The sequence below is a fragment of the Caloenas nicobarica genome, chromosome 12 (genome assembly GCF_036013445.1).
Source record: "Caloenas nicobarica isolate bCalNic1 chromosome 12, bCalNic1.hap1, whole genome shotgun sequence".
Taxonomy (NCBI): domain Eukaryota; kingdom Metazoa; phylum Chordata; class Aves; order Columbiformes; family Columbidae; genus Caloenas; species Caloenas nicobarica.
This window is the reverse complement of record NC_088256.1, coordinates 2,252,957-2,384,182: the sequence shown is the minus strand read 5'-3', so window position 1 is coordinate 2,384,182 and position 131,226 is coordinate 2,252,957. Positions and strand designations below refer to the sequence as shown.

Sequence of the window (131,226 nt, the reverse complement as noted above, 5' to 3'; positions counted from 1 at the left end):
TTCTTCTAAATATTCAGCTCTGCGATGCTGCCTGCCATGTGTTGCCAGTTCATTGAAATGTTAGTGCAGATGTGAACTCTGTGGCTTCCAGGAGATGTTGGGACCCTTCATTCCCAAATGAGCGTTTGGACTCTGGGGGAATGCCATGGCTCTTTGCTTTGTCTGATAGTGAAACCTGGGGACATTTAACATGCTGCATATTATTTTGTACAGAATAACAGCCTGGTGTGATGCAACTTGCATTTAAAACCAGATGGAGTTTTCTGCTAACTACTAGGCAGACCCTTGATCACTGTGAACATAGCAATGCATCTCAGGCAACATTGTGGTGCTTTTCACCAAAGTCAGAGTTGTGATATTTATTCCAGCTGTTGTTGTGCACTGTTAATCTTGCTATATGCTTATCCAAAAAGAAGTGCATTTCATTCTCTTAACATGTTTATCTTGAGAAACACAGTATTTGCTCAGAACTATATAAACATTTGTTATCATTAATAAGGTGGGATGGAAAAATAATCACAAAATGGCACTGGGGAATAAGTGTCTGCAAGTTTTATGTTTTGGTATTTATATGTGTCCTGTGGCCTGCTAAGCCTTACTCCAACCTCCTGTGGAGACAATGTCCATGCACCAGCATATTCCCATTGATAATAGCCAAGGTAAAGAAGCACAGGCAGCAGATGTCAGTGCCAGGCTGATGTGCACAGTGAGGTCTGCAAAGCCCAGGTACAACAGCAATATGGAAAGGGGGTGCAGAGGAGAATGACCTTTTCTGGAAGGGGTGAAGGGAAGTTATTGTGTACAAGGCAACATGTAAAGGAAAAGGTTTTCGGACGCTGCAGCCCAGCTGGTATGCTGGCCACGTGGGCATGGCTCAGAGGTCATGCTGAGGGGAGAAGAGCTGGGCTGGAGGGAGGACCTCAAAGCCATTGCTGCAAACCCCAGGCTGAAGAACGTCAGGGGCAAAGGGGAAAGGGAAAGAAGACGCAGGATGTTGGGTGTGTGAGGGGGCGGCTTTGTCTTTACCCCCACTGCCTGAGGGATTTGTGCAAGGGAAGGATCACCCTGGGCTGCCCCGCTCGGTAGAGCCAGCTCTCTGAAAGGCCTGGCAGCACCTCGGGTCTCCATCCTCGCGGTTTCCTGGACAGTGGCCCTGCACTGCCTGCAGGATCTCTACTGAAAGAGCTACTTGGCATCAGTCCCAGCTGAAGATGCCCAGCTTGCACAACTCAGTGCAAAGGAAACACTTGGAAGGAGATCCCTCCTTGCTGTGTTACACAGAGTGAGGGGCAGAGGTGTCACGTTATCAGTTTTCCATAGTGCATGCAGAGAAACAGGTCCCTGCAAAGTGCCAGAGGCAACAGCTGTACAAAACAGATAGTGACAGCAGCCATGAGTGCGTTTATCCTCAGGACAAACAAGGCTTGGGCATACTTTGAACAGAAAACATCCCCAAGTGTTTCCACTAAGACCTTTATTTCTGCAGGTCTTGGTGCAGCACACGGCATTACTAGCGCTGCTACACCTGAGACAATGACGGGAGGGGATTACCTGTCCTTGTGTTGCAGGAAATAGAGGCAGTAGGCAATGCACAAATGCTGAAATGGTCTTAGGACTGGGACCACGAGTCTGTGTTTGTAGTGCGTGGCGCGATGCCGTGGGTAGGTGTGAGCAGTAGGTAGGTCTGCAGCTGTTTCTAACCCTAAAACCTTCTCCTCTCAAGGCAAGCTCCTTCATCCTCCTCCTTTTCCATGTCTTTCTCCTTACACCTCCATAGCCCAAAATGGCATATTCTGCTATATACTCCTCAGGTGTCCTATGAAGGACTGTACAACAAGCAGAGAGAAACATCCCTGTTAGTCGTGTCTCTTAATCCTTCACAAAACCAAACTGTTTGTTGCAGGCTCTAAAACCACTAGCACAGCTAGTTACGCAGGAACCACGAACAAAGTGAGCCTTGGCAAATTGAAAACCACTTCTGCGAGCCAAGTAGTTACCTGGCCAGACCATCTTCCTCCAAAAACCCATCTCATCCTCCTCCGGAGACCGACTCAAAACAGGGGCTTGTTGCAGCATGCCTAGAAAGCCACTGCCTGAGCTATTTCAGAGCAAAACATCTGGAGGAACTTAATGTTGTGGTCTGCCTCCAAGTATAACCATTTAAAGCAAACCGCTTATTTATATCTGAGTGTCACTTAAAAAAAAAAAAAAAAAAAAAAAGACAATGTCATGGACTCCACAAGTAGCTGCTCAGCTCTTCCTAAGGGTGCATCATTTCTTAGGGCCTCCTTCAATTCAGTAGTTTATACAGATGCTTGGTGTTAAAAAAGTGTTCCTCCTGCAGAACTGTGATTCGGTGCGTCTCTCTGGTCTAAAAAATCTGATGTTTAGCACAAGCAAATAATTCAATTAATTCATTGTCCCCCTAGGTTCACTTGAAAGTTTTTGCCCTTTCCACATTTCATGAGAGTTTAAGTTGCTGAATCAGTTCAGAGCTGTTTGGAGTCAACTTATTCTTTGTTTTTTTGTGAAAATTACATCCTTTAGAATAAATGGAGAGAAGGAAAACATGAGGTTTTCAATGGAATGAAAGAATCCATAGGTGACCGATGTTTGTAAAATGTATATGTCTGCCCAGGAATACTGTGTGTTTAAGAGAAGACACTGCGATTTAAGTTCATTAGTATTCACAAAACTATTTCTTCTTTAGGTGGTGCTCATTCACTCCTTCACTCCCCTATCAATAGTAGTGCCACATGCTTTCCTTTCTTTCCAAAAGGCTTTTTGGAATGTCTGAGAACAGAATACATCACTTTCTCCTTTTTCAGCTCCTTTAGGTCATAAAATGTTCTAAAAATACCAAAATAACAAGAACATTGCTGTTTTATTTTCATCTTTGTTTCCTAACAAAAACCTCCAGAGAGCAAACTCCAGCTCATGGTACCCAGGAGTGCAGAGGAATGGAAATGTGGGGGCTGCCTGCAAATAGACGAGTTAATGGTAGAAATATGAAGGGTTTGAAAATAGACTATTTAGTCACTAGAGTTTCAAGAAAGGGATGGGGCTGGAAAATTCCATCTGGAAGGAAGACTGTGTATGTGTGCGTCGTGCCTGCCTGTTTGTCTGTAACAGTGGATAAGAAATGTCCTGGAATGGCTCAAAATACCTTGTGGGTTTCGTCTGAATGTTTGTTCATTTGTGTTAGGCTATTCATTCCTCTTCATCTCCAGCAGCCTGGAGAAGAGGGGGCAGGAACCATCACCACCACCTGCAGCGCTTTGGGGCACCTAAACGTGTTTTTGCCAGAAATCTTTGTAGCCTAAATAGGTTGTGTGTGTTTTTTCTGGATAGGACTCCGGAAAGTAGGCACCTAAAGTTCTGCTTTGAATCGAGCCTTTGTCTGGAGCAACGAACGGGGAGGCATTATGGAAACACCTGAGCCTGTCACCAGTTTCTCCCTCCTTGGAGCGGGGACACGGCTCTGAAGGCTGGCCGAGCGCCCAACCCAAAGCAGCGCTGGTCTAGACACCGACGACGGTGAGGTTTTGGGGGTGACCGCCGACACTCTTGTTTTGTCTGCAAGGGCCATGGCGAGCACGGCGGGTTTTGCCGCCGTCTTCTACAGCGAGCCAGCGGTGCTGGGGCTCCTCGCGAACGTGGTCAGCGCCTTCCTCCTTTGCCTGCAGAACTTCACTGTGGCGCACACCGGCCTCAGGCCACAGGGAGCAGAGGACATCCTCGCAGGTGGGTGATGCTGCTTATGGGGGACACTGGTTGGAGGTGAACTTCCCCTGAGAGCATTGGGCAGGATGGACTCTTTGAGAGTCACCCTCATGGGCCAATGGGCAGCACTGGTGGGACAGGTGTGGGCTTTCCCCAATGTGCAGAAGGTCTGCGTGCTCGCTAGGATGGCTGCTCCTCTGTCCCCAGCAACTCTGCTGGGAATCTGGTTCAGCCATTCCATGTGCCACCTTCATAAATCCAAACCGTTCCTGGACCTGCCCACCACACCGAGCATACCGCGGGCCTCAGTGCCCATGCCCCAGGGCTCAGCACAGAAATTTCTCATTAAGGGGGGAAGAGAGGGAAAGACAGAGGGTGTGGGGTTGGCCACAAGCAGGCTGTGGGATCCGTGGTGGGGTGTTGCCCAGAGCTTGGAGACACAGCACTGCTTCCTGCAACCCTTTTGTGTCACCCTTCCTACCCGACCTCTTCATGTGTTTCTCAGGTGTCCACCTCATCCTGATTGGAGGCTTCGTCCAGCTCCTGGCAGGATTTCTTGCCTTCCGGAAGTATGACCACCTTGGAGGCGCAGCCTTTCTCACCTTCTCCGCTCTGTGGAGTAGCTACGGGGCTACACGCATCATTGCAGCCTCTTACCCCTCCTGGCAGAACGTAACCCTGACCTCGGGGAACGCCAGCCACCTCCTGCCCACTGGCATGGCCCAACTCTTTGCCAGCCAAAGTGCGGTGGCTGGACTGGTGGCCTATATTTCCATTTCCTTTATCCTCTCCTTCTGCTCAGCCACAGTGAACTACATCATGCCCTTCATATTCGGGGCCATCGCACTTGCCCTGGTGTTTGAAGCAGTTGCCCTGTTTGGCCAGTGGGCTCTGGTAGTGTCGGGTGTCATTGAGCTTGTAATTGTCATGTGCGGGTTGTATGGAGCAGTGGCTCTCCTGTTCAAGGGCATCACACAACGGTACGTCCTTCCAGGCTTTGGGCATCCTCTCTTCAATGTCTTGCTACTGGGGTCAGCACAGAAGAGCTCCTCCAAGGCTCTTGGGGAAGAAAAGAAAAAGAATACAAAGTATGCTGAGCCAATGGCCCTAGGCAACATCTGCAACACTGTCTCTTCCTTTTTATTTGCCTTTTACTTCTTTGGGTACATAAAGAATTTCTGTGTTGGAGCAGTGTGGATATCAATCATCTCCAGCTGCCAGCTGCTGTCCAGCTTCTACAGCTACCTGAGAAGTGATGTCTACTACACTACCAAGTTTGGTGTCCACAGCCTCTACTGGCTGGTGATGTCTTGGGAAGAGTTTACACTCACCACCTTCCTTGGGCCATCCATGGCTCAAGAAAGCAGGTTGGGAATGTTTGGTGGGTGGTTCTTCCTGGGCATTGCCTGCATGCTCTTTCTGATGTCAACCCACAAAGACACCCTGGAGATGCTGCAAAATGCCTCATTCATCATCCTCACCACTGCCTCCATCCATCAGATCCCCATGCCAGGTGCTTACCTGTTCCTTGGGGTTGCCTGTAGCCTTTGCACTGCTCTCTCAATGTACGCCACTTTTGCCAGCCTTATCAATTCCATCGGGGAGAAGGTTTTGATTCCAGTTGGTGTCCAGGCTATGTCCAACTCAGCTCTTCAAACCACCCTGATGGCTGCCAAAATCTTCTTCACGAGGTCCAAGAATTTCCCAAGTGGCACCAGGGCTGAAGTGCCAGATGCCTTGTTCTACATCTGCAATGGTCTGGCTGCAGTCTCTGCCATCCAGGGGACTCTCGGTGACCCCAGCAGACAGCTCTCCATACCCTCCGTGCTCATCCCAGGAGCCATAATGCAGCTGTATGTCTGCAGGATCCAGGTCCAAGGTGGGAGAAGGTTTGGTTGCATTCTTCCATTCTGCTATGCTGCCTTCTGGGGAGCATGGACTTGGCTGCGGTTTGCAGGTAATGCAAGGTCAGGATTGCTATTTTGCTTACTCAAAAAAAAAAATTATAGGAAATTTCAGATTGCTTTCTCCAAGATAATTCCTTCTCCCAGGAGATTAAATGACACCAGGTTTACCAGTACCCCTCCTTGTAAAAAGATAATGGCCAAACAGCCTTGTACTCATGTAACTGATTGCCACTGCTGCAGTCACTTTGTACTCTCCCAGCTACATAGCTGAGTCATGTCTTTGATCCCAACAGAGCTCAAGATTTCCCTGCTAAACTATTGTGAGACAGCACTTAGACTGTCTCTGGGCTGTTGCCTCAGAATAACTGCTCAGGAGATGCTTTTTAGGCAGTGGAATACTCCAGGTTCTGGATTTAACCTTCAGAAGCCTGGAGCAGTTCATCTTAGTTGGTCATAGCCATGAAAGAAGATTCAAGAATGATGAGCCTGGGCTTTAAAAAGCCTTATTTAGCTCCAGGTGGGCAGCATGTTCATACAGCCTCCATGCCAGGTTCTATTAAAATGAGCACCTGTGTGGGAAGTTAAAGCTATTGCTTTAATAGCAAGAAGCTATTAATGTTTTCAGCCAGATCCTGTTTATTACAGGCTGGAGGTAAAATCATCAGCTTTTTTTGGATAACCATCACTAGCTGTTCAGTTAATACTTCAAATACTTTGCATTGCAGATGCAATGGGTTTCATTGTAGTAGATTTTCTTTATAGTGGCCACCAACAATTAATTTGAATCGTAGCCATTTCAACCACAGATACGTCATTCTTCTGTTACACTGCACTTAATGGTTTGCTTGCAACCAAATCTACTGGTTCTATTTCAGGCCACTTGATAGACATCACTCCGGGGAACAGTGAAGGATTCACTGCTGGTTCTATTGCCTTTTTGGTGCTCAATGCCTTTTTAATTCTTCTAGGTAAGTCTCAGTACCATTCGTGATTGTTTATTGAGGAGTATTTGGGGTCAGATCATTAATCGGATCTGTGGTCGCTCTGTGGTGGAGATGCACAAGTGAGGCTGTCTCAGCTCTCTCTGTCAAGATTAAGCAAGAACTGAAATGTTTTGCCCGCAGCCAGTAACAGAAGCTGAGCTGGGCTTAGAAGAAACAGTCATAAGGGGATGGAAGAACATTTCAAAGAAAATAAAAGGTTCAAATAAGGTGAAAGCGTTAGACTGACTGGGACACTGGCATATATCCACAGTCACCCTCCAGCCCAGCTGCTGTAAATCAGAATCTTCTTGGCTGCCCAAGGAGTGTTTTCCATGTGAGCACAGTGTACTGGCAGATTAAGGGTTTGGCAGCTTCTCTCTTGAAAGCTGAGGGCTGAACAAACCATAGCCGTACCTCTCTGTTCCTCCATCAACAGGGAAGTCAGATCGTGGACTGTTGTTTTAGGAATTCTTCTGCTGTTTCACATACATTTTAACGGGCCGTTCTCTGATGTGCATCCCTCTTGTTTCTGTTTACTTTTCACAGCTTCCGCTTTTAACGTGGTGCTTCTCTGCATGACCCTTGCAATGGAGCTCTTGACCATTTGTTTCCTGCTCTTTACGTTGGAGAGCCTCCCTTTGCCATTTGAAAGTGAGTTTTAGGTGAACTTGGACCTCAAACCTTCACTCATAGAGGGCAGTGAGGAGGTCCATGGTTGGGGAGCAATGTTCTGCACCATCTGGATTTGGAAAAAAGCGAACAGATGAGTGTGTCACCTTTCCGTAGAAGACCGGTGTGTGTGTGAGCTGCAGTTGCTGGGCCTTTCGGCTCCACGACTGCAGGAGGAAACCTTTCTTCCTTCCATCCCCAGGTCCTTGAGCTTTCTAATAAACATTTAGATGTGACTGATAACTGCTGGATCAAGACAACCTCCTGAGGTTCTGTACAGTCCCGCTTTCCAGTAGTTGTTCAGTGAGCTAAGGTTTGGGGTGAACTAAAAGTGCAACCAGTGTGAGTGGCTGGAGTTCTGTTGAAGCCTTGGCTTTGCAGCAAGTAAAAGTTTTATTTGTAATTACATTGGGTTTTTAGTAAGGTGGTTTGTATAAGATTTTCCACCGGGGAAAAATAATTAAAAAAAAAAAGCCATATGGCAAAAGATGCACAGGTAGGCAAACCTGGAAATACCTTGAATTTTCAGACCCACAGATATACTGGATTGCAAATGTTGCATGACAGGAAAGACTGAAATAAGTTTGAAATACTGAGAAGTCATGAGACATGGAAGAAAAAATCTCCTTTGTTATCACCCTTTCTGCCTTTGAATCTCTGTTTTTCGTTCGTTTGTTTGTTTTTTCCAGTTGTGATGCTGAGCATCTTCAGCATCATCTGCTTCTATGGAGCAACAGCATCACTTGCAAACAGCATGTTTGGGAAGGATCTCATGATGATGGGACCCCCTCTGTTCACTGTAAGAGATTTTTTACATTGTGGTGTAGCTTTCCTGGTCAGGAGTGACATCCTGGGGTCTTAGGTCTTCCCTAGGGGAGTACAAATTTCCATCGAATGTCCTTCCTTTGAACCCCTTAGTGCAATTTGAAATCCCAATCACAGCATTTCTGTTGGGAGCTATAAGCAGAAAACAAGCTCTCTTCCATTATGAGTATCATGTATGGAAACTTGGAGAAAGGGCAAGGACATTTACAAAGCTCCTACCTCACTCCAAGATGCCTGTCTCCATGGTCCTGTGGAAATAGCCATCTCCAGTCCAAGAGTTGCTGACAGACTGAATTTTTAAAGGCCGTAACCTTGGGGACAGGGAAGTTAAAAGCTCCCCAAAGTGAACAGCAAGAGCTCATCACTGTATCTGTTAACTTTAAACTTTTTCTACCATCTTGTATGTACGACCAAGGCAGTTCCACCTAACTGCGCTGATTGATCTGACAGCTCTAATTCCAGCTGCAGAGAAACGTTTTCATTAAATCAGCATTTCTAACCATGGAGACTCATGAGAAAACACTTGAAACTTGATCTTACTCAAGTTCCTCTGGATTTAAGATTCCCTTGCAGTTTCCATAGGTCATTTTGGAGAATAGTTATTTCTCCAGGAAGCAGTCACTGTGCTGGGTGGGATTAATTTATTGTAATCGTATGCATCAGCGGTTCCAATGTCTGCACCTGAGTTAGTCTCTTTGACTTTATTACTGGGACGGAGCTAATCACTTCTTCCTTGTAATTCACTCAAGGTGAAGTGTCCCTAGAAGTGCTGGCTCTGCCCTTTGACTATCACAGCACAGTGAGAGATGTGCCTTTCGGTGGCCTGAATCCTACCCTGTGTTTCACATGTTTGCTTATTCCCACCGTAATGGATTTGTTGCCTCCTGATTATCACCAGGCTGAGAGATCTCAGAAGGACACCGAAGATCCTCCGCCCTGCGTCTGCCCCAGGTCTCACTGTACAAGTGGCCTGAGGACCATCGCTGACTTGCTGAACACAGGGGCAGTCTGTGGGGTCCCGACAGACACTGTTTATGCTTTGGCAGCCTCCTGCAAACACCCTCAAGCCATCGAGAAGGTCTACAGAATCAAGGTGTGAATACAAAGCTGTTGTCTTGTTTCTTGGATCCTGCATATGTCCTACAGAGGAATTAGGTACAGAAGCAGAAACGAGAACCCCTTGTTTCGAGTTGTCCTAAGCCTCAGAGTTTGACCATGGATAGAATTTATGAGCAGCCACACCAAAATGTCATGGACCATTTTCTGAGCTGGGCAACACGGGGTAGAGCACCTTCTGCTCTGGGCATGGGGCACTGGGAATTTGATGGCTCCACCCTGCTTCACTGGGGAGCAAAGCACAAACCCAAACAGGTATGGCCCCAGCACTTGTCGCAAGTGGTCCAAACCCATATTTGTCCTCTGTCTTATGAAGTGCTGAATCAGAATCCCAGGTCTAAACTTCCCCAGACTTTTGGAGACATTCAGGGCTGGAATCAGACTCAAAGTTTGCACCTTCAATACAACTTTTGCAGCCTGGTCTCGTCTGTTCTCCATGAGGCAATTTCCTGGCTAGCCTGGAGAAATAAGCATAACAGACTATCTCAGCTGGCACTTAGTGTGAACATCAGCAACAAAGGCAGTCTTTTCTGTCCTGCTTTGGTGCCAATGCTAACCTTCCCTGTCGATGAGATAATATAAACAGAATGTAAATACATGCCCAGATACTTAGTCATTTGGTCCTGCTGAAACTGATGTCAGTTGAGGACTGAAATGACACTGCTTTGTGCGTTCTTTTTATTCTCCCCTCATATCACTGTTTTACAGCAAGCTTATTTCAAAGCGCTGCAGGACTGAAGAAGTGATAATGTAAATGTTGGTTTCCAGGGGGTTAGGTGCTCCTTCCATTATCCTGTTGTGAATCGGTGGGTTTGATTTTGGTTTATACAGCATAAGTTAGAAGAAAATCAGGCCTCTGGTGTATAAGATGTTAAAAGCACTGATAATGAGCCCTCCCTGAGTTAGCTGTGTGTAAAGCAGGGGATCTGGATGCATGCTGCCGAGATCCCAGAAGCAGGCTGCTCTTCACTCTCTTCTTCAATTCGCACATGCAGACCTGAGCTGTGGCATCAATCACAGCATGCAGCTCCCTCCTGTGCTCAGCATTTTGTGAAGAGACAACGTCTTGCTTGCTTGGTCCTGGTCCCTGGGAACCACACAAACTAGGATTCCAATGGTCTCCAGTCTTCTCAACTCAAAGTTCTCTCTTCACCATTTTTTTCCCTTTCTCTCTTCCTGTTTTTTCCAGGACAGGCCTCAAGAGAAGCCCATCTGCATATTTATTTCAAACCTGGACCAGCTGCGAGCAGCTGCTCCCCCCATCAGCCCGCTGCTTTGGGAATTCATGGAAAACGTTTACCCTGGTGGCATCGGCTGCATTATCAAGAAAGGAGAGTGGCTGAAGAAGTTGGGTGAGATGAAGAGGGCAACCCTTCTCTCCCTCTTTCATGCTTTCAACACAGCAGGTCTGCAATCCACACACCCTTTTGGGCATCAATGGGGAGATATTCTGCTCATTTTATCCTGAGAAATAATCTCTGGAGCTCTTACAAGCCTCGGTCAATGTTTAGCGGAGGGTGTTAATGAGCTGTAATGACTCATTAACAGTGTGAGCCAGCATGATGATTTCTTTAACCGAGTCAGACTCAAAGCAAGGGAGGCTCATCAGCCTGGGAATGTCACCTCTCTCAAGCCCATAGCTGTTGGTTAGGATTGAGCAGCCCCTGGGACAGGGTTCAGAGACAGATGTCCCTGTCCCAGGGCAGACATGGGCATCCCTTCTCATCGCCTCTCCCGTCCTACTCACCAGGCAGAGGTATGTGACAGAGGGTTGGAGGGTAGGCAATGATCATAAGGAGTTAGACTCTCTGGTATAGGCAGATCCTACACACATGAAGGTAGCTATGTTGATCTCCAGCCATTAATCTTTTCATTTTGCAGTTAGTTCCAAAATCTGACAGCTGCTCTTGTCAAATTCTGATCAAGAAACTTTTCTGAAACTGTACAAATGGACTCACAATTTTGTTTGGGGTATGAAGCAGTGTCACTTGCAAAGACAGCAGGAGGAGGTCTCCCTCTGATGCCATGCCAGGTATTGTGCCAGTCTTGCCTCTGCCAATGTCCTCTGTCTTTCAAGGAGTCGGAGCAGGCTACAGCAGAGTGGGAACTCAAGACAGTATCATGATCAGAGTGCCTGACCTGACTGTCCTGGTGCACCTCATTGACATGACGGGACCCTTGGCAATCACATCTGCTAATCCTAGTGGAGAGGTTGACAGCACGCACCATGACATGGTCATCTCGTGAGTACCCTGTTCACTGACATTTCTATCACACTGCAAACCAACTGTCAGGTGGGTGGCTGGCAAGTTTAAGTGATCATGGTTTGATGCCCTCTGTTGAGGGGAATTTCAGCACCCTGTAATATGAAGTACTGTGTAGTGTTGTTGCTTTTTTCCCCTACAGGCGTCTTGGCCATAAGCTAGAGGGTGTTCTCTGTGATGGAGAATCTGACGAGGTGGTGGCATCGACTGTGGTCAACTGCACAAAGATTGATGAAAGTGAGTGTAAGAACCACCCTTTCTATGTCAGCAATTGCTTTTTCCTGGGATGTTTCCACTCCTTTCAACAATATCAATCTGGCAGCACAGTGCGCTCCAAGAGTAACGGTTCTTGAGTGCCTGGACCTTTGCAAACACGTTGATGAAGAGGAACAAACAACAGATGTCCTTGGAGGATCTCTGTGTTGACAGAGAATGAAGAAGTGAGGACAAACATGATTGTGCAAGCAAAATCTGCCTTAAAAGAGCAAAAATGCTTCAAGTGGGAGGGTGGATGCTTCTGAAAAGAAGGGTGTATACTCCTTGTAGATCACCAGAATGAAGGTGTTACAGGAGCTCATCCACAATGACGTAACAGCACGAGCTGAGGTGTCATTAGCTGGATCCAGATTGTCATTTGTGTGGGATTCTCTAGTGTAAAACTAAACTCTTGAACAAAGTACTGGGTCAGTGTTGGTAGGCGGTTTTGCTTCCTGTCAAAGTTTCTGGTACTCTTGCTACACAACTTTATTATTTGCATATCCTGAGCATTTGGATGGCTTTAGTGCAGTCTCCTTCCCTGGAAACATTCAAAACCTGCCTGGACACATTCCTGTGCAATCTGCTCTAGGTGAACCTGCTTTAGCAGATGTGTTGAACTATATGATGTCCAGAGGTCCCTTCCACCCCCAACCATTCTGTGATTCTGTGATTTAGTGGCCAAAAATGTTTCTTTATATTCCCATGCCTTTCTTTCACCCTTTGGGGATTATCTTAACTTTCTTATTTTTCCTCTGGGAAGGTGGTATCACCATCATGAGAGAAGGCTGCATACCAGCAGGCAAGGTGATGCAGATATTTGAAAGAGTGAAGAACAGAGTGGTCTGAAACAGAAGGACACTTTCCCTGAGTAAAAGAACAGTGTCTGCTCTCACTAAAAGACACACTGGAGCACATGGCCTTGTGAGAGCCATACCTTCTCCAATCAAGCACTTACCTCCTTGGGAAACAGCAGCACTTCCCCACCCAGCATCTCTCCTGGGAGTTTTCTGCAGCTATTTATTGTTTATCTCCAGAAAGTGCCTGAAACCTCTGTGAGACCAGCCCAGAGAGTGCCAGCAGGATCAGGAGCTGATGCTTTATTGCAGGAATTCCCAGAGCGTCTGTGTTTCTTAAATGCCTTGAACTGCGAATGTCATGCCTGCTTGTATATCCCCTTCCACAACACTCAGATCTGTGTATTTCAAACTGCTAAACTCCACTAAATAAATCCTCTTTTTTTGGAACATAAGGAAAAAACTCTGAGTTTCATTTGATTTACACTGAGCTATTCGTGTTCCAAAAATTGCAAGGCTCCGTGGCTAAACACTAGAGAAAGGAGCAAATATTGGAAGACGCAATTCTGACAGAGGGCTTACAGTGAGGAACTCACCCCCTGTCCTTCTTTGGCGTCTTCCCAGCCGTTCCCTGCTTGGCCCAGCAGATTCCCCAGCTGGTCCGGGGGCACCCGTCTCCTCGCAACACACGGAGGTTGATGTGGGTCTGTGGCCAAGCCAGGAGCTGCAGAGAGCTGGGTGGGCCCCGGCTGCAACCCAGTCCCCGAGCACACGGACCTGTGTCATCCAGCATGGAGGGGAGGGAATTTTCTGCCAAGACCAGAGAACAGCACTTTCCTCTCCCCCAAAGCAAATAAGAGCGGGGCGGGGGGGGTCAAGGATGAGGGAAATTCGCTCTTAATAAAGACAAACCTCAACCAAGGAAACAATGAGTTAGGGCCCAAAGGCAACGGACTGGCTTCAAAACACCGAGATGTGCATTACAGATTTGGAGGTTGTTCTGTAATGTTTTTTCCTGTACTGGAGGCAGTGTCCAAGTGGCAGATCTCTGCCAGTTCCCTACAGTTGTTCCTTCTCCTCCCTCCTGCTCTGGGCAGGGAGGTTGCTCCCTTGGCACAGCCACAGCACCACCTCGCAGCACCCAAGGCACAAGCCCCTTCCCTTCTCTTCTTCCTCATAATTGTTTCGGAGCATCTTTCTCTCTTGCTCATGGACTTCTCCCTCCAGCCACATTTCCCCTCTAAACCTCCAGGCAGGAGCTCCCTCCCTCCCTGCTCACCCGACACCGCTCTGAGACCTGAGCAGCCAAACCTGGGAGCTTTTGGGGTTGGATTCCTCCCACGCTTCATTACTAACGTGTAAACAGTAACTCCGTTTTTAACCATGCTCAGCTTGCTTTGGCGCTGGGGTTGTTGTCCATCATCTGCTCCCCCACAAGGTGCAGCCTGCTGTTCAGTTTGCACTCACAAGTCACCATAAACAGCAGCTTTTACTCTCTCTCCGGGTGACGAATGCTGTTTCATTCAAGCAGCTCCCCAAACTCCGCATCAAAACTCCTTGGCAGCCGTTCCTCGGGTCTGAACACAGGCTCCCCTTCACCCTGCAGCCTTCTGACCCTGCAAACCCACCCGCACCCTCCGCTCCCGGGCTGAGGGCAGTCACTGTTCACTCCGCTTGGGCACAGCCGGGTATTCCCAGTCTCCTGTGGTTTCCCAGCCTGTGCCAGCATCTCTAAGTGGAATTAAGTCATGTTCTCCTCCCTGCACATACCTTGTGACAGCTAAACAAGCCTCTGCACACACTGGGCCCTTCTCTCGCACACAAGCGTGTATTCTGCCTCGCTGAGCCATCGGCCAGGTGACACCTATATGACCAGCCTATGTGACAAGAGCTCCTGTTCCTCCCCACAGATTAAAAATCATCCCGTTCCTCTTGCTGTGAGTGGACAGCACATCCCTGTAATCTCCGCAAAATGCCATCCATCCTCCCCTGCCAGCCGGGCACAGCGGGGTGGGAGCAGAGCAAACATCTGCTCATCTTCGGCAGCTCCAGGGGCTGCCCAGGGCACTCCCAAGATAAAATGTGAGCCAGGAGGGCTCTGGCTTGCTGCTCTTAGGCTCAGCCTCAGGCAAGGAGCAAAACCTCTGTGCCCTTCTCCCCAGGGCAGAGCTCTCCCTGTTTTTCGGACCAGGCGTCCCCCTTCTTATTGTGTGCTGGACCGTGGCTCCTTGTCCTCTCCAGAACGCTGTGCACCTCCCAGCATGGATCGGACTGACCAGCCTTATCTGGCATAAGGGAAAAGTCATCAGCGCCACAGTGCCAGGGGGAGGTGGACCAGCTGGGATGGGAGCAGGAAACCACAGCAGACTGGGTAAACTGAAAATTACTGTGGGGTTTTCCGGGGAAGTTTTAAAATACCATCGTCCTCTCTGGCCCAGACCCAAAAAGGCACAGAACAAAGATATCAGTAAGTTAGTGCAATAAATCCTACTGCTTCACAGGGACAGTTACCTGTGGTTCGTGTGCTCCCCATACATCTGCAACCCAGCTGCAGATGTTGCCACAGAATATTTAAATTACATGTAGAGATAAATGAATTAGGAAACTACATTAGACAAAAAAGGGAGAGGAGGCCACCACTAACACTGGATTATTGGTGTAGTGCAAAGAGTTGTTAACCTTCTGCAAGCTCCAGTACAATAAAGCGCTTATTCAATAAATGCATTTAAGTGCCAGCTGAGGTCCACCACCAGCCAGAAGAGGCTTAACGTTAAGCATGTGGTGAGGTCCCACAACACGGGACTTCTCTCATGTCTTAATACTTGAAAAACTACTTGACATTTCCAAGCAAATGAGGTTTTTTAATATTGGCCATAAGCTGTCGAAACAACAAAAAAAATGGTCTCTTCTTGACTTGTCACTTCTGTGATGTGGGTCTGTGTTAGACCCTCTCCATGTCGGTGGCACGGGACATTTCAGCTCAAGGGAAGGACATCGAGTTCTCCGTCTGCCATGATCAGTGCACATACCAAATGGCCCAGGATTTGCTAAATCAAGGCAAGTTTTGGCCCATCTGGATAAGTTATCTGTGGGTCTGTGGCCTCCTGGGACAGGGTACAGTGAGCGTTTTGGTAGCAGAAGCAGCTCTCACCTTCCACTGCTGCTATCTGGCAGGTAAATCAAAATTGGGATGTCTCAGCCCTTGAGGAAAGCACTTGTGGTGATTGGAAGATCAGGGGTTAAAACAGAAACTGTTTTGCAGCTTCAGAGCTAGGAACAACAGTTGTTTAATGGTTGGAGTTGATGATCTTGAGGGTCTCTTCCAAGCAAAATGATTCTATGAAATATATTTGCATTATAAATGGAGCAAGACAAAAAAACTACAGGAAACTCTTGTCTTCAAACAACGGCTTCGTTTCGGGGAGAATCGTGAGCGGTATTTCCTTTGATAACATGCTTATGCAAAGAATTACTTACCGGCAGGTTACCATGAAACTAATAAACCATTTCTATTTACAGGCATGATGAAAGCCAGAGAAATAAAGGTGGGGACTCTCTCATATTTTAACTGACTTATCACGGTTTACTGAATGAGAGAGCAAACTAATGATGTTACAGAAAACAAAACACAATAGTTTGGGCCTCTTAACTTGACACTCACTATCTCATAAGTGTTCTCCTGACTCATGCGAAATTACAAGAAAGAGGAGTTTGCACTGTACCTGTTTTCCAACATCAGGTGTGGCACGATAAAAAAATAATGTTTTTATTTAGCACAGCAAAGGGAACAATTATTTTCATCTTCCCCCGGTCTGTGCGGGGAACAAGCATGCGTCCCTCTTTGCTGCAATAAGGAAATAAATTAGATTTCTCAGTGTTGTCTTAGTGCTGCTAAATAGAGTGGAATATTTCCTTTACAAAACATATTTAGGTAAATCCCCATTATATCATTATCATGACAAAGCCTTTTTGTCAACATGCTGTGAACTATAGTATTTTACAATAACATAATTTCGTTGGTGTTTTAGCTGAGATTTATCCTGTTTGTCCTGTTCACAAGCAAACCTGTTGTTCCATAACATCCAGCAATGCTGGTCAGAAATGCCCATTTCTGTATGCAAGACCACAGAAATAGAGGAACTGTAAAACTTAAAGTGATTAAAGACATATCTGGCTTGGGAGCTCACACCCAGCAGATATCCTCAAAAAATGCCAAAGAAAAGTCCAGATTTTCCAAGGTGGTCACCCATGTCTGCCTCCAGGAGGGTTTAATCTAACTCTGTTCCTAATAGCAACAACTCTAAATCCCGAGCACGTGTGATGAGATCCTGCCCTGTGCATCAGCATTAGCTGTCTGATCTCCAGAGATCCTTCGTGATTTTGGTCTGTACATCAGGTTGTCTGTTCCGCCACTTCAGCCAAATATAAAACGGAATTTCTCACTGGGCTCTAAATAGTTATCATGACAAGTTAACCTGGAAAATGGCTTAGTCACCAACCCCAATGTGAGTGAGCAGCACCATGTCCAGGCTGCATGAACATAATAGGTGTTTGTTTCCTGTAAACATGCACAAGAAGGTTGGGAGCTGGAGCAATGTCTGCGTGGTCACGTACCCACAATTCTTCCCAGGGACTCAAAGCAAACTCCCAGGTCTGGACCACCCCAGCCCACAAGGTTAGAGGGAAACAAACACCTTCCTTAGATCAACAATGGGAGCTTTCCATTCCTTTATTCAAGCTCTCTAAACACAGGGTCCTTTCAGTAGAGCTATTGCTAATATTTAATACTTTTTGCTGTGTTTTCTGTTACAAGACGCTATATATTGCTGAAGGGTCATTTCCAAGTGGGAACCAGCAATGAGCAACCGGATCTTTGGTTTCTAACAGAGTTAGCTGTAAAGGATATAACCATGTTGTATTTGTCCATAAATCTCTCTTGTGGATGGGTTTCTTCGTTTCACCAACCTCCTCATCCTAGCGTTTGCTCAGAAGTGAGCTGAACTCTAATTAAATAGTTTTCAAGGATGGGGCACCAGTTCTGGCATGGAAGAGCAGCCCACTTGTCTGTGCAAACAGCTGGGAGAGGGAAAGAGGTGTGGAGGCAGGAATGGGAGAGGAAGTTTTAGGCAAGGGGACAGAAAGTCATTATTTTATTGAAACGAACACTGGTGCAAAATGTTGTTGCAAAACTGAATTTCTGCTTTTATCATCAACGAAGAAAGTTGTGTTAAATGTCACTGGTGGTGAAGAGCATCACACCTGTGTTCCAGGGAAGATGCTGCAGCCTGGTGACAGGAACATTAGGGCATGAGCATCTTGCCTTCTGTGGACAGGCCCATTCTGTGACCAAGAGACCAACACTCCGAGGGTGACAGCACATGTGAATGCATCACCCAATCTCCAATGCCTCCACAGTGCCTCCTTTCCCAGGAAAGCAAGATTTGGTCAATTCAGCTTCCCAGAGCACTGTATTTCCATCTCTGTCTCAGCACAGAAAACTAACTTGTCCACTTTCCTGGACTCTCGGCTGGCAGCTTTCATCAGTCATTGGACTAGGTGATCTTTCGAGGTCCCTTCCAATCCCTAACATTCTGTGATTCTGTGTGTGATCGTGGCTTAATCTGAAAATAAGAAACAGTTATTCCTAAGACAGGACCGTAAGTCCCATGAGTTGGTTACTTCCTTCCCGAAACTGACCCAGTCCAAGGTTGTGCTGTCTGGTTTCAGTTCTGCTCTGCCCATACATGTCTCCTTCCTTCGTCTTGTTTTGATCTAATGATTTATTATTTCATTTTATCTGTCTGTTAATTTTATGAGTCGAGAAAAAGCATCTTCCTGGAAGCAATGGGGTCGTAACTCCATGAATTTGCATGTTATCAATGCACATTTTAAACGTAATTTCGTGCAGAGTAGCAGGAAAAGATAACCTGTCTCTAGTGTTTGTTGTGCACATGCACATACCCTCCTATCCACCTCTTGATCTTCCTGCAGAGATCTGGTGGGACTCACTTCCTCAATAGATAGAATGAATTGTCCTGTTCTAGGCAAAGCACACCCAAAAAGTTCAAAAAGTCACTGAAACCTGTAGTACCACAGATAAAGCAACCTCAAAGGATCCAACAGCTGCTGTGTAAAGCCAGTCTTCAGTTATGAACCCCCCAAAGCTGCTTTGTTTCATATCAGAAGTTTAGCTATGAATAGACAAGGACAAAGCCTTTAGCTTTCATTGACTCACCACTTGTTGTATTTTTGGAGAGCTAGAGCTTGGAAGTGGAATGGAGAACATAATCAGTATTAATTCTGTCTTTGAAAACCTCATTTCAGCCCTTTCTGTGGCCAAGGAGAAGTATGACTGTATCCTGTGTCCTCATGGTCATAGTCATTGCTCTCTACTGGATTTAGAATCATAGAATCATTCTAGTTGGAAGAGACTCTCAAGATCATTGAGTCCAACCATAAACTAACTCTAGCACTAACCCAGGTCCCCAAGAATCTCGTCTATGTGCCTTTTGAACCCCTCCAGGGATGGTGACTCCAGCACTGCCCTGGGCAGCCTGTTCCAATGCCCCACAGCCCTTTGGGGAAGAAATTGTTCCCAAGATCCAACCTCAACCTCCCCTGGCGCAACTTGAGGCCGTTTCCTCTGGTCCTGGCGCTTGTTCCTGGGGAGCACAGCCCGACCCCCCCTGGCTCCAAGCTCCTTTCAGGCAGTTCAGAGATCAGAAGGTCTCCCCTCAGCTCCTGTTCTCCAGCTGAACCCCCAGCTCCCTCAGCCGCTCCCATCACACTTGTGCTCCAGACCCCTCACCAGCTCCGTTCCCTTCTCCCAACTCACTCCAGCACCTCCAGGGCTATAGCAAAAGGCCCAAAACTGACCCGAGGATTTGAGGTGGGGCCTCACCAGCACCAAGCACAGTGGAACAATTACTGTCCTAGTCCTGCTAGTGTCTTCTTCATGCCTGGAACTGTAACAGGCTGCTACGTCTGCTCCTTTATTCCTTTTCCACCTCTGCTGCCTTTTCTACTTCCCACAAGAGACTCTGTGTTACCCATTAGGACTTGGTTTCTTTTGCAAGTGAATGCAGCTGCTGGCAGCCACAGGCAAGGAGGGCCTGGAGCAATTGCAGGGGGTGGTATGAAGGAGGATGGAGTCTGCGGTACCCCTTGGGTCATGTGAGATCCGATAACCTGGTGTGGAACGACACAGTCCTTAGCAAGGCTGCAGGGGACAGGATGCCAGAGATGGTTAGGGGACTTATGGGAATTTTGAGGAGATAAGGTGAGCTTGGTCAGGAGCAGGGTCAGTGCTGCTGGCACTTACCCATCCTCCGGGTTCTTAAGAATAGTGCACTGAAAGGAAATCTGGGCACATCCCGTTAATTTAGGGCAGGAGTAGTTACATTCATACAGTCCTAAAATTACATTCGGCCCTTTGAAGGCAACCGTGAGGCCGATGTGCCCACCGGTGAAAATGAGTTTGGCACCCCTGATTTAGGGTGTTGCCGCTGACTGCACAAGGTCATGGTAGAACCCATAACAGTGTGAAACTTGTTATACGCATCTGTCATTAATTCAGCAAACAAGAGGGCAATTGTTTGGTGTGAGCCAGCAGTCAGATCAAAGGAGGAAGGTTGTTGTAGTACCTTCTGTAATTGGTGTTATGTCAGAGATGGAATTCAGAGCTGGCTGTTTACTGAAACTAGACAACAAACATCTCATTATGAAAGGCCCATGTTACTTCCTGCTGGATGGATAACATGAAAAATAGGCTCTCAGAATGGAGGTGTTCAGGGAGAGAATGCCTCTAAATTCAGGATGTCATCCTACAAGCCCTGCTCCTCTGCACAGAACCAGGACAGGCTGCCATGCAAGAGAGTCAAAGAATTTTCTGCTTCTGCAGCAGAATGTGGGGAACGTGAGGTTCCTCAAAGGCGCCTGGGCATGGCTGGTCCTGGAGGGACTGCAGGGTGTCTGTTCCACAGCTGCTGAGACAGATATATCTCAGGATAACTGTCTGAAACCTGACATCTGTCTCACGGCCAGAGTAGAATTTGTTGAAATTCCTGCTTTTATGTTGTCTAGAAAAAGATAATAACACGAGTCAGACCTTCTCTTTGTGTTTTCCAGGAAGGAATGAAAAGGTGATTCTCACAGAACTCACACTTCTGAGCCTTTGTACAGAGTTGAGGTATTTATTATGGCTGCTGAACCGTGGCCAGAGGCAGTGCTGAACTGGATGTACAGGACAGACCACTCCATCCAGCCCCCAGCATGACCCCTCGCGCTGACTGCTCTGCAGCACTTTCTGCCAATATTCCTCCATCCAGTTCATGGGGCTGAGAAGTTGGGGACCCATGTGCTGCTGTGGTATCCCTGAGGTCGAGAGAGGTTCTCCTGCCCCTCTACTCTGCCCTGGTGAGGCCACATCTGGAATATTGTGTCCAGTTCTGGGCCCCTCAGTTCCAGAAGGACAGAGAACTGCTGGAGAGAGTCCAGCGCAGCCACCAAGATGCTGAAGGGAGTGGAGCATCTCCCGTGTGAGGAAAGGCTGAGGGAGCTGGGGCTCTTGAGCTGGAGAAGAGGAGACTGAGGGGTGACCTCATTCATGGGGATCAATATGGAAAGGGTGAGTGTCAGGAGGATGGAGCCAGGCTCTTCTGGGTGACAACCAGTGATAGGACAAGGGGCAATGGGTGCAAACTGGAACACAGGAGGTTCCACTTGAATATGAGAAGAAACTTCTTCATGGTGAGGGTGCCAGAGCCTGGACCAGGCTGCCCAGGGAAGTTGTGGAGTCTCCTTCTCTGCAGACATTCCAACCCGCCTGGACACCTTCCTGTGTAACCTCATCTGGGTGTTCCTGCTCCGGCGGGGGGATTGGGCTGGATGAGCTTTCGAGGTCCCTTCCAACCCCTGACATTCTGTGATTCTGTGTGATTCTGTGAGTACTGAGACGGGAACCAGTATGGAGGGCTGCAACCTGTGCCTGGTTGCCCTTGCGCACCTTCACACCCACTGATGCACGGCTGGATCTGAATGGAGCAGCGCTGGGTCAGCCATCCACGCCAAGAGGGCTGGAGGTGCAAGTCTGGCTCCATCAGAGGTCACAGGCAAACAACGTGGAGCCACCGAGCTGAACACAAGCCCTCACATGCGTGGTCGGTTATTAACTGATCTCCGTTGGCGGTGAGATGCCAGCAGCCGTGGAGATGGAGCAGGGGAATACAGTTGTCTGATAAACTCACTGGTCCCTGCCAAAGCTGCCGCTACTGCAGAGCCTTTCCTTCCTCAGCCCCATCATGACAATGCCATGCAGAAAGAGGAGGTGAAAGTCTTGGAGCCATCAGATACTTTTCTAGTAAGAAAGGAAGAATATGATGGAGTCACAACTGGAAGTTAATCCTGTTAATTCTCGTTATGACTCAAGAAGCTCCATTTCCAGACCGCTGCTTTTTCCCACAGGACTTTTTACACAATCAAGTTTATTCACTAGGTAGATAAATTCTCTACTGCTGTTCCACACCAGACAACTTCAGGTGCACCGTGAATTACAATGAGGGAAATACGCAGCAGAAGACAATTTTAACAGAATTATTTTCTTCTTTGGTTAAGTGCCCAGCTGCTGTCACCCAGCTACCTCTGTCCTGACTTATTCCGAACCTTGGCTCAGGGCTGCTCTGTAAATTCAGTATTACAGCTGGCAGGAACGCCAGGGACAACCAGATGGCTCTAGACTGTTAGAGGCTGTCCAGCTCTTGGCTGGGCACAGCAACTCAGCTATCAGGTATGTAGATCCGAGCTGTGTTTTGTGAAGCAGATGAAGATCTGGCCCAGAATTTTGAAATATGCTATTTCTTTGTTGTTGGTATTTTCCCCAAAAGTGACAAACCGGATTATCAGGTCATTTTGTACTAATAACCCTAGGCCCTTGACATTATAGGGAGGAGTACAAGGAAGAATGCAGCAAGGTAAGTATAACATAAAGTCACCGCGGGTTGTGTTTTCAGATGCTGTGCATTCAACAGCGCCAAGATCAAAGGGATTTGTTTTGACTATTTTTAGCCAATTAAGCAGGACTTTGCTTCTGTGTTTTCCTCCGCCTCATGTCCCACCCCAAGCTCTAGGTGGGCTTTGACTTTCCTGTTTCAGGAGCAGGAGCCAAAAAGGAGAGGGCTCTGTCCCTACAGATCTCCTAGTTCCTGGTGTTTAAGTTGGAGGTGGTCAAGGGACATCGATGACGCTGCCCATGTCTCAAGGCTGCTCGGCTGGTCACCCTCAGGAGGCGGTGATGCCGCCCTTCCTCTCTGAACCACTGTGCCCACTCTAGTATCAGGTCCACCCTCTATACCAACATCCTCGAAGACGTCGCTGAGTCAATTCCTGTTCCTATGGCACAGCTCTATTCTCAGAATGGTGAGCTGTTTTTTTCCTGCAACTGGAAAATACACTTCTTTATTTTCCATTCTTCTTTTTTCTTTTTTTTTTTTTTCTTTCAATTGACACAGATGTCTGGACTCCACAAAGGGCAAAATCGAGGCGGAACAACCCTTCTTCCTGGGTTGTTTCCAACCCCAGTGGGACTAAAATGTTCGTGATTTCACAAAGAGACCCATTCATGAGATTATTTTGTCTCCCAGGGTGACCTTTCAGGCCTAAAGGCCCCCGAGTCATTGACAATGCAACCAAAATTGGCCTTTTGCAGAAGTGTCTGATTTTTCTCAGTTATTTCAAACTCCTCCCGTGATGGAGGTCTGAGGACCCCAAGTCCCCTTCTGTCCCCCTCATCTGGCACACTGCAATGGAGCAATTAATTCCCATTGAGCAGGACAGGAGAGGAACAGCTCCATGAGAGTCTGCTCTAAGGAGGGCTGGGCAACCATTTTTGACCAAAATCTACATTTTTAGGGTGATGAAAAGATTTGATAAATTCTTATCGATATCTCCAAATGGATTTCATCTCTGAAAATATGCTGAAGAAAGTTTAAATGTTTGTCTCAATGGTTTCATACTTTTGGATTTGCCACTTGAAACAGTGGCTTTTCCTCTCTCTCCGCTTCTCTTTTAAAGTATTTTCCTTCAGGTTGAATGCTAGGAAACCTCTGAAAACATTAGAATTTTTTTTGCCTTGATTAAAGTGAAACATTTCATTTAAATCTCCTCTTCCTTAAACTATTTCTTTCCAGTTTGCTTCTATAAAGCAGAGGGGGTAAAGCAGGGGGGTAAAATCAGGACTGAAATTAAATATCTCCCCGTCTTGCACCTCTCCCAGCAAAGTGAGAAATGGTTCCCCCACAGGTTCTCTGAGTGTCCTGATACTGCAATGAAAACTTTCTATAAGAAACAAGCACCATGGAGAGAAAGAGGAAAAATGGACCCAGGTGAGGCATCTTGTGAAGAATCCAGCTTTTAAAACTGCTTTTCACTTGTGGTACACTAAAATATATCATTGTTTACAGCACAGGGCAGCAGCATCACTGGTATATTTAAACCAGGGCTGTTTTCCCACAGCAAAAAGCTTTGTGATACTTCAGCACCTCTCCAGATTAATGCTTCTCTACCACACAGCCTCAGATTTCAGTGTTTATGTTTGGTGGGGTTTGGTTTTTTGTTTGTTTGTTTTTTACTGGAAAGGGGCCAAATTCAGCCCTGGTGTTTGTAGCTCGTTAGCACTCCTCAGCAAGGGAGCTGGCATCAGGGGAGTGACCTTAGGAGTTATCTTCTCTTTCCCTCCTCTTCCCCACCCTGGAAAGTGATGCAATTTGATTTCCTTATAAGATCCTTCATGCAGGGCCAGGAAACCTCGCATGTTGAAGTCCATAACACTTTGACCCCCAAGGTTTTTTTCAGGTATCTGCCATAGATGGTACCCCAGTCCTGTGTGACATATGACTTCATTGAAAATATTTTATTGCTTTCTAAAAATCAGTTTTAATAAACTCCAAAGAGATACAGTAAGTAGACCAGCAGAATTATTTAACAAACTCAATTATTTGGCATTTTCTTTCTCTGCAGGAAGAGAGCCAGTTCTGTAAGAACAAGCTGAGAAGACCTGGTTATGCCATAGTTCATAGAGGTTGAGCTCCTCTGACTACACAGCATTTATGCTCAAGTTCCAGCAGAACTTCAGGTGAAATCAATGTATCAATTCACTGGTTTCAGCTGGAGTTTGATCAGCACCTTGCACCTGAGTCAGGTAAGAATAAGATCAACAGTTTTCATAGGCTAAAAAAGCCACTGACTGCACAGCCAGGCAGCTTTTGCCAAGGAAAACTCTTCACGTTGGTTTGAAACTTCTTTTCATGTCATCCCAGTTAGCAGCTACCACTCTGCGGTAAATCTGCACTCTGGAGGAAACGTACCATGAGATGTGTACAGTTATGCTACTGAGGCAAGAGACCGGCTTCTAGCACCCTAGCAGATGATTCTCCTGAAATTCATACTCTGCATAAGATAACATGGGAAGGGACAGTCCTTCATAACGCTCCAGCACTTCTAAGGAGATATTATTGGAGTCATCAAAACAGTACTTCCACCCTCACGTTTGACTGTGAAGCACAGAAAATGGCATCTTGGCCAATGGCATTTCTTTTTAGTGTTGGGTTCTGTGACGTCCCTTTTGAGAAGACACATCAGAATACAGACCCAGCTCTTGAGGGGCTTTGCCTCACCTCTTTTAGAAAGTCCACTGCATTCACCCGTGCAGTACCCGAACATATCTTCCACTCCCCTGTATCTTCCCTTCTCCCTCTTGCACTTCAAGTTTCATGCAAAGTTTATCCCTCGACATGTAATTATGAAACACTTCACGTTACCCTGTGTCCTAAACCATAGGTATTAACTCCCAGTGAAAGGAATAAAGCTCTGTTATTCTGGGGCCAGTCTGTCACTGATATAACACTTTCTTTGGTCACGTCTGATCTCTAGCAAAAGCTGTAAGTCTCCATAAGTGAAAATTTTACTTCTGGGTGACTGCAGTAAGTCAGCTCTGCACTGGGATGTTTTAGTAGGATCTATAGAAAGGTGAATAAGTCACCCCTGCAGCTGGGAAACCTCTCCCATTCCCCAGTTTGACCTCTATGTCATTTTCCAGCAAACAATTTCCCAGTGAGCACGAAACTGCTTGACCTGCACGGGAGTCAGAGGCGAGTGTGATTCTCAGGGCTGTGCTGGGGTGAGGGTGGTGGCACCGTCCGCTCCACGGCAGCTGTGCCCACCCCGTTGTGCGCGGCGTGGCTGTGATCCAGATGTTCCTCCTGGCCCTTTGTGCTGTAGGTGCCTCTGCTAGGAACCAAGGTGTGTTTCTTCTGCACCCGCTCCAGTATCTGCAGCACCTGGAATCAGTAAACAGTGAGTGGGATTTAGGGGTGGAAGCACTAATTTAATCTTCAGCTATTGAAGTAACGCCCTCTTCTCTTTTTGTCTATTTGTCTATCTACAAGCTATTTGTCTGGGCTCGGCCTTGGGATTGCACTAAGCATTTCTGTCTCCCCAGAGGTCTCTGGGACAGGCGTAGATAGCGAGCCTGCCCCATGGAGGTCCATGACCTTGGATCTCAGACCTGAATGGATCAGTCTCACCTCACACGTTCCCCAGCGCACAGCACAGAGAGGCGTGAGGGTGACCCGGAGGCAGGATGAGGATGCGGGTGACACAGAGCTCTGTTTTTCTGCTTTTTCACACCGCCCTGTGATAATTCCTCGTGCTGCCACAGATTCCTTCACCTCCTTACGGAACCAGGAAACCCCCAGTCTGACACCCGCTTAATGGAGATGGAGAAAGGGAGTAGAAATAAAATCAAGATTAATTTTACCTGAGACTTGGGGATGATACCGACTCGGAAGAATCCTATGTTTCCACTGTCAATTTTAGTGCAGTCCACAACGGTGGAGGCAATGTTCTCTGGAGAAGGCCCATCGCAGAGAACCGCATCCACCTGAAGAGAAACAGATGTTCACACCAAGTTCCCCTCAGGCACTTGTGAAAAGAGAAGGCAGTTTCCCTCTCCCAACAGCAGGTAATTATCCTCAAGGGCAACTCTGCTCCTTCCTACCCCGCTGTATTGACACTAATTAAGGGCTGAGTTTGGAATGAACAAACTTAGTAGAAGCAGAGAGAGAGAGTTCTATAGGGTGTAGGTGAGCAGTACAGCAAAGACAGGTTTACATCAGCCGAGGAGCTTTGAAGAAGTCCCATCCACAAAGCAAATGTGTAGGAAACCAGATTTCTGAGGAGTTACAGGTGGCAGATTTGTACCACGTTTTGTTTGAAACTGCCCTGTCACAAATACACAAAATGTAGTAATCTCGGGATTCAGCAGTGAAACCAAAGACAGCCATTTGAATGGCCATGACCATTGTACTTCCAGAACTTCTGAAAGTTCTGAAAGCCAGGAATATTTTAGAGCTTTGGCACCAGTTTTAGACCAGCTTCAGCTTTAGATGGGAATCCCCTATGTTCTGGCAGCTCAGTACCAGCTGGAGCCCTCGCACGTTCAGGCATCAGTGGTTTTATTGCTTGTAAGCAAAGAAGCATTTTTTTGTTGCTCATATCATTCTGTGTTGGAAGATAAACTCACTCACAGCGCCAAGCTGTTACTAAACTGTATAAAACAGAAGAATTTCGGTTTTCTGTCAAGTTCTGGATTTTACACTGTTATTTCACTATGACACCAATATGTGGAGCGTCCATGAGATTTTTTTTAAAGAGACACTTTCCGAGATTCTTGATATGATCTATTGATTTGCCTACTGGAAATGCAGTGGTTGCATTCTTCCATTCCTCCACCTTGTTGGACCAGCTGGAACAAAAAGAGCCAGAGCCCCAATTACCTTATTTCCCAGCTTGGCATATACTTGGTTGTGGTGTGTTGTGTCTGCCTCTCCTGTTGGGTTAGCTGACGTGACCACAATGGGGCCAACCTGGTGACAGAAAAATGGGAATGAAAGCTCTGAGCAGGTTTTGGTGTATAAAACAGATGACTTGAACTCTGAAGTTCACTCGTGTGTCTCTGACTCTAAAGAGTGTGACTCAGCCAGGTAGACACCTACTTTGTAGGCATCTACAGTCCCACCAAATCTGTATATGTGACTAGCGCCCTGCCGAACTGGGGTTTACAGATGATGATCGGGAAAGAACTTTTTGTTTTCCAGCAACAGCAATTGCCAAAGACCTACAATGCCTGTCCCAGAAGTGAACAGAGCATGCAGGGCATCATAGTTCCTCTGGTCGCACTCTGGACCTTCTAAAGTTATTCTGGCTTCAGATAAGCTTGTGCTTGCAACGTAAGTGTTCTCTGTAGGGAACCGGAATAAGTGTCTGTTAATTGCATCTTTTCTAGCTTTCTGACCTGATGGTTATTCCTTTTACCCTCTTTTCTGCAACAAAATCAGCTACCAGCTGCCTGCATACCCCACACCTTCTTAATATTTTTCTTGTGGGAGTTTCTCGTTTTAGCACTTTTCACTCCCCAAACCTGTCACTTTACTGAGGAAAGAAAAAAGGGAGGAGAGGTAACATGTCAAGAGGGCTGACAGAGAGCTCCAGCCTCTCACTACCCTCCAGCAGGCCAGAGGACCTGGGTCTGGTGACTGACACCGAGGCGGCTCCGTGGGCAGTGGAATGGCAAGGTCCGGTCACCAGTGCTGCTGGGACGAATGTGCTCTGGCCACTCACCAGGTCGATGAGGTGTGTGGTGACAGAGCAGTCAGGGATGCGGATGGCGATGCTCTGAGGGGTACCGACGTATTTAGCGGAGTCCTTCATTCCCAGGAAGTCCACCCATTCACCTGCACAAGGAAGAGTCACACGGCACTTGCGGATGTACCCTCAGCCTGAACACAATGATCTTACCAGAAATATCATCACGGAGCATGTGGCGTTGCAGGGATGCATGACTTAAAGTTGGAGTTTCAAAGCCAAAGCTCTCCATAGAGCTTGGAAGTAACAGAATTTCCTCACCTCGGGGAACCACCAAGCTAATGGGAGATGGCCAGGCAGCCTCCATGAAGTCCCAGAGGAGAGGAGTGAACAAATGCTTTGCAGGTTCCAGTTGCTTCAGGCTAGAAATCCAGAGTGACATGGGGCGATCCTGAGCCTGGCGCTTGGAGCTGGAAAGGAGGCAAGAAAAGTGACCCTGGAAGTAAGATTTGGATTTATTTTCAAGCTGAAAAGGAAATTGTATTGGTGAGGCTTAGAGTTAAGACAAAGTGTGCAGGCTCTGCCCCAGGTCACCAGTCTGTAGTAGAAGTAGGACTGTTCAACAGATTACCTGACAGGAAGGGACATTAATGACTATTCCCAACCAGGAATGTCTACTCCAAATCAAGGTTTTAGCTCCTTGCACAGTGATGGGTAAAAGTTCCAACTGCCCAAGTTCTGAGGACACCCCACCTATACAAGGGCTCCTGACTGCTTACAAAAGTACAGCTAGAGGCATTTGTTAAACACGAGAAGCGTTTTGGTTGTGACAATATATACCTACAAATATGTAATATAATCCCCTGACCCATTTGCCAGTTCTTTGGGTTTCCTTCTGATATCCGAGCTACCTGGCTCCATCACCTGCCAGGAGCCTTCAATATCCTCGAAGACAAATCCAGCTCAACTGTCTCCTTCCCTCATTCGGATCTTCTCCCCCAGGCTCATCACCTTGAGTTCTCATGAAGGCTGAGCTACGAGTCTCTTGGCTCTGGGTGGCTGCTATAGCCAGTGCTCAGCAGTAGCTATAAGTCCTATAGGCTTTTTAGACTAGCCAAGGAAGCCCTCGCTGGGGCAGCAAGACAAATACTTACTGGTGAGCTTTCTCCACAGCATCAGGCCGATTACAGGCTGCCACAAGCACATACACAGTATCTGTGGGGATGCCGCAAGTCCCTCCATTCTTCAGGATATCTGTTGGCATGTGAACAGGGCAGAACCCCTTGAGTGACTAGAAGTGAGGGGCTGTAATTCACGGAAGAGCTGTCACAGACAAAACAGCCAATTCGGTGCTCTCATCTCCTTTTCCCAATTAACAAAGCATTTCCTCTGACAGTGCATTTTCTAGCATCCATCCAAGAGGAGATCTGGCATTTAGGGGAGTTCTGGGACACGTTCATCAGGGCCAGAAGTCATTCAGCCCTGTGGAGAGAGCAAGCACCATGCATTTGCCCTGCTTTCTCTGCACAAAGCTTTCAGTGGTAGCCCCAGCCTGGAGGATTCATGTATTTAAGACTGGATGAGCGGCCAGGGGTATGATACAGGAGAGACAGAGGCAAATTCACTGCTAAACCCAGCTCCTATCAAGGAGTTGGTCTTATTTCCCCCATAGAGTATTTAGCTTCTAATGACTCTTGTAACTTGGCCCACTCCATCAAAGCATCCATCAATTATCATGGTTTCCACATCTGGATTGGAAAGATGTTATTTTAATAATGTTTTGCTACAAAACCTCCCAGAATTTACCCTCCACCCCCACATTACGCCCTACGCATTTCCCTTACCTGCAATTCTCTTGACCGAGGAAGCTTTCCTGGCAGGCAGGTGAAGGCACTTGGTCGTTCCTCCCCCCACACCACTCAGCTGCACAATGGGCCTACCCATTGGTAAGTAGGAACCCTCAAAGATGCTGTTGAAAAGGGCAGACAGGAAGCAGTAGAAGCTGACCAAACCAAAGATGAGAGAGGCAGCAATGTCATAGCCAGCTGGAAGAGCATGGACAGCATCCAGCAAGAAGCTGATAGCGATGAGCAAGAAAGTGAGGGAGTAAAAGAACCAGGCGATGTTTAGGAAGAGTGTGCAGAAGACAATGAAGACATTGAAGAGCATGAAAGCAATTATTCCTACCGCTGCATGGAAGCTTCTGGTAGTGCCATAGAGGCCACCATACCTCGTCAAGCCCCAGATGATCCACATGACAGCATAGAGAATGAAGGCACTGCTTTCCAGGGTTTTACCCCGGGCGAACGCCACTGAGCCACCTAGAAACTTAAGGATCCCACCAGCTACCACTACCCATGGAATTACAACCGTAGCAAGCGGAGCCTGTGGGTCCCCTGTCATTGTTATAGCAAAAGAAGCGAGGACACTGCATGCGTAGCCAAGCACTTCTGCATCTGCATACTTGGAATACCCCAGGTAGGGAGCGTGAAGGTCTGCCCCTTCACGAAGCTTCAGAAAACTGCTGCGAGCAAGGAGGGCCCTCACAGCACCCTTCCCTGTTGGGATCGTGGCACTTGCATTTGCATTGTACAGGTGAATTAGAGTCATCAAGGCTGAGGCCACAAAGATGGACACATCCACGCCTTGGGGTCCACCTTCAAAAAATCCCTTGGGACTGCAAGCTAATGCAATGCAGTAGGCCACATAAAACAGCAAATACAGGCCATCCACTGGGCTCTTAAGAGTGAGAAAAAGAGCCAAGACAACAAAAAGAATTGAGAAAACCACCAGGAATGGAGTATGGAAAGATGGCTCCTCTGATTGCCAGATTGGGTACAGAAGGCAATAACCTCCAGCAAATTTCAGGATAGAAGTGAAACCAAAGAATGTAGCCATTAGGACATCCATGGCACGGTATGATAAAATGCAGATGCCAATCTGGTAGATCCCGGCTGCCCATAGCCAGGGCACTTGACCGATAAATAGTTTGCCAGTGACGCCCAGGAGCCTACAGCCAAAGACACCGGCAGACAGCATGTTCAGGACCAGAGCGGTGACTGCAAAACGATTCACGCTGCCACTGGTGGATTTGATCTGATCATGAGTCTTTTTCTTGGCCAGATCGGTGCCCGGGAGGGTAATTTTCTCTTTGGTTAGGAAATAGAGAATCCTTCCCAGGGCAAAATAACCACCAACCAAGCAGACAATCATATAATTGCAAGCCACAGCGGAGGAACCGAAAGCTGTGCTATAATGCATGGCAACTTCATGAGCACTGGCAAGTGAGACAGCAGAAGCAATCATAGCTAGGATGACCTCTCTGCAAAGGAAGCCCACCACTGCGATAATGAGTAGTGCCAAAGTAAACGTGACCAGGCCAGGCACCAAAGCATTGCGGAAATCACCAGTGTCGTTCAAAACTCCTTGCCCTCCCAGGATGAAGACCACTCCATAGCCGCACCAGAACACTGAGATGGTCAGGCAGAGAGACAAGAACAGAGAGGCATTTCTCAGGCTTCTTCGAATTCCTGTGAAACAAAGGACAACAGAGACAGAACTGTGGTTTCAAGACAAAAGGTTATGCAAAGCGGTAGTTAGGACCTGGTTAGGACCCATGTGCTATAGGGACACGGTATGTTGGAAGCACAATCACTATGCTAGCATGGAGCTGCACAGGTCCTGCACGATGCTAGACAGAGCTATTATACCACAAGTTTGGGTAGGTCTGCACCATGCCCTGTCACTTTGTGTAGACACAACCATAAAGACTCCATCAACACGACATTTTGTGTTCATCAGAGCACCTGACGTGAACTCAAAGTCCTTGAGTTCCTTCGAGTCAGTACTGTACCAGGCCTTGCGCACTGTCTGCCCTAATGAAGTCAAGGTTCAGCAAGCCATTGTCTTCTCTTCCTCATGATGCCGACAAGACTCAATAACAAGACCATAATACCTTAATGCAAATCAAGTCTAAACATTTCTTTTGTTGAGGTTGCCTGTGTGTCGTACAACCTGTTGGATCCCATAAATAATTGGGCCTTCTCAGGAACTGCAAAACTCACTCCTTCTCAGGCACTATCCTGTTCGGTATCCCGATCTCCGAAATGACAAACCCTTGATTTAGAATACTTCAAGTTGAATGCAACCCCTTTACTACCCCCAAACAATAACATGAAGTACCTTATTTTTACTGCTATGCTTTCTCACCTCACGATGTGAGGATACTGGTCAGCACGGGTAGACCTGAAAGCTTCCTTCCAAGGTGGAGCTTTGTAATGGATCTACGCTTCATTTCTTCCTCAAGCTGATACAGCCTCGTGAGCCAGACTCAAGTTGGGAAGGGAAGCAAGAGCTCTGCTGAATGAGTCCCCAAGCTACCGAGGACTGTAATCACACAAATACAGATCTCTTGGGATAAGGGAGCACAGAAATTCCTGCCTTCGGTAGGAGGCTGTTGATTCCCATCAACTGTGAAACAACACCTGCCCAGTGGTCCATTCCCTATGGTCCCATCAATACAGCTGCTTCTGAGCACTTTCTGCTAATGCTGGATGCCACCAATGCCTGGCAGAAGAGGTGCACCTATGTTTTATGGGTTAAAACATGTAGTGTCTTTCCCAAACTACTTTGTAGGGGAAAAAATACCAGCATCAAACCATATGTTTTCATGTCCTCATCACTCTGAATTAAAAAGGAGAAATAACTCAGCATTCATTCTAAAAAGTGTGGACTTTGTTATAGCCAGATAAGTAGATCTCTTGGCATTTACACATCAACATGCCATTTTAATCCGTGGATGTGTAAAGTACTCTCAGAAAGCCTGGGAATCATTTTTAGAGAAATCATGTATTCATTCTGTTAAAACTCTCAGAGGTCCTGGTAAAGCATTTGTTCACGGATTTCTTCAGTTGCCTATATAGGAAAAAATTGCTGTGCTGACACACTCCTCTAAGAGAATGGATTAATGGTCTGGCAAAGCTGCCATGGCTTGGATAAACCTGTTGGCAAAGCAGACCAAGTACAGGCAAAGCTATAGAAGGGGGAGGCCCTGAAGCTGGTCACCCTCTGAGACTTACCTGCATATGCCAAAATAGATGATAAAATCAACAGCAGGACTCCTAGAGCTGTGCTGGGGATCAGAGGGGCTGCTCTGGTTAACTCGTAGAAATGCACTGCCAGCAAGAGCGATCCTGTGTGGAAAAAAAAAATAAATAAAGAGCTTGTAAAGTTTGACCAAAAAACCAGAAGAGGACCAGAGTGGCAAGAGCAGGGAACAGAGAAAAAATAACAGTACAAGATCTACAAATAACGAAATCTAAGGAACTGGGGGGATGTGTTGTAACTTGATTTGTGTCCAAGGTCTCAACTCTTTCTGGGTGCTTAGTTTTAACAAACTTGAACTTAATCATGTTTGAAAATGCTCCCCCCTTGTCCAATAAAGGTAAAAATCAGCTCTCCGATTCCAATTACACAAAAAGCAGACAGACACACACACTCTACGTATGATCACATAAGCCTTGTGCTTACAGAAAACTAGCCTAAAAATGGAAAGGGGCAGCACTCAGAAAGATGAAACATGAAGAAGAGCAAAGGAAAGGGAGTGAACACAGAAAAGAGAGCTGCAGGGAAAACAGCTAGGAAAGGAAAAGAGAGGGAAGTGCATCCAAATAAAGATCATTTATGAAAATGACTATCAAAAAGTTTTGATTTGCTTCCCACCCAGGATGGATCAAGTACGAAAAGTTCAGGCCACTGCTTTAAAGCCAAGGCAAATATTTTGTTGGCTGCTAAAACAGGCACAGGGATCTCTGGATCTAAAAGCTTTACCCAGGCAGAGAAGATTCAGAATAAACAGACTCCTGAGCCCCCTTTGCGAAGGGGGCTGTCCGTGGCAGCTAGTCCCAACCCCATCGTCCCATGCCAAGAAACTCCATCCCTACCTGCGGAAATGCCCAGGAGCCCTATGGAGCAATGCAGTGACTCAGCTTTCCTGTCTGCCATCGCGGAGCCCGCCGAAGCCCCGGCTGCAGCTGAAATGCTGCCTCTCTTTCCTCCTAGCTCTTTATAACCAAAGCAACTCCACTGGCCTGCGTTCCTCCCTGCTCTCCACCCCTTTTCCCTACAAACATCTCCTGTTAGTGTTCCTTTCTGCATGCGGGAGGAAATGCAAACGAGCTCCTCGCTGCAATAAATTTCAGTCTGTGAGTCAGCGTGGGCTGCTGGTAGCTCCCTCCAGGGGCCTGTTAATTTTACTGTTGATTAACCCTTGTTAAAAAAGACACTTGACAAATAACGCAGAGGGTTTATTACTATTGCTGCCTTTTTGCTACTGCCAGCGAGGAAATTACACCAGTTAAAATTAAGGCTTTTTAAATAATCCACCTTGCTGGAGCAAACAAGCACTTTGCAAGCCCAGGAGCTCCTTGGGGACCAGTTATTTCTCCTCACACTGGCCATGGTCCTGCTGTTTGTCCCTGTCACAGCTATGAATGCCTGGCACCGCTGTCCTGTGCTGGGCAAGCCCAGCGCACATTCGGTGTCATTCCCTTAAAGGTGACTTCTGTCCATGTGTCACACATCTATCCAACCCAGCCTCTCCGCGCACACACACGGGGAACTCCTCCAAGGTGGTTTTCATGAGCGAGGTGTCAATGCAGACATGCGGTCTGGAGACCATCAGCGTGAGGATAAGTCTAGAGGAGCCTTGTTGGCTTCCCAGGAGATCTGTGCAGGCGGTGAGTGAACATCAGTCAGTGTCGTGATCGCTGGTATATCCCAAAGGTGACACGAAGGACCTATTCACAGATGCCTGCTGCTTCCCATGGAGATATGCGATCAGGTCATAAAGGTCTTTGGCAACAGAGGAGAGGCTGCAGAAAGCAGTGGACACTGGCTTTGGGATCATGTTGGGTTGCACATCAAGTAGGAATTAGGTGGAGAACTGTTCTGTGAGAGCTAACAGAGCTTTGATGGAAAACAGGGGCAACACCTGCCTGCACTTATGTACATGGTTTCGTTTCTGTGCAACGGACCAGTGTAGGGCCTGTTCCCATGAAGGACTCGGCTCCTGTTCCCATCAGACTCAGCCAAAGCAAATTTCACTCCCACTATCTTGACAAAAGATGCAGAACGGTGTAGAGTTTCACACTATTATTACTGGGCTGGGCAAGGATGACTCTGCAGAGGCCCTACAGCAGCAATCTGTGATGTTCCTCTTGGCAGATACTTCTCTATGTTCTCCCATAAGTCACACTCCACAGCCAAAGCTGGAGGACAGAAAAGTTGTTGGAAATAGGAATTAGAGCTGCACAGACTGGAGCTCAAAGACAGGCCAGCAGGATCATCCAAGCGGCATTAGATCTGTAGCAGCATCCAGAATAACCCCGGACTGTCAGCATCCAGAGATAATGACAGAATCACAGAATGTCCCGAGTTGGAAGGGACCCACAAGGGTCATCGAGTCCAGCTCCTGTCCCTGCACAGGACACCCCACAGTTCACACCGTGTGTCTGAGGACATTGTCCAGTCTCTTCTTGAACACTGTCAGGTTGGGGCCGTGACACCTCCCTGGGGAGCTTGTTCCAGTGTCCAGCACCTCTGGGGGAAGAACCTTTTCCTCATGTCCAACTGACCCTCCCCTGGCTCCCAAACTTACCTGGTTTCTTCAGTGCTTTGGAGGACAGTTATCTTTAACTGTGTTCACCCTCCAAGAAGAGCTTCGAGGCAACAAGGTTCCTTCACGTTCATCTTTACTAGAATATTAATGCAGATTAAAGCAAGGTGTTAATATGAAAGCCCAGTGTCTCTATCATAATTGTGTGCAGACATTCCCACACAGAATGGAATAACTCAGCTGAAAAGTATTATTTATCAAGAGTATGTTTATTGCAGATAGATCTCTAGGTTCAATATGTCTATCGAGATAGATCTTATTACATGAGGAATTACATCGGAACAAGTCCGGTTTGTCCGGTTACATCTAAGCAATTATACCAGTGAGGGGAACCGGCTCAGTCAGTTTGCAACAGGCAGAGCTAAATGATGTGGTTTGCAGCAAGCAGTAAATTTGTTTAAATTATCAGCCTCTGGCTATCTTTGTTCCATCATTAATGGGACTGCTCTCTAACCAGCTGGAGGAGGAAGAAATTATCTGTTCAAGTTGCAGCATGATTCAGCTATTTTTTCAGGCAAGAGGAAATAAAACATTTCTAACCCACGGTTAGAATACTGTAGATACCAAAACAAGCAGCAGTGAAAAGGCTTTGAGTGTTTTCCAAACCTGTCTCGCAGTTTAATTCCTGGTCTGGACAATAAAAGCAACTGAAAGGAAAAGCCTGTATTAGATTAGCTGTACTGCAAGTCCTTTCTCACTTGACTTTTTTCCTGCTTGTATAGGTAGTAGCTGGGAGTATGTGGTGCCTGATACCACTAGTTTTAAGAGATGCACACAATAAATGAAATCACATGCATTAGCAAGGAGTATCTTCCTCAGGCCTGCTATGACTAATGAACCTGACAAAACACTATTTCATTATACACAAGACGTACTCCTAGCCTCTTCCAAACACGACAGACACTCAAGGAAAATCTTTTTACAAATAACCTGAAAAACATTCTTCAGCCATGTCGCGTGAAGTTTTTCGTTCGCTGAAGAATGGCAAGACAACCTGAACAGGCCACAGTTATTTCAACAGTTGAAATATAATAGAGAGGCACATAATCATCTCAGGTGTGAGCATTTCAAGGACAAGGAAGAACAAATCTCTGCATGAACAAAGGACTTTTCCCATCACATGCTGAGAATCTTGCTGCCATGTGCCCCTACAGGGGTCAAGTCTCTGCCAGTTCCTGGTACCGCTTTCCCAGCAAAAGGTGCTGTTGATGAAGAATCGAGTAATTAATTTCTTATCGCATGACCCAAAGACCAGGAAACCACTACAAGTGAGTGGAGTGCAAAACATCTGCTCTTGAGAGATGGGATATGAGGATAGGAACGTTTAAGGTCAGAAAGGGAAATCTTGGTGTTAAAGACTGAGGCTGCCTAAGCAGTGTAGGGTTTAAAAAATGGGGCATGGAGAGGCATGCATTGGCTTGAATACTTGCTCTGGGCAGGCTCCCTTTGATACCACCTTATGTGCAAAGCGTTCGGTACTTTAGTCTGAAATAGAATGGAAAATCGACAGCTGAGAAGGAAAAACACAGCTGCTCTGTTGAATAGGTCGTGTCAGCTGGGGATGCTTTGGAGACAACGTTCTGAGAAGAAGATCTGCAAGGGAGCAGTCAGTTGAGGAAACAAATAATATTTACATACCCTGCCTGTGGCACTGGAAATAAAACCCTCTTGCCAGTAAGAAATTCAGCCCAACCCTCCTGGCCCCACCTGCTCCTGGGGGAGGGATCGTGCTATAAAAGACTCCCGGCCATGAACAGAGCTGCACAGCTGCTGGGGCTCTCCGGGGAATCCTCCTGCTCTGGCTGGGACCATGGGAAAGAGAGTGGCCGTGGTGCTGGCTGGCTGCGGGGTGTACGACGGCAGCGAGATCCACGAGTCTTCGGCTGTGCTGGTGCATCTCAGCAGGGAGGGGGCACAGGTAAGAGGCGCCTGGCCGGCTCCTGCCCCATCTCTGCCTCCTTTTGTCCCGCTCTGCTTCTCAATCTCTTTCTCTTGCAGAAGGTACTTGCGTCTAAGGAGCTTTGCGGCTCGCTGGACAAATCATAAGCTCCCCGTTGCTGCTAGAGTAATTGCGAAGCCAAAGGAAACGGCAAGCGCAGGAGCTGCTGCAGCAAGCGTGAGCTCCCCGCTCTCTGCTTCGCTCTCACGCTTCGCTGTACGAGAGGATTGGCTTGGTGCTCCGTGTTCAGTGTATGCAAGCTCTGAAACAAACTTTCCTAAATGCATTCTCTATTCTTTTTGGCTTGCACGCCCTCTCTTCCACTTTGGTATTTCTGTTTTAAAAGGCTACTGTTGTTTTTGGCTGGTTGATATTCATCTTTTTAAAACTCTGAAGATTAGAACTGAAAACAGACAAGCTCTTGTGAGTCAAACTTGAAAAGGGCTAAAAGAGGCGACCGTCCAGCCGCCGCTCTAATATGCCATTAGTCACGACAGCCACTCTGTGAGAGTGGGAGAGGAGGGAGAGAATTTCTCTATTAAAGACTAAGGCACAGTGGGATGTACATGCGCTGCAGAGCCATCCCACCCAATTCCAAAGCCTTCTAAGTGTGTATTCTCTGTGTGGCTTAAAGGTGAGACTTGTCCAAACCTTTTCTCCACGAAGTGTAATTTTGCCTCATCTTCCCGGAGCTGCTGCAGACACTTCCCTCCGCCATACCCTGCACAGGCAGGCTCAGGGCATCCTCCTGCACCCATCCCTTGGCCAGCAGGGACCTCTAGTGGGGGACACTCAGGCCTTAGTTCAACCTCCTTTTCTTTTTCAGTCATGCATGCCTCGGGAAACAAAGAGTAGCATAGCATAGAATATTTCGGTTGGAAGGGACCTACAACGACCATCCAGCCCAGCTGCATGACCACTTCAGGGCTGCACAAAAGTTAAAGCATGTTACTAAGGGCATTGTCCAGATGCCTCTTAAACACCGACAGGCTTGGGGCATCGACCACCTCTCTAGGAAGCCTGTTCCAGTGTCTGACCACACTCTCGGTAAAGAAATGCTTCCTAATGTCCCGTCTAAATCTCCCCTGGTGCAGCTTTGAACCATTCCCACATGTCCTGTCCCTGGATCCGGGGAGCTCTGCACCTCCCTCTCCACATCTCCTCCTCAGGAAGCTGCAGAGAGCCCTGAGGTCACCCTCCTAGGAAAACAGTGGCTGGGAAAAGAAAATCGCAGCCCTGTCTTTGAGGGAGGCGTGTGGTTTGAGAGCAGCTTGCTGGGCGGGCAGCGGCCGTAGGGGATGACGGGCTTTGTGGGGGCAGCTGGGGGGAGCTGCCCCGGTGATGGTGATTGATTGCTTGGGATGCAGAAATGGCTTCACAAATGGCTCTTGGGACACTTAATTTTCCTAGGAAGGAAAGGAATCACTGCTCCCTCTCCAGAACTTCAGGCACCAAAACAAGCTTTCGCTAACAACACTCTCATTCCTTTAAGGTCAGGGTAAATGTTCCTGTGTAGAAGCTACAAAAGACTTTTCCTTCCTTCCTTCCTTCCTTCCTCTCTCTCTTTCTCTCTCTCTTTCTTTCTCTCTTTCTTTCTCTCTTTCTTTCTCTATTTCTCTCTCTCTCTTTCTTTCTTTCTCTTTCTTTCTCTCTCTTTCTTTCTCTCTCTCTTTTTCTTTCTCTCTCTCTCTTCCTCTCTTTCTTTTTCTTTCTGTCTCTCCCTTCCTTCCTTCCTCCCTTCCTCCCTTCCCTCTTTCTCTCTTCTCTTCCCTTTCACCTCCCTACGACTATAACCTTACTGACACCACTATCAGACACAGGCGAGCCTGAAGGTCACTGCATTCACCAGCAAAGCTCTTTCCTAACAAAGTAACTCCAGCATTTTCATTCACTACCTATGATCTTTAACATGCCTGAAGGATGACAGAACTTTTCCCCCTCTCCCCAGGCAGAGGTTTACGCTCCTGATGTTGACCAGATGCACGTGGTGGACCACGTGAAAGGACAGCCAGCTCCGGAGAAGCGCAACGTGCTAGTTGAAAGTGCCAGAATAGCCCGAGGCAACATCAAGGATCTAGTCAAGCTGGATGTCAAGGAGCTGGATGCCCTGATCATCCCAGGTGGGAAGAGATTGGGACAGAGTGGGGGTGACTCAAAAGCAGAAAGCTTGGTCAGCCTGGCAATTCCTCTTTAGTGAAGGTCTGACCGTGTGATTTCAGTGGAGATGGATTAGCCCTGGGGCAAGGATTAAGAGACAAGTGAAAACTTGTCAGCATGTTGCACCAGAATTCAGAAAATAACTCATGGGTGGAACACAACACCCAGCAGAACATTGACACCACTCTGCTTCACTTCTGTATGGAGGTGAGAAAGGGGCTTTGGTGTCTCATCTCCTGGCAGTCAGCTCACAAAGGTTCAGCTTGTCTGGTTTTAATTATTTTATCAACACTGGACAAATGCTGCCATCCACCAAATCCACTTGAGCATTCTACCAAGTAATACCTAAAAAAACATCCTGTCCTGGAGTACTGGTCTTCTACTCTAATCTGTTTCTATTTTCTCAGGTGGCTTTGGAGTGGCTAAAAACCTGAGTACTTGGGCCACCCAAGGCAAGAACTGCACCATCTCCAAAGAGGTGGAGGATGTCCTGAAGGCATTCCACGCTGCCAAAAAGCCCATTGGCCTCTGCTGCATCTCCCCAGTGCTGGCAGCCAAAATCTTCCCAGGCTGCGAGCTGACCGTGGGTCACGACACGGAGTGTGAGAAGTGAGTAACCTTGGAGTGCTGCTAGGAAAGCACACCGTGAACATCGCGGAATCAGCAATGCCTCCCCAATGTACATAGCGCCCTGTCTCAACTGCCCTGCCCGGATATCTGAAGTCTTGAGATGAGCTGGACGTTATTTCTGACAATGAATGATCCACATCATGCATTTAGTAAATTCACCTTAGCTGATAAATTAAATAATCAGTGTTTTCGATGTACCCCTTGTCAGTTACATATTCCACTGAGTATGTCTTGTGTTAAAATTAGAAACTGGATTTTACTTTTCACAGTTTCCTGTAATGGGGATATTTTACCATATGGGGGCACAAGAGACTGCAAGAATCACAAAGGAATAAATCAGATTTTGAGTCAGGAAGACATTCAGATATCTGGAGAGGAGGAGAATCTGTCCTTCCCTTACTCAAGAGCGGAGGGAGGACACTGAGGGGTCAGTGGTGCAAACAGGAGCAGCAGGTGCTCGTTTCCTTCCATCACCAGGCAAAACCCATCCTGCCATCACACTCCTGCCGCAGACAGACGCTGCTTCAGATACCAACTCAGGAGTGAAGCACTTAGTCACTGGGGCCTTTGGAAGAATTAACAGTTAAAAGTTGAAACTCTTCTAGCACCCAGAAGAATTGTTTTGTTATTCGTCAGCAGATCAGAGGGTGTGCTGTACCAGCAGATTTGTTGGCGTTTTTGTATACTTCTGATAGCTTAAAATAAGACACTTTATTTTAAATATAATTCTATATTTGCATCCCCAATGCATGTAGCACCCTGTCTCATGCACCTCTTGGTCCCAGGGCAGGAAAGACGCCAGATCACTGCCTCCTGAAGTTAAGCAGAACCCAGGTAGGAACAGGACCATTGCACAAGACTTGGTAGTGTTAGGAGAGGGAGGGAGTTAAACTGTCCTTAATGATATAGGAAAGCCCTGACTGAATTCTCCCAATGGCAGGGAAAGAAATAGGATGGCTTTTGCTAGGAAGGACTAGGAAGTAATGTCACTTGTAGGAAGCTGGAGAAAAAAAACCAAACCAAACCAAACCAAAAACTAAATACAAAGTCTGGAGTGCGCGGAGTTAAGCATTGGAACATCTATAGTGGAACATCAAGGTCTTATTTTGGCTTTACTTCAGATTTTTAACTCACTGTGATCTAAAGGTCTTCCTGGTTCTATAGTCCTGCAGAAACTCCTCTGACAGGAAAGGATTTGGATCCTATTGAGTAGGTGTTCTGCAGGGACCACCCACCTCTCTGTAATCAACAGACTCCTCTCTAGGTCTTCGTCAAATCGCTGTATAATGACATCTTCCCCACATAGGGTTTATTCTCTTCTCTTCTTGTAGATGGCCTTACGCAAAGACTGCTGAGACCATGAAGGAACTTGGCTGCAAGCACGTGAACAAACACGTCACTGAAATTCATGTGGATGTGAAGAACAAGCTGGTGACCACCAGCGCCTTCATGTGCAACGCCCCCATTCATGAAATCTATGATGGCATTGGAAAAATGGTCAAAGAAGTGGTCAGACTCGCTTGAATGCCACAAAGCCACAGAACCCATCTCCTCGGAAGCGCGTGCACTGAGCCTCCGATAACGTTCTTCTCCTTTCATACCCGCGTGTCACCAGACAAACTGCGACCTGAATGGAGTTGTTTCCCCCCACCAGCCCACTGGTGGCTGCTGGGGAGGGGGAACTCTGGAGCAATGGAGCGTTGTCACGTTCTGCAGAGGACACACCACTTACTGACAGCAAACTGGCAGTAACTGGAGTGTGCAGACACCAGCTTTCCTTGGGGCTCAAACACAGCTGCTGTCTTTGGTTCCAAGTGGCTGAAGAGCTGCCCAGGTCACCTCAGCCATGGCTGGGCTGACCTGATATGGGCACATCATGTGCCAACAGGATTTAGTCCTTTTCTGAGATTCCTTACGCATCCGTCTTTGCCCGTATTTCAAAGCTCCCCACATACCTGCACCTCACAGAACAGATGAATTGGTGGCTAAAGGAAGGAATATGGTTCTGCTGCTGAATAAAACTTGAAACTTTTTAACTGGGCTGAATTCTGCTTTCTTTTTTCACTTTTTACTCAGGTTTAGGACATGCTTTTAGAGCTACTGGTTGGCCAACACATAGGGAAAATGATACAGAAAGAAGTTACCAGCAACAAACCCCACTTGTTTAGCTAGGATTTGTCAGAACCCAGACTTGGGCATGAATACAACATGGGTGAAAGCAGAATCAAACCCATGTTAGCATCCAGGTCTAGTGGGAAGAGGTTAAATTCTTCCCTTGTATTAACTGAAGACCTGCTATGATAGCACAGAGTATTTTAGGAGCAGCCTTTCGTACTGCTCCTAGGCAGAAAAAGTCCAGGGCGAGGTGCAGCATCCCAGAGAAAGTGCCGCAATGTTCATTCGCTAGGACAATTCCTTGAAATAACCATTCTTCATGACAGCAGGGTTGTTGGCACAGGTTGGTAAGGCCAGAGGAAACCATTTGTTCAGGTAATCCCGCTGCTCTGTAGGAGCTGTGAAGAGCACAGGGACTTATATCAGGCCGAGGCCGCCTGAGAGGGTTCATTCTTGGCCTGAAGATGCTGCCGTGGCATTTGACGGCTCATTCTCACTGTTAACCAACGTCATTCAAGATAAGCCACGCTTTATTTCTCTCCTGTAGTTGAAGAACTCACTTTCAGAACAAGTCCACAGGAAACCAGGCCTCAGAGCTGCACGGTTTTCTCCCATACTGTTACTTCTGAAGGGGAATCCACAGCTTAAGCTGTTCATTACCTTAGGGCAAGTAATTGTTCCTAAGCCCTTGAACTCTTGTCTATTGCACAATGCGGGACTTCAGGAACGGTACAGAAGTTTCTGCATTAAGTGCTGACTTTTGAGAGTTATACAGGATTTTCTGTGATTAAGATTGTTTTGACTCACTTATCAGATAGGCTGAAAAGAATGTAGAATCATGGAACCACAGAAAGGTTTGGGTTGAAAGGACCTCCCCTTGTCCTGTCATAACAGGCCCTGCTAAAAAGTCTGTCCCCATCTTTCTTGTCGGCCCCCAAGTACTAAAAGGAAAAAATAATGTCTTTATTACGTAAATATTTATTTTAATAACAGCAGTAATAATAGTCTTTATTATGTAAATACAATAGGGAGAATTCCAGGGACTGACCAAAGAATTTGAGTTAATCTCTGACTTTGCATCCAACTCACACAGACACAAGCTGGTAACAACACTGTTTGCTGGGATGTGGAAAACAACTTCCACTAGTGGAGCAGAAAAATCAGACTTAAAGATGAAACATTAGCAATATTTTGGTGGTTTTGACACCCAAGGAAGGCAACATACAAGAAATAAGAAAGCTGAACAAAATGACATAGTAACTAGTTGTTTATATGGGAATGGGAGAGAAAAAGAAAATCCTGTAGTTACAGGTCAGCCAGTGTCAGAATCCGTAGGAACTCCTCTTCGTCCACTTCCCCATCTCCATCCACATCTGCTTCATCAATCATCTCCTGCGGGACAGCAAAGATTTGGAGACCAGGTTAGGCTGGATCAGAGAGGGTGGATGCTCACAAAGTGCAAATCCCAAGGAAGGCCTCAGGCAAGGCCCAAGCGAGACAGAGATTGTGTCCCCTGCAAAGCCACAATCCCCCAACCAGTCTTCCCCGCAGTAAGGCACTGCCCCCCCTCCCTGAGCAGAGCACGAGGAATAGGTTTGTACTTCACAAACCTGCAGCTCCTCCTCCGTAATGTCTTCCTCAACCTCCTCAGCCACTGCCTTGAGATCCTCTAAGGAGATCTTGCCAGTGCTATCGCAATCAAACGCGTTGAAAGCTTTCAGAATCTCCTTTTTCTCACATGGCTCCGCCTTAACAAGGAAATGGAAAATGACATTGTGTAAGTATGACATCATGCCACCCTATAATACTTAGTCAGGCACTTTAGGCAGAAAATGCAATCAAACCCAAGACATCATGTTGGGGAAAGCATGGCCATAGAAGAGGGTGATCTGCTGCTATTTCACCTTTGCCTTTCCCCCATATAACAGTGTATTAAAGGAAAAGCCCTCAGAGAAGTTGTCTGAGTGGCAGCAGGGCTTGGCCTGTTTGAGCCACGGGAATCTCAGGGGGGCGATGAGGACAGGGAACACGAAGCAAAGAGCCAGTATCGAACAGCAGCTGTGGGGACACTGCATGAGCCTGAGCGGCTGCAGCCTGCAGCAGGTGCTCATTGTCAGTGGCTATTCAGGAATCATTTCACTACAGATGGTGAATTGTTCGGCTGATGTATGTTTGCTCACCATTGTCTTGAAGAGAAATAGCCCTGTGACTATAAAGACAGAATAGAAATGTCACGTGGAAGTTTGTAAGGAAGAGAGATGGGGACTCCCAGATACTGTGCATACTCTGGGATGGGAAGGCGGCTTCTGCTGGGATGCAGCTGTCTCTATCTGAACCAGCCATCCTGCCGCCTCTGCGGTTCACAGAAAGAGGCAAGAGGAGTAAGACAATTCACCCGACGGTAGATCTCTCACATAGCTCAGATGAAACTCCCGAAACACTCCTGTTTCTGCCCTGCAGGGAACCAGAGTGACCCAATCTACGGTGGCTAACTGCATCATAAAGTTTGGCAAGAGGAATTTCACTCTTTGTGACCAGCTGGGCTCACATACCATTTTCTGAGTCATCACCTGCAGATAGGACCGAAAGGTTACCTTCCCTGACCCTTCTTCACCGAATTCAGAGACTATTTTCTTCATTTCACTTTTCTCCAATTCACAGCCCAGAGCCCTTACGTTCATCTGCCAAAAGAGAAAACAGACCAATGCTTGGTGTACAAATCATACAAAGACGGAAAGACATTTGAAACAAGCAGGTAAATGATAGTGGTGAAAAAACCCCAACTTTTCATCACCAGCTATTCATCCATTATTTTGTCTCTAGAGAACAGGGTTCTGTCAAACATCTGCAGTGTGAGACCCTGAAAAATTAGCAGCAAAGAACTGTCAGCAGGGGCCAAGGAGGGAGACCCTGGTCCCTCCTCAGGACACAAGTATGGTGGCACGAACCTCACACCACTGACGGCTGCATAACAAGTCAGGGTTCAGGTGGCAGAGTCTGGTAGGTGCTCCAAAAGCAACAGGTGGTAGACACCAATTGGTCTGTCGCTGCTTTGAAGCAGCATTTATCAGGTGCTTGTAAATGATTTGCCCCATTTCCAACACTTCTGTTTACTGCAGAATGAACACCCATCAGCTACAGAAACTTGCAGGGTGTTTGGAAAGGCTGTTAGAAGACAGCAGCTGTTAGAGAATTCCACCTGCAAAACATTTTTTCTCCTCAACTTCTGGAGGACGAGGGTCACTGTGAAGAAAGACAGGGTAGAAGACCCCTGATATTTGTTCCACAGCAATAAAGGACCTGAACCCCCTACCGATTTGGGCTGAACTCAATCATCAGCAGAGTGATGACAAGCTCTACATGCTGGTATGTTAGATGGTTTTGTTAGGTGGGAGTGTTGATCTGCTGGAGGGTGGGAAGGCCGTACAGAGGGATCTGGACCAGCTGGATCGTTGGGCTGAGGCCAATTGTCTGAGGTTCAACAAGGCCAAGTGCCGGGTCCTGCACTTGGGTCACAACAACCCCATGAACGCTCCAGGCTTGGGGAAGAGTGGCTGGAAAGTGCCTGGGGGGAAAGGAGCTGGGGGTGTTGGTAACAGCAGCTGAACGTGAGCCAGCGTGTGCCCAGGTGGCCAAAAAGACCAACAGCATCCTGGCTTGTACAAGCACTGGTGTGGTGAGCAGGCCCAGGGCAGTGACTGTCCCTGTGCTGGGCACTGCAGAGACCAAACCTTGAATCCTCGGGTCAGTTTTGGGCCCCTGACAGCAAGAAAGCCCTGGAGGTGCTGGAGCAAGTTGAGAGAAGGGAACGGAGCTGGGGAAGGGGCTGGAGCACAAGTGTGATGGGAGCGGCTGAGGGAGCTGGGGGTTCAGCTGGAGAACAGGAGCTGAGGGGAGACCTTCTGATCTCTGACCTGCCTGAAAGGAGCTTGGAGCCAGGGGGGGTCGGGCTCTGCTCCCCAGGAACAAGCGTCAGGACCAGAAGAAATGGCCTCAGGTTGCGCCAGGGAAGGTTTAGATCGGAAATCAGAACAATTTCTTCCCGGAAAGTGTTGTGAGGCATTGGAACAGGCTGCCCGGGGCAATGGCGGAGCCACCATCCCTGGAGGGGTTCAACAGATGTACAGATGAGGCTCTTAGGGACGTGGGTTAGTACTAGAGTTATGTTATGGATGGTTTTGATGATTTTAAGGGTCTCTTCCAACCCAAATGATTCCATGATTCTATGAACTCTCACTGCAGTACAACAGCAATGCTGCAGTAATACGGTTTTCCACACGTGAATAGGTTCTGAAGCCTCTTCTGCACACCCGTGCCTTCTTTGAGGCCTAAGCACAGCACAGCTCCTAAAAGCTCCCTGTGACCAGAGGTTCTCATTCCTGACCAGCTTTCCTTCTCCACACCCCAGAAGCATGTGAGAGCAGCAACGGGACTTCATGGGGAATGTCAGGACAAGCGAAGAGCCACTAAACCTCACAGCCTTGCTTTGCACCAGTAACCACGCTACATTTTTACAGCGTCTTGCCTTCAAGTCTCCAACATCTACGAGGCCCTCGCCGTGCGGATCGAACAGGTCAAAGGCCTCTCGCAGTTCTGCCCTCTCCTCTTCGGTCAGCGGGAACGCCAGGGCCGGCTCGGCCCCCGGGGAGCTCCCGCCGGCGCCGCCCTCGCTGCCGGCAGCCTGAGGGACAGAGATCGGCGCCCTCAGAGGGGCCGGCGGGGGCACGGCCACCTCCCGCCGGCCTTTCTCGGGGGCGCCCACGGAGCCCCCGGCCCCGTTTCCCTCAGTAATGTCCCTGAGGCGTTTCTGAGGGAGGTTTTCGAGGGCCAAGCAGCGGCTCCGCAGGGCAGTGCCAGCCCAGGGGGAGCGCGGAGAGAGGGAGCCCCGGCCCTGCCGCGCTGCCCACCATCCCACCGCCAGCCGTCCTCGCTGCAACCACGCTCCTCATTGGCTAGCGCTCCTGCTCCTCAGAGAAAGCGCGGGGGCTGATTGGCCGAGATGCAGCCCTGGGGGCGGGTTCCCGGTGTCACCGGCCGGCTACGGGCACCTGGGGTCTCGAGAGGAGCTGAACGTTATTGCCGAGAACGAATGATCCACACGGCATTTATTAAATTAATCTTAGCTGATCAATAAATAATCAGCTTTTGATGTACTCCTCGTAACTTCAATATTCCTGTACCTGTGTCTCGTGTTGAACTAGAAATCGGATCTCAATTTTTATTTTTCTGTAACGGGGATTTTCTACCACACGGGGTCACAAGAGACCGCAAGAATTCTGTCCCTTTCTGACTGAGCTGGAATAAACCACGTTGTCAAATAGAAAAAGGTCTCCCAGAAATTCTTCAGTGATTCGGGACAAACTCAGTTCGTTTGGTTCCATGTTTAGGCCAGACGGAGAATGTTTCCCGTGTCCATGGGCTGTGGAGTCAGTTCAATGAAAAGGCCGATACAGTCTATGAAAAGCAGAGGAATGAACCAGATTTGAGTCAGGAAGACGTTCGGAAGTCTGGAAAGGAGGAATCCGTCCCTTGCCCAGGAGCAGAGCGGGGACACTGAGGGGTCGGTGTCACACCCGAAGCAGCGGGAGCCCCAAGAGCTCATTCCATCCCAGCACCAGCAGACGCCGTCCTGCCGTCCCGCCGTCCTGCTGTCCCGCCGTCCTGCTGTCCCGCCGCTGCCGCAGACAGACGCCGCTTCAGACACCAACTGCTGCAGCTGCTGCCTCGGGAGCGAAGCGTTTAGTCACTGGGGCCCTTGGAAGAATTAACAGTTAAAAGCTGAAACTCTTCTAGTACCCAGAAGAACCGTTTTGTTATTTGTCAGCAGATCAGAGGGTGGGCTGTACCAGCAGATTTGTTGGTGTTTCTAAAACTTATTTCCATGACTCAGATGGCTTAAAATAAGACACTTTATTTTAAATACAATCTTATATTTGCAAGCAGTGAACATTCCTGCAAACATACAGAGCTTCCACAGCAACAGCGGTAACTTGCCTCTTTTCGAAGAGATTTCTGTAAACGTGGGAACAGAATAGCACTAAGTTGCAGCATCTATTTACACTTAGCTTTTTTTTCAGTTTAAAGAACATACTAAGAATAAGAGAGGGGATAATAACCATAAAACAGAGTATAAAAGGCTGATCCCTGGAAATATATCAGATAAAGAGTTCACTGCTGCTGGGCCCAAACCAAGACATGAAACTGAAAACATCAACTACTGGGAAATCGAGATTTACGTGATGTGGTTTTAAGTTCTCTCTTCACCAAAACATAATAATCTGACACATGGTTTTTAGTCAGAGAAGGATCTGAATACTGTCACTGGAAAATGTGATTTGTATACCAAAACTACAGTGTAAACGTCTTCCAAGCACAAACAAGCAACCCTGTTGCTCCATGTAAACAGGTGAGCAGCTGGAAACAGTTCACAGACACAAGTTTAAGAACATCCACGTAAAAAAAAAAAAAATAGACCCATATTTTCTGCTGTCTCAAAATAAAAGATTGTAAAAAAAGTGAGGCACCTACCAAAAATATATACACATGTGCAAAAATAAATAAAATAAATAGAATTCTGTTTCAGTAAAGGCTGGTCTTCTTCATGATCCTCAAGAATTCTTGCTCATTCACTTCTCCATCCCCATCTCTATCTGCTTCATTGATCATATCCTGAAAGATATTTGTATTCAGAAATTAGATGCATGCTAGACTTATCAGATTAATTCAGAATCAGAACCACTTTTTTAGTAAATTGTATGGGGGAGGACAGCGTTAGCTCAACGTCACACCTACTATGCTACAAAATATTTACTAAAGTAGGCACTAATTTTTTTATATATATTTATACAAAAATCTGCATAGAAAATGTTATATTACATGAACTTTCCTGGAAGAAACCAAGTGCTTTGAGCAGAGCTGACTATATCTCCATAAAACTGCAATTTTGACAGCCACGTATGCTTAACCCATCTTTCCCCTCGGAATCCATTTCCCAGTCACAAACTGACAGAAGTTTTTCCATTTTGGCCAGGAGAGAGGGAGCAGATTTTCCTCTCAGGACACTAGAGAGTGGGGCTGGCAGACTGCTGCCTTTACCTAAAAGCTGACCCTGAGAGGGTTTCCTTCCCCCACTGAGGCAGATATTCCCATCCCTTACTCTCTCTGCTGGCTCTGGTGCTCCGCATACCAGTCAGAGATGGTTTAGCTCTCCGGATAAAGGAGAATTAGACTGTGACTACATCGGTTTTAAACTAATGTAAGTATGAACCAAATAATACATGAACATTCTGCGACAGCATAACCTGGACCTTTTTATGGTCATACACACAAAGGCAGGCAGCAAGTGTGTGTGAAACGATTTCATATACCAGGTACAAACCTTCAGCTCTTCATCTGTGATATTTTCCCCCAGTTCTTTGGCGACACGTTTGAGGTTTTTGAAAGAGATTTTGCCAGTTTCATCATCATCAAAGAGTTTGAAAGCTTTGAGAATCTCCTCTTTGGAATCTTTTTCAGCCTTAAAGAAGTAAGCACAAGTTTAAGGAAAAAAAAAGTAGTGGTTATGTTATAGGTAATACTCAAAGTTATAAAAGACAAGCATTAGATAAACTGAGAAACTCTGTTAAAAACAAATTTCAAGAAGTCCAGCCAGCAGGAAGGATACATACAAAGGCTGAGGGTACACAGAAACACAGCGATGCTGCCCAAACCTCCGGGTTTCATGGAATTTTTTTCTTTCATAGCTAGCTAAATGTCTTTGGGATTTCAGTATCAGGATCTTCCACTGATAAATATCTGGTTTTACTCAACATGTTTTAAGATTTTTTTAAAATCAGATTTCATCTGTAAAAATCTTAAAACTCTAGGAAAGAAAATACAGTGCATTGCTATACAGTCACCCGTGTCATGTGTCAGTGCTCCTGACAGTTTTCTGCAGGCCAGAGCTGGTTTTAATCTGTGATAAAAATACCAATTTCGGTTTTTCCCTTTTTTCACCCCCCTCCCAATTGTTAAATAAACTTATTAATGACTTAATTATTTTAACCTCATATTGAAAAATAAGATAGGGTAGTCCCTGTCTTTAGGTAGGGACTAACTCTTACATATTCTGTTGTTAAGATTTCATCTTGCACTAAAACCAAAAGGAGATGAAAGGTACTCAGCCATTTTCAAAATTGCTTTCACTTTGAGTTTTAAAATTTACATACCATTTTAGGTGTCATCACTACCAAGAATTCATTGAAGCTGATTTTTCCTGTTCCTTCCGTATCAGCATCTGATATAATTTTCTTGATCTCTTCTTTTTTAGGTTCAAACCCTAGTGCTCTCATGGCCACCTGTAAGGACAAAGAAACAATTTATAAATCATACAAAACTATAAATAAAACCACGAGGGGTAAAAAAAGTTGAACTTTATGCCACATCATATTAAAACACGCATTGTGTGTGTCAAGGAAAACAGCAAGGTGAGGAGCACACTTTGAGCAATGATTCTCTACATGCACATCAAGATGCAGAAAACAGAAATGCAACCCTTCAAATTCTGGAGTTGTCTTTCAATTAATTCAGAAATTTCCTAAACACATTCTTACCATTACATCCACCACCCCCAGCTCAGAACTGGCAAAAATTTGGAAGGTAAGACTATATAACAGAGTCTCGGGATAAATATTTTCTCTGAGAATATTTGGATTTTTTCAGAAAGTCTTAGCATACCTATTTTGGTATATATTTTTTAACAGTCTTGTGATGGGCACTCAGAGCTTAAAGAGTCCCATTTTGATTAATATTTTGAAGGAAAAAATCCCAAGTTGTCACGCAGTGCTGTGGAGAGCAATTTCCAAGGGTACTGAAAAATGGAATATTATTCCATTCCTATTAAGGGAATTGCTACTAGTATTCCCTTTGCAATGAGAAACAAGAAACTGAGTAATAATAATAATTTTGAAAGCTTAATTCAGGCCCTGTTGTAAGTAAGATTAAATGGAAGACCCAGAAATATCTCAGACAAATAACTTCAAGACAAGGGAACTAAAATCAGTTAATTTTTCATTCTAGTGACAAAAATCTAGTTCAGCAAGTGTTGGGAAAACACAATTCAAACGTGTGCCTTTGACAACATTCCTATAAGCAGCATAGCCACGGACACCTTCACTTGCAGCCATATGCAGTCACACCTACACACTTTACTTTTTCCTCCTTTGATAAAGGGATGAGCGGCAAGTTTGAAATCAGTTCTCCTCCCTATGGTCTTAAGCAATATGGACATCCAGGTAGCAAATAGGAAGAGCAAATTCTGAAAGCAAAAGAAGCCCTAATTTATTACTATTCTTCCCAAAGGGCAGAGGTGGGGAGGGGCTGAAAATGTTTTGCAATAAGAAAAAAAGCATAAAAAATGAGTAACATTGCTGTATTCCATAGCTTTGATAACCTGATTTGCAATAACACATAAGAGGGGGAAAAAAACCCCTACCTTTTTCATATGAACAAATATTTTTGTATATGTTTTACTAGCAGAGAAGGAGACAATACAGAAAATACAGAACCATCAATGTACTTTGGCTAGTCCAGCCCTAAAGACATCTAATACAGCAGTAAAGAGCTAAAATTAATGCGAAAAAGCTTCACTTAATGAGAAAAGCTTCACTGGCACCTATCAGAAGAGACTTCACTAGTACATACTAAACCTTTAGTCTTCTGTGAAATGTTGGTACTTATATGCAATATTCCAGAAAAATAATGTGTGGTATTCAGGAAGACATCTTCTCTGATTTTAAGTGTGAACTCATAAACAAAGCCATCTTTTGGCTATTTACATCTTGTTAATGTTATATAAAATAGCATCAGAAAAAAATGGTGGCTTTTTCCCCTGCTTTCTTCTACTTTAGAAATGGCAATTTTGTAAAGAATTTGGGTGATAAGCTTTTATACCTTGGGGTGCAGCTCACTAACACTAATAGAATTGAGAAGCCAAGTACTAGATTTCCCAAATCAGCATTAACCACTGGAGAGTGTTGGGCTACCCCAATGTCACTTGTGACAGAGGGGAAATAAAAGGCGAAAACTCTTTTACCACAGATCTAGACTTCTCCTCCTGTAGCTGAATTATGTTTTCTTACATATAGACAGTATGAGATAATCAGAATACATCAGATATTTGAAGAAAAGCAGGTCATGGGACTGTAGACTTAATCCACCATTTCAGTCATTCACCTTTAATAAAAACTTGTTTACACAGGAAAATTAATTTGAACTGAGATACCACATTATTTTAAGCATGTCTTTAACTCAGACAATACAGAAAATACAGAACCATCAATGTACTTCGGCTAGTCCAGCCCTAAAGAGATCTAATACAGCAGTAAAGAGCTATAATTAATGAGAAAAATGTACCTGTTGACAAGGTTTTATGCTGAGGGGGCAGGGAGAGAGAGAAATTTCTCCTGTTTAAGGTCATTTAGGCGTTTATACCCCTGCTGCTTTATAACCACAGTACAACTGTGCTTTTCACATCAAGAAAATTCCTACCTTTAGCTCCTTCACATCTATGGCCCCGGTGCCGTCTGTGTCGGACAGCTCGAACGCCTCCCGGACCTCCTGCCTCTGCTCCTCGCTGAGCTCCAGCTTGGGACTCGCTTTCTTCCTCTGCACTGTGGCTCTTAGCGGGGGCTTCTTAAAGCTGGAGGCCTTGGCACAACAACACGAGAGCAACGGAGGATCAGGCCCCCGCCGCGGCCACTCACCGCCCCGGGAAGGGCAGCTGAGGCCCGTAGGGCGGCGGCCGCCTCAGCCCCCAGCCCGCACCGCGGCCCCAGGGCTGCTCCGGGCTGACACCGGCCACGGGAAGCCGGAGCGGAGCAGCGCAGGGCCCGACGCCCCTTCCCGCCGCCGGTGAGAGGCCCCGGGCCGGGTCACGGCCGCACTCACCATCCCGGCAGCCGGTGCCTCGGGGGCGGCTCCGGTCCTGACAGGCACAGACTCAAGGCCGCCCTTTTCCATTGGCTAATGCCGCTACGCCGCTGCCATGGCAACGGCCACTACTATTGGGTGGAGAGCCGGGCGCGGGAGGTGCTTGCGGGGCAGCTATTGGCCAACGCCTGGCCGGGGCGGATGCAAGAGGGGACTGACCGGGGAGAAGAACCTCTCCGCCTTCCGTCAACGCGATTGGCCAAAGAGGAGAGGTCGCGGGCCAATCAGCGAGCGATATCCGGCTGGCGCGATGCTCAGCCCAGGACGAGCGGGAGGAGAAGGGGCGGGAGCCGGCGGAGTGGGCGGGGTTTGCTGGGAACGCCCGCGCTGATTGGTGGGCGGGAGGGGCGGAGGGGCGGAGCCGACCTGAGGGCGGGGCTGCGGGGCTGAGGGGTGTGAGGAGACCTGCGGGTACCTGAGGAGACCTGCGGCGTGGGGAAGGTCGTGGGGGCCGCAGAGCCTGCAGGGCTGTGAGGGGGGCTAGGGTAGGTTGTAGGGGTGAGGCGGGGCAGGGGGAACATGGGGTGTGGGGAGGGAAGCTGGGGGCGAGCGAAGCCGCAGGGACGTGAGGAGGGCTGGGACATGGGGAGGGCTGTGGGGGGTGTGGAGGGCCAGGCTGGGTCTGAGGTGCTGGGGGCGGGGTGGGGGCTGCAGGGGTGTGAGGGGCTTGGGGTGGGAGAAGCTGGGGTTGTGTGGAGGGCGGCTGAAGAGGTGGGGGGAGGATTGGGGGGCTCTGGGGTGGGGGGCTGAAAGAGCTGGAGGGAAAGTGAAGATGGAGCTGTTCATAAATTATGTTTTGGAGAGGTATTAAGGGAGACGTGGGGGCAGAAGAGGGTGGATCACCCCATGCTTCCAAAGCAGCTTGGTGTTCCTGGCTGGACAGGCACCAGTCCCTCCCTTTTTTTTTTTTTTTTTTTTTCTTACTATTTCAAAGGACTTTTAAAAGAAATAAAAAAAGAGAAGTGCTAAATTGTGTAGCTTTCAGAGTGGGCAAGTCCAACAGATGTATTTGGAACTGTGGTAATTTTATAGCAGCCTTGGGGTAGCTGTTCCTGGATGTGATCCAGTTGCACTGGCAATAGTGTCCGTGAGGTCAGATGGGTCAGAGAGCTGCTCTGGCTGAAATCCAACCCAGGCAGAAAATGGTAATTTTCAGGTAGTCATAGCCCTGATCCATCTCAGTACATGGATAATAGAAGGTAGTTGGAAGCACTGATTAGGAATAAGGAGAATCGAATCAACCTCTAAAGTAGTAGTTTCTCATAGTGGTGGTTTAAAGTGACCATAGAGCCATCAGGAGTCTTCGTGTGCAGCTTGTCTTTATGTCAGAAACAGATCTAAATAGACATATTGTCTTTTTCTCTGTCCCCATGTACTAGGATCCCAGCTGAGTTAAGAATTTTGTTTGCTATTGCTGGGAGGAAGAGCGTATTTTAATGAAACTGGTGGCAAAACCAGCCTGTGACGTGAAAACTTGGTACTCTACAGAGGGATCTGGACCGGCTGGATCATTGTGCTGAGGCCAATTGTCTGAGGTTCAACAAGGCCAAGTGCTGGGTCCTGCACTTGGGTCACAACAACCCCATGAATGCTACAGGCTCGGGAAGGGCAGCTGGGAAGTGCCTGGTGACACTGGTGACAGTGTCTGAACATGAGCCAGTGTGTGCCTGGGTGGCCAAAAAGGCCACCAGCATCCTGGCTTGTATCAGCACTGGTGTGGCCAGCAGGCCCATGGCAGTGACCGTCCCCTGTGCTGGCACTACAGAGGCCAAACCTCGAATCCTGGGCTCAGTTTTAGGCCCCTCAAGACACGACAGACCTTGTGGTGCTGGAGCGAGTTGAGAGAAGGGAATGGAGCTGGGGAAGGGGCTGGAGCACAAGTGTGATGGGAGCGGCTGAGGAAGCTGGGGGGTTCAGCCTGGAGAACAGGAGCTGAGGGGAGACCTGATCTCTGAACTGCCTGAAAGGAGCTTGGAGCCAGGGGGGGTCGGGCTCTGCTCCCCAGGAACAAGTGCCAGGACCAGAGGAAACGTCCTCAAGTTGCGCCAGGGGAGGTTTAGATTGGAAGTCGGAACAATTTCTTCCCGGAAAGAGCTGTTGGGCATTGGAACAGGCTGCCCAGGGCAGTGGTGGAGTCACCATCCCTGGAGGGGTTGAACAGATGTGGAGATTTGATGCCTGGGGACATGGTTTAGTGTTAGATTTTGGTTATGGTTGGACTCGATGATCTTGAGGGTCTCTTCCAACCCAAATGATTCTATGATTCTATAAATCTCACCATTGGCTCCCCTCTCTTTGCTGATGGGCACCAGCGAGTGCCAGTGTTTCTTCCGTGCTGTGTCTGCTGCTGTGGAACAGGCGGGCATGGTGCTGCTGAAATGCTTGAACTTCAGTTTTTTGTTGTTCCTAATGCCTTTGAGTGACTATATTTTTGGAGGAGGTATTGCCAAAACCTGCAATGCTCTTCATGTTATTTGGAGTATAAATATTCAGACTTAAAGGAAGTACATGAAGCTGTATAAGCTAAAATAAGATGGAGCCTTTGTTAGCGAGAGTATTTTATTATATTAAAACTATGGCATTGAGAAAGCTATTTGATGTCACTGTTACTCTTGTACTACTCATTTGTTCAGCAGGGCAGGGAGAATTAGCTCACTCTTTTCAGGCTTCTGCTTTAGCATAAAGGCTTCAAACTTTGATTTCTCTAGCTAGAAATCTGTTTTTTTAAAAAAGGTTGGTTTCTGTTAATGGTGTGCTTAAGTAAGCTAAGTATTGTATCGTGAATAAAATAATATTCTCCTTTTTTAAAGGTATCAAGTTGATAGTGAATCATCTGAGAAATGGCTACACGCCTCAGATCGGTAAGTTGAGGATTTTATGAAGATTTGTCTTGCAGAAACATATTTCTATAGGTATTAGTTATGAACATTACTAGAGAAGACCTGAGATTCTTTTTCTACTCCAGAGATGTTGCTGGCGGTAACGTGACTTACCGAGGCATAGTTTGCTGCTGTTAGAGTTCCCAAGAGATCCAGGAATGCTCCAACCTCTAAAGAGCACCAGTGGCTTTGTCAGTGCTGCTAAATGAATTGGTCTGGAGATTTAGTTACTCCAGGATCGTTTCTATGCACCTTATAATATTATTCTGTGTTGTAGTGTGGGGCGGGGGGCCCAGCTGCGCTCCCTGACATCCCCATGGCCATTGTAACCTCTTACTGTGATTACTGCATTGAATGCAGGAAGCTGAACATGGGAGGAGTAATTTTTGCTTAGCTCAGAGATGTTTGGACATTACTCCTAGGAGTACAATTTATTAAGCTGTTCTGTTGCATTACCTGTGGTTCTTGTTTATGCAGAAACTTCTACCTTCTGGACTATTTTCCTCACTATTTCCTCTGAAATTTATGGAAGACCAGTAAATCTTAGATGTTTAGGAAACGAGGAAACAAAAAAACCCCAATGTAGCATTATGGTAGAGAGCGTGAACAGGATGTTTTATCCTCACAATGCAACACTAGATAGGTAGTAATTAATATCCTAAAATCGTGTATAGCCTGGATTTCTACCTGCATTTTTAAAACCAGCTAATTAATCCAGGTGCAGCACCATTAGCTGCAGTTATGCTGATTCTGGTCATTGAGTTGGTTCATTTAGTACTTTCCCAGGAGGTGCATGTACTGGACTGTATTGCATATTATAAATGTGCACTAATGATTATTTAAGTAGTTTGCTTCTCATCACCAGTTTGAATACTCTCCCTGTACTTGGGAGAGTGGAAAACTCTCATACAGAAAAACCTGGACTATCTGTACTGGTAGAAACGGTTCTGATATTTAGAGGCAGACAGAGGGCGTCATTCTGCTGCTATAAAACTTCGGTTCAGCACGTTGAGTGCAGCGTGTAGTTCGGGTGCTCTGGTTTTGTGAGGAACGCACTGGGATGAGGAAGGGTACAGGGGAAGGCAAGTAAAACCACCGATAGTTGTGAAGTAAAATCACCGAGGGATGTAATGGAGTTTAGAGAATCAGGAAGCTGATGAGTAAAGCAAATGCAAACTTGTTGTAGTGAGGGAGTACAAGGAGAGTGAACTGCAGAGACTCCTTAGACTCACATGTTCTTTCTATATCGTCTGTTCTCTTGCAACTATCAAAACCAAAGAGACCACTGGGCCAACCCATTAGAACTATTTTTAAATTATTTTAATCAGATTGTACTTTGCATGCACCATTCTAAATGACTGGTTATGCTTTAATGTAACTGAGCAACTGCAGTGAACTCTTGTAATTTTTACTGTGGATAATTGGCACTTTGCAGTAGAACCTTCGTTTAAGGATGTAGCACTTAGAAACTTCTGAACAATTGTCATCTTTGGTTTCACCGAGTTAAAATTCCCTTCAGCTCAATAGTGTAAGTACAGAGGTGGGTTTTTGTGTGGCAACAATAAGGAGCATATCTCTTTCCAACCAGGACAGGGCATTCTTAGTACAAAAGCTGCCTCAGACTCGTTGCTTGTATCTTCTGTGTTGGCTTCAGTCCCACTCCAGTTAGATGAGTGACCGGACCAGAGTCTGTTAAGTAGCAACTCTAGCCGTTGATTTTAAAAAGCTTAGAAATAACAAAGAAGAACTAATGACTAACTAAAAAGGATAATCCTTGCCTTTACCTGTTTGCTTTCTTGGCGTGGAGAAGCTGAAGTTTCATGTTCTCTGAAAATAGTTTTGTCCTTGCTAACGCTGACAGTTTTAATATTCTGAATTATCTGTGCCATGTGGCTGAAGCAAATTCTGTTTACTTTACCATCACGGTGGGGTTTGTCTGAGTCAGCTCTCCTTTTTGTCCCTACTACATGAGCCACTTGGTTATGAGGCAGGGAACTGCTGGAGAGAGTCCAGCGCAGCCACGAAGATGCTGAAGGGAGTGGAGCATCTCCCATGTGAGGAAAGGCTGAGGGCGCTGGGGCTCTGGAGCTGGAGAAGAGGAGACTGAGGGGTGACCTCATTCATGGGGATCAATATGGAAAGGGGGAGTGTCAGGAGGATGGAGCCAGGCTCTTCTGGGTGACAACCAGTGATAGGACAAGGGGCAATGGGTACAAACTGGAACACAGGAGGTTCCACTTAAATATGGGAAGAAACTTCTTCATGGTGAGGGTGCCAGAGCCTGGCCCAGGCTGCCCAGGGAGGTTGTGGAGTCTCCTTCTCTGCAGACATTCAAACCTGCCTGGACACCTTCCTGTGTAACCTCATCTGGGTGTTCCTGCTCCGGCGGGGGGATTGGACTGGATGAGCTTTCGAGGTCCCTTCCGGTCCCTGACATTCTGTGAAATACAAATCAGCACAGGAGCTGTGCGGACCATTATCATCTCTGAACTTTTAAGTTACTGTAGCAGCACAGACATACTGAAGAGTCTTCTGATATCTGGATTTAGACCTCTCCAATTAAACTATAGCTACTGACTAGTTGTGCACAATTCCAGCACATTAAGATCTCAGGAAGTTCAGATCAGTTTACTTGTGCTGTTTGTTGGTGTGTGTCTGCTTGCTAAAGTGCTCTTCTCCCTGTTTCTGAAGGCTGGTAAGAAATGTACGGTGATCGGCGGGTCAGGATTCTTAGGCCAGCACATGGTGGAGCAGCTCCTGGAGAAGGGTTACGCGGTCAACGTGTTTGATATTCAGAAGAGGTTTGATAACGCCAGAGTGCAGTTCTTCCTGGGAGACCTTTGTGACAAAGAGGTACAGACTAATGACAGCACATGACATGGGTGGATAGAAAAGATGTCTGGTTAAAGAAATGTTTGTTCAAACATCTTCTCGAGCCTCGCCTGAAGCGCTAAAACACCTGAAAGCATTGCACAGAAAGGGTATATAGATATGCCCCCACAACCTTTCCCTGTGAAGTCAGTAGCCTAAGCAGTTTTCTGTGGAACCCTCATCTAGAACATTCAAAGAAATATACTGACGTCTGCCTGAAGCTGAAAAGAACAGAAATTGTTACTGTTAGCTCGGATATACAGTGTAATTACAGTCTCTGTTGGTAATGGTGTGTGGGTGCTCTCCTAGCTAACCTCAGCTGCGTGAGAACGGCAGAATGCATTATTCTTCACAGTTAAGGCACGCCGAGACCTCTTGCCTTAACTCAGTTGTATGCAAGGTGAGGAGACATCTACCCACCAGTATAAAATGTGTCTGAGGGCTTTATGAGAGTCATCTCAAACGCAGACGGTGCCACGCGGTACTGCTGGCTGTTAAACCTGCTGCTTGCTGAGTTTTCTAACTCCCATCTCCAGGTAATTTTGTGTCTCGTACCTGCACTTGAGACTATTGCCGGTAGTTAAGTCTAGATAGCCTCCAGGTCTCAGAAGGTTCCCAGGCTCTTCTCTGGAAAGAAATGATGATGTTGCACTTTATTGCCTAGCAAGAAGGAGAGGATATTGTGAAGGTCCTGGATGCTAATCCTATTCCAGCTGCTCACCTTTATGGAAAGAACATGACTTGACATGTAGTAGTTTTGCTTCCGTGAGGAAAACAACTGTTTTATTTCTTTCCTTTTTTTTTTTTTTTTCCCTGAATAGTCACTATTGCTGTCATTTCATTGCTGTCTCATGTGATGTATCTTCCAGGCTTTGCTCCCAGCTTTACAAGGCGTGTCGGTGGCTTTTCATTGTGCATCACCAGCACCTTCAAGTGACAACAGGGAGCTGTTTTATAAGGTGAATTTTATGGGGACCAAAGCAGTCATTGAAGCTTGTAAAGAAGCTGGAGTGCAGGTAAGGGTAGAAAAGCACATGGAGACCATAAGACACTGATGTGGCTTTATAACAATTGCAGCATGGACAAATTTCAATCTAGTTTGATAAAGGGGTCTGAGACACTGAATTCCTACTTGTTCTGTGAAAATTAGTAGAACAGACTCTCTTGGTCTCCTGCTTAGTGTCTGGTGTAAGCTCAGTCCACGTTTGTTACAGAAAACCTACATGTTGCAGTTGTCCTGGCTGGAGGAAAAGAATCCATTAAAATTTGTCCTGCTAGATGTCTGTGAATCACCTACAGAACCGTGACTGATGGGTGGATTCTTTCATGCTTTAGTAAGGGGCCAGCTCTAAAGACAGCTTTTCCAGCAGTGAAAGTATTCGTGGCATCTATTAGCTCGGTGAATTTGTTGCCTTACAATGAGAAGGAACACACTCGTACCATAATCTCAGTGTAATTTGATTTAGAAAATCATTTGCCCACAAAAGAAAGAGCCAGAGGAAACCAGGCTGCAAGTTTGTTGGTTTTGTTGTCGTTGTTTTCTCTTTATGTTATCTTCATATCACACGAGTTTTCATTTAAATTCTTAGCAAATTTTTGGGCACAATGCATTTAAAAATCGCTTATTCTGAGCAGAGATGTTGCCTCCGAAGCATATATTTTTGGGCAGTGTCCACATACAAATACAGAAATGATAATGTTTAGAATTCAATGATGTATATCACATAGGACTCTCAGCCCCACTGTTTAATGTTTGTTGTTTTTTTCCCCCCACCTCCTGTAATAAACTCTTGTAGGAAATGGGCCATGTGGTGTTTACCTTCAGGCTTAGTCTGGGTTCTGTCTGAGCAAGGAGTTAAGTCTTGTTGGAACTTGTTGGATCTACTCATCTTCCTATTACAGTGTCATTCTTGTTTAAAACCGCATGTTTCTGATTACTCAAACACATCACTGATTTCCTGTTTTGAATCCACTAGGGCACATTTTTATCCAACAGAAACATCCAAGATAAGAGTTCTTTTTTGGTTTAATCTATCTTGGTATTGTTATCGTCAGGATGAGCAAATATATCTTAAAAACACTCGTTGTGTGTGAAGTGCTAAACTGTACCAAGCCAAGTGGGCACTCTGATTTTCCGGGAGATGTTTTCCCCTTGACTGGCTGCCTTGGATGTTTGTTGAAAGGTTTCTGTCTCCTTTAGGTAGCGCTAAACAATGTGACAGAGTCAATTAAAAGAGTGGGAGTTTTCTTACCTGCCGTTTCAGATCATCTTTTGCTAGCCTGCGTTCTTCTAGAGTTAGTTTATTATCTGTAGAATCAGTTGATTAAACATTATTATTGTCTTTACTCAGCCTCTGTAAATAATGACCCTTTTGTCTTAGGCTTTTAACAATAGTTTCCTTTCACTTCTGTTGCAGAAAGTGGTGTTAACTAGCAGTGCCAGTGTAGTTTTTGAGGGCACAGACATAAAAAATGGATCAGAAGACCTCCCTTATGCAAAAAAACCTATTGACTATTACACAGAGACGAAGATCCTGCAGGAGAAGGTATTTGTCATCATATGGTTAACATTGGTATTTTCAGTGCTTAAAACTACCCTTCTAAAAGTAGGGCATGCCCTAGGGAACACAACAGCCTCTTCTGACTGAACAGATCTCTATTGTTCTCCAGAATCTCTCCTTCGTTAAAAAGAAACATCTCGTTCTTACGGTGGCAAAGAGAATCTGCACAGAGTCACGCATATGTAGCAATGCCTGCCAGAGTTTTCAGGGTATCACTGAAAGAGAAAATTCCCTTCTTTTCGACAAGGCTGCCTGATTTTAACCCTGTTATTCTCAGCGGGGAGGCTGGTGAGAGCTGTGGATTCCTTTGTTTGGTTGGAGACGTTTGGCAGGTGGCTGCCCCTTGTCTTTCACAAGTCACCCCCATCCTTTGCCCTGGGTTGTCTGAGGGGCTGCTCTCCCAGCAGTCCAAACACATTCAGTGCTCTGTTACATCTTCCTTGGCTGCTGGAACTCCTCAGTTGTGTATTCACTTAATAAAAGAGAATGAAATAAAACTGTGACATAAATTGCTAGGGAAGTTAAATGAAATAGTGTGTTATGCTACAGAGTTTGTTTCTAGAGGAAGAATAAACAAACTGGCAGAGGTGTCACTTCTGTTGCAAGAGCCATGCGATAACCTCATTTCTTAACTGATGCAGCTTTGTTTTAAGAGCAGCTGAGGGGAGTGTTTTTGCCTTCTCTGATCCTACTGGAAGGGTGTTTGAGGACCACATTTACCTGATTTGCAGCCTGAGGTTACAGTTGGGATTGTGAACAAGTCACTGGGGAAGAAGAAGATGAGACGGAGATGTGGAGGAGCTCAAGGAGCATATCAGCCCAATAACATGTTGTAAGCTAATGCCATTTGCCATATGCTGAAACTAAAAGATCTAAAAATTTCCCCTACATCCGAACGTCCGCTACTTTGGACATTTGCAGATCGCCAGGATCTGTTCTATTTCAGGTTCTTAATGCTGCAGTATTTGTGGTTTAAATATGGTATGACAATATTTTAAATCAAAGCAAATAAACATGTTTTGGGTTTGTGTGTGTGTGTGGTGTGTTTGTTGGGTGTTTTTTTTTCCCCAACTCTTCAGTGGCTTGCATTTCAATTGTGGCAAGAACGAACGCTTTTTATGCAAGAAGAATTTAAGCTTGCTTTCATACTGAAGCTGACAGTGTGTCCTCTAAAGTCGTGTATTAATGTTTAAGAATTTTTCTTATGTTCTGTGAAAAGAGCTTAATTGAAAACGCAGCATAAAAACACCTGTCCATTTGCAGGGTTAACCACTTCGCAGTACAGCAGACTAATAAAGTGGAAGCTCATGAATAGCACTCAAGTCTAGCCCAATATGCTTGCAGATATGTCTTAGTTTTGGGTGAAACAGTGAAAGTATTCAGTGTTTATTTGTATGCGTTGTTCTTGGATTTTTAATAGAAAATCTGGCAGCTGTTAAAAATTATGGCAACTCCCAATAGAATTAAGTCTTCTTCAAACAGGCCTTGCTAAATCCACTTAGCACTTGGTGCTGCCAGGAAGGTGGGATCTTACCCCTTCTGAATGAGATCGAGAAGGCCTGTGATGGAAGTCATCCACTGACTGAGGAAAGAGAGGTTTAATTGCTTAGTGTCCTCCTTTTCTCCAGCATGTCCATAAAGAATTTATGGAGTGAAGGAACTTTCAAAGCTCCTCTGTTTTCTATGCTGTTAAATTAGCGAGTTCCTTTCCTTTGCCTGTCAATTCATTAAGTGTTCAATAACAAAACCAGATTTTTTTTGTTTGTTTGTTTTCTCAGTAAAGAGAAGTGGGAGAAGGGATGGGACAAGAGAAAGATCATTTGTAATGATATGGATGGACAGTAATTCTTTCACTGATGTCTTCCCAACGAGATGGGGGAACACCCACCCCCTTTAGTGATGATCTTGGCATATATTACTAAGCCATATTTTTCTTCCCAGTCTTTCTCTCCTGATTTTTGTATCTTTTTTCCCTGCAGGAAGTGCTCAGTGCAAATGACCCAGGCAACAATTTCTTCACTACTGCTATTCGTCCCCATGGAATATTTGGTCCTAGAGACCCTCAGCTGGTTCCCATCCTCATCCAAGCAGCTAAGAGTGGCAAAATGAAGTTCATAATTGGGTGAGCAAGGCTCCATTATTTTATAGCTTTTATTAAAATTGATGCTGAACCTACAAAGTACTTTTGGAAATGAATAATATTAAATCAGTAGTGTTGTTGTGGCATAGAAAAAAAGTGCATTTCTTTAATTTTTCACTTGTGATTCAGGATTCTTTTTAAAAATCCTTCTGTGTTAAGGACTCATGCACTCAGATGGTGAGTGTTCACAATGCAAAAAGAATTATCAGCGAGGAAATCTGACATAGATTGAGCTGTCTTCTCATTGTCTAAAGAGCTGTCCTTTTAAATATGAGAGACCTCAGATTACTTACTATTAATTTAATTTATATATGCTTCTGGTAGTTGAGTTTCTTGCAATTAAAAAGCCTTTCTGGCACTGTTTTAATGTTTCTGATTATAAGATCAAAGATATTTGCCTTGTTACTGAGCCTTGCAGAGCTTCTAGCAGACCACTGAAATTTTAGAGCAGGAAATAGTTCAAGCTACTACTAAGGATATTTTTTTGATTGTGTTATGCTCTTGAAAAGAAATGTGCTCTTTAATTTAGGATAGATTTTTATTACATGCAGGGAGCTGGCTTGTGTGAATGTGTGCCTGGAGTAGAAGGAAGAAAGGGAATAGGGCTGTGGGGTTTTTGGTGTTGGGTATTGGGTTGGTTTTTTGTTTGTTTGGGTTTTTTTTTTTTGTTCTTATTCTTCCTTACAGTTCAGTTCTGAATTGATCTCTCAAGCTGATCTGTGAGCAGCGAACAAACTCAAGGTTTCCACTTCATGCAAGTCTGCATTCTTTTCCAGCTCAAACATACATTCCTCATTTGAGTTTTCCTACCGCTGTACAGACCTGTGTGTCCTTTCCAAGAAAGCAAATAAAATAGCCATTGATCCCTGAACACAGGAAATGAAAATGATTCTTTCTCAGAATGCTGGATTGCAGCAATACTAGTTTTATGGCCAAATGAGTGTGGCGATGGTTTTGTAACAAACCATTTGTTTGATTTAGCTAGACTTTTGAAAGTGATATCCAGATTATTTTTCATTTTCTGTACCGGTATAGAAATGGATTTAACACAGTGGGTTAAATCTGTTCCAGCTAGGGCTAAGTTGGCTTATTGAGGGTAAGTTAGAATTTCATGAGCTAAGAAATTCATAATTGAAAGCTTGTCCTTAAATGGCTTTCTTTGTGCTGGTTACCACTCTGTTTCTGTCTGTTCTGCTTCTGTGGATCTTTCTCCTGATTCTGAGACCTGTGGGATCTGAAAGACCTGGGAACTTGGTAACTTATGAGATTTAAAAATGGTACTGTTACAGGAATGGAAACGTTGAGGGTCTTGACGAGAGCTGAGACAATAACAGCCTTTCCTGCCTCCAAAATAACCTGTAGTGATGTCTTCTCTCTGACAGGGTATAGCCTGAAGCTGCAGCACAAGAGAGCAGGAGAAGAGGAAACTGGGAACAAATATATCTTGTGTGAAAGTCCTTCCTTTGTGCCACAAACAGATTTTCAGCCTGACTCACCTTAGGACTAAACTTCTTCCTTTTGTTTGTGCAGGGATGGAAAGAACTTGGTAGATTTCACCTATGTGGAAAATGTGGTCCATGGACACATCCTGGCTGCGGAAAACCTTCAGAAGGACTCTCCCCTGTGCGGGAAGGTAAGGAAGGACCTCGCAAGGGGAGAAGAGTGGGTGTCCCTTAGCCGAACTTCATCTGCAAGCCTTGCTTCGTGTGTCGGCTCTGTAGTTCATGCGGATTTTTGTCTGTACTGAACAGCTGTCTTGGGAGATGAGCGGAACTAGCACACACAAATGGATCAGGTTTTTTCGGTCTGTGGGTATAATGAGTGGTTGCCCATCTGGCAACCGTTGTGTGCAACCACGTGTGCTAAGCTGTATGAATATACTTTAACTTCATGCTGTAAAACTCCTTGTGGAAGGAAATCCAGGCAGAATTGCGGGCAGCCAAGATATATACGTAAGAAACAGAGTTATTTTGCTTTTATGATAGTTCAGAATAGAAGAAACTTTTACAGATTTTTGTGGCACCACCACGCTCTGGGTATGCACTGTCCATACAGCTAGGATGCTTGTATGTGTTTGTGTTGTCTCATTCCATTTGTTTGACGATTTATGAGTAATCTTAACCTCTGGAGTGTCAGAAGGAGCTGCCTTTCTTAGCAAAGAAGAGGTTTGTTGCTTCTCAGACAGAGGTAGTTGGTGCAAAGCAGTTTCTCGTGAAAATGTGTTCTCAGGCAAGTCAGGGATGTCAGTCTCCTCAGCACGAACACGAGATGAGCCATCACAGAGCCAAACTGGTGAAAACCCTAATTATATTATCATCTGGCTTTTTGTCTTCCTCTCTTTCAGGCATTTCATATCACAAACGATGAACCAGTTCCTTTCTGGGCTTTCATGTCCCGTATCTTGACTGGCTTGAACTACGATCCTCCCAAGTACCATATTCCCTATTGGCTGGCGTATTACCTGGCCCTGCTCCTGTCTCTGGTGCTGTGGCTGCTGAGTCCTCTGGTCACCATCAAGCCCACTTTCACCCCCATGCGGGTGGCGTTAGCTGGAACATTTCACTACTACAGCTGTGAACGGGCCAAAAGAGACATGGGCTACAAACCAGTGGTGAGCTTGGATGAAGCGATAGACAGGACTCTGCAGAGCTACCCCCACCTACGCCAGGCTAAGGCCTGAGAAGTCCTAGATGGACTTTTTTCTACTTGATTTTTCTTAATTGCTTTGACGTCTTAACATGAACACTGAAGCAAATTTCATTAGTCCTCTGGAACAGGGAGTTTTCCCAAAGTCCCTCCTCATCTTCACCATTATCTGGGTTGAAAAAAAACCTCATGTAGGAGCTGTGCTAACAGTTCTTGTCTTTGATGTCACATCTTGTTTTGAAACAACTGCTGAACCCTACAGACTATGAATAAACACCCTGCTGTGCCCTCTTCAGTCCCAACCCAGCGCACCAACATTCCTTCGTCTTCTCTCTCCACCCTTGTCCCTTGTTTTGTTGCTCTGGTGATAACAGCTACTTCTTCCCATAGCTGTAGACTGGTTAATGAAATACTTCTCCTGGCTGGTTCCTCTCTGTGGTTTGGCTTTTTTCTGTACAAGTGTGATGAAAGAGAGGCTCATGCCAAAAAGGAGTTCTGCCACCATCTCTTAAATCATTGAAGCTCATTTTGTTATTCCCTCTGTGATTGGTGGGTGATTTGGCTTCTTACTGAGGCATGCTGGGCCTCTGTTTGTAAGGAAGCACATGCGTTTTTTTCTGCAGGAGCCTATTTCTATTCAAAAATAGGCCAAATAAATCAAGAAGAGATGAGTTCCTAAATTTGTCTTCTGTCTTTGAAAGGGCAGATACATTCTGAACATCTCAGCATAAACAGGATTTTAATCTTTCCCTTTGTGAGGGGAGAAACCTTTGCTGTGGCTGTTGTCAGTCAGCACCTGCTATTTTACTGTAGCTTGTTTACTTCCTGTAAGAACTACATTGGTCAGTATATCCGAGTGCACAAAGCTCTCAACTTTTCTGACATGTTATTGCTGGTAATGGTGATTTTTGTTGCTTTGGCCACTTAGTACTTGAAAAGAACTCTCTTCCACAAGAGAATGGGTATCATAATACTATGTTCACCAAGCTTAGTTTGGCATTTATATTAGTGTAGTTCACGCTATAATCTTTCTAAGTGCTTCAGTTCTGGTTTGTTTTTAAATGAAGAGTTTAGGTTAGACTTAACTTCCCTCCATGCCAGTTTCTGGCTCCCCAGGAGTTTTGGTGTTTCCAATTTCAGAAGTATGGGAAGTGCCTCACTCAATGAGCCTTAACCTCATCTGGGAGCTTAATGTGCTGCTAGAATCCTGTGAAAATGAGTTGTATTTTAACTTCTGATTGTTTTCTGGAGAGTTGGTTTGGTTTGGTTTGGTTTTTTTACCCCCTGGAGATTTTTATTACTCTTTTTATTTCTTTTCCCCTCTCCCCACTCTGTAGAGTTAAATATTTAAAGCTTAAAATCAAGAATGCAATTCTTCAGCAATGTGTTGTTCAAAAAAAAAAGCGCCTTGCGGTTCCTAGGTTTTCTGGAATCTGCTTGTGTCATCCCACATCCCATTTCAGTGGGAGACAGGTGCTGCTTTCAAAGACCTGAGCTGTGTTAGCCTCTCTGTGACACATCAATGTGCCAGCACAAATTCGGTGTTGATAGAAAGATACTTTCTTCCCTTGTTGTTTCTCTAAGTGTGTACCAATGCCCCATCTATATTTAAAAAAAAATTGTGACATATAAAAAGAACACTCATGGTGAAACCAGGCCTGGCAGAGATCGTGGCCTTATTCCAAGGTTTTGTAAAAGGCATCTCACCTGCCTAAAGGGGTGGGGAGGGACTGGAGTGTGTTTATTCCTTGCTCCGTTCTGTAAAGCTGGGCCCTCTTCTAGGTTTTGTGATGTAGCCAACTGACGCTAAACTGGTAGCTAATAGAATAATGGCCTTTTGTGCAAATGGACAGTTCAGACGTGCCTCTGCTGTATGCAGTAGAGGTGTAGCTGCTGAACCCGAGCTGGTGGGTACAAAAAGCCCTGAGGAACGGCGTGTCCTAGTCTGGTGCTGCACAGAAAGGACGGTTCTGCTTTTGGGCCTTGTGCTGCAGCACAGCAGAGAACTTCAGCTCCTCATCTGCGAGGCAGGGATAGCGCTGCCCTTGCACAGAGAGGTGGTGGGAGAGTTGGATTGTATTGACGTGAAAGGAGCAAGCACTACGATTACTTGCAGTCAAAAAAAAAACGCAAGTAAAAGCACATTTTGGCCTCTAGATGGCATTTCCCAGCTAGATCTGCTTTGCAGCTTTAATCTGTCCCCAAAATGCTGTCCCTCAGTCCTCCGACACAGTTCCAGGGGAGTGATAATCTCCCTGTGGCTTTGGAGGATTGTCAAGGTAACAGGTGAGGGGAATAACCAGAAGGTGCTACAGAAACAAGAGGCACTGGAAGTTCAAGTCTGCTGGATAAAAAGCAGCAGGCAATAAGGTTTCCCTCGCGTGTTTCGTTAATACAAGAAGGTTGAAGTGGAGGTTTTCTTGTTTGGGGGCGAGCGGTTTCCCAGAGCTGGGCATGGGAAGAAGCATTGCATCACGCTGAAGTTGGGTGGACTTGGTACTCTATATAATTAGGTCAACTCCCAGCATTACTTCTGACAGGCTGACCGGCTTCTGTTTTCCAAAACATGTAACCAGGGATTGTTGTTGTGCTGTTGACTGACCCTGCTGTGCCTACAACCCTGGCCACAACAGAGCAGGAACCTTGCTTCATCCATAGCCTCTTCTATCCCCAATCAAGCTTCTTCATCTCCACGCATTTTTTCATCCTAATAAGCACCTGCATAAGTCCCATCTTGTGTTTTTTTGGGGCAAGCCAGCAAGATCCTTCTGTGTTTTCCTGCCTGTGATTTATTTGTCATGCTACCTCTTTGCAACTTATATCTTGTACGTGTGTCAGCAAGCAGGAGGCTACAAAGAAAAATTGCCATTATCAAAATTTCCTTTCAAATATCAAGGATCAACTGCAGTTGCAATCTGTCGTTCTCAGTGATGCTCAACATGAGCTGCTAAAGACCTCAAAGACTTTCCTAGGGCACTCTTGTTAAACTTCTTATCTCTCTCACTTTGCTTTCCTGGCTTTTTCATGCTGCAGCTCCTAATTTTGCTGACCTGAGACTGTTTTTGGTTTGACAAGCAGTGGGAGAGATAAAGGAGATATCTTCTGTTGCTTACTCTAGAGAAAGGAGAGGGAGGGCAAGAGAGAGAGAGGAATAAAAGTGCTTTTCTAGGTGGAATTAACATAACCAAGAACCCCATTTCCCCTCTTGCAGACACATCACAACGGGACAAGTGTTACAGTCTAAGAAATACCTTTAGAGTGTGGGGGAAGCTCTTGTCCAGACACAGTGCCAAAAAGGAAAAGAGTGGCATGGTTGTAATTACTTGAAACGGGCAAGAAGAGCAATCGATGGAAAAGCAGATCAGAAATTGTCTGGCGTGTCCGGTGAGCAAAAAGGCACTGAGGCAAACTGAAGTCAAGCCCGAGGTGGATGTGTGGGAGGTTTCAGGTGGAAGATAACGTTTGCATCACGCAAGCATGTGGTTACCGCTGTGGGAGCTCAGTACCTTCAGTGACTTTTAAATACTCTGATGCATCACAACACTCAAATGCAGCCTTTTGTGAAACTGTGGAAGGGGCACCTTTTGACTCAGCAGGTGTTGTTCAAATCTGCTGATGCCGGTGATCACCAAGCACTAGTATGAGTCTCCACACCTTTTAGCACCGCAGAACCAAACACGGCATGAGTGGGCTGGACTCTGCTCCTTGAGAGAATTGTTTACCAAGTTTCGCTAGTGCTTGTGCAAGACTTTGGAAAGTGCCAGCTCCACAGATGTAAGTGATGGTGCAACTTGCTCCTTATTACGGGAGAAGGAAAGCAACTTGTTTGCCTCGGAGCTCAGAGGAAGCTTGCTGAGCTGGTGATGAGAAATAAATAGGCATCTCCCTACTTGCAACAGGGCATGTTTGAGGAGTCTCTGCTACCAGATTGCACATGTTTTACTGTCTTAGCAATGCCATCAGGTTGGCATTAGCAACAGCTTCTCTTTTGCCCTGTGTTTGCTGACAAGATCATTTTGTTTCATCACTGAGAGCTCCTGACCTCCCATGCAGGTGTGTCTTTGTGACCACGGGTGAGATTATTGTATTCTAGCACTAAATGATCAAGGATATATAAGGATATACAGTTTTGTTCTGCCACCTGCTATTAGGAAGGTGAGGTCTGGCATTTTGGCAGTGCTTTGTAATGACACCTCATGAAAAACCAGTTTGATTCCCTTGTAACAAATGGGTGTAGTGGTTTTACGCCCTTTTACTCATCAGAGCTCAGTCTCTACTGAGGCTTTGGTTTTCTGTCACCTTGTCAAAGGCCCAAAGGATTGACGGGTGGTCACCTGCAAGGATGGGGGCCAGAGAGTTACCCTGGAGAATGTGGTGCTGAAAAACCACAAAATGTTCCAATGGAGTTCAGTGCTCTGGAGTGGCATTGACCAATTTTTCATTACTAGAAAATACTCCGAAATTTTAAAGAATATATTATATTAACTGTTTGAATACAAGCTGGACTGGTCAGGGCTGCGTGCCTTTGGGCAGAAGTCCACCGCTGTCACGGGAATGACAGGAATTGCTGCGCTACTGGGTACAACCACCTTCCCGTTAACTTGGCTGCCTGGATTTTGAGAACTGAGCAGGTTCCTACCTAGCAGACGCCACTGTTTCTAAAAGTGTATGTACTGCCCCTCTGGAAAGGAATGTCCTGTAGAGTTATGCAAACTGGTTTTAACCTGGTTGTTTCTGGAAATGGTAGCAGTGTGGCTGTGGCAGAAGAGAGGCTGTAGCAGGCTGATTTACCCTGGCAAGAAGAGACTATGGTACAAGCATAACTGCAGTTCACAGCTGACCAAACCTGCTAGCCTGACCTGCTAGCCCAACCTTCTGTGTCACTAGCCACGAGCTTTCCAGCACTTGCCTCTGTACGGCTCATCTGCTGGAGGAGCTGGGGCTCTTCAGCTTGGAGAAGAGGAGACTGAGGGGTGACCTCATTCATGGGGATCAGTATGGAAAAGGGGAGTGTCAGGAGGATGGAGCCAGGCTCTTCTGGGTGACAACCAGTGATAGGACAAGGGGCAGTGGGTGCAAACTGGAACACAGGAGGTTCCACTGAAAGATAAGAAGAAACTTCTTCATGGTGAGGGTGCCAGAGCCTGGACCAGGCCACTCAGGACATTCCAGCCTGCCTGGACACCTTCCTGTGTAACCTCATCTGGATGTTCCTGCTCCGGTGGGGGGATTGGACTGGATGAGCTTTCGAGGTCCCTTCCAATCCCTGACATTCTGGGATTCTGTGATCTGCTGGGGTTTACTGAGGGATCCCCTCTGTGACAGCTTCTGGACTTCAAGAACTGGAGGGCTCATGTGCTGATGTTTTAGAGTGCTGCTAATGTTAAATGTCCATTGCTCTTCTAAGAAAACCCAAACCAGCCCACCTCCAAACACAAAAACTCTCATTGGAAAGTGCCCAGTTTGCGCTCAGTCCTCAATTTTTCTGTTTTTATTTCTTGCATGTGAATGCACTTCATAATTGCTACATACTCTCCTGGATAGTTCTCTTACACTATGGTCGAATCATTTATGTTTCTTTTTTAAAATCACTTATTGATTTTTTTTTTTTCTTTCTTTGTTTAGGTAAAAAAAAAAAAAAAGAAAAAAAAAAAGAAAAAAAAAAAAAAAAGGAGTCCTTTAAATCTTCTGTTGTCAGGCATTCTCTCCAGTCTGTGAGTGGTTTCTGTGCCTGCAGCTTCCTTGTGTGATGTAATTCTCATGGCTCGCTGATCCAAATGATCTGCTCTACAGTGCGCTAAGAATATAAGGGAGACAGATAAGCAGCAGTGAAACAAGCGTCAACCAGCGCTAACTGTGAAACATCTTTATCAGAGGTGTAAAGGTAGATTCAGGACAATCCATTTCCTGGTAAAGTCAGACACTGCAGGATGAAATTTACCTATAGATTTTACCAAAAAAATAACATTTCCTAACTGAAGATGGGGAAAAAAGGCTCTTCTGACCTGCTGCTCCCTCCGGCCCTGCTGCAGGAATGTGTGTGTCTCCCTGGGCAGGTTGTGTTGTTGAAATGGAGCAAACGGGACGTTCCTCCTGCCTTGGGCTGCGCTGGTTTCTCCAGCACTCCTGGGTGGCAGCTGTAACGGCACCTTTGGCTCGTAGCCCCAGGAGGGGTCCAGATCTGCAGTGGGGTGGGGGCATTTCAAGCCAGACCCTCTTGGTTTTAAGCTGGGACAGAGGAAAAAATGCCCCTTTCAGATTCTGCTTGTGGACTGATGAAGATAAGGGGCTTTTTGTTGTTGATTTTCGTACGTGCAGGGTTTGCTCCAGAGGTATGTGGGTTAACTGTGCTCCTTCCAGATGAGGCTGGACTTGCCAGCAACACTGAGTTTGGCAGCTTTCTCCTTGAAGCATCATAATTTTTTCAGTATTTAACCTGTAGCTGCTAGCTTGTAAAAGCTGCTGCTTCTTGCAGTGGTAAAAGTTACTGTTTTGTTAGCGTCAAAGTAGTATCAGACTGTAGTTGTTGCTACATATATTAGCAAAATATCCAGTTTTACTCTCCCTACACACACACTCATATTGAGTGGACTCCTAACACAAATCTGTAGTCTTTATCCCTAAGCCTCTTCTAGAAGCTAGAGAGATGATGCTCCTGATCTGATTGACTCAGTTAAGCTCCTAAAGTGCAGTAAATTGACTTTCCCTGCAGACATACTGGACATTCTTTTAGCCTCCGGTCTGGAGTGACCTGGTGGTGCTGCGTTTCAGTGGCCCTGTGACATGATGCTCTTCGGATGTCACACAGCCCTGCCGCTTGCTGGCAAAAATACTCCTGCCTCTGGCCACTGCTGAGATTTTGAAATCATACCATGTTATTAAAAACTGAATGTGCTCCTCTAATTACAAAGAAGAAAAACAACCATCAGGGTTTCCGTGCCTGCTGGTGTGAGTGACAACCAGCTATATTTTGGAAAGAATGGTTTATCTAAGAGCTTAATTGGGATAAAACCACGAGGACTTGTTAGGGACTGATTGTCCCTAACTGTTGGAGCTGCTGAGCACCACAGATGTACTTGCTGAGCTTTGTTTGCGGTGTGGGAGTCCTGTGAACACAGGTGACACGGCAGCCCTGGAAGTCTCCCGTTCAAGGTAAGTTGTCTGCGTGGTTGGCCATGGTTATTTTTGACTGAACAAAAGGTATGAAAAGCCTTTTCTAGAGGAGGAAGAAAAAGAAAAGTGAAAAAAAGAAAGTGTGTTCCCATCCTACTCTCCTCACTGGGAAATAAAAGACAAAGTTGCGTTTTACATTAGGATACCTGTGTATTAACACATTTATACATATATAGTACATTTCCCATGGTATCTAATGTCTCTGACCCTCTGGTGTTGTCCTAGTCTATGTGAGAAAGACAGAAGGTTCTTTTCCACGTTTTGCCAGTCCTGGAAGACAACTGTTCTTGAGATTTCCTTCTTTCCAGGCTTTTTCAAGTGCTTTCTCTCTTTCTTACTGTTAACTGGGAAGCCTGCTCCCTGAGGGGGCCTTGGAGCATCCACTTCTTTGCTCCTCTTCAGCAAAAACCATGGCTAGAAGAATTTCCCTGCTTTACTCTTTCCGCAGGAAAAGTGATGATATTTAGCAGCCGTGTGCTAAATGGTGACGAGAGTGCAGTGTTTTAGAGACGTGATGTTGCCATTGGTGACCTGCCCGTGCAGACCGCGAGTCTCTGAAACGCGTGAGCTTGGTTCTCCCTGCAATTACATCAGTGGAAACAAAAGCAACTCCCCTGAAGTGCTTCAAAACAGCTGGGAAAGAGACAACTGGAGCTGCTGGAAAGGGCTCAGGTTTAATTGCAATGATAAGCAATTAATTACCTTTCATACAAGGTACCAGCGGAAGCACAGGTGTTGCCATGATGGAGCAATGCTCTTGGGTTATTAGCTGAAAGAATAAGTAGATATAGCAGAATCAAGTCCATTTTATTCTGGTGTAGGCTGTCCACATGTGGCAGTTGTAACACTGTCATAGTTCTCCCTTGGCTTTCCCAGACAAGCCTTAACTCTCCTCTTGCTTTACTCCCAAGAAGCTGCGTGTGGCCAGTGTGATGTAAAGCAGCAAGGAGGCAAACGCTCTCCTTCCCTCAACAAGTGCTGCTGTGCAACAGCTGTTTTCCTCACAACTGCATTAGTCAGCAGCTGAAACTATGTAGGTAGTGTTTGCACCAGAAAACCATGGCTAAATCAAATGAAATCAAATGTCTCCTTCTGTCCCTTCTCTCAGGAGCGTTGTGGCAGGATTAGCAGAGCGTGGAAAACCAGTACAGATTTCAGACTGGAACAGTGAGGGCACTGACTCCTGAAACGAGGAAGGCTGTGAAAGGTCAGTGCTGAATCAGTGGGGCTTTGGGTGACATGGCAGCAGGAGGCTGAGCACAGAGGCTGGAGGTTGAGCAGACTTTAGAGAGTCAAGTTTGACAGGGCTGGAATGGTACTTCATGTGAAGGAGAAGCATCTTGTGTGGCATTTCTTCCTGTCTTGCCAGGCTATGTGCTGTGCAGCGTCTTTCACTAACAACTTGCACACCCAAGTTGTTGTGATGAAGCTGCCAGCTCGGAAAGACATTCTCTGCTGTTCTATCTTGCCACCACACCCCTGACTTTAAGACCTGTCTTTGGAAGTTTTATATGTATGCTCGGACCTGTGCTTTCAAGCTAATAACAAAACGTTACTTAATACTGCACCTATCTCCTCTTGGTTAACTAGAAAAGTGATTCTTCACTATGTTCCTCTCCTCTGAGGAAGGGAGCAATGCTGATGGACAACTCATGTTTTAGCCTGCATATGTGCCCGTTCAACAAAATGGTTGTCTGCATCTAGTAAAACAACACTCAGCTTCTGTGTGTATTGTTTTAAGATGTCCTAATCCATTTCTTTTGTTTTTTTTAATATTAAGGTGCTTATAATAGGTGCTGCTTTTTTTTTTTTTTTGAACATTCATAGTGGGACATTGTGTTCACACTGGAAAAAAAGCATAGTCCTTAGACCCTGGGGTGTCCCGTCTGCTTGCTTGGCAGAGGACCTATTGTACCGAAAAGGCTGGCCAGGCTATTAGTCACTATTATTTCAGGAAGGAACCTGAACGAACCTTCAGCAAACGATGGGATGACTAAGGGGTTACTGAGAATAAAGCTGCACTGTCAGCTGGAGCCCTGAAACAGAGGATGCTTTTACTGAGGTGGAGACCAGGCTGCATTTTAAACAGCCCACTTCAAACATTTTAAATTTTCCTGAGCTGGACACCCGTCTGAGCCTACTCTGGGCTCAGGGTGCGGCTTTGTGACTGTTACATCTTCTGTGCTTTATCTCAGCTGGGATTGCCCCCAGCCTCTGGGGAAGAAAGCTCAGCTGAGCCTGCGCTGCTGCTGCTGTTGCAGTGCGAGTAGATTGGAGAGAACCATCTGGGATTGGAATATCAACGTTGACATCAGGGCTTTTCAGACGTTATCTTCGCTGTGCTGCTGGAAGCCAGGGATGGGTTATTGGCCCTGTTATAGCACAGCCCAGCCCGCTGGTGGTTTGCTCACTGTCCTACAGCAGATCCATCGCAGAGCTGCGAGGAGAGTGCGGGAGCCCTTCTCTCCAGAAGCTCATCGACTACAGACTGGGCAGGGAAAGTGTGCTGGTGGGTGCAGAGGTGGGGATGGATACCTGGTTGGGGTTTCATCACCTTCTTACCAACCTGGGGCAGTGCCAGGCTGAGGCTCTGGCCTCTCAGAACTGCTCTAAACTCACGTACTCAACCACCCATTTTTAGGAACTGGCAAAAAGTGGATCCAAGGGTCTTTGCTGTGTTCACTCAGAGACTCAACAAAGCTGCACCTCAGGGATCTCGGGGTGACCACAGCAATTAGAAGGTGAAATAAATGGAAGCAGATGAGAGTACCTGGCAATTTCCTCTGCAGTGAATAGTGATAATCACACCTGTGTACCTCATTTAATTAGTTAGGACTAGACAATCACTGTTGAGTGCTAGTCGCAGTGCCAGTTCCTGATGCTACCCGGGTACCACCGCTGCAAGCGGCGCTCTCAGACTCAAGGGCTCGCTGCTACCTGCGTAGCAGGGGCTGCCTGTGCCCCTTCCTGTGGGACAAGCCTGTCTGGCAGTGCTTGGCCTGACAAGAAATTCCGTGGGGTGAGAGCTGGGGGGCTGCTCTCTGCTGTCCCACCACAGCAGGGGCTGGGGAACACAGTGTGTGCTGGAGAATGTGAGGAATGCAGAGGAGAGCTTACAGGGAGGGGAGGCTGTGCAGTCCAAATGGAGAAACCTGTTTGATTCCCCTGAAGGGCAAAACACACCCAAGTCTCCTCCTCAAAACAAGGCTTGGCTTCCAGGAGCCAGCCCTCTCAGGTAAGCGCTCAGCCTCGCCCACAGCCACCTTGGCTGCCAGGGAGGAGCAGAGATACCGCTGTGAGCCCTTGGAGGGCAGAAGCACTGGGAGATCGCTGGCAGGCTGCTCCGCGTTGGTATTTTTTGGGGAAGCCACAGCTGAGGAGCCTCCACAGGTAGGGCTGGGCAGGGGGGTTGGTGCTCTGCGCCTTGGGGAGGGCAGCTGGGGGGCTGCGTCCCCCCTGCTCCACCTGCTCCCTCCGCCTGGGGAGGAGGAGGAAGAGGAGGGCTGTCCTTCCCTAACCTGCTGATGCGGGGCTCTGGTGGGGATGAGGGAGACTTGAACCGATACCTGAAATCCTCCTCCCATGTGTGGAAATGAAGCTCTTTTCTGAAGGGTGTTAGACCAAAGCGTGGATCTAAAATGGTACTTGAGTACCACAGGGATGGTGTTAGTACCAGTGCACAAATGAGGCAGGAGAAGGGAGGTTTTGGTACGGGTCTTTGCTTGCTCCTGTCTGATCACTGAGTTCCCTCCCTGCCCATCACCCCATCTTTCTAAAATCTGTCCCCCTCTTAATTTACTGGGTAAAGCAGGGGGCAGGGCAGCGAGGTAACTGGGGAGAAGTCTGTGTGTGGGCAGGAGTGAGCAGAGTCTGGACAACACGGGTAAAATTTGAGCCTCTGACCCTTGACAACCTCTTGAGAGGCTTGGGGTAAGCTGCACCACGTTCTGCCTCTCCAGCCCCACCTCCCCAGGACCTGTGTGGGATGGCCAGGGCTGCAGAGAGAGATTTTCCTCTCTCTTCTGCTCTGCCTTGTTTTGTTTCTCTCTGAATTTGTATGAAATCAGGACCCTGGAAATGAAGGGATGGGAGTGGTAAAGCTGGTACAGAGGCGATGAGCACCTCCCTCAGTCCTTGCTTCATCCTACCTCCAAGCTCCGTGAATGTCTTCTCCACTTCCCCGTCCCCACCTCTCTGCTCAGCCCTTGGCTGCTCCAGGACAAATCCCAAACAGGAGGATGAGCTGGGTTCAGCTGGACGATTGTTCCACCACAAGCTGGGGAGCAGAGATTTCCTCCCTCATCAGACTGATCAGGACATTGTTCTTAGGCTTGTTTATTTTATCCATCCAGCCAAAGAAAAAGCATTAAATTTGTTCCCCCAAATTTATCATGTTTCGATCGGAAGTCCCAGTTTCCACAAATGACAAATTTTAGTTTTCTTTTACAAAAACATTGGCTTTTCTTGGCAAAACTTTCTGACGTCATGAAGCTTCAATGAGATTTTCTGTCCTGCTCTGTTTGTGGGTCTGTGATGCAAATGCTAAGCTTGGCTTTTGAAAGCAAAACAATTTTTTTCCTTCCTTCTTGCTTTCATCTTTAGACATCAAGGCTTAAGGTCAATGGCATGTGGGTGCGGTAAACATCCTTTACATCCTTCTTCCTTTTCAAATACAGAAATTAGTTGAGCAATTAGGAATTAATGCCTTGTAATTAGAGTAATGAAACTGTATACCCAGTACAGTGAAAAATGATGTAGTAATTTTTGGCAGTAACAGTTTTTGTGTTTGGGGGTGGTCAAGCTGTGTAGGTTGGTACAGCTCCCAGCACAACAGGGCCCCAAGATGATCTCGGGATAGGCCGGTTTGCATGCTGCTCTAATTAACTTTATGCCACACTTTCCTGACTTCAATAGGCCACGTCTTTGCCAACTTCGTCTGGTCGGACTGAAATTTCGTTTTTGTGGGGTATGTGGTTGCAAGTGAATTAAAAGAAATTACAATTTTGCATTTGTAGCTTCACGGATGTTGTCTCGGACACGGCTGGAATGTGTCTGTGTTGCTGATGTTAGTGAGTTCTGTGCAGTTTTCCCCATGGCAATTGCAGGTTTTCAACTCTCTTTTTTCCATGCTCGGAGAAGAAGAGGCGTTCGGTGTCCCTGGGCAGTGGGGATCAGGATCCTGAGGAGCTGTGGTGCTGGGCTGAGGCTCTTCCCACAGATCCTGCACAGCTCTGCTGCAGCTGCAAGGGCTTGATGCTTCTGTTGTTCATATTCATATTGTGTTGCACACCCTGAAAAAGGTGGGTGCACCGTTTGGTGACAGTGACGCAGTTTAAATTACTTGACTAGCATCATGGCAAAGGCACAAAATGTCACCTGAAGCGGAGTAACTGTCCGTCCTCTCCAGCTGACTCCTCAAACACCTCTAGCACGGGTTTGTGGTGAAAGGAGCCTCTTGTAGCCTGGCTTCTCCTTAGAGCATCTCTGCATGCACCGAACAGGGCAGCGATGAGCTATTGTGTTGCACGAGGCTAGAAGGGTTGAGTTAAGGTTGCCTGGTCTGCTTCAACTATTGCATTCCTGATCGTTCGCAAGCTTGACTTTCGAAATCTCCTGGTGCTTCTAAAACATCACCAAGTATGTAACACTGTCAGTGTTAAATGGTTACTGCATGGAAAAGGGGGAAGGCAAGAGTAAAAAGCTGGTCCTTCCGAGAAGCTAAGTGTTGTCTAAAACATAAGGACTCATCACCCTGCCTGTATGGATGCCCATTCAGTTGGGGTTTAGCATTATAAACCTTTCCGCTGCTCAGGGGTGGTTATGCGTGAGTTAACGTCCATTTGAAAGCTCACAGCCATCCCGTCGCTCCTAATACTGAGCCAATATCGCTCCTAATACTGAGCCAATATCAGGAGGCTATGAGCCAAGATGGGGACAATACCTGTTATTTGCCGTTGAGGCTCAGCCCACGTCCTGGAGTGTGCCTCAGGCTGTGGGTCTGGCCTTTCAGAGTCTGACAACCTCCCGCTTCAAATGCATGCAGCCGCCTGCATGCACGAGGTGGGATGAGATCGTAAATTCAAACGCGTGCAGCCGCCTGCATGCACGAGGTGAGATGAGATCCTAAATTCAAATGCATGCAGTCGCCTGCGTGCACAAGGTGGGATGAGGTCCTAAATTGCGGGTTTTAAGTTCACAGAGTGAAGCCTGAAGTGTAGTCCCTGTTGCTGCCCACTTCGCCATGAGCAGACAGTGGGACGGAAGTGTCCATCCTTCCCAGGCATGGGACGTTGTTCAAGTCGGAGTTCAAAGGTGAAATAAATCTAGTTTTAAGAACGCTGGCTCAAAAATGTCACAGCGGCTGGGCACAAAGCGCTGATCCAGCATAAATTTCCTTTCCTTGCTGAAATGAATTTCAAGGGTTAACTTTGTCCTGGCAGGGTTTATGCTAGATCAGGTACAGTCTATCCACACCACTTTGGCTTCACAGCAGATCAGGTAACAGCTGACATAAAAGCACAACATTGGCACAGCGTCTGCATTGTGTGCTCTGGCTAATGCAAGAGAAATGCAAGGATGTGCCCACGCCTAATCCAGATCACTGGAGGGCAGTCTGACAGCGCACAGATCTGGATTAGTGATCCTGCAACCTGAATATGTCCTTTTTGGGGCAGGCTATCTCGTGGCTGCATGTAACCTATGTGGAGAAGCTTTTCCTCCCTGGCTTTCCTTCCTGTGGGTTTGTAAAAGTTGGGCTTGATCTGCTGAGTGTTAAACCAAGGTCTTACCTTTCACCATAAGGGCTGGAGAGTAGGGACTTGGACCCTGGTATAAGTCTAGATGACAAAATCCTCTAGCAGAGTTTAGGAGGCTCAAATGAAGAAGGTTGAAACCTTTTGCAAGCTTTAAATACATTTTAATTTGAGGACTGTGAAGGTCGGAACAGGCACCAATTATTGATAGACCAGGATATTCTTCCTCATGACTGACCTCAGCCGTGTTTGTGGCTGAGGGCCAGCGCTCAGGTCACTGGCCAAGGCTTTCATTAGTACACAAGTTCTCAGCTGGTCAAATGAGTTTTGCGCTTTTACCCAGGAACAGGAGGAGCACGTGAGAGCTCCTTGGAAAGCAGCCTGACAGCACGGGTGGGTGGTCGCTGCTACAATAGCAGGTAGCAGAGCCCAGAGCTGGGTTGCTGTATGCAGGACTTTGGGCTGAAGGAAAGTTTAGGGGACAGTTTGTTGTCTGTTAATGCCCTTTCTGTCGAGGCGCCAAGAGTTTAAGTCCCCACTGCATGGACTGGGGAAGGCAGCAGTGCCTGGGTGAGCTGTGGGATGCCCATCCAGAAAGGGTCTGGCTGATGCAGGGTTTCCTGGCACAGAGCATCTCCTCGTGCAGCTCTCACAGGAGCCAGCACCGTAAGGTGAGCCCGGTGCCCCGGACATCAAAGGGAGATCCTGTCCTGGTCCTGAGAGTGGGGAAGGAGGCACCAGAACAGGGCGGCCGTAACATGAACTCAGCAGCTGGCCTGGGCTGCTTGGACAGGAGTCTAAAGGTGCCCTGTGGCGCTCCCCAGGAAAACTGTATTTATGGGATCAAAGCGGCTCTGCTTCCTTTCCCAGGGCATTCATTTAGTCCTCAGAACTAGGTCCAACGTCAGGTCTAGCTCATCACCAAGATGAACGGAGGGCAAGGTGGCTATTAGGCGCAAAGGGGCTATTACGGCAAGTGCCCTACAAACTCCTGACAACAGCAAGCTAAAAAATTGTTATTAACGTTTTAAAGTTCTAGTTGAGCCATCAAAAAGGAGGATGGCTGGCAGTTGGTTTTTTTTTTCCTGTGCATTTGCAGGTAATAGGAGCTGCAGTCAGCTTTTAAAGAATAGTAAGTGTTTCATCTCCTGGGGTATAATTACATCTTTTTAAGTGGCTTACATGGAAAGCAGAATCATTCCCAATTAAGTGATGGGCTGCTGATTGCAGGCACTTGGAGAATTCATTAGCAGAGTGCTGGTCTGGCTTTCCATCAGCTCCTTCACAGAGAGCTGTATGAGTGGGCGAGGACATATCATCAGATCCCTCTGCCAGCTGCAGCTTTCATGGCCTTGGGGACAGCAGTGGCCATGAGGACAGACAAGGAGATGGCTGTAGTGACTCCCTCCTTCAGCCCACGGGCTGTAATCCGTAGGGATCGCTCCCTGCGAAGGGTGGCGGAGTTTGTGGTCACCTCTCAGCTCCTCTGCTGGCACCACCAGGGATGGTGCCCACCGTTGTGGTTGTGTGGGGATGTCACCTGTCCCTGCACAGCCAAACTGAGCTCATCGGCTCGTTTCAGGTAGCACAGCCGCTGGCTCGCCTGGCAGGGTGAGAGTTTTTGCCTGGCGGGGTGAGGGTTTTCACCCAGAGCTGCTCTCTGAAGCGCTGCTGAGACGCAGAGACTCTACCCATGGGCAGCAGTGCCAAACCTGGGAGCTGCCTTAAAAATTCAAAGGGGATTGAAATGCCCGAGGCAGGGCAGGGGACACTGCAGCGCCCAGCTGAGCTGGCTGCCTGCCTGCAGACAGGCGCACCCTGAAGATTGGAATCTAAAAAAGGTTTCAGCTCCCCTTTCCTTATTAAATAGCTTGTAATTGCTTTCATTCACGTGATGAGGCTCTTTGGAGTTAGTGCCTTCAGTGTCGTTAGTGGCAGGCACTGTGCCTGTCCTGCCTGCACTCAGCAGATTGACCCCAAAGTGAGGGCTCTGCCTGTCTAGCTCTGTAGCAAAGCTGCTCGTGCACCCCAGGGGTTCCCAGAGGTGGACCTGCATGTCATTTCGAGGACCATGTTTGGTCAAGGGTCCTGGTGGTGCCTTTGAAATCAGGGCTTTTGGATCAGTAGTTAGCATGGATTCAGCTGGCAGCTCCATTTGAAGCATGCAAATGGACACGATCTAATAGGATTTCAGTCCTGCACAGACAGAACTTTTATTTCTTATGCTGGGGTGTTCATGTTGGGTGCTTTGTCAGCAGGAATTTAGCCATCGTAACACCCATTTTTATGGGTCTCTGGTTGCCTGGGACATCCCGGTGTTCTATGCCAGAGGCTGCTGTTTGAAAGCAGAGCACTAGTTGCAACCAGCCAGTGTATAGGTTGAGGGACTTGCAGTGGGAGTGTTCTGGCTGTGTTGTACTAGAAACACGAGGCTGAGTTGGACTGTAAATCACAGATGATTTCAAATATCTACCTATAGCTGTCATGTATTCATATTGCCTAGGGACGGCCAGCCAGTTTCCTATATCTTGATGCTACCTATAGGGAAGGGCTGGAGAGTGGAGCAGGAGGGGCTGAAAGGGACTGACGTGGAGATCCCTCTGGCTTGTAAAGTGCTCTGCGGAATTAAGAAATTATAAGCTGTCATAACCGGGCCAAATTCATCCCTGCTACTCCTGAAATCAGCCCTGCATAGCTGATGGAGAAGGAAAACCCAACTTATCAACAGAGGTTCTCCCAGTAATATCACTCAGACGATCAACCTCACCTTCTCTAGCGCAGCCGGCACGTAACTCCACCTGTGCTACATACCTGAGACCTGCTATCGCAGCGAGGGGAGAGGCAATTTGGGTTTAATTGCCTGGAAGCTGGTCAGATCCTGACTCATAAAGGGCTCATGAGAACCTGGGGAGAGGAGATGAATTTAAAAATTGCTTTGTCCAGTGGCCCACGTGCCGCTTCTCCCCCATGTAGGACCGTGGACCAAAGGAGGCTGAGGGGAGACCTTCCCGCTGTCTACAACTACCTGAAAGGATGTTGGAGCATGGAGGGTGTTGGTCTGTTCCCAAGTAGCAAGTGATAGGACAAGAGGAAATGGCCTCAAGTTGTGCCAGGGGAGGTTTAGATTGGATATTTGGAAAAAATTCTTCCCGGAAAGGGCTGTTGGGCATTCGAATAGGCTGCCCAGGGCAGTGGTGGAGTTACCATCCCTGGAGGGGTTCAGAAGGCATTTAGACGAGGTTCTTAGAGACATGGTTTAGTGCCAGAGTGTGGTTATGGTTGGACTCGATGATCCTGAGGGTCTCTTCCAACCAAAATGATTCTGTGATTCTATGATTTCCTATGGATACACCTTCACTGTTTGGGGACTAAACATCCTGGCTGTCGCCTTTCCAGACTTATTTTCAGTAAGGGCTTGTTCTTGCAGGCTGTGCACAGGACCCTGGGGGTTTTAAGGATGAGAAGATGAAAACTCCTGCAGGCATTGATCCTGGGTAACAGAAGAAATTCGATTCCATTACCACCCATTAAGCCTTGTTACACAGATGAGCTTTTGTGAAGTTATTTATTCAGAAATTCAGTAGCTGGCTTGATTCAGCCTACAAGGCATCTTTTGCAGTGAGGTGCATTTGCTCCCCCGGTTTGGGGTTTGTTCTTTATGGCTGTGGGTGTTAATAACCCCTGTGTCCCACACCACTGGGCTTGGGGCTTACTGGGACAGCTCTTAGAAGTTCCCTTCATTCCCTTACTGTTCCCAGCAACAGGTTTCTCACAGAGAAACTTCTGCAAGAAAACCACATCTTCATTTTGTTTCAAGGTAAAAATTGTGGTGAAATTGGCACCTATTTACCAGTCTAGTTTTTTTCTCCAAAAATATTCATTTTTGGAGAAAAAACAACAAAACCAAAACTCTCTCCAAATATTATTCTTAAGGCTTGCTGGAAAAACACAAGTGCCAGTGTTGTGTGCTATTTGAAACATCCATTCAGAGCTGTGTGTGCAGAAATACCAACCTGCAGTGACTCTGCTGAGTCCAAAGGAAAAGAAAGTATGTAGAATAGAAAAAGCATAATGTATTTATGCCTAACTATGGATTAAGCCACAGAAAGGATTCAGCATATACATTCTTGGTCTAAGTGTCTGTGCTCTGCCTGTGCTGGGGTGTTTGTGCCCCACAGACGTTACCGTGAACTGTTGTGAAGGTATTAGAAGTTATATTTGAATTTGCACCCTGTTGTGCCCTGCATGGACAGCACACATGACTCTAGGAGTCACAGACCTTTTAAAATAGATGAAAACTGAATTATTGTGGCTCAGGAGAAGCCTGTAAGAAGGTGCAGGAGGAACTGAATTCTGTCCTTCGTGCTACCTAGAAATTTTCCCTAGACTTTGCATTTGACAGGCAGGTCATGGATGGACTGTCTTCAGTACTGCCTGTAGCAATGCCCAGCAGACCCTGCTGAGGAAGAAGTCACTCCGATAGGCAGGTTTTGGCACTGTGATCAGTCTAGGGGGTTTTTTAAATTCCTTTTTTGATGTCTCTCTAGCATGTCATACTCACAAGTTCATGTCGGTCGTGTCTCTCTCACCGCCCAGGTAAGATCCCCACTGCCGTACACCACAGCTGCCTGTCCGCCCAAGTGCCAGGGCTCTGTCCACGTGGAAATCGGTATCTAACTGGGAAGGAATACAGTGCTTGTGCTGATTTTGCCCCGGTACAGAGTCAGGGCTTGGCAGGCACAGACCTGGGAAGCCCCGTGGTGCAGGTGCAGCCTCACACTGCTCAGCAGCTCAGGAGATAAATGGGCATCTGTCTGCAGCCTGGTGCAACTCCTGACTTGCTGGGACTTTTCAGAGGGGGATCTCCTCTCCGAGCTGCTGTTTTGTGAGCCAATCTCGTATTAATTTCAGGATCCCACTTTGCAAACATCAGGACTGAGGCAGCTCTGTAGGGTTGTCCAGGGAAAGTGTCTTAAGGGAATGGTGCTTCAAAGCGCAGCCATTTTGGAGTAAACTGAGCAATGCTTAACGGTGTGACAGAGCCCGCGATAACTGTTTGGATCAGGAAGTGAAGAAGGATTATTGCTCGTTTACATAACGATGGCACCCAAGGGTGCCAATTAGGATCAAGGGCCTGTTGCATTGGTGGAGTGCAGACATGTAATAGGAGGTGTTTGGCTCCAAAGGGCTCCCACTGGGCTTCTGAAGGAAAATCTTCTGTATAAATAGGGAGGGAATAGGGATTTTTTTTAAATGGATTTTTTGGTCTTGGATTTTATATTTGTAGTGAATGTCTGGGAGAAAATACATATTCCCGGACACCTCTGTTTGGTATCTAAAGCAGAGTGACTTGGTGGCTGACTGTCTATCCTTCTAATAGAGATGTTCCTAGTCACGCAATAAAAACACTTTGTATTAAGTAATGAATAAATAGAGGACAAAAAGGTGTGTCCAGCCCAGCAGAGCTTATTTTCTAATTACAAGGCAAGAAGAAAGGGATGGATGTAGATTGAGGCAGAAGAGGTTTTGGTCTCCATGAGAAGTGGAGATCTCCTCATTTTGTAAGCAAGGTGCATGTGTGTTTGGAAACAGGTGATTACAGAGATGGGGAAGTCAGGGTGGATAGGGTTAAAAAAAATAAACAGAAAATGGGATTCTGCAGTGGTGGAGAGATGGAGAGAGGACTGTGGGACAACGAAGGACAGAAACGGTTGGGGGCTCTGTGGAGGACAGGAGTGGGAAAGGTTACAAATTATTCAGCTGTACCTGCTTGTCTTTTATCCAGTGCCTCAAAATCTGAGACCTGCCTGTTGGTGACTGGAGATATAAGGATCCCCGGGCTGGCCACCTTTGCGCACCAGTGAAAGAGGAAGGGAGTTGTTTGCTGTCGTGCTCATCTCCAGTGTTGTGTGCGTTTCTGTGGTGCTACAGGTCTGGAAGTTTTTTGAGAATACGTCCTGAAATGATAGCTGCAGTGGTGTATAGCTGGAGAATTTGCCCACAGCCAGCTCCAGAGATTCACAGATATCCCTCAGCGCTGCCAGCAGAGAGGTTTTTCTCTGCTCCCAAACTCATGGGCTATGCTCCAAGTTTCTAAATGACCCTCACAAGGTGGAACGCTACTTTTGGATCCTAAAACCTCCAGAAATATTACCCACTCTGGTGAAACCTGGGCTTAACCCGCTGGAAGAAAAAGCATTTGTCTTATCTAAATCCTGGAGATGCTCAGAGCTGAGGAGTCGCAGACCACAGGAAGTTTTTCTGAGCATCAATGTTTCCCCCTCACCTGCAGAGTTCAGATCTCCAAGCTTCTTTCAAGTGGCAGATAATGTTCTTGTTCTGCAGGTGGGAAGCAGAGCTGCTGGGATCAGCTCCAGCCTGTTCCAGAACTAGGCAAGTGCATTTGTTTTTTGTACCAATAGAAGAAATTGTTGTATCCTATGGCTGTAACTAATAATTCCCTGATATGCTATACCAAAAAAACCACTTTTTGCCTTTGTAACAGAACATCACGCATGGGGGTTCCAGTAGCGTAAGAGCCTATTTTTGAAGAAACACATCCTCTACCAACATTTTGGTGAGGGAGATTTTGGAAGTGCATCACGTTGGTTTGTCACAACCTTTCATGGGAATAATGGGAATCAAGTGTTAAGAGTTGAAGATACCCCCTCCAAATCTACAGCTGAGGTCTTTGAGATTCACTGCACTGCAGACTCACAAAAATTTGAATATAAAGGTGAAAATGCTTTGAAACACGTTTTGAGGTCCTACAGCACACATTGAAGCATAAACTGAAATTTTGCCAAAGAGGGGAAGCTGTTCAGTTTCTAAGCCATCCTTGGAGTGGTGAGAAGCACTTTCTTTCCCAGAAGTGTTGTGTCAGTGCTCTGGAGCCAGACACCGTCTTGCTAATTCTCTGGCCCCATAAATCTTGTGCTTCTTCCTGCACAGCAGTGTGTTTGGAGCAGATGGACGGGAATGTGGTCCCGCTGCAGCCCATTGCAGCTCAAGAAGCTACATCTACTGGTTCTTATTCCAGCCACCAACTGCTGGAATATCAAACCAGGGACAAATACAGTAACGAGGAAGATGTGAGCATTTTTCCTGATCGTAGTTTCCCAATCTGTCTTTCGTTTGTGTTCGTGGGTCTCGTGTATCTCTCTTGTTATTGTTTCTTCATCGCAGCTACTATCTTGGCATCCATCGATGTCAGTTTATCTGCCAGGCATCACTGTCAGCTAGCATCAAAACAAGAAAATTAGCTTTTTGTTTCTCATCCGAGAAATGCTGAGTTATTCTAACTACAGGATTCATGGTACAACCTGGGTCGATTTGTCTTTTAATGTTCTAGTCACTGAGCAGGCCCTAAGCACGCATAAGATTGCCCAGAACTTTACCAAGCCCAGTACTGTATGTCCAACAGAAACCTCCAGCAGGTGATGAAAAAATATGGGCAAGAAATAAGGTACTCGAACCACTCTTTTCTTGCTGAATTCATCTTCTGGTGATCTTGTCTAGGTTGTATTGCCTTAATCCTCAGGTGAAAGGTAAAAATAGTCACTCAATAGCTTTAATGAAAAAGAGAAAACGATGATACAAGGAAGCAAAGAGCTGACTCTGTCTCCCACAGAGGAACCTTTGCACCTCTCTGCACCTGTCACAGAAGGTTTGCCAAAAGCTTCATCCTGGACTTGCATCTGGGCAGGAACAACCCCAGGTTCCAGTATAAGCCGGGGAACGACCTGTTGGAGAGCAGTGTAGGGGAAAGGGAGCTGGGGGTCCTGGGGGACAGCAGGATGAGCATGAGCCAGCACTGTGCCCTTGTGGCCAAGAAGGCCAATGGGACCTGGGGGGGATTAGAAGGGGGTGGTCAGTAGGTCAGAGAGGTTCTCCTTCCCCTCTATTCTGCCCTGGTGAGACCGCATCTGGAATATTGTGTCCAGTTCTGGGCCCCTCAGTTCCAAAAGGACAGGGAACTGCTGGAGAGAGTCCAGCGCAGCCACAAAGATGCTGAAGGGAGTGGAGCATCTCCCGTGTGAGGAAAGGCTGAGGAGCTGGGGCTCTGGAGCTGGAGAAGAGGAGACTGAGGGCTGACCTCATTCATGGGGATCAATATGGAAAGGGGGAGTGTCAGGAGGATGGAGCCAGGCTCTTCTGGGTGACAACCAGTGATAGGACAAGGGGCAATGGGTACAAACTGGAACACAGGAGGTTCCACTTGAATATGAGAAGAAACTTCTTGCCAGAGCCTGGCCCAGGCTGTCCAGGGAGGTTGAGGAGTCTCCTTCTCTGCAGACATTCCAACCCGCCTGGACACCTTCCTGTGTAACCTCATCTGGGTGTTCCTGCTCCGGCAGGGAGATTGGACTGGATGAGCTTTCGAGATCCCTTCCAATCCCTGACATTCTGTGATTCTGTGTGATTCTGTGGACTCCTTTGTTCTGGAGTGGGGCAGAGAACAGCAGCTCCAACCCCAGAAGTTTCTACCAGTCGAGATGTCCTGGTTGTTCCCACTAGGCAGGTGCAACATCCAGAGCTGCAGCAGCCGGGCCCGGAGCGTGATTCATCACTGGAAAAAGCAGGCTGGCAGAAAACATTTCCCAGTCCCCTAAAGCCAAGCCCAGTGAGCAGCATCAGCGTGTTCCCGTGCCTGTTTGTCAAGCCAGAAATATCAGTGGAGTTTGACGGTGTTTGCTGCGGTCCCTCCCAGGGTGATGTGGGCCGGTTAGAGGGAAGGCAGCGCCAGAGGAAAAGGCTTGGCCAACGTGTAGGTTCTGGCACATTTTTATAGACATGCTAAGCGCCACCCTTCATGGCTTCCCTTCCTTTTGGGTGCATTTGTTAGGGGAACTGCGTGAGTAAGAAGCGAAGTTTCTGTGTAAGCAATATACAGGGACGTAGTTTCTCGCAGGGCTGGCATGCGATGCCTGCGATACGTGCCAGGCAGATCTGTGGTGGGAGCAGCGTTCAGTCCTGCACCTCCATGAGTCTCAGCCCTCGCTCCAGACCTGCCCGAGAATCTTTCCTATGCGCTCCTAAACCTCTGCTTATTCCTCTCAAAGGTCTGTTCTGGGAGGCTAATCACCTCTCAGTTACACTGCTAGATAGGTAACAGCTCTCCAGCTTCCAAATATCTCTGTTATATGACAGTGTGTAGCCTGTACCTACTTCTGCTCCTGATTTCGTAGAATCATAGAATCATTTTGGTTGGAAGAGACCCTCAAGATCATCAAGTCCAACCATAACCTAACTCTAGCGCTAAACCACGTCCCATGTCCCATTTGCCCTGGATCAGGTCTGTACCAAACTCCTGGGCTAGTTCCTTTCCACCTCTTCTCATCCTTTGCTTGCTTCAGCTTTATTTTGTCCTGGAATAGGAAAGAATTTAAGAAGTTGGGGGCATCATGTGCAGTTAATGGAATTGCTAACTGAATTGCGGTTAGCAAGGTGGCTGTGGTCCGAACCCGCCTCGCTCAGATTCTGTAGGTAATGAAGCCACATGGCTTCTCTGTGTGCAGGTTCAAGATGCTGTGATTTCTTTCTAACCCAAAGTTGCCAGATTCCAGGTCTGTCAACTCTGCTCATGCAGGCTGCACCCACGTCTCCCACCTTTAGTATAAAGATACCCAAGTATTTACAAGCTCTTCATGGGTATCTGAGACAATGCTACCCTTTTCATTTCTCTCTAAATAGCAGGGTCAAGTAAATTTGTGCAGGAAGGGGGATCTGGGAAGGATGAGGAAAGAGGTGGGCTGTCTACTGATGATGAAAGCTGAATTAATGTTTGGGAGCATTTGCAAAAGGGAGAGGGAGACTCAAGGTAATAGCAGAGAGCTTGCTCACAATCTCGGTGCAAACCGGAGGAGCGGATACGCAATAGGTGGATCTTCAGCTGAGACAAGCCAAGGGCTTTGCCAAGAAGCGACGCTGTGAGATCAGTGCTCGGCATTCCCAATGGGCGTGTGACTTCACAGCAATATTGCAGGGACAAGCCCACCAGCAGATAATAACAACCTAATTTTAGATTCACAGACTCCCAAATAGGGTTGGGTGGTTTTATTAATGAATAGCATAGTCACTTAAGAATCCAGGTTCAGCAGATAGTTTTGGCAAGGAAAGAACGGAGGGTTGTAAAAGCTGGAAGCTGGCCTTGATTTTCTCATCCCATAGCTTACCTGAAAAACTGTAGTGAAAAAACCAAAAGAAACGCTTCTGATAAAAATGTAATCAGATGCTGAATTAACCTGGGTTCTACTAATCTCAAAGCAGTGGATTCATTTTGAGGGGTTTTGCTTTCTTTTGTTTGTTCATTTGTTTACAAATGAAAAAAAAAAAAGTCTTGGCAGAATCTGAAACAACGGATTTTTTTCCTGACTTTTAGTTTGTGGTTGTTTTCGATTCAACTACATCCCCGAACAATCAACGCTCTGCAAATCCCCAATCTCAGATCATCTCCAAAGTTGTACACCCAGGAGTTTCTCCTTGCTGCTTTACCGTGGTCATTTGAAGAAGGGGCCCATCTGCCTTCAGAAGCAAGAACTAACTTTTTCTTCTGAGACAGGCAGTAAGATGTTATCTCTGCTGTGTTTTGGGGGAATAACCAATATCCCTGCCAACTGAAATTTCTCAAGAGCCTTTATGTTATACTCCTGCTTGACAAAACCACTGAGGTTCACCCAAGCAGCCTCAGCTGCTCTGACTTACATAGATTCCAGGTCTGTCCCACCTGAGTGGCTCTGGGCACTTTTGCTGAGGTTTCCACCACTTTCTTCCCAGACCTGGAAGGATGGATCTGCCATGGCCAATCTGAAGATTCAGTGGTGTGGGGAACACACCCTTATGAGTTTTCCTCTCCTTGACACAGAAGGTACATGGCAAGGGGAGAAATCACAGCCCTGGTGCACATGCCTCAGTCTCCCCGTCCTCCAGGCTCTGTGGCTGTGACACTGTTGTGATGCTCTCCCTTCCACATAGCTTCAAAGTTTTTTATATCAGAAGTACTAATCTGCTTTTTTGCTTTTTCATTTCTTCCAGGGGCTTGTTGTCTCCAAACAATAATCGAAGGGGAAGGTGCTTCTGGGAACCATGATGTCCCTGGGTGTCAGTAAAGGTAATTCCTTTCTCCATCCCAAGCTGCTGGGGATCTGTCTGCTGTCGTGGCTTTCCTTTGCCTTCTTTGCTCAGTTGTATCTCCTCTAACGTCTGCTCAACTCCCCCAGTGCAGCGTGTCCAAGGGTAGAGGACACCTCTTCCTTCTCTGGCACCTGCTCCAACCTGCAGCTCCAAAACTAGGTGTATTTGGCTGTAATTTCAGTATCCATGAAGGTATGGAGAACTTGTAGCCTGGCTGAGGTTTTGAGATGAGCGCAAGACCAATAAACTCCATTATTATGTTTTCAAGAGCCTGCTTAAAATTCTCTGTCTTTGAAATGTCTACTAAAAGTACAGCAGCAACCAGCAGCCAGTGTAGCAGCTGACCAGGGTGGCTTCCCTGTACCTCTGTCTTACCCACACCCTCTTCTTGTCTCTTCTAGAGATAAACCCCAAAAGTCTGTGGGCTGGAGACCACCCCTGTGCAGTGTGCAATATCCATACAGTAAAAAAAAGTCTGCCTTTATTATTAATAAACTCCTAATAATTCCTTATTATCAAAGAAGTGTGGAAAAAATCATACTGGGGCTACAAGTTGCTCTGAGTTGTCCCAGGAACGAGCCCAAGCTGTAGAATTCTGTGGCAGATTCTGAGATTTAGTTTTTAAGCAATGGATGCTCACAGGACCTTTAGATGAGAACAGATGGAATGATGCTTCCAAATCCATAGGTAACCTGAAAGAGTGATGTGGAGAAGAGTGGAAATGCCTTATTCATCCATTAGGCAATAGATTTAATTTTTGATTTCAGTGCTAAGAGAAGCAGCCCTTCTCTTTCCAGGTGCTCCCCATGAAGAGTGTTACTGCTAGTCTCTAAACTGCACCCTGACGTACACGTGGCCCTGCATTAACTGTGCTTTTTAACTGCTAATTCCCACTGAGGAAGGACATTCTCTTCATTGCTATAGCTGTGTTTTCCTTAGAGATGATCCGATATGACCAGTTGTTTAAAAAAATTAAAAATCCTACCTCTACTACATAACATATACTTGAAGCACGTGACTGCATTTCAGGGATTAATGAATTTACTGCAGGTCAGCTGCTCGGTGACAACTATTTCTGGGCAGCCTTCTAGTCCATCACAAGCACAAGATATAGAGACTTAGCTGATCCTCCTTTCCTGGTAGCTAAATTGGATTATTTAATGTTTGCCACAGGCTCAGTGTGCAGGCAGGCAGTTTTCTTGGCTCGGATGATAAGAAGTTGTAAAGCTGCAATAACTTGTTTATGTCGCTAAACCCCAGAGCTGTGTTGGCCCAAGTGTGATGAGGAGAGCAGTATTGATGTCTTCAGTCTTTACCAGTCATTTCCAAAGTGGCAAAAGATGGAAGATAGTCAGAAGTACATAGAAAAGGAAATTTTCTTATCTGGTCTTCATCTTAAAATTTCCCCATGGGAGAAGAGCTATTTCCCTCAGAAGAAAATGCTGGATGGAGAATTTCCCAGTAAAAATGCCTTTTTTTTTTTTTTTTTTTTTTTAATAATATCCAGCTACAATCAATTTGATCCAGTAGAATTTTGGCACTCAAGGATGACCAGAGCCCTTCACATCAGTCACCTGCACACTTTTTCCATTGTGAGAGACTGTTCCCCTTTCCCCAGCCTCCCATCTCCATCCCTGCCCGCTCCCAATATTTTTGCCTTTAATACTCTTCCCCATTTACTTGTACTTTTTTCACCCCATCTCTTTTCCCACTGGGAGGACTTAGCAACTCCTAATCCAAGACCCTCTGCAATTTCCTACATTTGAATTTGATGTTTTAAATGGCCATTGCTGACTTCTCAAACAGAGAATGCAGTTGTGTTTCATCGCCTCAACCAGAGACAAGGAGCAGAATGAGGATGGTGGCAGAGTTGCCGTAGGACAGCAAAAGAGAGACCATACAGGACAGGACTTTTCCAGATTTAAGCCAGAACTGCATCGTTAGGGAGACATGGTTTGAGAATATGGTTTTGAAACAGAACTTTGGAATGGAAATGTGGAAAAAAGGAAGCAAAGGATGTGTCTCCTCCAACTCTGACAGGCCACCAGAGAAAGCTGACGTGCCTTACCTCTAACGCCCAACTCTGGGCTCAGCTTCATGCTCCAGATGTATCATCCTCTCCCACAAACCAGAAAAGCCTTATGCTAGAGCTGATGTTGATGGGAAACACCAGAGGAAACTCACGGCTCTGTAAATATGGTCAGGCCACCCACTGAGTGTCTTTGGTCTTCCTGAGAGAAAATTACTCATTAAATAGTCTTCTGACAGGAAAGAAAAAACTGTACAAATCTCTGTAGAGGGGTTATCAGAGTAAATTGATCCTGAAGTCTGGATGACAGCTTCTTTCCATTTTTCATCAGAAGTGGCAAAAGGCTCATTCAGTGTTTGAATCTCTGATGGAAAGGAGACCAGGTGCCTCCTGCTCTCTGAGATTCACCCGCTGACACTGCGAATTCTCACCCTTTCTCAGCAGCCCATCTCCTCTCTCCTTCCTTTCCCTCTCTTAGGAGGTGTCATTCCACCCACGGATGAAGACCGCAGGAGGATCATTAAGCAGATGAAGGTTCGCACCACCTTGAAAGGAGATAAGAGCTGGATCCACCACCATAACTCAGACTCTGAGGACGAGAAGAAGAGCAGCCCACTGTAAGTGTGGCCACCAAGGAAAGCTCCTCTTCTCCCCTTCCATGTATGCGCTGTTCTCCAGCCTGCAAAACAGGCACATGTGGTGCTAGGATGTTTTGGGGTCCATACGATGCCAGGAAAAGATACTGCCAAAGGAAAGCGGTGCTTCTGTTTATTTATTATATAAATGCAGGCTGGGGAGAAGCTCTGAGAAATGGCCCTTTCTGGGAGCTGTGAATCCAGCAGCACAGGCAGATCTGTAGTCTCAGGAAAGCTACAAAGATTTTTTGAAGCCAGATTGTGTTTCTCCATCTCTAGAGTAACAAACGAAGGCGCAGACCTTGACGGAAGTTTGTGATAAAACAGCCAGGTCTGCATCTCCCCCCGCAGCTCAGAGGGCTGTGTCACACACCCACCCCTGAGCCAGGGAACACCACAATCTGCACCAGCTTCTCTTTACTTAGAAACAAAACCAAGCCCAAATCAGTCCTCTCTTAGCAAGTCTCTCTGAAAACATCACTGCCATGTTCTGCAAGGCAGCTCAGCAAGAACGGAACTTAATTATGTCATTGTGGTTTTTTTCTTTACTCAGGTCTGGACGGGTGGGTGGAGGATCCCCAGCCTCAACACCTATTGCTCCCCAGAGTGACAGGTAATTGTGGGGACCCATCCTGTTGCTTCCCTTCTCTTGTTATCTGATGGAGTCGGTGCTTTTTTTCACTGGTTCTTCAAAAATACGTGCTCTTTCTTCACCTCCTCATAACCACTCGCTGCTGTGCTTGTGCCGAAAAACAGAGTCCTTGAGGAGAGCCGGCATTGTCCAGCATAATGTCCTACAAAGTGTCACCTTGTAGAGAGTATGGCTTATTTCCTGCAGAGTCCAGATGCATGAATGGATGGATTGATATCTTTCATGCCTTCAAGCCCAAGATTACTGGTGCACACCAGCGCCTGTGCTGGTGCAGTAACTGTTTGCTCTAAGCCTGGGGGCTCCTCAGCAAGCAAAGCCCTGTGTGGGAGCTGCATTTGCTTCAGAGCCAGAGCATGAGGGCTTTTCAGGAGCCTGTAGGACTGGTGTCCTAAACTATACAGCTGTTGGAAAGGCCTTAGTCATATGTGAGAGCTCTCTGCTAGCTGCCATGCCATTGCTGGGAGAGCATTGCCCTGTCCCATGGCTGTTTCCTCTCCCTTTTTCTGTGCCAGCTCTTGTCACTTCTTGTTGCAATTAAACAGGATGGTTCCCTGCTGCGCCCTACCGCTTTCTGCCTCCCTCTGCAGCACAGTGCTTTATCAGGCACAGGATAAGTACAACCAGTGACATTTGTGACATTGGAAATGTGGCATCTGAAGGGGCATCTTCACACAAATATGTGAGGGCCTTCAGTTGACAGAAGTTGAGTGACAGGGAGTCCAGGACACTCAGGATCTGTTTATACTTCAAAGTGAGGACAGGCATTCCTAATGCCAAGCTGGACAGCTTCTCAGCTTCCCTGCAGCTCTTGTTCAAAGCTGAGTTCTCAGGGAAGAGCTGGGCAGTGGGGCTGAGATGGGCTCCAGCCTGCTGGTCCCTGCTCCAAGGACACTGCAGAAACAAGAGCCTGGGGCTGTGCTCAGCACTCCTTGTCCTCCAGCTCATCCCATCCAGAGAGCTCCAGAGCCAGGCTAAGCCTGCAGCGAGGTTGCATTTCTGTGTCTGTAAAGGCAACTGGGTAAATTTGAGCTTGGCAGCCACCTCAAGCATGTAGTGATGGGCAGCATAAATCTGCCTTCCTGCTAAGCTCGGACCTGACGGCCAACCCTGCTTGGAGCAGGAGGTTAGACCAGAGACCTGCTGAGCTTTCTTACTGAATTATCTTCTGATTCTGAGGGCACCTGGACAGGCAGGAAAAAAGGGGTTGGTATATGAGCAGGGGTGAAGGCAGCCAGCCTGAGCTCATTTAATGGGAACCAGGTCCTTGAGGCCCATCTTGGTCCCCACCGTGCTCTCAGGAAGATGTCTCCAAGACGGCTCTAAGCAGGTTCCAGGGATGCTTCCTCCTGCCCTGGCACAAGGGGCCAGATCCCCGCCTGATGGTGTCCCTTCCCTTTCCCTCCCGGGAGCTGTGCAGCACTCCCATCCTGAGAATGGACTCTCAGAGAAGTTATTGTGATGATGATGTTTTCCTGCAGTAAAACAACCAGGATCTCTACTATACCAAATCACCCCTCTATCTGCCATAAATTGACAGACGTAATTTTGAGCCAGAAAACACCGTTAGCCTGGCTAATTTTAGTTGGCTAACTCTAAAATTCACTTTTCTTATCAAACTCTTTTATAAAGTTTGTTCTGATGATTACTGATTTTTAAAGAACCCTCTCAAGGTTAATTTTGGTGCATCAGCTGAGGTATCACCCAAGGCCCATTTAGCCAGATTTTGGCTTGACAGCCGTGTGGACATTTCCCTTTAATACTGGTGCTGCTGCTGTTGCTTTTCCACATGTTTCTTAATTTACTAATGTCTGTTCTTTGCACAGGTCTTCTGCCTCCAAGCCTCAGTCTGGTTACCTCATCAGGTTGGTACAGAGTGGCATATATTAATATTTGGGCTTTAGGGGAAGGAGAACTAGATCAGAAGCAATAAGCATGAAAAACATGACTATCTCTTGAGTTCTCTGATTAGTTAGGAACATGACAATGCTGAGGGAGTACCTTGGTGAAGGGATAGTCCTGAGTATTTTGTTTAACAGGTAGTTTGATGGTGATGTTAACAGCAAATCTGGTCTCTGTACGATACAGTGATCACACATGGGAGGATTATCATGCTATAAAAATATTCCACCGTCTTTGTAGTCAACACCAGTTATGGGACTTTTCTCAGGATGACTCTTCCAAGGAAGGACCTTCTAATTCTCAGTGTCCTGAGCCAGCACCTTCCTCCTGACAGGACACACAGACACTGTTAGGCCAAAGAGTAGCTGCAGGTCTCTTAATTTTAATTCCAAACTCTGTCCTGCAAAAAATTTAACATCTCTTTTTCTCCCCAGAGGGGTGTTCACAAGAACCATCGACAAGACCTCTTCTGTGCCGGATTCTTCATCTTCTAATAAAGCACAAAAAAGGTATGTGTGTGTCTTCTTCATGAAAACAAGATTTTAAATATTGTATGTATTTGTAGTCATCCTTTTACTTTGGCCAGTGCTTTCGCTGAGCACCACTAAATCCCTACTGAATGCTGTAAGACGTGGCTGTTCATCTAACAGCTCTGCTCAGCAGATGTGCGAAAAAGGCATCAAACTCCGTATTTTCTTCACCATGGGATGGTAGTTGGCTGTGAAAGTACTGAAGGATTTGGGGTTAATTTGGCAAATAATTTTGAGCAGGAGACAAATCACAAGGAATCCTTGCAATGCTGTAATGGTTCATTTTGATGTTTTTTGAAACCTGTCTTGTGAGAGGCATGCACTTAGTAAATAAGGTCTAGGCACGGCTCTGATCTAAGCAGATGCTTTGTTGTGCCTCAAGTGAAACCCGTTGAAACCCCATTTTTCCCCCTGTTTTGACTGATCTGGGGAGAAGGATGATGCCACAAGGTGTCTTTTTCCTCCTTGCTGCCTGATCCTGGGATGGAGTAGCACTGTCCCACAGAGCGCCCATATCGGCTCTGACAACTCACAATGGCCCTGGGGAAGCAAAGCAGACCTCAAGTCCTAGTCCAAGGCTGTGAAAAGAAGGGAAATGCTGCCCTTCAGTTAAATATAATAGCATTCCCTGAATTCAGAGAGCGGATCTTTGGGATCACCGTGTTTTCCTCCATCATGCAGAGCACGAGCTCATCTGGGGAAGAGGGTGGCAAAGGGTGAGGGTCATGATAACAGCTGTGATTTGTGCTGCCTGCAGCTCTGCCGCGAAGGGCCACAGCCTGGGCCGTCTCCCCTCTGGCTACAGGATGACCACTGAGGATTACAAGAAACTGTGAGTGTGCCAAGGGAGCAGCACTTTCTGTCTGTGCACAGGCTCAGCAGCACCTGAGCCCCAGAGATGGATGCCTGGCCATGCAGGGCTTCCTCAGCTGAGCCCTGCGGAGCTTTCCCTGGAAACTGAGGCACTTCCCGGTGCTACCTCCAGGCCCGTGTGCGCCATAAAGTATTCCCTGAAGTGGTAACGGCCTCTGTATGGAATCAATTTTATCACTTGGTAGCAATGAAGGCAGAAACTGGAGGATGCAGCCTGGGGATATGGTCTGCAGCATCTCTGGCCTTTCTGAAGCCAGGACAAAGGAGGGTCCTTGTGGCAGAGCAGCACTGCTGACATTTCCTACGCCGCTTTTCGTGTCAAAGACCGTGGCTTTATTCTGAAAAGCCGAGCATTTATCATGAAACAGCCTCTGGGCTTAACCCCTCTATTAAGAAAACAAAATCCTATGGGGACACATGTATCCCACTGTGCATGAAAAACACAAGTGTCTTCCACACTTGTGTGCAACACTTCCAGGGTCTGAACCCGTTTCCACATGCCCTGCCTCTGCATTTACCTCCGGTTTTTATCGTGCTGCCTCTGCAACAGTCTACCCTGGCTCTCCCCTTCCCTTTCTGTTTCAGAGCTCCGTATAATGTCAAGCAAAAATCAGTGGACTTGGATGAGGAGGATGTGCCTTTTTCTCCAGATGAACACAAAAAGAGGTATGCCCTCCAAGTAACCACCTTTTTCTTGCAGGGACAGTGACAAGTGGACATACTTTAGTTTAACTGTTCCTTACTGAGAGGGTCAGTTCAGTGATGATTACAGCTGAGCCATTAGGGCTGATTGCAATAAAATAATAAGCAGATATTTCTACACAGAGTGCATCTATGACCACAGGCAACTATGCTCCCAACAAAATATAATTAAAAGCCTGGCATGATTCAACCTGACAGCATACCCCAATTAATTTGGTGGCTGGAAATGGGTTGTGGAATCCATCCGGTGCATAGTGTCTATGTGAAAAGAAAGAGACGTACTGATGTGCTGGCAGTGAAGGGAGGAGCCACCTCCCACAGCCTACGAGTGCATCTCTGAGTCTGGACCACTTGGGAACTCGCATCAATGTCCAGATCCAGATGGGTCTCTCGTTCTCATACCAGGAGCAGAACGTATTTTGTCCACATGGTACATCTGCATCTGATGCAGCCACCATTCTTGTTGCTTTCAGTCAAGTTTCTGAAGATACTTGTCACAGAATCACAGAATGTCAGGGATTGGAAGGGACCTCGAAAGCTCACCCAGTCCAATCCCCCCACCGGAGCAGGAACACCCAGATGAGGTTACACAGGAAGGTGTCCAGGCAGGTTTGAATGTCTGCAGAGAAGGAGACTCCACAACCTCCCTGGGCAGCCTGGGCCAGGCTCTGGCACCCTCACCAGGAAGAAGTTTCTTCTCATATTCAAGTGGAACCTCCTGTGTTCCAGTTTGCACCCACTGCCCCTTGTCCTATCACTGGTTGTCACCCAGAAGAGCCTGGCTCCATCCTCCTGACACTCCCCCTTTCCATATTGATCCCCATGAATGAGGTCACCCCTCAGTCTCCTCTTCTCCAGCTCCAGAGCCCCAGCTCCCTCAGCCTTTCCTCACACGGGAGATGCTCCACTCCCTTCAGCATCTTGGTGGCTGCGCTGGACTCTCTCCAGCAGCTCCCTGTCCTTCTGGAACTGAGGGGCAAGATACAAGATACGAGACTTTTACAAATGAAAACTTGGTATTTTGCCCACTGGGGACGAACCAATAAAAGTTCTTTCAGAGATCTGCCCTTCTCCCATGGTACATCTGGTGGTACTGATGTCTGTATAGGCACGAGCAGTCCATGTAGGGTGTCAGCCACAAAGCCTGTGTCCCATTTTTTTTTGTCCCATGTTATGAAATGTTGCAAAAGTCCAGGTCTTAACTCTCCTGGAGGAGGAGGGATTTTTCTTTTTGCCTCGTGCTTTACATCTATGTGAAAGTGCTGTGGCCCAGCATGAATGATACTAAAGAAAAAGATCAGACATTGTTTCTCCTCTGGCTTTCTGCTACCCAGAGCCTGGGAGCTCTGTCAGGGTTAGCGCAAGCCTCCCCTGGGTCGTTCACCTGTTGCCTCTTCAAGGCTACAGCCGGCAGCAACCAGCAGCATGAGCAGAATGTGACCCTTTCCCTCCCTTCCAGGACAGAGGCAGCCAACAGTGTCCTGAGGCGCACTGCCAGCAGGGAACGTGCTTACGTCCTCTCGGCGGCCAAGAAAAGCAACGGGTGAGTCTTCAGCATGCAAGTGTGAGGCAGGAGACAGGGAAGAGGCTGTTGAAGGTGGTCCTACAGGGCTGGTGGCCTGAGCCAAGGCTCTCTGAAGGTGATGGGTTCTTTTCCAGTGAGTGGAGAAGGCTTAGCTGCTATCTCTCCAGAAATGCCAAGGATATCTACAGGTTTCTGCCAATTTGGGGAAATCCTCCAGGAATCTTGGGAAGTCTTCATTACTGGGAGGGATGAAATTTCAGGAAGAGAAAAACCATGGTAGTCGTGAATTCCTTGGGACCCGCAATCAAGACTTCGGTTTTAAGACTCGGTTCTTAATACTGCTCTCTCCAGTTTTGTTGCGTGTAAGGGGAAAATCAGAAAAAAACATACACTTAATCCAATGTAGATCAGCTGTTTGCAACAGAGTTTGCCTTTACGTTGTATTTGAACAATAGCTAGATTTACAAGATCCTGATCTTAGTTGCAGCTTCAAAATAGTTCTGTGGGGAAAAAAGAACCTAACAGGAATGTGTGGATGTGTAAAAGGAATGCAAAAGATATGTGGGAGCTACTGGTGTTCAAGGCTCTGTTGTCCATCCCTTTCCTGGGAGAGGGGAAAAAAAAACAAAGCAGATTTCCAAGGTCTCTGCTCTCCCAGGAACCATGATGGTGACTTTTTTGCAGTTCCCTTTCACTATAAATCCCTTTCCTCTTGATGTAACTCAGAGTGACACAATGAGGCACCAGGAGGTTGCTGGTGCGGGAGGAAGCAGGGAGAGGACGCACCAGCAGCACTTGGCTGTGCCGAGAATGAGAGAGGCGCCTGGACAGGATTTGTGAGGATGTTAAGGGTGGTCGCACTGGCTGGTAGTTCCTCTGGAGCACTGAGCGTCATGTGGGCTGGAGGGAGGCAGGTCTGCAGGCAGGAAGAAAAACAGCCCTCAGGAAGGTATAAAATGAAAAACACCCTTTGGGGAAGCTTCCTCACATGTTATAACTAGTTGCTCTTTCTATTTTTATTTCCTCTGCTCTGTAATTTGCAGAGGTTTGACATGGCTAGTCACTGTCAGCTCCGCCCAAACGGTGTTACGTGACCCTTAATGCCTTGCACCATATGGGTCAAGTATGGGTCAGAGGCTTGGGAGCTGCCTCTGCCCAAGGTGTGTCTTTACCTCCAACCTTCTAACTGTTGCCTTTATGCTTCCTTTACAGCAGCCCAACACAAGAATTTCCACCCTTGTTCGCCAAGAGGTAGGTCACTGACCTTCTGGAAGCACCGCTGGGGTTGTGCGTTGTGTACTGTACTCGGGCTGCTGTGAAATGCTGGGACAGGAGATCCCCAGGTATTTCAAAGCAAAGCAGGAACACTTCCCTTAAAGGGATGCTCTGGGTTGAATCACGCTGGCTTTTGAGAGCCCGCAGTGTTGTAAACACCGAGAACTTCCTGCCCAGGGCAGTGGTGGAGTCACCATCCCTAAAGTGGTTTAAAAGATGCATAGATGAGGCTCCTAGGGACATGGTTTAGGTTAGAGTTAGGTTATGGTTGGACTCAAGAGTCTCTTCCAACCAAAATGATTCTATGAGTCTATGAATATGGTACTGATGATGCTTTGGGTTATGGGCAACCTGAAACAAGGAGAGACTCGTTCACTGTCTTTCTTCTTCCAGGGAAGGCTGGTTCCAGCCAATAGGGTGAATACTCTTCAGGCATTTAACTTCTAAAGCAGTCAGTGTGATGGGGAAATGATGCCTAGGGTGCTCTCTGGAATGTAGGCATTCAGCTGAGGTTATTTGTAAACTGACTGTGAGAGCAAAATGCTCCTGATTTGGGCTGAAGATCTCACTTCATTCAGCCAGTTGAGGTGCTCACCAGCAGCAGAACACAGGGAGTGTGAGGAGCGGGAAAAATCTGCCTCAAGGGGAAACAGAGAGAAAACATAGCTTAAGGGAAAACAAGAATACACTGCCTGAATTAGCTTGCAGTGGGGAATAGGAAATGGTGTGATATTTGTCTCTGGTTTTGCCTTTTGAAAGAATTGAGATAGAAGAAGAGGAAGGACAGCAGAGGAGGAGTCCAACTGTGTCTGGATCGTACAGGTTTACACCAGATGACAACAGGTATTTACCTCATCCTGGAGTAGTGTGTTGACTGTCTGATTTCAGGGCACACTGATTTGCCATCTTTACAGATAACTGCATTTATCTGCCAGAGAGCAGCTGTCTGAACACAACTAGAGATGAAGGTTTTTCGGAAGAGACTTAGAAAATCCCAATTGCCCCTTTCTTGCAAGAAGGGAAAGATCCAAAACAAAAGATGAGGTCAGCTAACTTGGTGAAACAAATGGGCAGGCACGGGAACAGGGCCAGAGTGTCATAAAGTACCCAACGGACAGTCCTGGAGGGTGACAAACTGCATTTAACTATGTGCCAACTCTAATGCGAGTCGTGTGGTGTAAACCTGCCGCTGATCCCCTCTCCTGATTGCACTCCACAGCCCAACCAGTCCTGTTTTCACAAGGTGCTCATGTGCCACAGGAATGAGCCTGGTGACATTTCTGGAAAGGCAGCTCACCGGAGGCGTCAGCGCAGGTTTTGATGAGCTCACTTGCCCATCAGGCAGCCACCAGATTGCAATGATTTTCTTTTACTAGCTGCGTGAACTGACCCCATCACCTAGACATGAAATACTCAATATCTCATTATTTCCAGTCCCCTGAGCCGGCTCTCTGCTTTTGTTAGACTTTAGATTTAATTATTCTACCGTGATAGCAACAGATAGGTGTGACCGGAGAGGTTTGAGAGGTTCATTATCTTTAAATTGATCTTTGGGAAATGTCAGTCTCGTTTCGAGCCGCCAGCCCCTTTCACAGGCTACAGAGCCCTGACGCTGGAGTGTTCTCGCTGTGGTATGTGACACTTGGGGACAGGCCATCTCTGGTGGAAAGGGGCAGCAGTGACACTCTCCGCACTAGTCAGGAACAGCTGGCATGTGGTGTGGGAGTGAGTGGGACCAGTACATAGAAACATTTGGCTGAAATGGAAATGCTTGCCCTAGTGGGGAGAATCCTTCTCTGTTTTCAGGCTGATTCGTTTAATTTGGGATTCAACTCTCTATTCCTTCTCAGAGGGGTGGCTTGAGGGCAGGCAGCAGCGTTATTAGCTTCTCTGCCACTCTGGTCTTTAGCGAGCCCAGCAGGGAGTCCAACACGTGAGGCCTTTCAGCCCCAAATGCTTTCTCTTCAGGATGAAAGAGCTGCCTCATGAATTTTGGTAGCAACTTTGTGCCATTGTGGTGCATGTTTGGGGTGGGACTGGGAAGCGGTTACCCTCCTTTCCTCACATAATACACATGTGCACATAGTGAAATCAGTTTTCTGAATGTGCTAAGCCTTAATCTATACATCTGGGGAAGCTGATTTTTAGTGCAAACTTAAACATTGGGGATAGAAATAGCTCCAGCTGTGTTAAAAAGGAAAAGCCAGTTTCTAAAGACCAAGTGTTTCAGCAGAAAGGCAGATACTCATCAGTGCAACAGTGCACAGGGACATCTGTGTGTGTAAGTCCCTGCACAGCGGGGTTTGACCAGGGAGCAGATACAAGAGCTGTGGGCCAGAAAGTAGGATGGGTCCCCCCCAGGAGCAGGCACCTAAAAAATCTCCTGTCTTTAATGCCTTTTTTTTTTCTTTCTTTTCTTTTTTTTTTTTTTTTTTCTTTTTTTTCTCCCCAGTACTAATGGGCTAAGAAAAACCAGCACTGGGTCTTCCTGGAATGGGCTAAAGGCAACAGCAGTGTCTCCCTCCAGGTAAGTGTCACAGCACAGCCAGGATTTCTTGGACATCTTTTGCAGCTGTACCAGCCCACAAGTAGCCGTAGGTCAGAGACTTCTCTGGGCACCTCCCTGGGAGGTAACGAAGGGAATTTGTCAGCCTTGACCATGGGAGACTTTTCTTAGATGCAGGCAGCTGTTTTAAAAAGGTTTTATGTCTGAAATCCGTGTTATGTCCTGCAAGGATCTGACAACATCCTGATAGAAGTGCTCAAAACCTGAAAGGTAAAAACCCAAACATGCTGAACTCTTTTGCGCCAAATATGTGTAGTGGAATAATTTTCAGTTGCTTTCAACTTTGATTGATTTAATTCATGACTCTAGTGTAAAAAATGTTGGAATGGTTTTCCACAGCACTGCAAAGAGCGCTTTGGTTACTGACCTTGTTCTGTTATTTTTATTCTTCATGTATCATTGGCAGAAGGTAGATACTCCTGGCAGTATCAGTGTTTTTAATTTAAAAAATTGCTTCTTGTAAGATGACTTTGTAAGTGAATGTATTGAAAACAGTGATGTTTGTTTTCCATTTTATTTATTCACAGAAAGGAACACTTCAATGCAGGAAAATTTTGGCCCACTTCAGTGGGGAGCTGGTTTGTTCAGGAGTGACAGCATTTTTCTTTGTCTTCTCTTGCAGCCCTGAAACAGGCAGTAAGAGCCAAACAACCACATCCTTGACTGAAACTTCAGAGAGAATCTTCACTTCTACTGAAATCAGGTAGGTCTGTCGGTCCTGCGTCATCCTAAAGCTCTGCTGAGGACAGCGAGGGGCAGGATGTGCTGGCGAGTTTGGCTCTGCTGGGTGGTATCTTCCCAGATACACGATTGTTCTGGACATGGTGCAGTCATGGAACAATAAATACTATAGCACAGAGAATCTAAAAAAAGCAACACTATACAAAAGCTTAAGCAATCTGGGAGGAAATTATCCAGATGGAAGCTGTGGGCCTCCCACAGATTGAACATTACTCAGTTCTTTGTGGTAAGAATATGAGCCAAAGAACTGCAGATCTTTCTATCTCCTAAATTCATCAGGGTTTCATTTTAATCTAATCCCTACACTGTACATAGAACACTTGCAACAAGTACCTTGCCCCACGGTTCTTATGCCTCACATTGTGTCCCCTCATCTCCCTACCTAATTGCTCTTGCTGTTTTGCTTGCAGAAATGGTGAAAACAGACAGGCCCCTAATGGGAAATCCTCATCTGAAACTGTGTCACAGCATGAGGATGGGTAAGAAATTGAGAAAGGCTGATCTGTGCTGCTGAACATAAGGCGTAACTGTGCTCAGCAATAGCATATACCTGCTAGTGGTCTCAAACAGATGGGATCTCTCCAGTTGTGGTCCTGGGCTGCTCTCCAAGAGCATTATCTGCTGGCTAAGCTGCAACTTGTCACTTTTCTGGACTCTTCCTTCACCTCCCTCAAGGATTCTCCTCTGGTTCAGTCCATGAAGACTCTACTTCATGCATTTATTTTTGTACCTCTCCAATTGCCCTCCCACTGCCATTCCCTGCGGAGCCTCTTCCACCTACAAGGAATGTGTTGAACCTCAGGCACTGGTGGCTCCTGTGAACATTGGTTCTGGTCCTCTGCACCCTGTAGAAAGTCTGAAGGGCTGGCTGAGCAATGGGAAGGTGTAGAAAGCTCTGATGTATGGAGGAGAACCTAAGAAAGAAGGAACTGATTTGGACCTTAAAGGCATGGGCGCAGGTGCTGGGCACATTAAGGGACAGAGATCTGACACAGGTGAGACAGGGAACTTGCAGTTGAGGGACAGGGAAACTTCTGGCCCTCTTGAGAGAGATATCACTCCCTCCTTGTACCCTGATCTCCAGTAGTCTTTATCCTCTGCACTGTACACAGGAGCATTTCAGATTTTTCAAATATACCCCATATTAGCTGGGCTTTTTTGTTGTCAGTGTTACCACTCTGAATTTTGGGCTGTGTCTAGACTGAAGTAGGCAGAGTTGTACACGTGGCCTCACCTTTTGCTCTGTTGTGCTTAAGCAGCTGTAGAAGGCTCAAATTCACCGAAGGAGTTTCTGTAGCACATATGGTTAATCGCAACTCAACCTCCACCTCCATCAGAGAAGATAAAGCTAGAAATGTTCCCAAACCAATATCTCAGGCTGAAGCAAAGTCTAGAGTGCTTGAGAAAAGGTAAAGGCTGGACTTTTGTCATGGTCATTCAACTGAGGCCCATAAATACATCCTGTATGCCATTGCAGGGCTGGCCTGATTACAATGCACTCGTTGTGCTTGAGGTCATTTGGGTCACGTAGCTGCTCCTAATTGTGAGTCAGTCTCCCAGAGAAATTAGAGGATGCCTCATTACTTAAACCACCTAGAACTGGAGAGAGATTAATTGGCAGGGAAGGAAGGAGATGGACGCACCGTTGAGAGCTCTGTGGGAGGGAGAGCTGGGTGTAAGGTCTGGCTGGTGGACCCATAGGAAGGACTTTCTGGCCCATGAGTAGAGAGAGGACAACTGTTGCAGGGTCTGTACGCTCACCCGAGAGGAGGGGTTAGCAGCACCTTGCTGCAGGGAGCAACGCGTCTCTACGTAACCCACGAGCCGCAGTCAGGCCCACGATATGCAGAAGGTTGGCCCTTCCTACCACGATATATTGAGTTAGCCCCATTTTGTGCTCCTCCTAATTAAATGTTAGTAGGATGATCTAGGATGATACAATCTAAACGCCATCAGGTCACATCTCACTGGCATTTTCCTTTTTCTAGTGACAAACCTCTGAAGGAAAAGTCCGAGTCATTCCCATGGGATGAACTGGCCCCCAGAGAAACTGTGGTTTCCACGAATGGAAGGTAGAGTTAGTGTGAAATTCCTTTATTGATTTGAGCAGTGTGCAAATCATAAACTGCTGCTCTCAAGCTGTCTGGAAACTGAATGGATATTTACTGATGGAAAACATGGTTCAATCTGTGCTTTGCAGAACTGCAGCTCCTTCTCTAAAATTTTATTTAAGGAAGGGGAAAAAAAGAAAATGCTACCCTCCTCAATAAAATTGTTTGATATTTTGTTCCAATTTGTTTTGTTTGGGGTTTTTTTTTAGTTTCTATGATACAAAAAACCACAACAAAACAAAACGAGAAAAACAAACAAACAAACCCACAACCAAAACCAACAACAAAAAAACCCAACCAACCAACCAAACCAACTTTTATGGTTCACTTCTGCATTTTCCAGGCTTATTCCCAAATGTAAACCCATTCTGGAATGTAATTTTTAATTTTATTTTTTTTTACAGTATAGAGAGGTTCACACTCAATGTCTCTTTAGGCCTCCAACCTCCACCTACCTGTTTACTTTTGCAACAAGAGACACCCTAAAAAAAAAATCAACCAAAACCCAAAACACAAAAGGAAATTGCGCATCCTGTGTGGCAAACTAGATTTTCAGTGACAAGGAACAGTTGTGTCCTAACTCTAAGATATTGTGGAAAGTAGAGGAAGATTCCCAGATCACAGGCAGTAGATCGCCCTCACTTGGGCTCCACGCTGTGCTGCTCTTGCTGCTGTCAGGCACACCTCCCTCTCTAGAAAACCCTGGTTTCATTTGATCTGAAAACCTCTGTGAGTCTGAAGGGACTTCTCAGTGATCCGCTGAAGGTGACTAAACCAGCTCAGTTCCTGCCTGTTCCACGGCAGCACGTGGCAGTCCCTACAGTCCATTTCATGGCTTTTCTAGGGAGTCTGCACCCTCACTGGAAAAAATTTTGAGTTTCACGAATCAAGAAAGGTTGCAAACTGCAAAGAGCGGTGGCTGCGCCCCTGTCCAGCCTGAGAAAGTGGAAGTGAGGGAGGAAAGGCAGAAGAGAAGGTGAGTGAGAGCTATTTACCTGTGTGCTGTTCACCGCCTGCAGCCTAGAAAGAACAGAAACATATGGTTATGGCTCAAACACCTGAAGTTCCCTGTTTTGTCAGCTCCCGGGGGACGTCAGGGCTGCTCCTTCCCTTCTGTCCATGCAGATGGAGGTACCGGTGTTGCAACTGTGGGCTGTAGGACATCCCGCTGGGTTTGGAAGAGTCCTGGCTTGAATTTCCAGATGATTCCGTACCATTGGCACCTGTCATATGCCGATGATGTTCAGAGTTACTAAATGCTCCTTTGTATAATACTTCAGGCACACTGAGTTGCCCCCAAGTTTCTTGCCATTTTTCCTGTAGAAAAATACTGAGGAACATCTCCGAGAAGTTTTAGGGATTTCCTCCTCTTTTTTATTAAACGCGTTAGAAAATAATTGTAGAACATTACACAAACCAAAGATGCTTTCTAAAGTTGCTGTCTCTCCTTTTCAGCTATCCTGAACACACAGAAGCCAACGATGGATTTTACCCACCAAAGTAAGTGTAAACCTATTAACAGTGAAAAATTTACTTTTCCTTCTTGATTTTAGAGTGAGTCTTTTCCTGACCTAATACCCCTAACAAATGTGTTCTGGGAGTGCACTTGCAAAGAGGGGTGGACCTGATCCACCAGCTCCAAATGGACCGAGATCTTACAGTTCCTTCCCTTGCACTAGCATGAGCTGGTTGAATTTATGTCTCTGCCCTTCAGGTCTGCTGCAGAAAATTTACTGAGCTAAGCAGGAAGGAGGAAAAAATGTCATGTTTAGGACAGGAAAATCTCATGTTTGATATTTTTCCTTCTTGCTGTGTTCTCTAACTTGCTAAGCTACCTTCTGAGACCCACAAAATGTTCTCTTATGAAGTCCAACTCTGGTTGCAGGGACAGACCAGCAGATGCTACAGATGAGCTGCACCATCAATACGAGACCTCTCGCTGCCTGGATGATGCAAAGTCTGAACATGCAAGGTCAGGGCTTGGTGCTGGTGCTCACGGTGCTGCTCACAGAGGGCAGATGTGAGGTGGAGAATAAGTAACTTGTCCAGAGTAGAGCTGAAAGCAGAATCCAAACTGGCCAACAAAGCAAAGGGAGCCAGAAAATCCTAGGGTGCTAAACAGTGGGAATAGCGTTCTTTCTATGCACTGTTACACATCGGCATCTTTCTACAGAAGCAGCCTGGGAGCGGATTCAGCAGCTTTATCATTGCTTTTAGCATTGAGATCAAAAGCACCTCCATTCCACATGCTTTTTAAAGCGTGCTTGCTTCCCTAACAATGTTGGAGGCACAGAATCAGGAAAAAGTCGCTGCTGTTGACACCAAACACACTAGTCTCCCTGACGCTGCTTTCTTCACTTACTTTAGTCCATTATTTTGGGACCTGACTCCACATACTGGCTTACTTGAGGCGAGCAAATGGTGTCTTCTGACCTGCTAGCTGAGGTGAGAAGGATCACAAGGCTCCCAGTAGGATGGTGTAAATTCCAAGACCTAGAGCTGCTGCTAGTAATGTAGGAAGGTCTTCCCCAAAGTTATTCATATTGTACTTTGTCCCAGGTGCATGATCCTGTGGCAGGCCAGAAAAGTCTTGTATCCAGCCAAGACATGTAAGTTGAGGCCAAGTAACTGTGTTACTTCCACTAACAGCCTCTGTTCTTGGTTAGAGATAGTAAAAATGCTTTTTCTGAAGGAAAATCAGTTATCTGAGAAAATTACTTTCTGTTTCCTGATCTCATACAAAGTGCAGTGCTGTTATTTCATACAGGTCTCCCATTAAGCCTTTGGCAAGCTATCAAGCTGTAGATTCCTTCCTTTTTTTCACAGGTCTAGCCTGCAATCTGATGCCCCTTTTCCTCCTACTGAGAGAGCCCCTGTGCACCTTGAGGACACAGAATATTCCTTCAAGAGGTAAGAGTGGGGTAAATTTAGTGGGCGTATGAGTAATACTGAGGATTAAGGAAAATCTGAATGGGCAGGCACATAAAGAGGCTTCGTTTCACAGCTTTTGTTCCAGGGACAAAGGCAACTGTGCTGAGGTTTAAAGTGCAGCTTGCAAAATAAGCCAAGAGGTTTGCATTGTATCCCTCCTCGCTCTTTCTCTGACATGAGCCAAGCACCCCAGCTTTTTTTTTTCTCCTCTTGGTGCTTGTGTGCTTGGTGGGGTTCAGTCACTGACTTCTCATTCACTGACAATCCAGTGAAATGCTACACACTACTGGAGTGGCAGATGAAATACAACTGTCATCTAAATATGGTCCCTAGAGAAAAAACCTGGTGTGGGACAGTGAATAGTACAGATTGACACAAGCCTTGCCTGGTGAGTAGATAGTACTCACTAGTGCAATGATTCATGTGCCAGTTGTTAAAGATGTAACAGGCCTTTCTTTGATTATCAGATCTGTCCTGGGCTATGAGGAGAGAAGCAGCCCCCAAGAAAGCAGATACACCAGTCCCGAGGTCCCAGCGTACAGCAAGCCTTACTGGAATGAAGCGACGTAAGGACCTGGGCTGCTAACCCCGTGCTTGCTAATATGTTCTTTCTCATTGTTGAAAGCCTCGGAAATACCAGTTGCTCAGGAAATACCAAGCACAAGAAGAACAGCATAATAAGGGCCATTTGTCCAAGGTCTAGCCTGCTCCTCTCTCCAACAGCCATTGAAATAGTAAATTGCCTACCGTGTTCACTGAAGGCTGCAACCACACAGCAAATGCATTTAACATTTCCCCGTTTCTTCCCAGTAGCCCCTGGCCTTGCTGCAGGTGGCACCTTTCAGCTCTGATCTCCTTTCAGCTCCGCCTGTCCTGTGCTTATGAGCCTTGACAGAGATGTTTGCCGCATCCTGTCCCAGTCCTGGGGTGAGATATGAGCATCACCCACTTCTCCTCCCTTGCCCCCACAGGGAGAAGCCCGAGATGTGGAGCCGGATAGGAGCTGGGGCAGTAGGACAATCAGGGTGCGCTCCTGGGAGTCCATTCGTGTGGACTGGTACAGCTTTTGAGTACTTTGGGTGTTGCACTCTAGTGCAGAGATGGCAAACATCTTTAACAACTCACAGGAAAACCAGCCAAACAACTGTCATCATCATCGTCATCACTTCTACAGCACTGTGTGTCCTAAAACCTTAGTGGAGGCAGCCACAGTGCTCTCCCGAAAGGGTTCCTATCCCATTAGATCAGCAAACAGAAACCCAAGGATCTAAAAAGTGTTTTGCCAAAAGGCTTGCAGTGAGGGAGGAGTCACTTGACTCCCCCATCAGGAGTCAGCTGAGGAAAGAGGTGTTTCGCTCTGCAGCGGTTGTTCAGACTCCCTCTGTTGCTACGGGTGAGAAAGAAAAAGGATCTTTCTAGAAATGGTGAAAACTTCACCCCACCCCTTTTGGACACCTCTGTTGAAGGCCTGTTTCAGATGCCAACTGTACGTGGGTGGCTGAATCTCATCCTGAATTAGCAGCAGGACTAGGAATAGGCCACATTTCTCTTCAGTCCAACATTCTTTGAACATCCATGTCTTTACCGTTCTTCGTTGCAGGCATGACTTAGGTTTCCTTGGCTAATACTCCTCGCCTGGAACAGTATTGTCATACAGAAAGCTCCCGATGGCCCTTCCTGTCCCAGGGGAAAAGGCAGAGCTCAATGGAGCTGCTGAGTCTCATGAAGCTCAGCTCCAACACAGCCGTTTCCCAAGCGATTCTCTCAGATCCACCTCTGTACTTAGCATGCTGGAACAACTCCTTCTCCAGTAGATCCAGCTCTTCTCTGAGTGACAGCAGCGTTGCTGCTCCAAAGATCCAGTGCAAAGTCAACAAGCATCCTGAGAAAAGGGAGTTTGAGCTAGAAAGGCACAGGGAGTTGCAGCTGCGCTGAGTGGTATTGGATACACTGAATGAGCGAGTCTGGCTACAAAAAAACTGCAGAATATTGGACAGAGAGGAACATTTCAAATTCAGCCTCAGGTGTTATCAGACATTGGATCAGATGTGATGTCTGTCCTGGCACACACATTCTGATGTACAATATAGCCTCAATAAATAATGCGATACCCTGCAGGTCTGCTTTCGCACTAGAAAGTAGTGTGTTTGTCTAGAGAAAGCATGGTTTGGACTGGTATTTTAAAGAGCTAATTTCAGAATGTGAAAAGGCTGCTGCTTGACCCATCCATTGAATTCCAAGCAGCTAATCGGTGCTTCGTGCCATGCTGAGGCCAGTGCTTCATTGTGCTGGTTACAGCTTAACCCTTGGAATATCCTCCACCAAAGCCTTGTGACTTTCTTTCTTCTCAGTGTGCATTGAACTGAGCTTTCAGGTGTTTGTACTTGACAGCCATGAGTGGGGTTTCTTTTTCCTTTGCCAGGTCTTCCCAAGATTTGAAAGAGGGGAACACCCCTAGAGAAAGTGGGCACGAGAGCGCATGGGCCTCGGATGACTATAAAGCAGAGCCGACCCCGGGAGGGTAAGTGGTCAGTAGGACTTACCGACAATCTCTATTCACTTCATAATTCTTTCATGTCTTATTCATTCCCAATGTAACTGAGACCAGAGAACAGCTCCTCTGCTTTGCACCCAGGAGTGAGGACTTTATAACAGCACATTACACAGGGACTCCCACCCCCACTGGTGGGAAAAGCCAGTTGGATGAGACAGAATCACACAGTGTGTGAAGAGACAGTTTCGGCACGTGGCGTGGGTCCTTGGGCATCAGTGTGGTTCTCTTGGTACTGCGGTGGCAGGCAGTAGCTTCTGCTGCCTGGAGATCTCAGCAAGTACTATCCAAGCATTTATGAATGCTGCAAAATCATGCGTGAGTGTGTCCTGAGGTGTTAAAAGCATCTGTGAGTCTGAGAATGAGTGCTTTCTCCTATGCCTAATGTTTTCCATCTGCGACAATCTCAGATGAAAGGCCTCTAGCTGTGACCCTGCAAGCTAGGATGGGATTTATACGTGTGATACCCATCAGACTGGTACCAGGGCAGTTTAGAAAAGCTCTGGCCAAACAGTGTCTCCTGCTCCCTGCCTGCTGGCTCTTGTCTAGGCAATGGGCGTCTACCCAGCCCAGCATGTTTTTTTCTTCACTGCCTTAAGCAAAGATCTTTATTTTAGGTTTACAGACTCAAACGACCGTACTGAGAAGGGACAAGAACCTCCTGACCATGATGTCCACCCAGAGCCTCCCAGGTCCAAGGAACATACTGAACATGAGCCCAGCATGACTCAGTAAGGAATCAGATAATGACCCCCCCTGCCTTTTCCTGTTGGATGAGGGTTAATTTCTTTTCTGTCTTCCCCCACACATACACTGGTCAAATCTTCTCCCAGGCTCCCCTTTTGTGCCTGATTCTAGTGCTACTGAGTGAACCCCTTACCATGGTTTTATATGAAAGCCTGGGAGAAAACATCCTAATTAGCTGGAAGCATCAGTCCAGCTGGACTGCCAGGAGTTGCTGTCTAGACCTTAAATTTGGAAGCAGAAACATATTGCAATAAGTATATAATAAACGCATCAAGAATAGTGTGGCCAGCAGGACCAGGGCAGTGACCGTTCCCTGCACTGGGCACTAGTGAGGACAAACCTCAAATCCTTGGGTCAGTTTTGCGCCCCTCATGACAAGAAAGCCCTTGAGGTGCTGGAGCGAGTTGAGAGAAGGGAACGGAGCTGGGGAAGGGGCTGGAGCACAAGTGTGATGGGAGCGGCTGAGGGAGCTGGGGGTTCAGCCTGGAGAACAGGAGCTGAGGGGAGACCTTCTGATCTCTGAACTGCCTGAAAGGAGCTTGGAGCCAGGGGGGGTCGGGCTCTGCTCCCCAGGAACAAGTGCCAGGACCAGAGGAAACGGCCTTAAGTTGTGCCAGGGGAGGTTGAGGTTGGATCTTGGGAACAATTTCTTCCCCAAAGGGTTGTGGGGCATTGGAACAGGCTGCCCAGGGCAGTGCTGGAGTCACCATCCCTGGAGGGGTTTACAAGGTGCATAGATGAGGTTCTCAGGGACATGAGTTAGTGCCAGAGTGAGGTTGTGGTTGGACTTGATGATCTTGAGGGTCTCTTCCAACTAAAATGATTCTGTGCCTTTAAGTAACCTAATCCAGCATGGGTTAACACCTCCATGGTAACACTGGGTCTCATTTCCAAATTTATCCAGTCAGCATCAGGTCTTGGGGTGTACTCTGGTCACCCTGGCACAGGACCATTTACCTTCCCACAGACCTGTGACTCCACTGGGTTCGTGGTGGCTGTCTTGGTGCCTTCAGTCTGTCCTGTGCAAAACAGCACAGGGCTAAATGTCCAAATGAAAGGACTTCATGGACTGATTTCTTTGCTTTTGTCCATATTTTCCCCCTAAATTTGAAGAGTTGAGGCTCTTGGTCAAACTGAGCTTCCTCATGCATGTGTTTCATGAGGAACCCATGTTCAAATCAACTCGTAAACCAGGCTGCTCTTCTCCCCCAGGTCCACGGATGTTAACAAGGGGATGTCACCCTGTGTGCAGAGTGAAGAAGTCACTTCAAGAAGGCAAGAGAAATAATGGGCCTGCTTTTTCCAATGAGAGAACATAGGGGGTTTGCTGCAGGTGGTTCTAGAGAATGGACTGAGGGTGCTGTGTTTGGGGTCAGGAGTCAACAAGCTGGGCTTTTTTCATGTGGGACAGCAGCGCGTGTGGTTAGTGAGGCCTGTGGAGGAGGGAGCTCAGGAAGGGGCGCTGGGAAAAGCAGCAGGGAGAGAGCAATCATGTCACCATCCCGTTCTCCTGACAAATGGAGCTACCCTGGATGTACCACAAAATCTTCAGTCATAGTCTTCATCACGCAGGGAGGCAGAAGGAGCTGTTCCCAGTCCCCAGGGATGTGAGTGGAAGTTAGATTGATGAAGAAAATGTTACAGAGAGAAAACATCCCCTTTCTCTCCAGTATCCCCCAGCAAAGTGACCAAGAGGGATAAAACTCCATGCCTCCCCCAGTCTTGCTTTGGATAAGCTGTCAAGCTTACCGGGTTACTGAGATAAATTCAGAATCCTGATCTGAGAGTCTTAGTGCCTGCAGGTGCAGTAACTTTGGGTCAGACTTCCCTAGGGAGCACTTGGGAGCACGGCTGCACCATCGCTCCTGAAGGGCTTGGGAGTCACCTCCTGCCCTTTTCAGCAAACTGATGTTGAGCCTGAGCTCCTGGACAAACATGTCTTCTTTTGGTACTTAAAACATCCCAACCCAAATGGGAATCTATAGCTCAGTGAACATTAGTGATTTGCCAGAAGTAAGAATTTAAGGTATCTACACTTGTTGCAGAGTAACCAAAACAAATTGATCTTGCTGTCATCGTTTTCTGGCTTACCACTTAGCGAACTTGTAGGGATTGCCTCAACTAGTAGCAAGTAAAGTGTAAGGGCTGCCTCCTCTTTCATCAACCTTAATGTTTCAGGAGAGGATCTTTGAAAGCATTTTGAGAATTTATTTCTTAGAGTTTAATTAAATGCAATTTTGATACAGGAACCTAAGGCAGTTTCAGATTTTCTACAGGGTATCAGTATTCCCAGAGGGGTCGGTGTGCACAAAGATATAAAACCAGATAGAAAAAGCAAACGAACATTTCCCTAGATTAATGTAGACAGGTGTAAATCCCGGGTGGCTCTGCAGCGGGTTTATCTAGTGGATACACTTCTGAGACGGTACCTAGATGAGGCCAGGTCATGCTCTTATGCAGTCTGAAGGGTAACACAGAGGTACTGGATAACCTGTAATGGTCAGAACTAAATGACCAGGGTTAAAATGTCAGGTTTGTAAAGAGTAAACAGGTAACTGATGGTCATCAGGAGCTTTTTTTTCCTTTCCTTTTAGCTTTATTTTTGAAAAGGTCTGTATTTTTCCCTCTGTGGTTTTTGGTTGTTGGTTTGGTTTGGTTTTGGGTTTTGGTGGTGGTGGTGGGGTTTTTTGCTTGTTTGTTTTTTGGTTATCTGGCGTATTCCCATGCAGGAATATTGTACTTTTCATGATGCAGGAGATTCACCAGGAGTTGCATCTACATCTGAGAATGAGGGGAGACCTTCTCGCTGTCTACAACTACCTGAAAGGAGGTTGTAGCATGGAGGGTGTTGGTCTCTTCTCCCAAGTAGCAAGTGATAGGACAAGAGGAAATGGCCTCAGGTTGTGCCAGGGGAGGATTAGATTGGATATTAGGAACAATTTCTTCCTGGAAAGGTCTGTTGGGCATTGGAACAGGCTGCCCAGGGCAGTGGTGGAGTTACCATCCCTGGAGGGGTTTAAAAGGCACATAGATGAGGTTCTTAGAGACATTGTTTAGTGTTAGATTTAGGTTGTGGTTGGACTCGATGATCTTGAGGGTCTCTTCCAACCGGAATGATTCTATGATCCTACAGTAATTCTGTGCGCAGTGGCACTTCCGCAGACTGTAATGGTCTCTGTCTTGGCAGGTCCAGCTCTCTGCCTAGAGAAAGCAGCATTGCTGCTCCAGAAACCCGATGTGCAAGTGAATCTGACCCGTCCTGGGAAAGGTACGGAGCCAGAGGACCGGGCATGTCTTCACTGTAGTCTCAAACATCTTGTGTTCTCGCTGTTGCCCTGTTCTGGCAACAAATGCTCATTTCTTGGCTACTGAAATCAGAAACCAACATCATCATGATATTACTGCATTTACTCATCGCAGGGGGCAGGTTTAGACACAAGCACTAAAGCTGCTAACAGGGTTTTTCCTCCCTGGCCAGGATCACTCCAGGTTTTGAAGAACAAACCCACCCCACCACAGAGAGTTACCGTGAGAGCCCAAGAGACTGGAGGCACAATGAGCCCAACCCAGTGGCAGCCAGGTACAGTGGGACTGTCTCTTTGTTCCTCCCCATCATTGGCTCCCAAATCCTCACCCTTTGCCATTCTTGCTTCTTGATACAACCCTGGCTGAAGTCCTGGACCTGTGTAAATTTCCCCACCCAGGGTAAGCTTATCAAATTATATTGACAAAAGGAACATTAGCTTTCGGACCCCACCCTACTGTGTCCAGCTCTGGGTCCTCAGCACAGGACAGACATGGACCTGCTGGAGAGGGGCCAGAGGAGCCTCAGAAATGATCTGAGGCTGGAACAGCTCTGCTGGAAGGACAGGCCAAGAGAGTTGGGGTGTTCAGCTGGAGAAGAGAAGCACCAGGGAGACCTTATTGCGGCCTTTCCATACTTAAAAGGGCCAATAAAAAAGACGGGGACAGGCTTTTTAGCAGGGCCTGTTGTGATACGACAAGGGGTGATGGTTTTAAACTAAAGGAGGGGAGATTCAGGCCAGATGTGAGGAAGAAATTTTTGACACTGAGGGTGGTGAGAGCCTGGCCCAGGTTGCCCTGGAGACATCCCAGGCCAGGCTGGACAGGGCTCTGAGCAACCTGAGCTGGTGCAGATGTCCCTGCTCATGGCAGGAGTGGCACTGCGGGAGCCAGGAAGGTCCCTTCCAACCCAAGCTATTCTATGATTCTGTATGATTGTTCATATTTCATTTCAGTTGGCAAATTAACTCAGAGAACTGCTGAATCTTGCAGCGTTTCATTGTACTGGGAGTTCAGCTCATGCAGGTGAGGGGAAGGAGTGCAGTCCTCTGCCATTCCCCCTGACCTTAAGAACATATTAACACCACGGTGTCCCACGTTTTTCTTCTTGCCAGTAGAAAGAGGCACAATCCAGCCTCTGCAAATTCTGAACACTCATGTGAGCTGGTCATAGGAAATACAGTCATTTGCTTTATGGTCAAATTGGCTCTAATTCTTTAGCAGGTCTAACTTCAGCTCAAAAGACAGTGCGCTCAGTGCATATGAGACCCAGCATCCCACGCCACTGCACATGGAGCACCAGCCTTTTCACACCGGCGTGTCAGCACCCAGTCACAGGATACCGTCCTACGTAGACAGCCAAGTATTCAGCAGCAGCAGAAGGTAAGGGCTTGGGATGGGAGGTGGAGACAGGGAAAGCTGCTGGCACCAAAGTATTTGACAGAAACTCTGGTCCAGGTTGTACAATCACTGCGTCAAGGAAGTGAGAACAGGATTTTGTTCCCAGAGGGAGCAACAGTATTGCCAGGTCTCACAACGCATGGAGCAGGATCATTTTTTGGGCCTGAAGGGCTGAAGAAGGGATTCAGGAGATCTGAGCTCATAATTGCTCCGTAGCACTGCAGACTTCTTGGCAGGTTGTATTCAAACCACCTACATGGTGCCCAGAAACCTGACAGATGTGTAGAGACCATATCTGCTTCTCCTCTGTAGCTGCAGAAGCCATGATTCAGGAGCAGTCTGTTCTTTATTTCTCATGACCCCGAATGACATAAGAGACAAGTTGTATGATTATAACTACTATTTATGTATAGATATCTCTGTTCATGTGACCTGAATGTAGCCTTCACCCTTTTAGCTTTTTTTCAGAAAGTTGGTGTCACAAAGCTCTCGTTTGCTTTTGAAGGCATTTGCAGACTAGGACTAGAAAAAATGGGACAGACATTTATTGTACTTCATAGCCTGTTATCACCTGGCCAGCACTGTGTGATGCTGACACGTCTCTCTGCAGTGCAAGAAACTCGCACTCCCTTCCTGCCCTTGGGTTTGTATCATAGACTGAATGCAGTTCTTGCCCAGAGCAGGGTTTTTTCTCATCTTAGGATGAGCTTAGTCTGTCCCTCTTTCTCTCTTTAATGCAGCATTGATTTGCAGTGTTTTTCAGCATTGTTTAACATTAAGTTATACAGTTGCCTGAAGCTTTAATCAGGATCAAAGCGCTGATATACAATATAAATATAATCTGTGCCCCAGGGCACTTGCAAGAAAAGAATGACCATAAACTATAAGCTCATTTTCTCTATTGAATGAGCCTGAGCTCTGCCCACAGGTTAAAACCATTCCAATAATGAATTCTGTCTTAGAAAAGTGAAAACCTGCAGGTCTGACACCCCAATGGGTCAGCAGTTCACCCGTGCAGATGGTGCAGTGGTGGTTTTGGTGAGAGGGGGCGGAAACAATATTGAAGCTATATCCATTTCTGAACTGCTTTGGTTTTACTCTCGAGCCTTAGATTTTGAGTCAGAACTTTGCGTGCATCCTGTGGCTTCAGAACCAGCACAGGTGAAATGGGCAGAGCAGGAGACTGCACCGTCATAGTGATCGCTGAGAAAAAATATTCCTTAGGCAACATGAGGACTCCAGCGGCTCCTGGTACAATGTAATCAGGGCTTTGTGCTTCTTTGCCAGACCTACCCCAGATTACGAAGGGAGAGTTTATGATGGGAGAAGCAGCCCTAGGAACAGCAGATATGACAGCGCTAGTGCCAGGGGGCACTGTGAATTTAGCCCCATAGCTGGACGGTAAGGAGTCAAAGGGAATCCAGGCCTGTTAACCCAAAGAATAACCCTACTGCTACATTTATTCCATATCTGGAGTGTCCTGACCCACTTCTTAATAATTCCATGGGTCGAAGTGTGTGCAGTGAGGTGTGGTTTGCACGGATGGCTGTGGTGCGTGGGTGATTTTCATGCTAGGCAGGGAAACAGCCCAGATTCTCGTCACTACTGAGATTCCCTCACGTGCCCAAGTTCAGTGCTTGAGATTGTGTCACTTCCTTTCGTAGCTACGACTCCCTTCCCAGAGACACCACCACTTCCCAGAGAAGCCACAGGGTGCCGTTCTACATGGACAGCTTAAACTATAACAGCACCAGGTAAACGGGTAGTCTTGATGGTTGTGAGGGAAGCCTCCACGAAACTGCTGAGGAAGAGAAGCTAGGAAGCAAAGCCAAGAGCTGAAGGAGAGATGAAATGTTTCTAGGAGTGGATGTGTGATCTAGAGGCATAGAACTATTCTTAAACCATTCCTAGCAAAAGCTGCCCAGCACAGGATCTGTGACACATCCATCTCTGGAGATTTTTCACCACGTGGGTGCCAGAACAGTGACAGAAGAATGGAGGGCTGGTTCCTGGCTGCCCTGACTTGACAAGAAATCATCCTTTGCAGAAGCTACAGAAAAACAGAGAGCTAAAAGCGAAGAGAGGTGTCGAGAGAGAGGATCATTATCTCTGGAATGTCAACGATTGAATGACTGAACTGGTCCCAGAACAAGGCTATTGGAATGGGTGGTTGGTATCCAATACAGAATACCATTACCCTGGGTGTTCTGCAGCCCTTCACGGCAGTGTCAGTCCATCCACATGCGGTCTGGCACTGTATGGAGGCACCAGTGCAGGTCTGAGTGTTGGCTCTGTAAAGGGGAATATGTTGTGGGTGTGAACAGGAGGCACAAGATCCTTGGGTAAGCCTAGGACTGGCTCCAGTCAAGATCAGCTTCATCCTTGCAAGGCAAACTTAACAGGTCTCACTGCTGAGTGGGTAGGCAGAGCTGTTTTCCGATGACATTTTAGTAGCCATAGATTTGCTGTCTTCTTCCTTCTGCAGCTTTTGAAATTATTTAGTTGGGGATGGTGGTGCTGGGGATAGTTATGTTGGACTTTGGCCAACATGTCCCACATCTCCTCCTCCCCTGCAATATGTTGTGTGCCGTTTCTCTCCATAGCTGCTCTCGTTCAGGCTACGTGATTCATTTGAAATCTGTACTTACTTGAAGATCTTGTTTGATCTTTTCTCCCATGGCCCTATAAATGAGATTTTTCCAAATTACTTCTCCAGGGAAGTAGTGCAGTTATGTGGCAGATGTAAAAAGAGAGAGGAGCATTTCTGGTCCATGATAAAGACAAATTAATCTGTATGTTTAAGGGCCTTAATATTGCACCCTCCCAAACTACCCTCCTAGCAGTAGTGGCAGGTCTTGGCTGCCAGCTTGGATCATGTCAAGGCTCACGTTTCTTGTGCCCATGGACTCTTCTCTCTCTCAACAGGCTTCTCTCAGGTTCGAGTGAGAGGATCTGCAGCCCAGTTGCCACCTTACCGCACAGCAGCCCAGCGGCCTCTGGGTACCAGCCCGATTCCAGCACTGCCGGGTAAAGAGCAAAGGGTGGTCACAATCCTCCCACTGCAGTACAGGTTTTGCATGCAGCCATCCTATCTGGTGAAGATAAGCCAGGCTTTGCTGCTTGGCATCTGGGCCATGGGACATTTCTCAGCCACAGACATTGCCATGGTGGCCACAGCCACCCAAATGAGAGCTGGGCTGGGTACCTTTCTCCAGGTGCCCATTTTTAGAGATTGGGATGTAGCTTACTGTATGAGTTGCGTCTTTGCTCTTTAGTGTGGCAAAATCATGAATATTCCATAATACACTGTAACTGGAGGGACACAATGGAGCTCCTCGTGCTGTACACAATCATCACAGGCGTGGGGCTCTGGGAAAACTCTTTGCCTTGTTGTCAATCGTGAGCAAGTGAGCAGTTTCCAGCAAGTGTATCTGATTTCGGTGGGCCTGGCACAGGACCCTCATCTCTCGTACTACAGTGCAACTATCAGGTCAGAGCTGTATTCTGGGATTTCTGGTTTCCACAGGCTCCACCTCAAAGGTGAAAACTGCTGCAGGCTTTTACACAATTTAGGGAGGGGTTTCAAAGTCAGCATGGCCAATATGTGTGTCCTGCTGGCCTTGCTGCATCCTGGTTATCACACCACCTGCCTAAGTAGGAGACTCATCTGAAATGCCTGGCATGGCATTTGCCATGCTAAGTTAAAAAAAAGCTTTTCCTTTTCTTCCTTTGCTGTGACATGGCTTAGTTTGCTCATGTAAGAAGAGAGGATTAACCATAGCTTACAGGCAGCGATGAAAATGCACCATGGAGAAAGAGCCTGATTAGTTCATGTCATGGCTGTGGAAAGAAAGCCGGTGGGCACAGCGTCTCCCCTCGGTCTGTGACAGAGCTGGAGACAGACAGACAGATGGGGGCATGTCATTTTGAAATCAAAATGTCAAAGAGGGAGGAATAGGCAAGAAAGGTCGGCTCTGTAGGCACAAACATCCTCAAAACAAAACAGCAGCAATTTATAATGGGTGAAAACGCTGGAGATGTTCCAGTGACAAAACAGCGCTGTGCCAGTAGGGTTTTGATGTTAATGGGCAGAACCACAAGCTCTCTAAATACTTATTGTGTGCATAATCCTGGCATGATTTTGAAAAAGACTTATCCTTGCAAAACAGGGGATAACTAGATGAAAGAGTTATATTATCCATCCCATTCTTTTTAATTAACTTGATTTGTTTTGGTGGGTTAATTAGAGGGGTACATTAGGTCTTATTTAGCAACAATGCTTGATATTTAGTATTTATTCAAGAACAACAGCATCTCACTCTGTCTTTTCACGCATACGTTACAAATCCAAGTGCACACGTGGTCTGTCGCGCTGTCTCTCATTAGCTCTGGCCTCTTCTAATGCAAATGCTTCTCGTTCTGTTTCCATCCCTTCCTAGAAAAGGGGTCCTCTTTGTGAAGGAGTACGTGAACAGCAGCGAGTTATCAGCCTCCCCACGCTACGGCAGGTACGAGGAGTGTCCACACGCAGTCGTGTGTCTACATACGTGTGCAAAGCAACAGTGCGTGGCCTTGCCAGCCAACGTGCGCCGAACAAGCTCCGAGCTGGAGCCGTTAGCACTGCGTCAGCATGCCTGCCGTTGTGCCTGAGCTAATTAGCCCTGGAGGGATTATTACATTGGGTGGGCAGAGAGTTTTGCTAAGGCAGCAGCCCTGCTTTGGGGACCCAGACGGACATCGCTGCAGTCCCGTTGCGGTGACAGGAGGATTTCCGTCCCATAAGCCTTCATGGAGGGGTAAACTTCCCCTCTGAGTGGGCTGGCAGGATGAAAACACTGTGCTGCAAGTTTTTAGGCTGCATATTTGGTAGTCAGGCTTCACTGTCCGTTTGCACATGTAAGTTATTGGAATTGGTGAGAAAAATGTGCAGATTGAAGGTTCTCACTCAAAAAAAGTTACTTAAGAGTTAGAAAAAGTTAAAAGATGTCATTTTCAAGCTTAAATCTTCAGTCTTTTGCATTCTGCTAAGTAAACTAAGTAAAGCTACTCGAGGTGGACACCAATGTGACTGCAAGAAGAATTTGGCCCTATGTACCGTGTGTTTACATTGATGGGGCAGCCAGTTAACAGCCAGTTTGATGCCTCCCTGCTGGCATTTATCCTCCCTCAGTGCTGTGTTGGCATGACAGGGGTAGCTGATTACACACGCCAGAAATCTCTGGCCTTTTCTATAGGTCGGCAAAGCAGATGTCAACAACCAAAGATAAGCGTAGTGCTGCAGCGTCTAAAATACCACAGGCAAACAGAAGGCAGAGAGGGAACACTCAGCTAGGTGAGACCAAGGATGTGCGCTGTGCCTTTCCCTGCATAATAGTTCAGGATTTGGGAGGTTAGTAAGCCATGAAAATAGCTGCTATTTATAGGGTCCATATGTAAACATCAGGACCCCAATGAGGCCAGAGAATTTTTACTGATGGGTGTATTGGGGACAGGATTTCACAGGTTCACAGAATCACAGAATGTCAGGGATTGGAAGGGACCTCGAAAGCTCATCCAGTCCAATCCCCCCACCAGAGCAAGAACACCCAGATGAGGTTACACAGGAAGGTGTCCAGGCGGGTTGGAATGTCTGCAGAGAAGGAGACTCCACAACTTCCCTGGGCAGCCTGGTCCAGGCTCTGGCACCCTCACCATGAAGAAGTTCCTTCTCATATTTAAGTGGAACCTCCTGTGTTCCAGTTTGCACCCATTGCCCCTTGTCCTATCACTGGTTGTCACCCAGAAGAGCCTGGCTCCATCCTCCTGACACTCCCCCTTTCCATATTGATCCCCATGAATGAGGTCACCCCTCAGTCTCCTCTTCTCCAGCTCAAGAGCCCCAGCTCCCTCAGCCTTTCCTCACACGGGAGATGCTCCACTCCCTTCAGCATCTTCGTGGCTGCGCTGGACTCTCTCCAGCAGTTCCCTGTCCTTCTGGAACTGAGGGGCCCAGAACTGGACACGATATTCCAGATGTGGTCTCACCAGGGCAGAGCAGAGGTTCCCAGCCCAGCAGCCAGTGCAGGGTTTGCCAGTCATGTCTCGCAGCCAGTGGAAAATACATTGGTCCCCATGGTCTGGGCCACAGCCTGTGCCTGTCCCAGCTCCAGACCTGCTGATGGGATGCAGTGAACCCCTGGGCAGCACAGCCGAGGCAGCCGTGGCTCTTGCTGACAGAGGAGCCCTTGCTCCTTCTTCTTCTCTCTTGCTCCCCTGCTTTTTATCCCTGCTCCCAGCCCACTCAGTCTTGCTTTTTCTGCCATTTTGATGAGACAACCTGGCTCACAGAGGGGACTGATGGCTGGCAAGGAGTAAGGGGGTGGAAGCATGTGGTCGGGAACATACCAGAGGAGGGAGAGAGCAGGAGGCAGTGGTGTCTTTCCTTTTGCTTTAGCAAGGTTGTTAGGTCTTCTCATCCCCTTCCTGAGCCGCAGTTCACAGACCCTCCTGTGAGACTGACAGCACTGGCTTCCTGACACCCCCCGCTCCTCCTGGCATGAAGGGTGACAGGGTGGCAGACCTGCTGTGTGCCCGTGCCACCCCATTTCAGGGTGCATGTCCCCATTTCCCAGCCACGCTGCCCACATCCTGCCTCTCCCCGTGGGGACAGCAGCAGCCAGACACATTTTTCAGTGCTCTGAAGTCAGGTGCCAGGGCCACCAGCTCTTTGCTGTCTCTTCTTGCTCCTTGCAAACCTCTGCCAGGCTGAGCCCAGAGCAGGCTCTGGGGCTGACCTGAGGCACAGTGACTGTGGTGTGGGGCAGGGAGCGGGATATTGCTGCCCCTATGGAGAACATGCAGCGTGAATACAGCAAAGATGTGGATAGTGCTGCTGACAGCCCTGCTCTGTCTGTCAGGGCAGCCCTCTCCATTAGGGAAATGCCTTTTCAGAGCTGGTTAGGAAGGACCAACCTTCTCTCCAAGGAACAGGCAACTGGGACCTTGCAGTTAGGACTTTAGGTTAGTGCTTAATGATTCCATCTGAGATGCTTTTCCCATATATCACTGCCAAGTGCTGATATTTCCTCTGTCTCCAGTGGCAGCCTTGTGGATTTGACCAATTTGGAGAGAGCACCCTATAGCCACCACAGCTACCTGTCCGGCGCTCCCATGCAGAGGTAGGACAGTTTAGGGCTGCCTTGGGGGTTTCAGCAAACTGTTAAGCAGAAATGACCTTAAGGTTTTGCTTTTTTACAACATTGGTGTGTGTTTGGTGAAATAACAGCATGAATTGTAAATGGTCTTTGGAAAATACAGTGATATGGACTTAAAGATCTGTACTGCCCTGCTGTTGTGGTCTCTGCATCCCTGGGATAACACGTGTCCCTCTGTACTGTCACCGGACACAGTCAAACACATGTAGAAGCAGGTTGCTCACAGAGAGCGGTGCTGGTGTTAGGTAAGAAACCTCTGGTACCAGCACTGGGACTGGAACCAGTTTGTGTTACAGAGGAATTCACTCTCCTGTTCCTTCACAGGTCCAGTGAACCCGTTTGCAGTTACTGCAGCCGTGAGATCCGAGACTGCCCCAAGATCATAATAGAGCATCTGAACATCTGCTGCCACGAATACTGTTTCAGGGTAAAAAAAAAACCCTTAACTACTGACTGCCTTCTGTGTGCTGCTGTGAAATGGAGTGGTGGGAGGAGGAATCTTGGTGTGAATTCCATCCTCAGACTTTCAGAGTAACGTATATAGTGTGTACCAAATCCTTGCATCCGCATCGGGACAAAAAAAAAAAGAGCCATGTAGTCATAGGTGTTGGTTGTGTACTCAAAAGTTATTCAGCTCCTCAAATAAATGTGTATTAGAACAAGAAGAATTCTTTATTGTCAGCTGGGAGAATAGCACCACCCTCTTTCCTCATGTCCCTGTCCTTGTGGCAGACTTGCTGCTTTTTGGCCATTGTGCCCCACTGCAGGTCTTGCTGAATCTCTCAACCTTTGCAAAGTTTACAAGTAAAGTCTGTGGAAATGGTGAGCGTGGGAGGAGGAAGCCTGCAGGGGCATTTGTCTGTTTTAGAAAAGTTTAGCCTCAAACTAGGTCACGCTTTGGCATCCTCACATCTTTACAAAATAATAGAGACTATTCATTTCTCAGCTCCCTCCACGCTGTCATTATTGTGTGGTGCTTTGGTCACTGTCCAACCACCCTGTTTTCCCTTTGGCAGTGTGGAATTTGCCACAAAGCAATGGGAGACCTTCTGGATAAAATATTCATCCACCGGGACATTGTCCACTGTGACAAGTGCTACCAGAAGCTCTTCTAGGTGAGTGCCCCTTCACGGTGTCAGCATAAATGGCTGGATGAGAGAGCACTCATGGAGTTCACTGAATGAAGAGCGTTTAACCCGCACATTTACTGAGTGACACATACAGAGATTTTCCTGTGGCTTTTTAGTGGGAAGCGGTGACCCTTGTTGCAGAATTAGCTAGAGCTGGTCCCAGGGGTCTCGCTTAGAACCAGAATCTCTGCCCATAATGTGATAAAGAGGCTGTGTTAGCTTCACGTGGGGGAGACAAGCAGAAGCCTGGCTTGAACGATGAGAGGAATGTCCCTTAGAGCTTGGGAGTCCTCTCTGAAGGTAATTAAGAGTTCCTCCTAGCAGGTAATTAACAGTTCTTCCTGCGTCCTGGGCTCAGCCGCTGCAGGGGGCTGGGCGGCAGCATGTCAGTGGCAGGTGCGGTTACTGCTCCGCATAAAGATCCTTTGAAGTGAAAACCGCTGGGCAAACTAAAGAGTTGTACATTCTGTTAACAAATCAACAAGGAAGTAGGTTGCATATGGTCTAGTGTGATTATCTGGATGGGGCAGGAGTCACCACAGTAGCAACCAGAAACCCTGTTGCTGCACTGGGGTCAGGGATCACGACAGAGAGAAGGAGGGAGAGGGGCACCTGCCTCACTGCGTGCACGGCTGCTTTCTTTGCCTCTTAATGCAATGTGACTGGTCAGCCTTTTTCATCCCATTCCTGCACGTTCACCTGCTCCACTGACCTGTGTAACACTGTGCTTTGTGTGGTACCCAGCTCCTGCCTTCACCTTCTCTTTGTTTGCTTGCAGGGTTTTGCAAAGCTGGAGAAGGCAGCCAGGGGAAAGTCCTCAGCAGCACGTGTCGGAATATATCTGGTGGTTCCTGACTGGCTAAGATAGCAGAATTCCTGCTATTCCCCTTTTCCTCAAGTTATTTTCCCTCTTGTTGCCTCATCACAATGAATGAGTTTAACATCCACTGGTTTGTGCTGCCAGCTGCATACAAGTGCCAATGTTAACAGGAGCAGGCAGTGGCATCTACAAAGATAAGTGGGCTGATTTTCCAAAGGTGCCGAGCCCCTCCGCCTGGCTTTAACTTCATTAAGATTCCATAGTGCTCCCTATGCTGGAAGTCAGGCAGAGCTCCTTAGGTCTATTTAAGCTATTACGAGAAACCTTTTCTGGGTTTTTTTGGTGGTTGTTCGTTTTTTTTTCTTTCATTTCTGCAATCAGACTGCAGCTTAGTGTGTGTGAGCTGGCACAAAGCAAGCAGATATGAGAAGTGTTAAACACTAAATTTGGATTCTTGGGAGGGTTTGAATTTAGTTGTTAGCAAAAGCCTATTTCTGCTCCTCTCACCCCCAAATTCTGCCTAGAAATAGCTTCTGCCTGATTTCCATTTGCTTTCCATGGGCTTTCAGGAGCATTTGCAGACTCACTTTACTCTAATTGTGTGTCAGCTTTAATTTCCCTTTCCTGCCTACTCCCTAGTGGGTTGCTGCAGCAGCACGTGTGTCTGCTGTCTGTTTGGGCAGATAACACTCTCCTTCACCTGGTAGTTTAAAGTGGCCTCTGATGGTTGACATCTCATGGCCATACCAAATGTGCCAGAGAATGGGTATCTCAATTGCCTCTCCCGACAAGGAGCACTGCTGGACTGAAATCTGAATTTCCCCCCACCTCGCCAAGGCTTCCTGTAGCGCCTCTCTTCTTGCTGGAAATTATGTATATTGCAAATGCTCACTCACAAAATTGAACTCCTAGCAGATGCTGTACTTACTAAAAGTCAGAATCACATAATTTTAGCCCTTAATTCAGATGCTGAGAAAGCTGAATACCAAAACCTGAAAGTCAGGCTCTATGCCTTAACAGTACAGCTCTGAATGTGGCCAGAGAGTTACTGGTTTCTCTTTGAAAGCCCTAGGAATGTCTACAAAGCACCCAAGTCAGTTCTATAGCAGCTCTAACATGGAAATAGGGGATGTCAAAAGCGCTAATGCAGACTATTGTTAGCTAGATAATTCTTCATGCACTTAGTGATGGAAGCTGGCATGCATGCAAAAGCTTAGCAAGTTAGTGTTTCACGGTATGAGTGCTACTTTGCTTTTTTTAGGCCACTATACCATTCAAAAATGACTACTGATTTTGGCTGCCTACATTTCTAAGTGACCAAGATGTAAAAGAGGCTCACAAAGCATCTCGTCTCCCCAGATTGCTCATTTCTGGTAAACCACGGCCAGTGGTTTCTTGCTGGTACCTGTACCTGTGGTGGGGAACGACTGGTACAGCAGTTGTTACACGTCTCGTTATGCCACAGTTGAAGGGCAACTGTTTAAAATACCAAAACAGATGGGCCTATAACTACAGGTGCACTTTGAGAAGATGATCTGCAGAAATAACTCACTGAGTCCACAGTTCCTGACGGGTGCGTGGCCTTATGGGAAACAGGATTTGTCCATCACATATTTTGCACCGTCTCTCCTCAGCATCGCATTTCCCTGTAGCAAATGTTTAACCTCAGCATACAGCTCTAATAAACCATCTTTGCTCACATGAAGCTTCCTCACCGTTTCACACATTCCTGTTGCGGGCCCTTTGATCTGATGGTTAGCGTTGGTTTTTTGCTTCTCAGTGGCCTACAGGCACGACTGTCAGTCAAGTCACCGAACGCTTTGTTGGAAGATGCGGCAATGGGAGAGGAGAAACGGTACCCATGAGGAAGGGTGTTCTCGAAGGAAGGGATGGGTTCAGCAAACTGGCTCGGCAAATAGGCGATCTGATATTTCAAAAATCACCCCTGTGTCTAGACAGAGGTCTGGACTGCTGCTCTGAGGTCCTGCCTGTTCCTTCTTCACACATTTCCTAGGGGAAAATTTCCTAGTTCCTGAGAACTGCTGTCCCGTTGGCACCAGGGTGTAGCATCGTCACAAAGGGTTCAACAGCATTTTTTCCCCCCACAAACACATGTATCACCCAAAAGGAACCTGCAGCTATTCTAAAAACAACAGGCTTTGTTTTGGCCTGAACTCTTTAAGAATTGCTGAGCAACCCCTCCCTGCTCCCCCCTCCCTGCTCCGCCCTCCCAAACAAAAAAGCAATTAAAGATATAAATATTCCTGATTCCTGGTATCCCCACGTATTTGTGGAGGAAGGGTCATCTGCACGCAGATTTCTCCTGCGTCACGGATGAGGTCATGCTATTTTCTACAGACATGAAAGATCTTATTTCACCAGGGATGCGGCTGCGTGCGGGGACAGACCTCGACCATGTTATTTCACGTGAAATCACGTAAATGTAGCAAAGGCTACACGGTGGGTGCTGGTGAATGAGCAGACTGGAGGCAAACCCAGCGTCTTTGCACAGACCAAGCCTTCCCAGAACAACCGTCAGGAGGGTCAGCGCCAGACTGGATGTTCCAGCCGACTCATAACAAAAAACACTGTTTATAGCAATTGTCCTTGATGACTGTAAGAAAACAGCTCACACTTATCATATGGTGCCAGAGGGTGTATTTGGGTCCAACATACACGTTTTGGAGGAGCATGTGAAAAGAATGATGATGTCTTTATCTGGAATATTGTGTCCAGTTGTGGGCCCCTCAGTTCCAGAAGGACAGGGAACTGCTGGAGAGAGTCCAGCGCAGCCACCAAGATGCTGAAGGGAGTGGAGCATCTCCCGTGTGAGGAAAGGCTGAGGAGCTGGGGCTCTGAGCTGGAGAAGAGGAGACTGAGGGGTGACCTCATTCATGGGGATCAATATGGAAAGGGGGAGTGTCAGGAGGATGGAGCCAGGCTCTTCTCGGTGACAACCAGTGATAGGACAAGGGGCAATGGGTGCAAACTGGAACACAGGAGGTTCCACTTGAATATGAGAAGAAACTTCTTCATGGTGAGGGTGCCAGAGCCTGGAGCAGGCTGCCCAGGGAGGCTGTGGAGTCTCCTTCTCTGCAGACATTCCAACCTGCCTGGACACCTTCCTGTGTAACCTCATCTGGGTGTTCCTGCTCCGGCGGGGGGATTGCGCTGGATGAGCTTTCGAGGTCCCTTCCAATCCCTGACATTCTGTGGTTCTGTGTGACCGTCAGGAGTCCTTGTTCCAGTAATTGCCAGTGTCAGAGTTGAATCATCTGAAAAGAAAAATCTACCTGCTTGTGTGCAAAATACGACCTTTCAGGTTAAATTGCTTTTGATGGTGGAGGTTTAAAATGTCTGAGTTCTTATTGAGATGCTCTGTGATTTTTTTTGTTGCCTGCTGAAACCACAGCCTGAAGCGATGTTTTATGTTTACCAGAGCTTCAGGAGATCCCTGCTCATTTGTATCCTGCACATTTAATTTCAGGACCGTACACACAAGGAAAGACGCCTTTTCCCCTCACTCACCAACCCTGCTCGTCTGGGCTCATCCCCAGAAAGTAAAATCACAGAATCCCAGAATGTCAGGGGTTGGAAGGGACCTCGAAAGCTCATCCAGTGCAATCCCCCCGCCGGAGCAGGAACACCCAGATGAGGTTCCACAGGAAGGTGTCCAGGCGGGTTGGAATGTCTGCAGAGAAGGAGACTCCACAACCTCCCTGGGCAGCCTGGGCCAGCGCTCTTAGTAAAGCCTTAGTAAAGCCTTGCTAAGCCCCAGCAAATGCCCGCAGCCCCTCG

The 131,226-nt window shown here is 46.9% G+C and overlaps 7 protein-coding genes across 18 annotated transcripts; 4 read left to right on the top strand and 3 right to left on the bottom strand.

Annotated features, from left to right (window-relative positions):
* Nucleotides 1-7,172: 7,172 nt before the first annotated feature.
* On the top strand, nucleotides 7,173-12,946 carry LOC135993623 (putative threonylcarbamoyl-AMP synthase). Its single transcript, XM_065643616.1, has 7 exons — nucleotides 7,173-7,264; nucleotides 7,972-8,081; nucleotides 9,006-9,200; nucleotides 10,413-10,575; nucleotides 11,301-11,466; nucleotides 11,630-11,724; nucleotides 12,506-12,946. The coding sequence occupies exons 1-7, from the start codon at nucleotides 7,189-7,191 to the stop codon at nucleotides 12,589-12,591; spliced, it is 891 nt and encodes a 296-aa protein (XP_065499688.1). The 5' UTR covers nucleotides 7,173-7,188; the 3' UTR covers nucleotides 12,592-12,946.
* Nucleotides 12,947-24,507: 11,561 nt separating this feature from the next.
* LOC135993555 (uncharacterized) lies at nucleotides 24,508-31,161 on the bottom strand. The gene is made up of 7 exons (XM_065643496.1): nucleotides 30,020-31,161; nucleotides 29,330-29,429; nucleotides 28,497-28,645; nucleotides 28,212-28,324; nucleotides 27,368-27,457; nucleotides 26,350-26,472; nucleotides 24,508-25,870 (listed from the first exon to the last, which is right to left on the bottom strand). The coding sequence occupies exons 1-7, from the start codon at nucleotides 31,083-31,085 to the stop codon at nucleotides 25,676-25,678; spliced, it is 1,836 nt and encodes a 611-aa protein (XP_065499568.1). The 5' UTR covers nucleotides 31,086-31,161; the 3' UTR covers nucleotides 24,508-25,675.
* Nucleotides 31,162-37,630: 6,469 nt separating this feature from the next.
* LOC135993489 (glutamine amidotransferase-like class 1 domain-containing protein 3, mitochondrial) lies at nucleotides 37,631-42,583 on the top strand. The gene is made up of 4 exons (XM_065643400.1): nucleotides 37,631-37,768; nucleotides 39,738-39,909; nucleotides 40,354-40,555; nucleotides 41,908-42,583. The coding sequence occupies exons 1-4, from the start codon at nucleotides 37,661-37,663 to the stop codon at nucleotides 42,098-42,100; spliced, it is 675 nt and encodes a 224-aa protein (XP_065499472.1). The 5' UTR covers nucleotides 37,631-37,660; the 3' UTR covers nucleotides 42,101-42,583.
* A 1,395-nt stretch (nucleotides 42,584-43,978) lies between these two features.
* LOC135993675 (uncharacterized) lies at nucleotides 43,979-48,072 on the bottom strand. The gene is made up of 5 exons (XM_065643682.1): nucleotides 47,983-48,072; nucleotides 47,217-47,498; nucleotides 45,244-45,372; nucleotides 44,302-44,439; nucleotides 43,979-44,083 (listed from the first exon to the last, which is right to left on the bottom strand). Exons 1-5 carry the CDS (start codon nucleotides 48,070-48,072, stop codon nucleotides 43,997-43,999), a joined length of 726 nt encoding a protein of 241 aa, XP_065499754.1. The 3' UTR covers nucleotides 43,979-43,996.
* A 647-nt stretch (nucleotides 48,073-48,719) lies between these two features.
* On the bottom strand, nucleotides 48,720-53,669 carry LOC135993301 (centrin-2-like). The gene is made up of 5 exons (XM_065643047.1): nucleotides 53,618-53,669; nucleotides 53,219-53,377; nucleotides 50,899-51,027; nucleotides 50,070-50,207; nucleotides 48,720-49,360 (listed from the first exon to the last, which is right to left on the bottom strand). Exons 1-5 carry the CDS (start codon nucleotides 53,618-53,620, stop codon nucleotides 49,271-49,273), a joined length of 519 nt encoding a protein of 172 aa, XP_065499119.1. The 5' UTR covers nucleotides 53,621-53,669; the 3' UTR covers nucleotides 48,720-49,270.
* Nucleotides 53,670-54,073: 404 nt separating this feature from the next.
* Nucleotides 54,074-67,184, top strand: NSDHL (NAD(P) dependent steroid dehydrogenase-like). The gene is made up of 8 exons (XM_065643474.1): nucleotides 54,074-54,144; nucleotides 56,470-56,520; nucleotides 59,230-59,391; nucleotides 60,279-60,425; nucleotides 61,827-61,955; nucleotides 63,950-64,092; nucleotides 65,641-65,743; nucleotides 66,455-67,184. Exons 2-8 carry the CDS (start codon nucleotides 56,500-56,502, stop codon nucleotides 66,788-66,790), a joined length of 1,041 nt encoding a protein of 346 aa, XP_065499546.1. The 5' UTR covers nucleotides 54,074-54,144; nucleotides 56,470-56,499; the 3' UTR covers nucleotides 66,791-67,184.
* Nucleotides 67,185-77,209: 10,025 nt separating this feature from the next.
* Nucleotides 77,210-129,133, top strand: ZNF185 (zinc finger protein 185 with LIM domain). Of its 12 annotated transcripts, XM_065643264.1 has the most exons (34): nucleotides 77,210-77,319; nucleotides 91,716-91,791; nucleotides 94,322-94,460; nucleotides 95,032-95,091; nucleotides 96,954-96,992; nucleotides 97,464-97,538; nucleotides 98,317-98,391; nucleotides 99,018-99,098; nucleotides 100,594-100,677; nucleotides 101,872-101,910; nucleotides 102,694-102,777; nucleotides 104,387-104,461; nucleotides 105,123-105,203; nucleotides 105,652-105,720; nucleotides 107,230-107,313; nucleotides 108,197-108,328; nucleotides 108,808-108,852; nucleotides 109,238-109,324; nucleotides 110,179-110,262; nucleotides 110,751-110,849; nucleotides 112,706-112,804; nucleotides 113,452-113,565; nucleotides 114,794-114,856; nucleotides 116,769-116,849; nucleotides 117,060-117,161; nucleotides 118,106-118,267; nucleotides 119,573-119,686; nucleotides 119,950-120,039; nucleotides 121,211-121,312; nucleotides 122,725-122,793; nucleotides 125,362-125,442; nucleotides 125,803-125,905; nucleotides 126,495-126,593; nucleotides 127,387-129,133. In XM_065643264.1, exons 2-33 carry the CDS (start codon nucleotides 91,767-91,769, stop codon nucleotides 126,591-126,593), a joined length of 2,736 nt encoding a protein of 911 aa, XP_065499336.1. In that variant the 5' UTR covers nucleotides 77,210-77,319; nucleotides 91,716-91,766; the 3' UTR covers nucleotides 127,387-129,133. The 12 variants fall into 12 exon arrangements, with proteins under 12 accessions (XP_065499336.1, XP_065499341.1, XP_065499338.1 ...); XM_065643269.1 differs by lacking the exon at nucleotides 108,197-108,328; XM_065643266.1 differs by lacking the exon at nucleotides 109,238-109,324.
* Nucleotides 129,134-131,226: the final 2,093 nt, after the last annotated feature.

Excerpts from the sequence above, each read along its gene's own strand:
- ZNF185 (XM_065643264.1), top strand. The coding sequence starts at position 91,767 with ATGATGTCCCTGGGTGTCAGTAAAG. Across the intron at positions 98,392-99,017 it reads ACTGAGGATTACAAGAAACT|AGCTCCGTATAATGTCAAGC; the intron begins GTGAGTGTGCCA and ends TTTCTGTTTCAG. Across the intron at positions 101,911-102,693 it reads CCACCCTTGTTCGCCAAGAG|AATTGAGATAGAAGAAGAGG; the intron begins GTAGGTCACTGA and ends GCCTTTTGAAAG.
- LOC135993301 (XM_065643047.1), bottom strand. Across the intron at positions 50,208-50,898 it reads TAGTGATGACACCTAAAATG|GCTGAAAAAGATTCCAAAGA; the intron begins GTATGTAAATTT and ends TACTTCTTTAAG. Across the intron at positions 49,361-50,069 it reads TCACAGATGAAGAGCTGAAG|GATATGATCAATGAAGCAGA; the intron begins GTTTGTACCTGG and ends AATATCTTTCAG.
- LOC135993555 (XM_065643496.1), bottom strand. The coding sequence starts at position 31,085 with ATGGATGTCCTAATGGCTACATTCTTTGGTTTCACTTCTATCCTGAAA. Across the intron at positions 28,646-29,329 it reads GCTGTGGAGAAAGCTCACCA|CTCCAAGCGCCAGGCTCAGG; the intron begins GTAAGTATTTGT and ends CCTCCTTTCCAG. Across the intron at positions 25,871-26,349 it reads GTATCATCCCCAAGTCTCAG|GTGCTGCAGATACTGGAGCG; the intron begins GTAAAATTAATC and ends TACTGATTCCAG.
- LOC135993675 (XM_065643682.1), bottom strand. The coding sequence starts at position 48,072 with ATGGAACCAAACGAACTGAGTTTGTCCCGAATCACTGAAGAATTTCTG. Across the intron at positions 45,373-47,216 it reads TAGATGTTGGAGACTTGAAG|ATGAACGTAAGGGCTCTGGG; the intron begins GCAAGACGCTGT and ends CTCTTTTGGCAG. Across the intron at positions 44,440-45,243 it reads AGGTGATGACTCAGAAAATG|GCGGAGCCATGTGAGAAAAA; the intron begins GTATGTGAGCCC and ends TTCCTTGTTAAG.
- LOC135993623 (XM_065643616.1), top strand. The coding sequence starts at position 7,189 with ATGACCCTTGCAATGGAGCTCTTGACCATTTGTTTCCTGCTCTTTACG. Across the intron at positions 7,265-7,971 it reads CCTCCCTTTGCCATTTGAAA|TTGTGATGCTGAGCATCTTC; the intron begins GTGAGTTTTAGG and ends TGTTTTTTCCAG. Across the intron at positions 10,576-11,300 it reads AGAGTGGCTGAAGAAGTTGG|GAGTCGGAGCAGGCTACAGC; the intron begins GTGAGATGAAGA and ends CTGTCTTTCAAG.
- NSDHL (XM_065643474.1), top strand. The coding sequence starts at position 56,500 with ATGGCTACACGCCTCAGATCG. Across the intron at positions 59,392-60,278 it reads GAGACCTTTGTGACAAAGAG|GCTTTGCTCCCAGCTTTACA; the intron begins GTACAGACTAAT and ends TGTATCTTCCAG. Across the intron at positions 65,744-66,454 it reads ACTCTCCCCTGTGCGGGAAG|GCATTTCATATCACAAACGA; the intron begins GTAAGGAAGGAC and ends CCTCTCTTTCAG.
- LOC135993489 (XM_065643400.1), top strand. The coding sequence starts at position 37,661 with ATGGGAAAGAGAGTGGCCGTGGTGCTGGCTGGCTGCGGGGTGTACGAC. Across the intron at positions 37,769-39,737 it reads TCAGCAGGGAGGGGGCACAG|GCAGAGGTTTACGCTCCTGA; the intron begins GTAAGAGGCGCC and ends CCCTCTCCCCAG. Across the intron at positions 39,910-40,353 it reads GGATGCCCTGATCATCCCAG|GTGGCTTTGGAGTGGCTAAA; the intron begins GTGGGAAGAGAT and ends CTATTTTCTCAG.